The sequence below is a fragment of the Pezoporus occidentalis genome, unplaced genomic scaffold (assembly GCF_034315485.1).
Source record: "Pezoporus occidentalis ecotype Australia unplaced genomic scaffold, CSIRO_AGI_Poc_V1 ctg5, whole genome shotgun sequence".
Taxonomy (NCBI): domain Eukaryota; kingdom Metazoa; phylum Chordata; class Aves; order Psittaciformes; family Psittacidae; genus Pezoporus; species Pezoporus occidentalis.
The window spans coordinates 13,927,905-14,072,083 of record NW_026915835.1 but is presented as its reverse complement, the minus strand read 5'-3'; the positions used below and the strand labels follow the sequence as shown (position 1 = coordinate 14,072,083).

General features: G+C 39.0%; 1 protein-coding gene across 5 annotated transcripts; it reads left to right on the top strand.

The window, feature by feature from the left end:
- The first annotated feature begins 43,780 nt into the window (after positions 1 to 43,780).
- On the top strand, positions 43,781 to 98,006 carry RBM26 (RNA binding motif protein 26). Of its 5 annotated transcripts, none has more exons than XM_062636936.1 (22): positions 43,781 to 44,214; positions 56,966 to 57,084; positions 57,637 to 57,773; positions 59,147 to 59,235; positions 59,819 to 60,057; positions 61,789 to 62,049; positions 64,698 to 64,937; positions 66,353 to 66,493; positions 66,886 to 67,026; positions 68,032 to 68,143; positions 68,945 to 69,104; positions 70,342 to 70,506; positions 73,786 to 73,917; positions 74,928 to 74,999; positions 77,996 to 78,124; positions 80,257 to 80,331; positions 80,866 to 81,036; positions 87,077 to 87,181; positions 89,477 to 89,686; positions 90,920 to 91,006; positions 92,988 to 93,101; positions 95,943 to 98,006. In XM_062636936.1, exons 1-22 carry the CDS (start codon positions 44,144 to 44,146, stop codon positions 96,030 to 96,032), a joined length of 3,060 nt encoding a protein of 1,019 aa, XP_062492920.1. In that variant the 5' UTR covers positions 43,781 to 44,143; the 3' UTR covers positions 96,033 to 98,006. The 5 variants fall into 5 exon arrangements, with proteins under 5 accessions (XP_062492920.1, XP_062492918.1, XP_062492922.1 ...); XM_062636934.1 differs by having other exon boundaries at positions 66,353 to 66,520; XM_062636937.1 differs by having other exon boundaries at positions 43,782 to 44,214; positions 59,819 to 60,030.
- Positions 98,007 to 144,179: the final 46,173 nt, after the last annotated feature.

Sequence of the window (144,179 nt, the reverse complement as noted above, 5' to 3'; positions counted from 1 at the left end):
TTAGGTACCATGGAAACCCACAACCTCTGGAGGCAAACTTCTATGTTGCAGTAGAACAGCCCTTCTGCCAAAGTGAGGCTCCTCATACATAAATGATCCATAGCAAGTGACAGCGTTTTACATGTGCTTCATAAATCACTCCAGTCAGTTTTCTTCAACTACGGATCTTTAACCTATTGGATTTTCTTTTTCTATTACTAAATTATTCAGAAATAATGCTGAATACTGGAATTCTGACATGATCCAAAAAGATTCTTCATATTTACTGTAAAATTATGAACCTGGCATAGTTTCCAAGAGTTTTTCCTATTACATTGCTATAGGAATTAATCATGAAATTTGTCAACAAAAAAAAAGCTATGTCTATAAATACTAATAAAGACTATGGCCGAGACCAATATTTTTCAAATCTTCAAGCATGAGTATAAAAAAATATTTCTAGAGAAAGAGCTAGTAAAAGCTTACTTTAAAGCTTGTACACAATGAGGTACTGCAACCCTGACCTACTCTAGAATGCAGAAATTACTCAAAAGATTACCCCATACCATGTAGCCTTCTGTTTGTCAAATGGTAACTTGAGAACGGGTTGAGGAACTTGTGTAAATTCTGTAAACAAAGTACAAATTTTCTCAATCCTTGAATGCTTTCTGCTTAGAAGTGAGAGATCCATTAATAAAAAGAAAGTACAATACTGAGACCAGCAGTCGTCTATGGAAGTGTTCTGTCTCCATCAGGAGGTACATGGACAGCACATGAGCCTCAGTCACGTATTTCCCATCTATTTTCCCCAGACTCCCCTGATATTCACAGCTGTTATGACCGGTAAAGTGTACATCTCTACCGACCCCATTTGTATCTATTACAAATCTGATGTGCTTCAATTTGTGTTCCTGAATCTGCTAGTACTATCTGCCTCAATGATCTTGTGTATTAACAAACCACGTATGTTAGCTTCCCCTTGTGTACTTTCTTTTCCGTTACTTAAACCAAGCTTCACTAAGCACTCTCCAGTTTTAATATTGCACAATTTGGTGAACAGCTCCACAACTGCTTTATCCACTTCTTGGTAACTCTGTAAATGATGATCACATCCAACACCCACCACATATTTGAGACATCATTTTTTGGAAGTCTGCTTCTCTTTACCTTCTGTAGCTCCTCCTGTAAGAGGCCAAAACTGCATATAGTGCCCAAAATGCAGGCAGGTCCCAGGTTTCATACTGTGATGCTTCATGTCCATTCTCACTATCTTCCTGAGGACAGATAATGTTTTATCAGGATTTGCTTGGCAGCTGCCACTAACCAACAGCTTCAGCTAACCACCAGTGACAGCTCCAAGAACTTCAAGTCAAAAGATCATGTCTTTACTTACCAGCAGATTTAGAGAATCAGTACAGAACATAGACCCCAGTCACTCTAAAGTTGCACAGAACATGCAAAACATGTAAACTTTAAAAATAGGAGGATAGGAAAACCTGTAAAATTAGGAAATGGAAAAGAGCAACTCAATATTCAACAGTCAGTTCCAGCTTCCATTTCAGTCTACACTGATCTGGGCTGAAAAATTCAATGTTGATTGGAAGGGCTGAATATTTCTCTAAATACATTATGCATGTTTCACTTAAAGGCCCAAGTACAGCAGGAGGGCTCATGCACAGAACTTCCTAACAAAGACAATGCAGGAGGATGCTAAAAATAGCAAATGCATTTTACAGTGGGAGGGATACAGAAAAAATTTAGTTTCTTCCTGGAGAAATATCATGGAAACTGAACTGCAGAAGCAACATACAGTTTTCACCTTAAGTCCCTGACTTGAGAGAAGCAGATAGAAAAGGACTCGAGTTTGTGCCTCCTGTGCCAGATGTAAGTAAATGTCCTTAAAAATTCTGCAGGAAAACTCCAAGAAAAACTTCAAATATCTCAACTTTGTTGACAACACGAAGCTTTATTGCTTGTGTCTGTGAATAAAGCTACTCAAGAACAGTTTCCTACTTCACAGTACAGAGGAGCCCAAGATGAAACATTAAATAAATCAGTAGATATTATTAATCAATAAGAGCAAATACACTCTTATTAGTAGGTCAATCATGCCTGACTTTCCCAGCATAACTCATTTTCTTCATAGCACGAAACAGAGTACTCAAGCTCTTCAATTTACAGAGATAACACAGACAGAAATTTCAAAGGCTTAAAAAACCCACACACATACACAACACCAGCTGAACACACTTACTGTGCATCACAAGCAGAAGAACAGGCTCTGCTGGAAAGAATTCTCATTTTGATTTGCCTTCTTTCTCTTCCTTCCACTATGGGACTCACAGCTTTAACAAAGTTTAGTAGCAAAGACAAATACAACTCGTGCAACAGCAATGAACATTAAGGGCCCTTTCTTTAAAGAATCTATGTGTATGTCTCAACAGATAGTATCAAGTTTTTCCAAGCCTATTGTTAAAGAGTGCCAACTAAGTATTTTAAAGCAAACCTACAAAATATGTGGCCCAAAGGACAACTCTCTGAACCTCTCAGTTGCTAGACAGATGATGCACACTTTTGGAAGAAGGCACTTTCCAGCAGGTAGCTAAACAAAACCAAAACAACAGAAAAAGCAGCAGTCCAGGAAGGTCACCTCTTTGGAACAGTGCACAAAATGACCCACCAGCGCTACCTCTAAACCATAGGGAGTATTTAAAAACACAAGCAGAAGCACGAATTGACTTACATGAGAAAGGAACATGGGCCACACCACTCACCATCAGCTGAGGCCCAGCACTGCATTGCTTCAGCTCATTTGTTCAAATTATGCATTCTCACTCTACAATTTGGAACAGTTCTTTAGGCTTGTGCAAGTTTTTTTCCTAATAATATATTCTACACATTTGATGGAAGTCAATTTTATGACCGCAAGTCCGGAGTTTCAATTAAGAGCCTTAATGCTTCAGTACATGCCTTAAAAATACCTTAAGTACTGTTTCCCTTAAATTACAAAATATGACAATTGATTCAAAGTACTGTGATCAAAATGGGCAACTGGCCTCAGTACCAATCAGGACTGTTTGTCCCAATTGTCTCATGCTTTACCATAGGCATCACTCACTCCTCAAAGATGGTAAGTGTTAACTACACTAACCATTACCAAAGCAATGCTTAAACATGAACTTGCGCTACTTCACACAAAAACAACCCAAAACCCACAAACAAACAACACACAAAGAAGAAGACCCATCTTATTTTCTGCAATAAGCAGATAAGTGATACTGTCAGCATCCTTTTATCAATATTTCCTCAAGGCTGCCCTAACACAACACTGGGGATTGCAACCAGATGATCTTTAAGGTCCCTTCAAACCAAACTGTTCTAGGATTCTATGATCTTTTCAGATTAATCAGGGAAAAGCAAAAACTACATTCAATAATTCAAATATACATCTTTAGCAAGGACATGATTCTTACCCCTCCCACAATGAGTCAACATTAATAGAATTACTATCTAAAGGTAAAATATTATTCAAGGCTAAAATGGACAAACTACAGTTGTGAATATGTTAAGTTACCATACAATAGGTGGGAGGATTTTTTTTTCCTTTTTTTTTTTCTTACTAGAAAGCCACATTTTACAAGAAGGAAGGTGACGAATCTCAGCCAAGCACCTTGATCAGTAACTCAATAAACAGAAAAATGGGACTACAAACAGAAATAAAGTAATACACATGTTATTGACCAGATTTTTTCATGTCTACCACCCAAAGTTTGGAGGCTTGTTTCTGTGTGTTCCAAGCACAGTCAGAGGCACAGCCTGACACGGGGCTGAGGAGTGACTCGGTATCTAATATTTTGGCTACAGGGTGAACAAGCAATAAATTAGACTATATCAGTTTTGGGCTAATCTTAGCCTGTGATAATGGAAATTATGCTTAAGTGGAATAAACAGTTAAATGTTAAAATGGAAATGTACTTTCTGCTTTCACTGTAAAACTCAAAGCTGCAACGCATCCACATCCTGACATGTACTGTGAGCCCTGGCTTTGCAAGTCTGAAACTACTTCAGCACAAAACAGAAGTTAATCGTTTTCACTAAAAACACAGCTGGCCAAAGGGGTGCCCATTTTACTAAAACCAGGTAGCTATGACAGTACTTGTCCAGGAAGTGGGAGACCTAAGCCTGAGGCAGCTCAAGCCCACAGCCTTGGCTGTGCAATAGCTCAGTTTCAGTAGGAAGAGTTGGCAGTGCCTCTCCAACCTAACAACCTGCCAATTTTTTCATTGCTTTCTCAACCATAATTTCTCAGCATTATTTTTCTTCTCTGTCTGAAAAGGGTTTACCTAGTGTAGGTGTACTGGTACACATCCATTTGTTCATTCCCCTTTCCAAAGCAGCTGATGCACATGAAGTACAGAAGGAGGTTTGAGGCTATGAAACTCAACACAACATTCAAATCTACAACTGTAAACTGAGCACTGAGGTCTCACAGTGTTAGGTGAGATGACATTACCAGTTGTCACATCTTCCTTGTTTTGTCAACACTGTCACTGGGAAGCAAGTTTCAAAATAAGCCTATAATCAGTCATTTTGTCAAAAGTACCTTATTTTCCCCATCAATAAGACTGCTACTAACATTTTGTATTAACACAGACTTCATTTCTGAGGTTATCCTAAAGTGGTTCCTACCACAATTTTCAGATACGAACAAGCTAAGTGCTCAGAATTTCTCTTTTTTTCCAAGTAGCATGAAAGCCACATCTAGCTTGGCCACATCACAGATGACTTCTGCTAAGAACCCTGCTATTTGAAGGCATTTTATTCCTGTTACTAAACTTCAGCCCTTTTTAATAGGATTAGAAGACTTACTAGGTGTGGCATGTATGCATGCCACAGCCTGAAGCTGTCCTTTTACGACTTAGTGCCACTGCATACATCAGGTAACTCTTTCATCTGGTTTTGTGCCTCTTTTTGAGAACCTAAAAATCCCAGTTTCACAAGATAGGCTCAACCACAACAACAGCCTGCTGCCACCAGAAAAGATAGTCCTGTTCCTACCCTGTCCTCCTGCAATACCTTCACAAAGAGTCAACCTTAAATTTTGTCTTACCAAGACATTTGGAGAAATACCCAAGTGCAGCAACACAGGTACATTTTGCTGGGTTTCACTACTCATTTTATTTTGTTCAGAATGGTAGAACTGGTGCCCTACATAACCAGTTTGTGTGTAAACTATCTCAGGTCCCTCTGTGCCCACACCTAAAAGAAACTGCCCACATGTCACAACGTGTGCCCGCATAGAGAACCGGAAAGCTTATGCAGCTGCTGTTACTCATCTGATACTAGTGAGCCAGCATTTCTCCCTGTAAATCAGTTGCAGACCTGGGTGTTATATCTATGGCCCCCAAAAACAGATCCAAAACTGAGACAGTGATGGCAATACATGAAGTTAAACGAGCAATTTACAATGGATTGGAATAGACAGAAAGGATAGTAACTGATCACGTTGACTTAGGAGACACATAAAAAGAGATTTGAGGTTTATTTCTTTGTTTGCATAAAATGTGAAAGTGCTTTGAAACTTAACTAAAAAGTGAAAAAAAAAGAAAGTAAAATATACCAGCTTTTAAGCACTAACTGCATTACTACTGTATATGCAAACATACCTCAACAATTATAAACTGTCTTCCTCATTTGTGGCAAGATTCTTCATAAAAAATAGGGAAAAGCATTTATAAAACTAGTAAAGCTACTCTGGCAAGAGTAAATCCACTATGTTTAATAGAAAAATTTGTCACAGATGAAAATGTTACAGAAACACAAAATTTTAAATGCTTATCATTAGATTAAAAGAAATCAATTAAGCTGCAAAGAGAGCCTGTTATTTTAAAGCATCATTTACCTCATTTCAGAAGACCCTCATTTGCCCTTCTAAACTAATAAAGGCCTGTGCTAGGTGTTTCACATGCAAAAAGTCAGTGCACAAAGAAATTTTATCTTCAACAATTAAGAACTTCATATCACTAGATATATCAGTGCAATGTTACAAACAGGCAACAGGAACACTTATCACTTCATGCATCTTTACACAGTACTTTTCAGCATTATAAACATAGTCCCCTAGATGCTGATTTTATCTTCCAGTTACAGCATCACCACTGCATCTGTGTAAAGCGACAGAATTTCCCTAATGTATGCTAGCTCGATCTGTTTAGTAACACAGATTACATAAGAGTTCTCCAAAGACAATAATTACTATATAAAATCTGGTAGATATTTTCTATGGGGCTCTTACATCAAGGGTGTACAATAAACAGTATTTATTTTATTTGCCAATCACTATTAAGGTCAGTCCCATGAAAAGAAAGAAGGAGGAAGAGATTGTCCTTTGTGCACATTTCCTGTGTAGGCTGACGTTCATGTTTTTGAGACCTACAAAGGCAACTTGACTTTGATGAAGGTTTCTAACCAGGTAACACTGCGAGAGTAAAGAGTCAATGACAACGGAGTTCAGAGATACAGAAAATTAAGCCTTTTTTAATTGTAAAACTACTCACAACACACAGCATGCAGGCAAATTGACTGGAATAAAGCGTTTACAGTGCCAATTTTCACCTCTCAATCCCAGCAACACAAGTTATGTTTACACAAGACTGCACATCACACATCACTTACAAATCCCACCAAAACCAGCTGCTACACTAGCATGGCAAGTTCAGTGACAGCTAAATTGACATCTGTGTGGACTGCTGTCTTCAGCTTCATCTGTCCCAGTTTGCTACCTACCCATTCTATCACTTACCTACCTAGCTCTGACCACCCTGTAAATCAAAGAATGATGCCTACCTGCCCCCACACTGATAACCCAAATCTTTAATCAGGAAAATCTGGGAGGAGCAGCAAGTTAACTATAATTCTGAAGCAGTTCAGCATGTAAATCCTGCAGCATTCAATGTGATTTCTGTGTCTAAATCACTCATATGCACGTGAAGCCTTTCCTCGTGACTCAGTAAACTGGAAAATCACATTTCACAGAAGAAAAAAAAAAAAAGGCAATCTTGACTTCTAATACTTGGTTGCTTACCAAGTTTTATGCACTGCAGAAAACAGCTGTGTTTTTTTTTTTTTTTGTTCCCAGTATAGATTCACAAAGCATGACTTAAAACACTATTTCTGCAAACAAAGTGGACTAGGAGCAGACATTTTAGACAAGATAATAATGCACAAATGAAGGTCAGATGACAAAAAGCTGGAAGCTAAAAAGAATAAGAGGAACGAGCATTGAAGAATTTTTATGTGAATTTTTCTAAAGTTCACGCCTCAGCTCCCTTACCCAAAAAGCAGAACAGGGGAAGAAAAAAAATACAATAAGGAAATGACACAACTGAACTGACTACACCTGGAACAAATGTAAAATTTAAGACATGTTTACCAACAGGACTGCAGCATGTAAGTGACTAAGGGGAAAAAAAAAAGGGAAGTAAAGCAAGAGAACAAAGGTTGGCTAATTTACTTGTGATGTCATATTCCTTCAGGGAAGCATGACAAATTCTTACCCAACAATTAGCTGGGTTTTTTTGCCTTATGAAGAGAGGACGAGGAAGGAGGGGCAGAAAGCAGTACAGATCACACGCGCCCGTGGCAGGCAGTTACCTAATGCTGATGTACCGCCTGCTCTCTGCTCACACTTTGCTGCAGCCCCAAGTACCAGCTCCCCAACAGTTGCCTGGTTTCAACACTTTTATACTGCTCTTTAAATAAATCACAGGCACGCAAGGAAGAATAAGATGCAGAACAAAGCTTTAGAGCTATTTCTGACAGAGATAAAACCCAAGAGAAGCTGAGCGTTAGCTTTATGATTATAGACATTTTCTGTTTCATAAGAAGCCATAAAACTGGCTAGTTGTGCTAAAGCTCAAAGCTAAATTGCCTGCTGTTCTGAAAAGTCTTTCAATTTCAGTTGCTTGAAGAAACCACAAATAAAAAGAGGAGCAGTGAGATGGCTCTTCAACCCCGCTGAAGTGCTACTGTCACTGCCAGGAACAGATATGCAAGTCAGTAAGTAATTCTTTTGATAATAACATACTATTGCCTATAATTCCATTTAGAAGAGGACTTGCCCTGAATAGAGTAAAACAGACCAATGAGAAGTAAAGGCAAAACTGCAGGGGAAGGGGTGGGTGGGGGGGGTGGTGATGGAGAGGGAAAGGCATTTGTTATCATTAATGAGAAAACAACCAAAAAAAAGACACACAGTGAGCATAACAGCACCCAGATTTTGTAAACTTAGCACTAGGGGGGTGGACCATTAACAGCACCAGTATTAACCACATTAAGTCCTATTTTTCTTCTATATTTTGTCCTTAAAAATTAGGACACTTCCATAAAAAACTGCAATAACCTATTACTTACCACCTATCACAGCCATTATGGAAACAAATACATCATAACACTTAATATCACACACTTGAATAATCAGGTGCTAATCAACTATATCTGCAATTGCCTTACTCCTTCCATTCTCTGACCCAACACACAAAGTCAGTAATGTCACAAAAATCTCAATGTCTGCAAGCCAGCTATGACAGAAGATTAAACACCATACTCTTTCCTATGGAACAGGAATCAGTAATATGGTATTTTAAACTCTGGAGTAAATCAGAGGCTAAGACAGCACTTTCACTGCAATTTAAAACAAATTCAATGGAAATTAACGTAGTGTAATTACTAAGCCTTTAGAGAACACTTCTGTAACAAAATCCAGTGACACAAATTGACCACAAAGTTTAACATTCACAGGCAACTGACTAGGCCAACTTCTATCTTAAAATACTAAGATAAACCCTTTTGGAAGGCCACACCAAAAAGCATGTACACAAACTGGGCACCAGCACCACCGCTAGATGTCCCAAATGAAATGTAACATAAAAACAGTACACAGGCAAGTTATTTCTTTGCTTCATCTTACCATATTTTTTTCCTACTCCTTTGGGTAACGTAATTAAAATTTCCCTTGTATCTGCCTGAAGTGTAATAGTATATAGTCTTAAGGCCTTCTAAGCCATATGCAGGTTACTTCAGGCCTCAGGGAAGATAGCATTTGTAAGCTCTTAAGAAAAGGCTCTGCCAGCATTTATCATTCTCCGCTGCAAAGGAGGAGGAGTGACTTCAGAACTTCTGCTGATTCCTAGTCATGGCAGCATGGTGCAGGAAGAGTACCATGCTGAAAAGCACTGACCCATAAAACACTTGGAGACTGACTACTATCCTCAAATCATACGTCACGCCTGAGAAGCTGTAGGGTGCTCATCAGCTACACAACAGTCTCAGTGTATCATCATGCAAAAGCACAAAGATTTACCACACTGTAATGCTATCAAAATAAATATTCCAAACCCATTACAAGGGGTTTACTTTTTTGTATTTTTTTAGATCATAACCTAGGAAAAATCTGAATATAAAAAACAGTATTTAGCTCTATACACACATAGAAGTAAATGTGATTACTTCCATGGACAGCTTCCCCTGGTCAAGTTGTAAAAATGTACAGCAAGATAAAAACTTCAGGATTTAGCAGAAGACTGTAGTAGCAATCTGAATTACAGACATCAGCAGAGATTTCAGACATCTACTGTACACCCTTACGCACACAGCAAAGCCACGAAGCACAAGGGACTGAAGTATAAAACTGAAACCTCTAAGGAGTCTGACTGCACCCAAGTCATTTTTTGTGACCAGTAATCAAAAAAGCTTACATATTTTGAGTATAACTGACATTAAGTTAATGACTGTAAGATTAAAATAACCAATGTCAAATCAATGGCTGTTAGAAACAAGCAATACACTCAATTCGGGCAGGAGGACAACCTTTGCATCCTAAATAAGTATTACTGTACCAAAATTCAGGAAGGAAATCACAGACATTGAAATTGGACGCAATGGACTGCAAAGCACTGAGGACTGTTCTTTACAGCAAGACTCGTGTCTGTGCGTGTGCATATACACGCACAAAGCGGGTTACGAGCTGTGCTCTTGTTGGTAGCACTCTTCCTCCTTTGTCTGCCGTCCCAGACTCACTTCTCTACCCGTGTTACCTTCGATCGCCCGCTTCTGAGAATCGCCGTCTTCACTGCCCCTGCTGAGGGCACTGGGGCTTTGTGCCTCCTGTCGATGCCCTAGGCCGGGGGCTACTAGAGGCTCTGGCTCTGCCGCGGGCCTGCACACTGTGCTGTGCTGAGGTATGAGGCGCTGAGCGCGCTGGCCACGGTGACGGCTGCCCTCGACCTCTTCCCAGGTGGTGTACGTGCTACCTAGCTCATGACTGAGTGTGTGTCAGCCCTTTCACTTTCCTGTGCAGCACTATCCCGTGAGGCTGTTGTGTCTCAAAACCCATGCCTTGCCTAGACACTTGCCTCCCTGGGACAAGAAGTAGGATAATGCCACAGAAGACATCTTGGGGACAGGGAGTATTGATAGTATTGATTTTAAATGGGTATCTACCTAAAGTAATTACGAGTCATGAGCCCTTTTGCTGTCCCGTTGAAGATTAAACACCACTGTATGACAAGAATGTGTGACTTCTCGCTTCTTCCATAAAACCATAAATGCTTATATGTTTATGACCTGGGCTAAATCAGTGAAAAACACCACCTATAGTGGCATATCATATGAAATTGACTTGTCCCTAGGTTCCCAAACTGTCAGACATGCAACTGTGGTATGAAACAATTCAGCAATAGCTGTAGCTGCAGTTCCTGCTGTTTGTGCTGGAGTATAACGGATCTACGAGGTAAATGCTTGCGCAAAAGCAGTTCCTGCTGTCACTAGTGTCTCGCATGAAAAACTTTATCCCACGGCCCAGATAAGCACCTTCGTGCAGGCTGTTTGCCAGTATGGAGGCTGACCTGTGCAGCAGGGTGGTTTTGTGTAGGCAGTCATTACAGGTAATCTGGGTGAGGACTCAGGGTTGTGGAGTCAAGTTCCACTGTGTGCGAGTAGGAGGGCAGAGAACTGGGGAGCCAGTTTGCACTTTTGTTTCTAGACAGGGTGGGAGCGTATGCATGCAGGATTCTGAGGGATGAGGAGGAGGTAGAAACATGGGGCTTTCTGCATGTGCTTGCAGCCCATATCTGGCTAATGCAGCAGTTACTGAAACTACCCAAACAAAACAAGTTTGGGAAGTTCAGGCCTGTGTTGCTGCTTGTATTTATTATGTTCCTAATACAAGAACTCTGCTACACATCAAAAGCCCTATCAGTTAGGAATCAAAGTTGGCAGAGAAATACAGGTTAGAAATGGATTAATGTTATTATTTTCCTATCAGGATTTCCTCCTTTTTCCTCTTTACCGCTCCACATAATTGAAGTTTCTGTGTTTAATTATTCTGGTTTAAAAGGAACAGTTAGTAGTAGAGGTCATACTGAGGTTAAGAATAGTTTGTAGAGTACTGCACTGTGCTTCACTTACCAAATAGAAGGAAAATGTCTTAATTATATGACCAGATTTCATGGGAAATGGAATTTGGACCATTTGTGTAATAGGTTTAACTTCTGTCATATTGTTAGAAACAAACTTCCCCAAAGTAAAATATTTCTGAAGTGTTGCATGCAACATCTGAGCCCAGGAAAGTGGTGTTCAAATCATAAATGGACTGTTGATCTCAAAGTCTGAAGATGTTGCCTGACCTCCATGGTTTTTGCAAGTGTTTTTTTGTTTCTCAGCTCTGTGGAACACACTGTCCTATAAAGTCCAATTTGGGCCAAATAGCACTGCAGTCTGTAAATGTTAGAATACAATTGAGCAAGCATTTATTGAGGTGTAAGTTTCTGTTTTGAGCTTGTGCAAATCACTTTTAATGGAAGAAGAAGCAATAGGCAAGAACCAGAGTATCTGTAACAGGGAAAATAGAAAATACTCCGTAGAGCTTAGGAAGAGTCAGTTGAGGCAGGGGTAGGTTTAGTACAGGTAATAAAGGGGGGGGGGGAAGGAGTTCCTTATCTGGGGACAAATTTTGGATTGGTGATACAGCTTAGGAGATACTCAGAGACCCAAATTCTTTTTCTTCAGGAATGTTATCTTCAGGAAGTGTACTTACGAGACATCCTTCAAACAGACAATGTGACTAATTTAGGCTTTAAGTATGCCCATCTTTTAGTTCTTATTCTTTCTGGAACATTGTACTTTTTTTTTTTTTTTTTTTAACTAGGTAGAAGGCTGTGTCATTGTGATGGTAGAAGGCTGAAAAAGGATGACCTGAATTTCTGCCAGATCTTTGTATTTTCAAAATAGTGCTATTTCTATATTTTAATTTAACTGTCCGGTTCCAGAGGTTGTGACTATGGCACAATATTAACCTATCATGCAAAGTAATGGTCAAGCACTAAGGCATCTTTGAATTATAAAAAAATTGAGGTTAGAAGTGACTTCTTGATGTCCTCTGGCCTAATTTCCAAGGATGGAGACATGAGAAGCTCTCTGGGCAACCTGTGCCAGTGCTCAATCATTCTCACAGTAAAAAAAAACAAAACACTTTTCCTGATGTTCAGAGGGAACCTCCTATGTTTCAGGTTTTGTCCATTGCCTTTGCTCCTGTCCCTGAGCACCACTGAGAAGTGCCTGGCTGCACCCTCTTTGCACTCTCCCTTCATGTGTTTATATACATTGATAAGACCCCCCCCAGAGCCTTCTCTTCTCAAAGCTAAGAGTCCCAGGTCTCGGAGACTTTCCTCACAGGAGAGGTGCTCTGGTCCCTTTATTGCCTTGGTGACCCTTTGTTGGACACTCTCCAGTGTGTCTGTGTCTCTCTTGCACTCACGTGTACAAAATATATATTGAACGTGAGAATTGAATGTGTATTTCAGAACTGTTAGGACTTGTTGAAAGAATAGCCCATGTTGACTAAAACACTTCAATACTAGTTTTAATTTTCCAGTTCAACCTTCTTAAACCGTAAAGGCCTGCAGTGACAGTAATGGTTAGCACTGTAATCACACAGTAAATTGTTTATTGTAAAATACCTGTATTTAAGGAAATATAAATAGTGTTCTAAATAGCCTGTAAACAAAGAAGTATTAAAATGGCATTTGAAAGAAAGTATTGCTTCAGATTTGTTTTACAAAAGAAGAAACTTAATTGCTGTTGGTCAGCAAGTTTCCAACAGTTTCAACTTTGCTCCACCACGAAAAAAAGCCAAGAAGAGAATCTTGGTAGTAACAGCTGTTGCAACTCAGATCTGTGAAAAGTTGACTTGAAGGATGTGATCTGAACTCAGACAAGTCTGAACATAAGCACACACAAGCAAGCAGTACAAGACCTAAGAGATTTTAAACTTGTTTCTCATTCATTATTGAGACAAAGGCCAGCAAATAAGAACTATATTGAACTTTACAATTCTTTGCCTCTATAAGCCTATTCAATTTTTTAAGATTTCTGATGGAACTTAGTTAGATTCCAGAACTAGGTTCATTTTATCATAATAAACACACAAAAAAAACCATACTGCATATTTCTGTTATTCTACGGTTCTGCACTATCTTAAGTAAATATTACGCTTACTGCCCTACTCTGCTGTCTTTGTAAGTCATTTAGAATAAAAGCTTCTATATAATGTCTATTCAAATACTTGAATAGTTTTTTTCAGGATTTGTTTTGTATCTTAAGCTTTGGTTTTCAAACCTCAAATACAGGTAATTTGGTGGTAAATAAATTTTTCCAAATGTGTATCTTAATGTAATTGATGTACCTAAATTATTCACTGACTGACATGAAACCAGGCTCTGAATTTATTGACTCTGTTTGTTTACCTCACTGTTTTCAAACTCAGTTTATAAACTCTTTAATTCCATGTTCTTGGTTATGTAAACTGCACAAGATACCTGATCTCTGTATGGGTTTACATAGCCACTTTAAGCAGGAAGTTGGCTTAAAGAAACCACTGGGACTGAACTTTTAGAAAGAAACAGCAGGAGGTTGGCATGCTTTGCTTCATCTTTTTCTCTCCTTTTTTAGGCAACATAGGCAATGCCAGAGGCATCATTAATAGGAATACGGGGCTACTTTTAAGATTTCATAGCTGAATACAGATTTTCATAGAATCATAGAATAGTTAGGGTTGGAAAGGACCTGAAGATCATCAGTTCCAACCCCCCTGCCATAGGCAGGGACACCTCACACAAAACCATATCACCCAAGGCCTCGTCCAACCTGGTCTTGAGCACTGCCAGGGATGGAGCATTCACAACTTCCCTTGGGCAACCCATTCCAGTGCCTCACCACCCTAACAGGAAAGAATTTCCTCCTTATATCCAACCTAAACTTCCCCTGTTTAAGTTTTAACCCATTACCCCTTGTCCTGTCACTACAGTCCCTAATGGAGAGTCCCTCCCCAGCATCCCTATAGGCCCCCTCCAGATACTGCAAGGCTGCTATGAGGTCTCCATGCAGCCTTCTCTTCTCCAGGCTGAACAGCTCCAACTTCCTCAGCCTGTCTTCATACGGGAAGTGCTCCAGTCCCCTGATCATCCCTGTGGCCCTTCTCTGCACTTATTCCAACAGTTCCATGTCCTTTTTATGTTGAGGACACCAGAACTGCACACAATACTCCAGGTGAGGTCTCACAAGAGCAGAGTACAGGGGCAGGATCACCTCCTTCGACCTTCTGGTCACGCTCCTTTTGATGCAGCCCAGGATACGGTTGGCTTTCTGGGCTGCAAGCGCACACTGCTGGCCCATGTTCATTTTCTCATCGACCAGCACCCTCAAGGCCTTCTCTGCAGGGCTGCTCTGAATCTTTTCTTTGCCCAACTTGTAGCTGTGCATGGGATTGCTCTGACCTAGGTGTAGGACCTTGCACTTGTCATGGTTAAACTTCATAAGGCTGGCATCAGCCCACCTCACAAGCATGTCAAGGTGCCTCTGGATGACATTCCTTCCCTCCAGCGTATCAACCGAACCACACAGCTTGGTGTCATCAGCAAACTTGCTGAGGGCACACTGAATTACAATTTTCAATTACGTTGTCATCAGATATTTCTGTTCAGTGTGTATGTACATGTGTATAGTCTTAATAAATCTGGTCCTTGGATATGCCCAAATACCATGCTGATATACCTGAACCAGCTTTAAATATCATTCATTGCTGCAACACAGAGCTCAGGGTGGGAAACCTCTCAAATACTTGCCTTGGTCCTCATTTGATTTTGCAGTCTGCATGGATTTCTGTACTGCCATGGCTATTTCCTGTTAGTCACAGAGACAGTTTGAAACTAGTTCAGGTATATTCTGACAAGCTTGTCATAGTGTGTAGCTGCACTTTGTCTAAATTAGTAGCATGGTCAGATCCCTGTGTCTCCGTTGTCTCTCTTACAACCTACATTAATAACTTTTGCTGTAAAGCAGGAGACCAGGGACGTGAAGGCACATTATCTGGCAGACATAGCTACACTTCAGACAAATTCATGGAGCTAGTGGTCACATTAGCAGCAGCATAGCTTCTTCAGTGTAGCTTTGTGGTTTTGCAGAAAAAAAAAAAAGAGCATAGTGAGCTGCCACTGGAAGACAAGTGCTTAGCCAGCGTTGCAGAGTAAGCTGTGAATCTAGAGGAAATGGTATAGAGTCCATAAATAAATGCTGAGGCAGCATGTGCTTGTCTCTCAGAGTAGATTTTTCTTAAAAACTCATATTTCCACATAATGCGATCCAGACTGGATGTCGCTGTGAAGACTGGATGCAACGGCTGACACCATTTCACACAGGTGACAGGGAAGTGTCTGATGCTAAGTAGGAAAGACCTGCTAAATCCCACCTCTTTGGAGAGGCATGTGGTCTTTTAGAGAATTCAGTGCAAAGCAGGAGAATCCCAGGTGTAAACACAAGTGTGTGCCAGTTTGAAGTTGTTATCTTTAAAACTATCTATCTCCTTTCTTTAAAATCTGTAAGTTTATAGCTTATTTTTTTGAAAATGCCTTGTAATAAAGCATAATAATTTGAATACTTGTATGTAACAAACACCAATGTTGGGCACTACCTGAAAAAAACAACAAACAACAAAACCAAGAAGCAATTGCAGTTCTGTAAAACTTACATGGTATAGTTTTTCAGTGGTTTTTTTTTCAGATACAGAACTGATGTTAAAAACATAGTCTTGACAATAGCCAATGTGCTGCTGTGGAAATAAACAGTGTTTAACAAACAAAAAAAAAATCCCCATCTCGCTTTGAAATTTCCATTTAACAAATGGGGTAGAATGGAATGTGCAGGAGTAAGGCAGAGTCGATAAAACTGATGACAGTAGAGCAGAAATGCGGCTATAGAATGTAAATACACACCAAACTGTGAAGGAATGTGGGAAATTTGTGAGAAAATACTTTCAGTTAGAAAACAACAACAAAAAATCCGCAAACCCTTGAGATCTTTTGGAAAAAATAAATAAACTGAGGAAATGGTAGAAAATACCAGTAGCAATATGGTCTGTGCATGGAAAGCCAATACAGATGGATGATGCAAGAAGAAATACGTTGCTGTTATGAAGTCCTATTTGGACATTTCCACTCTGATCTTGGCAATAATTGTTTGGGTTTTTTTTTTTTTTTTGATTATCAATAAGAGATGATTAAGCAGAAATATTACTGTGTATTTCTTAGGAAAAAGATTATTCAAACATTTGTTCAGCCATTAATCTGAAAGTGACTTTTTTTTAAACTGGTTGTACACAAAAAAACCAGTTAAGGACTGGATGTCATCTGAAAATAATTTTTTTAATCAACTAGAAGAGGAAAGACCAAGTAATAGATACAGAAGTAATTCCGTGCTCTTGTAGTGCCAGTATTGCTTTAATAGTAACTGTAATGCATGGTCTCTGTCCTACAGGAACAGAGAGAAGCTGAGTATATGTTTATGGTAAATTACTGCTAGGTCAGTAAGTCTGATGTATTGGCATTTCTCCTAACGCTTATAACACAATACAAAAATCTATTTGAGAAAGCTATAAAATAAGAATTATCTTTTCAGTATCAAAATTATGCTGATCATTCAACGTAGATGTCCTTTGACACTGTCCTGCAGAGCACTGATAATGGTTTTGTTCTAAATAACTTTCAGTCTGCTCATCATTATATATGTTTTCCATATATACAGCTCCTGAGCAGGCTTTATGCCCAAATTGATTTTCTTATATCTAAAATAAAGCTCTGCATAAATAATAACCCCCTTGGATTAGGAACCACCCTTTTGTTCTGTGTTTGCAATACAACTGCATTAAAAACCACAGTGTCGCACTGTTGCAGTGATGCCTTGTAATGCTAGCTTAGTTGCCTTTGAACTTAAGTCAGAATATAAACAAAAGCAGAGCATTGCTATGCCATTAACTACCATATTGTCAACCAGACCTAGCCAGCTGCAGTACTAACTCAGCCTAAATCACGTCTAAGGTGCTGTGCCTCAGGTTTCCCATTGAGTAAGCATTCTGTATCTTGCAAAGCCCTTGAGATGACTTCTAGAGGATTTCTGACATGCATCATTTCTACCTATTAGCTAGACACATGAGATTATGTGTCTGAATATGATCACGCACCACAACTTGTTAAACATGGAGAAAAATGTTATTTTTCAGTGGTCTAGCATGCTGACAGTCAAACAACATGTCCCACTGTCAGAATGCACTGTAATATGTCAGCTAGAGGCAGCTGTCTGAATTTTATCCAGACACACCTCAGGAACTAGTGATATGCAAACACACAGTCACAATAATTAAAATTGTTCGAGTCTGTTGCAGAATGACTCTAAGAGCAGGACCATAGAGTTCTGGAGGACTGTGCAAGCAAGGCAGGGGGTGGCCCCCACAGGTGGCCGGAGACCGGACCTGGGAGGAGAATATGGAGGAAGCTGTGGGGGCTAACCAATACTGTTGTGCCAAGAAGGAGTGGCTGAATACCACTCCTATATATGTGTGAACTGCGTCACAAATAAACTAGAAGTTGCTTATCACCCATATTGGGTTGGCCTGTCTGCTTCTCCTCGCCGCTTACAAATGGCGCCCGAACAGGGACCTGATTACAGGGCCCTGGTCGCTGGGGACCCGGATTATAGGGCTCCGACTAGTGGGGACCCAGGATACAGGGCCCCGACTAGCGGGGACCCGGGATACAGGGCCCCGGTCGACGGGGAACCGGATAAAGGGCCCCGGCCGACGGGGACCCGGGATACAGGGCCCCGACTAGCGGGGACCCGGGATACAGGGCCCCGGTCGACGGGGACCTGGATAAAGGGCCCCGGCCGACGGGGACCCGGGATACAGGGCCCCGGTTTAACGGGGACCCGGGATACAGGGCCCCGGTTTAACGGGGACCCGGATACAGGGCCCCGGTCGACGGGGACCCGGGATACAGGGCCCCGGTCGACGGGGACCCGGAACGGCGAGAGAGCGGCGCCGGCGGCAGCGGCCGGGCAGCGCGGGCAATGCTGCTGCGGCGGCGTGACGGACCCGGGTGCTGCGACTAACCGAAAAAGTCCGCCGCTGGGGTGAACCAGACACTGCTGCGTCGGGAGGCCGATCCGGAGACCGAGATTACAGGATGACCCAGAAGAAGACGATCCGGAAAAGGCTGGCCATGAAAATGGACCGAGAGGTAGCCCTGGACTTATTACAGTGCTTTTTATAAAAGCGGGGAACTGAGCCCTGAACTTTTTACAGTGCTTTTTATAAAAGCGGGGAACTGAGCCTGAGACTCTAAAGCAGCTAGCAGGTCTACTGCCTGTAGGGAAGGCTAAGAGATTTTTTTTGCAGATCCTAATACAATATTTGAGGAGAGTGAGTGGCGAAAGTTTGGTGATGAACTATTTGACTCAGTGCTTAATGATTATAAAAAGGCAAAGAAACTCGGTAAACCACGGAGGGAAGTAATGAACTGTATAAAAAGATACAAGGCAGAAAAGAAAATTGCCGCGGTAGCAACGGAGAAACTAGGAACAGACGTCCCCGGTCGGTTGAAACCGGGGGAAGATTACAACTCGTTCCCCCCCCCCCCCCCCCAACTCGCGGGAGCACAGGGTTTCCCACCCCGCACCCCCCCCACCCCGCACCCCCCCCCCCCTTCCTTTTCTCCCCCTCCATCAGAAGGTGCCGCGGAGGAGGTGTAACCCACTGCTCCCCCACCACCCCAGTTCCGAAAGTAGGGACTTTGAAAAGGACAGAGAAAGTATATTAGAAGGTATACGCATGATAAATGTCGAGAAATCCGAAAGAAAGAGGGCGGTGCCTCGGCGCCGGATCGATTGCGGCGCCACTGTGAAGCACGCAGTAGAAAATAGGGACCATGCGCTAGCGGGAGATTTAAAGGAACCGCGAGCCTCTCCAACCCACTATGCCCTAGAGTGAAAATTTTAACTCAGTTACGGAGGAGCCAGGTCTGCAGATGGCTACATACCGAACGAGATACATCTGATAAGAAAGACACAGCTGCGAGCAATGGAGACCCCGAGTTCGGCGCAGGATCAGACCCCGAATCCCCTGAATCCGAGCCAGATTTATATCCTCTGCTTCCAGACTCTGACTCTTCATCTCCCGGGTCGGTCTGCTCAGACTTACTGGCCCTGGAGACGCTCAGTTGTAACAATGGGTAACCAAAGATGTGATCATTACTGGGGAATTTTCTGCAATGGGCATTTCTGCATATCCTGTGTTTACTACACAGCAGGGGGCTAAAAGAGTGGGAAGCTCCTGATCTCAAAATAGTTAAGGAGGCCTGACAAACAGTGACCACGTATGTGTTAAAATCCTCTTATACTCAAGCTGTATATGTTACGATTTTTTCTTGCAATTGACAGGGGGAGCCCATACAGTTTCTCTGTGATACTCATGTGTTAGAAGTTGGTAAATACAAGTATGTCCAGGTTTCTATCAACCCTTGGAGACCTTTGTAGATACTGCTGGCCACTTCTTCCAGCACAGGCTGGCCACCTGTGCCGGAATGAGTGTGCATTTTGGTCAGTATAAAAGCCCAAGCCTCATACGATGTAGGGGAGGCAGAGCCTCTGCGGGGACGCCTGCTAAGGTTGAGCCTGCCACCTCGCACTGCAATGATGCTTCTCGGAGCTGGTTTGCTGTTAGTCTCCACAGGGTCCTTGTGCCACATTCTGTACGTGGGACTGTAGTGGGAGTAATGATGGCTTTTGCAGGGACTCAAAAAAAAGAGGGGAGAGAGAGAGTAATGATATTACATTTAACTTTAACCTGTCTACTTCTCAAGAACTGAAGAACTGATAACCTGGGGGAGGGGGTATATTTGTGCCCTCCTGCCTACAGGTCCATGGCGACTCTGCAAAGTTTGTCAAGCCTTGCCATGAGCTGGACAGACGAATGGATAAACCTGATGCCTCAGCTACAGGAGCTGACTGTGATTACCCCAAGCAGAATGAGATAGAGGAAGAGAAAGAACGAATAACTGCAAAACATCACTTGGGGACAACTGAAAAGTAACATCCTGAATATGTGTGCTTGTAAAGTAGCTATATTAGAGGTTGTGATTTTGTGTATAAAACCACCTGTATTTACTAGCTAGTTGCTAATAAGAAACTGCACCTTGTATTGTATAGATTTGTCACTTGTAAAAGAGATGTTAGAGTATGGAAATTTGCAGTAGCTGCTAGAAAATGCTAAGGCAAAAGCTAGAAATATTTTAATACAATGGTAGTGTTATAAAGCAGGTGATGGAACAAATTAAGAGGGTGGGAGAATTCCACTGGTAAGAAATTTCTTTGGCTAGTCCTTCACTGCCATCAGCATCTTCAACATGCTGCTGCACCCTGTAATAGTTACTCTGCTAATGTAAATTTGTGTGTGCCTTGCTGTAGTAGCGACTTGTTACTGGATAAAACAAAAGGGGGAAGATGTGGAGACAGTGTTCTCACAGGAGAATGCATAATTGGTACATAAACTTTGAATAGTCCTGAAAGATACAGCAAGGCCATGAGAGGCCTGAAGAAGCTTAAGCAAGCAAGATAAGAGGCTGGAATTCACCAAGTTAATGAGAACTGTGGACTGTTGGCAAGCTTTCAAGGTTGAGTTCTCACACCTGTGTTTAACCAATTATATGTTAGTCACTAAGGGTCTTCAAAACATGTATCCAATTATAATATGCCAAATCACTGTAAGTGCTTCAGCCGGGGCCTTGGCTCAACTAAGCAGACTGGGTTGCTGAGTTGCTAAGCAGACAATTCTACATCGAAGGCAATTCCTGATTTGTTTTAATGTTGACCCTATAAGACATGCAACACTGCAGAACCTTTTGTTGTTGGAACAGGGACATGGATGTGAAGAGTTTGATGGAATGTGTTGTATGAGTCTCTCTGATTATGCTAATTCGATGCACGCACAGCTGAGAACCCTGGCTCAGCTTACCCAGCAATAGTAAATGAGCAATATCCTAAGAATAACTAGATGGTTGTCTTCACGGGGCATTACAGATTGAGTCAAACACTGTTGTTTGAAGTATTGCACGTAGGTATCATTGTTAGGTTAATCATCGTAGCTATTAGACTTGCTTATAGTTGTGTGATAAAACAGGTGAACAGAATAACCCATAATGCCTTGCTTGCCCAAAGAAAAAGGGGGGAATTGTTGCAGAATGACTCTAAGAGCAGAACCATAGAGTTCTGGAGGACTGTGCAAGCAAGGCAGGGGGTGGCCCCCACAGGTGGCCGGAGACCGGACCTGGGAGGAGAATGTGGAGGAAGCTGTGGGGGCTAACCAATACTGTTATGCCAAGAAGGAGTGGCTGAATACCACTCCTATATATGTGTGAACTGCGTCACAAATAAATCAGAAGTTGCTTATCACCCATATTGGGTTGGCCTGTCTGCTTCTCCTTGCCGCTTACACGAGTCTTTCCCATACTGTCGTTTTCAAAAGCACGTAGGTTTTTGGAACAATGCCTAGTTCGCTGAATCTGAGTGGACATATCTGTCAACATCTGAGTTGAGCTAGGACTGCAGTGGCAGAAAGTGATCTTCGGATATGAACAAGAGATCACCTCCTTCAAGCTGAAGAAAGGACCATTCCAAAAAGTAGCAGATAGAAGGCAACAGGAGTCCTACAAGGAGCTCCTAAATGAATTCAGACGTAAAAAGGAAGCGCACAAGATGAGGAAGCTGGCAGGTGGCCTGTAGAGTGTGCAGGATATAGTAGCAGAAGGTACTTCCTCTCAGTGTTGGAGCTCTTTCTCTTTTTTTTTTTTTTTAATGCGTTTTATTTTTTTAAAGATATTTAATTTGATTAGCCTTTTCTGGCTAGAAAATGAAGAAGGCCAGTTAATGGCTAATTTTGCTTGTGCCAGAATAAGGGGGAAAAGATGAAAAAGGAAAAGGATATTCAAGAGTTAAGTTCAGGCACAGGAAACACTCTTCTACTTATGGAACTATGTTCACATGCCAGCCATATTCTCTTGGAGGTGAAAACCTTGTGGGCACCAACCACAGTGCTAGTTCTGCCTTGTAGCCATAACAGGAAAAAAAACTATCATCTCAGAAAGGAGAGTCAGTGCCTGAGGATCAGGACCATGGCATGTTCCAGCTGTAAGTCTATAGATAAATAAGTACACTGAGTAGGAATTAAGTGAGGTTACTTCCTTGTCATTTGGAATACCCTGCAGTGAGATCTGTCAGAAATGCTGAATCATGTGCTGACAATACTACTGTTAAGCTGTTTGGATTGACAAATGAAGTAAGAAGCAAGAATGTGGGAAATAAAAATGGAGACCTCTGTAAAATTTTCAGGCGATGTTAAGTCTCAGAAAGAAGGCACCAGATGAAGAGAAACAGGTGAAAAATTATTTGTAAGAACCTGTGGAAACTTAGAAACCAACAGATGTGAGAAACTACATTGGCTAATACTTCCAAGAGTTTAACTGGAACTAAGAAGTAGTCCTCTGCTCCCTATACGTATGGATCTAAGCTTGTTTTCCCAGGTCCTGTTTCCCTTGACCGTATCCCAGCTCCATTTGAAGGACAGATTCAGGGATGCATTATACCAAATTTCCAAGCCTTTGATATATACCATACCAAGTGTCAATAGAAACAAAGCCCAGAACTGCAAGCTAAATGGGACCATAGTGTTTACCAGCATTCTTTTTTTTTCTGATATCTACAACTGGAGATGTAGATCTGGGTCTCGTGTAAGACTGAATCTACAGGTAGCAGCTGTAGTGACAAAGTGACAAGTGAGCAAGTACTACAAGAATATGACTATACCTCAGTTGTTAACCAGCAGCACAGAATGTTGTTCAACTCAACACACAAATATCCATCTGGAGTTACGTGCTAGTCTCGACTGTTTCTGCTCTGAGGCCAATGTCCCAGTTATGAAGAAAATACGGTATTTGTTGGGCTCATTTGGACATCAGAGATAGGAGTGATAGAAAAGCTCTTTTCCAAATGTGTAATGTACCAGTTCTGATGTATGAGCTCTCACACAGGTAAAGCATGTGTAGATAAGATATTGGTATTTGCATTTCAAAACAGTTTTGCCAAATATGTGCTTTTCAGGATGACTTTTTGAATTGTTTGATCTTAGCATTATCAGAACTAGGTAAAGAAACTGTTCATAATTCACTGTCCTCGAAGATCAAGGATGCATTGCCATGATTCAGAACACATTCAGGACACTATAAGCATGACTGAACTCTTCAGATGCAGACATCTGTTACACAGTGAGCTGATTAGCTCTCCAAACTCTTCAGCCTTCAAGCATAGTACATACTGTGCTACCACTACAAGGAGCAGGCTGCAGGCTCTGTGTTAAGATGACAACACAGTCAAGACAGTCAGGATTCAACTGGCCTTGACCTGTCTGGAGGTTGGGTTTAGTTTGTTTAGATGTAACAGCCGTTGTCTGATAACCATGTGACTGTTACCTGATTTGTTTCAGCCTTTGCTTAGCTTTGTACAGTCAAATGGTGTAAGGGTTATTGTAATATGCATTTTTATAAGTAGTTGATACAACATGTATTTTTTCTGTATCTAGTTATCTGTTTATCACATAGAATAAAAATGCAGTGTACAGAAGTACATGCATAGGATGTTAACTGGAGGCTTGAAAGTGCAGACACAGGATGATTAACAGAGGCCCCTGGGTTGTAAAAAACCTCAGCACTAGTCTGTTACTGGCTGCCAAAGGAAGCTGCAACCTTGGGAGCTGGGTAAAACAATTTAGGGGCAGCAAAAAGAGCAAATAACAGGTATCTGATATATGTAGAACATAACAAATATAGTAGATGTGGATGTAATATGGGATTGGGAACCAATAAATAAGGAGCAAGTGGACTGCATTATTAAGTGGGCAATAATGGCACTAAGCAGACCCAAGAGTAAGGAGGAAGAAACTATCAACACCAACATCATATTTTCAGAGAAGAGAAGGAAGAACCCTCCCAGCATCATGCTTCCTCCATGGATGCCTTGCCATGACAAAGAAGCCATCAACCTTAGGGTGTGATTTGTGTGTCACCAGCGTGATAGTGGATGGGTGAGCATAATTCCAGAGAAGGGGACAATTACTACAAAGTTTGAGTATTTTGCTTTTCTCCGTATCACTATTGGCATGAGCCATAATGTTTGGATAATTTGAATAATAATTGGTAGTATCATTGTGCCCAAACTAATAATCATTCTTTCATTAGACTGAAAGACTTTAATTAGACTAGCAGTAAATTCCCAGTTCTGCATAAAACGTGTGACCCACATAAACTGCACAAATTGTAGCACACCAAATTGGCAGGAGTGACCTAAGCTGTAATTTAAACGCAACAAGTTAGTGACAAGTTTGTGGAGAATGTGGGCAACCTAGATTCTTAAGATGTGGTGCAACTATTGATTATTGATTTGATTTCCACTGACTGTAACAGGAGCTTGGGCATCTAACCTGTATGTAGGCACGTGCCTGTACCCTGTGTACCTTCATAAAGCTACTGAATCTGTATCATGATGTTTTCATTGCATAACTGAAAAGATCCCAGGTAAGGGTGAGAAGGATTTGTTTTACTCCTACCAAGGGATTAGCAGTGGATTCACGGATGCTAAATACAACAGCCAGACTCACAGAATCATGTAGGCTGGAAAGTCAGCTGGTCCAACTCTGCTCAGAGCTGGACCAATTAGATCAGGTTACTCAGGCTTTGCCCAGTCAAAAATTGGGTATCTGCAAGGATGGAGAATCTGTTTCAACTAGAGTCCATGTTTACTCTGTTGTCTCTTTTGGCTGTAAGAAGAGCTTCTCTGCTAACTTTAGACAAGCCTTAATGAAGCCTTGAGGAGCTCAGTGTATAATCAGGCTAGCCCTGTTGAATAGTCAAGTGCTGTTCATCAGTGTCAGAACAGATACTGATCTAAATGTTTGGGGTTTTTTTGTTTTTTTTTTTTTGTCTGCCTGAGTGTACTGCTTTTATACAGCATTAGTTTTCTTCCTCCTTCAGCAGTTTTTGGAGATACGGTCATAACTGAGCAAGCAACAAATGGAGGAAAGCTCCCCCTCACATAAACTCCTATAATTTTTTTAGAAAAAGAAGCCCATGGACACAAAATATTTGGAATCCTGCCAAGGTATGAATATAGCACCCGATGTTTGAATGAACTAAAAGAGCCTTAACTCTATCTGAACCAGGTGCCTATAAGAACAGAGCTGAGAGAGGAAAAAAGAACTTCTCAGACTTTTGACTTAAATAGGAGGGAGATGTTATTTTTCACTGGGAGTGTAGGGGTATGTCACAGAATTAACCTCTATTAATTCTGAGGAGGCTACTTACAGAAGCTAAAGGTAACTGATGCACAGTTCAGATTTAATAAGGAAAAAAGCAGTATGGATCTTTGCTGTAACTTGTTGCTCTTGTATTTCTAAACATTATACCTGACATTTATTACTGAAAAATGTAGTGATTCATATGTCAGAGAAAGCAATAATGAATCAGTTGGTATTCAGGAAACCAGTGCTGCTATCCTATAAAGAGCTCGAAACCACACTCTCTTACACTACTTTTGTCTAAATCTAGCTGGCAAATTAATATATCCAATAGGTTGAGTTGCTAATTCATTTCACTGTTACTACTGTTGCCACAAAACGTGAGCACATTTAGTGCCTGTGTTTGTAAACCCCATTAAATTGGATTATGTGATCATCATCTTGCAGCCATGCTGTAAGAGATCTTAAGTCTGAAAGACTTAGTTTAAATACGTATACCAAGAAGAAAGAAAAAAAGAAAGGACTCTATACAAAAGCAAATGACTAGGGAAAAGATGGCAGTGAGTGAGTCTGTTGATGGCCCCAATAGTAAATGACTGGCTTACTACCCAACAGCATGAATAGGTAAAAAAAACCACTCAGTGTGGCTAGGCTCCTTTCATTTTTCGTATGTTCAGAAATCTGGCAATATTCAGGACACATGTGTTGCTAACTAGAATAGGCCTTAAATATGAGTACTATGTACACCACAGATGTGATATTCATAGGCAAGTGCTCAAACTTGGTTCTTCAGAAAAATAAACCACTCTATGTTGACTTTGTATTGAATGTCATGAAGAGTTCAAGATTCTTGCCTCCAAATCTGTGAATAATTTACATCCACAATAGCCAAGGGAGGATGCAGAACCACAGATGCTCTCTGCTGTTTTCACAAAATGAAGCAAGCAAAAGTGGGTGTAGCCATTGCTTGTGATGTTTGAATAATCTCTCCATGACACAGTATCTCTTATAGACTGTAAAATCTGCCATGGCTTTCTCTTCCTTTTGCTTCAAAGGTGAAATCTAATTTTCTGTCATAGGAACACACAGACAATAATACAAACTATCCAGTTTCCCTTTACGAGGACAAAACAGAAGAGGCAGCTGATGTGCAGCACCTCAGCACCAGGTATCTTATGAAGGGGGTTATGATGCACGCAAAACAATAAAGTAGGAGTTTTGGGTTGGATTTAAAAGTGCATAAAGGTATACTTCTAGGTCATAGGAGGATCTTGACTGGCTGTCATGATTTTAAAACAGCTAAACATATGTGCAGTTGACAGCAAAAAGTGTCTAAGGTTATCTCTGAATTGCAGGTACATGTAGTGGAATTGCTGTTATTGTGAACCGTGGTATAGCAAATTCATAAAGGCCAGGAATGAACTTTTTCCTGAAGGACCATTTCCTTCCTGTAAATTTCTATGCAATTCCCTGCAAAAGATCACATTCACCTCAGTGATTGCAGAATTGGGTACTTGAAAAGAGGATAAAACCAAGGGTACTTAGCAGCTAACTGTATGTAAATGTTTTCCCTGGCTACTACAGAAGAGCTACTACACAGTCTGGTCTTCCCCTGAAGCAGCATCCTTGTCTGCACAGAGGCTGGATGGAAGCTCTTGCATCACCTTTTGTCAGAGGGAGGCACAAATGGTAAAGATGTTGTGCCAAAGTACACATTAGTATTTGATTTTTTAAAATACCAATGTGTCCAAAGCTAAAGAACAACTACAACTTTATATTTTTCTGTACCTTGGTACAATAACATGTCACTTCAGCCAAGTATGAATAATTCATTCAGTGAATCACTATAATTTCTTTTTAAATGAGCCTAAAATAAGGCAATAGTGCCTTCTGCAACAGGTTAGTACTACAATATTATAACTTCCTAATGTTAAAATAAGCAAGGATAAAATAAACATCTTTGAACTGTAACAGCCAGATACTTTGCATGTCCCTAACTCTTTTGATATGGGCAGAGGCATGAAGCATCTATAAAAGCAGGATTGGTAGACCCCTCTGAAATAAACTGTTAGGCGCATCAAGTTGCTGTATTGCTTCAAAACCTTTTTTTTTTAATAATTATTTTCTGGAATAGAATAGGTATCCCATGAATCAGAACACAGACACTGGATCAATAAAACACAAACAGCAGCTGCAAGATGGTATTAACTTATGGCAGTTATTAAACTCGATCCAGTTCATGGGAAAGTAAGGCTGGATTATTGCAATTATTTCCTTTCCTTGCTCCCTTCACGTTACAATTGTACTACACAGCTTACCAATTTGAGTGATTAAAAACAAAGAAACCAACCCACACTTTTTCCATCATTTTAGACTGATTTAGGTGATTTTTAGCTGAAATGCCCGAGAATACTCAAGACAGCCTTATAGGGCTGGCTGAGCCTAGGAGATACCTCAGCTGTTTGAGGTAGCATCTGTCTGAGATACCTGCAGGCCTTCAACTTAGCAACTGAAAGTTGAGGCAACTGAAATAGCCTTTTCTGTCTAATTCTCTTCCTTCTCCCCACTAATCTCAGGAAGGCTCTTACGAAAGTGAGAAGGAGCTCAGAGTAACAATTCATTTTGTAATTAATAAAATTAATCTGAGATAACTTAAAAAAAAAAAACACACCAAAACACCAGAAGTTCTAAAAGGTTAAAAATGGGCAGACTGGCTTCAGTTATCACAGACACAAATCATCAGAAACTGAAACAGTAACAAGCTGACAAAAAGGCCCCGCAGATGAGCAAAATCCTGTATAGATCCATAACTATTTCCATTAGCAATCTGCTGTCACAAAGAAATGCCCAGACAAATAATGGGTGATTTTAAATTATGCAGCTGTTCATAAAAGGGGAAAGTTGTGTAGGGAGAGACAGAATCCTGACAAAGGACTTTTTACGCTTGCCTGTTTTCCCGTTCTAGCCGTGATCTAGTAAGTAAAAATCTCTCTCCCACAGGTCTTGCCACATTTCTATTCTTGAACTGTCACAAAAATCACAACACTACTTCCACACATACTTTAAAAAACAAATACATGGTAAACTTTAGAGGAGAGAGAGCAAGAGATCAAGATTACTGAGAACAGCCAGGACTTGAGCTGTCAGATTCTTTCCTAGTCATAATCTGGCTGAGTTGGAAAATACCTTTTTTCCCTGGGATTTGATGGATAACAAAATTTGGGCCTATAATATATCTTCCAGGAATCTGACTGCGTTCCAATCAAATATTAGTGAAAACTAAAAGCTATGGACAGTAATTGGTGGTTTAATAGCCTCTACCTCTCAACCATTTAATACTTAAGGAGTATCTTCAGCCTGCATTACTCATGTTGACTGACTTCTATTTTAGATACATCAAATTTATAGACATGCTTTACATACACAAAATGATGAGTCTAGAAGATGCTTTGAAAAATTATGACACCAGCTGCTGGCCACTTAACTTTTGTCTGTCAGAATACTAATAAGGGAAGTAGACTGTGAAGCTGTAAAGCAATGAAAGGCAGTGAAAAAAGCCACAACTCCAGGCCTTAGCACTAGAAAGAATGGAAAGAAATAGCTGAGTTGCTTATAAAATAGAGTGTTTTGGAGGAACCCAAATGAAGATAGGGATGTCAGATAATAAGGCTTATGGATTTTAACACCATGCATATATTATGGCTGAACTTGACACAGACAAGGAGGCTGTCGGATAGCATGGCAACTGTAGTGATATGAACAGGATTTTGATAAAGGCTGGAAAAGAACAGCTGAGAACTGATGTGCCTCAAAGATCATATGTCTTTGTAAAGAGAATCTCCTGAAAAATATGCTAAAACATAAGAGAGGCCACATCTGTCTTTGGCCTCTATGTCACACAAAATGTCCCACTCCCTCAGAATCTTGCTTCCAAAGCTGCCAACAGTAGATGCACAGAGAACCGGGAAAGAACAAGACAAGCATATAGTGACACATCCCTAGACACTTCCAGCAACCTGTGGCTTACAAACTGTATGCACCATCTTTGTACCTACCAGTCCTTAGTAAGATTTTTCTTCAGTAAATTTGTTCATTGCTTTTTGAATTCTTATGACATTTTAATATTCCAGTGCCACACGACCAAGATTTCTACATTGTGTGAAGTATTTCCTTTTCTGCTTTTTTGTTTGTTTTGTCTGCCACCCACCACCTTTACTTGATACCCCTTATTTATTTGTCTCAAAGAGTCATTGAGTAGTTAATCTCTGTTCACATTCTCCACACTCTTTATGGAGACTGCTGTCATAGTTCTCTTGGGTCTTCTCTTTTTCAGAACTCTTAGGTCTGATACTGAAAGCCAGCAAAGAGCTGGTGATAAAAGCACTGCGTATGTAACTCTCTGAAGGAGATGGAGTAGGGCAACAGGAATGTGTGAAGATAGCACTGACCTGCAGAAGATCAGATGGAGAATGAAAATGGGCATCTTCAGCTCAAAGACTACAGTTACAGAACAACTGGGGAAAGATTTTAGTAAGCTTTGTAATTATCTTAAAAGCAAACAACTTCTACAAGCAAATATGGGAGAATTTTTTTTTTAAATAAACTGAAGAGGAAAAGAGAATGCTTTGGAACAGCAAGATAACAGATACTGGTAAATCTCTTGATTAATTATGAAGTGCATAAGATAAAAAGACATAACAAGCTATGTTTAGTAGTCTGAAGATATCTCAGTGGAACAGATGAATACTAACACATACCAACTTATAAGAAAGCATGATGAGATTGAATTGAAAGATTATCATGGCATCTCTCCCATTAATGGCATCTTCATTACATTATCCCAAAACTAAAGGAAATGAGAAGAGAACATCAATATGGGATTTAGAATAAAGGTACCTGGGGGATCAACTATTTTACATTTGTCAGCTACTCAAGAAAAAGACGGAAAACGCTATTAAATATACTGGTTTTATCAAATCTAAAAAAAGGATGTTAAGACATTCTGTAAAATAGCCTTGGGTTTTGATGAAACATTTGGCATCTCAAAACATCTGAATGATAAAATTAGATGCTTGGAGCTGAAAAGTTTACTATATAGATAAAGAGGGAAATTTCTCTTCAGTGTTGTATCAGCTTACAAGTACTCTGGGATGTACTGTATCCTCTTTAAAGTGACTACGGAAAAAATGGTTTAAAAGAAGGTAGAATTTTCAGACTACCACAACTACAGAAAAGTTCTGCCATCTTTTTAGATATGCTTATAATCTGGTTGTGATGGGAGATACGTAAGATGTAGAAAAAAGAATTACTGGATGAAGAAAAAGAAATTTAAGATCAACAAGAGGAAAAAACTTACTGTTGTAAACTGATGAATTATATCATCCACCAGCATGTAAACATATATACCAGTAAGTTAAAGCAAGTAAATGCCTACAAGCATTAACTGAGAATGATCTGGGGACAGTGAATTAAGGCCTGAGTGCACAGACAGAATGCTTATAATTATTCATCAGATAATTTTAGCTCAAAAAATTAATTACAGACAACTGTCTCATATAAAAGATTCTTAAAAGTTTTGTTTTCTGTGGATGGAACATGAAAAAGAAGGACAATTCAGTATATTATAAAATAAAGTACCAATTTATGTTTGTGATATACTTTTTTATTCATTAAACTTACAGGAATGGAATTGTAATTTAATTTTTCCATCCCTTCCTCCAGAATACCTTGAAATGGTCACTAGGTTCAAAAGAAAGGACATGCTTAAGCGTCATTTTTGTAGGAACAGGCTGAGTCTTTCACTTGCCCTGCACATTTTTCCACTGGATTTTTTAGGGATCATCACTGTGCAATGACTGCTGAAGAATCTGTCGTTTAACAGGACTAAAAACTTGAGATGGCCATACCAACGAAAAACATGAACTACAAGTGTGTGATGCTATGCTGTACAACATTGATACAACTGTTTTTCTTACTAAAGCAATCTGAGGAATGGTGAGCATCAGAATACTTAGGTGCCAGTTATCCCCCTGATATTGTCATGGCTCATTAAAGCTGAAAGGAGCAGTGCACTTCAAGGAGTGAAAGCTGGGCAGTGTTTTTTGTTTCCTCTTTGAGCATCTCACATGAGGATTTATTTTACATATTGGCAGCCTGAAAGCTGTTAGTTCATCAACTAGTTTTTAGACAAAACCTGCTTGAAAATGCAGTGTTGGAATAAAGAGGGTAAAGGAAAAGGAGCAAACCACATCAAGTCATTCGTGTTGCTATTTTTGTCAGAACTGTTTGCTGGTGATCTAAGTCTTTCCATGTGCATAAATTATGTACAAATGGGCAACGGAAGAAGCACTTCTGAGCAATTACTGAGCAGCCAGAGGACAGGAAAGCCAATACAGTGCTCAGAGAGAGGGGTCCAGCTTGCAGCTGGCATGTCTCCTAGACATCAGGTTTCCTCCTGCATTAAGGAAGAACTCTTTGCCCTGTACTTACACAGTTATTCAGGCCAACATACTTTTAAAAATAGGTCTATAATTAGGCCCTAAATCCATGCACTTGACTTAAGCAATTGGACTTTGGTTTGGAAGTCAGAGGGACAACAAGGAAACTCTGCTAGAACCTGCAGCCAACACTGGATTTATGGGACCAGGCAAATTCAAATTCATACACAGGTGCATCTACTTCATTCCTCTTTTATTAAAATCCTTCTCAGCATTTTATTTTCTTTCTTCTGAAATTCTGTCACGGGGCACACGTGCTGCTTTCTGCATGAGACCTCTCTTAGGAGGCACAGAGTATTACAATGGCAAGAAGGTCTCCTGAGTTACTGGAATGGATGAGGAAGGGATAAGAAGACTGAAGTGGCCTTTCCCTTGTAACTTCCCAGTTCTATTCCCGATGAAAAAGAGCAGAGACATGGCAAAAGTACTGCTTTTCTTTCTCAGAAGTAGCAGTAACATACCCAAGTACTTTCCTTGTCAAGACCTTTACCTGGATGCAAGTGTCTCCTCAGGTTTCTTAGGAGAAACAACAAAGTTCCTGGAAGAAAGAAAAGGCTTATATTAAGTGCAACCATTGCATGACCTTTTTGTCTTCTTGGTCAGGTAAGTATCAGAGAGAAACAGAAGTGAAACCCAAAAATAGGAATAAAAAGGAAAGGGACTCATAAAAATGCAGAGACTGCCCAGATATACATTTGGCACTTTATTTCTGTATAGAATTGGTAAAAAAATTCAGGAAGGCAATACTACATGTGAAGAAATGCTGAGAACTGCAGGCGGTGTGTACAAGGTATTCCAGCAAATGCAAGGGCAATACACATTTATCAGTCACTCTGCCCTATTACAAACAAATCATTCTGTTGGTGCTCAAATTTGAGACAGCTTTGTTTGCAGACAGCTGGGATGCCTGCAATCATCTCCCAGTGGCATTTAAATAGTCTTCTGTTTATAAAGATAGTTCAGCATCTCTCTGCCCAAAATGAATCTTTTGAATCTTTTTCAGGGTGTAGTGGTTTGCCTCTGTACCAAAGGCAGTGTAGCGTGGCTGGTATTATCCACCTTCTTGACACGGACGCAGAAGTATCAAATCAGATATGTGATAAGCTACCATTCTTCTTCTGCATTAATAAATCATAAATTCATAATCCTAATCCATAGATTCTCTCAGTATACTTTCTTTTAAATTTTGCATTCTGCAGGATGCAGATGGCAAGGTAGAGAAATAGAACTTCTGTAATTCTTTCTGCTTTTTTACTAATATCGCTGAAAAGTCACTCTAAGAGTAGTCTTGTGACATAACATGAAATTACCACAAGTCATTTCCAACTGTAACTATCCCATGATTCTATGATCCTATGATGTGTGTACTCAAACAATGTGAAGTAAATACTATCCTATAATGTGTTTCCTAAACTATATCCTAAATATATGCTAAGGTATATCCTAAAATTTGCTTTAAAAAGACATAGTGATATAGTAAAAAACACAGTAATACACACAGTTTTAAATAACAGTAATATATAACAGTGATAAACATAGTAATAAACATAGTAATGAACACAGTAATGAACACAGTAACGAACATAGTAATAAAAACAGTAATAAGTAAGTGTCCCAAGTGCTGTGCCCTCTGTCTCACTCAGATGATCTTCATGGCCATGTGTAGATGGAGTCCAGAGGCCAGCTCCCGACTTGGGGAGGTGCCAGCGGGTGGGCATTTGCTGGCAGAGCTGAGGAGTGAGCCAGCAAGGCCTCCTGCAAGAGCTGGGATGGGTCTGAGGGCGCTGCTCTGGCTCTGGGATGAGCTGGTGGAACCTTCCATCCAGAGCAGAAGGACACGGTGATGCTGTCCCCAATGTTGCTGAGGTGGTGCTGGGGCCCAGGTGTCAGAGCTCATCTGGGGAATCCCAGCAGTAAATGGGCATCTACAAGGGCAGAGTCACAAAGTGCTGATGAAGCCATGAGGACAGGAGCAGGCAGGACTTGATCCCTGTTTATTTTGCTGTAAAAGGGGTCATTCCTAGCACAGGAGAGAGGCACCTGACATCCATGTTCCTCCAAGGGCACGTGCATGCCTCCTGTCTAGGACCATCCTGTGCACCTCAGGGATGTTTCCTATACTCAGAGCTTTGAAAGATGGAAAACAGGGGCTGCTACATACCTGGGTGCCTCGTTCTCCTTCCCCTGCTTGGATTCCCTCAGTTGCCCATCCTTGACAGCTCGGTTGCCAGCTTTCTCTTCTTGATGATGGGTTGCTTTTCGCTCCCCTCTTCACAGGTTGCTCTTTGCTTCCTGGTGTCCCCTGAAGAGCCTGGCAACCTTTCCATTCAATAGTATAGTTAGACAGGTGACGCCATGACTACCTTGAGCCCAGCAAAGCTAGGTAGTTTTACCTTCTCTCCCTGGAAGAGCTCTTGAGGTGTGCACTCTCAGGAGCGACAGGAGGCACCTACAATGGCAATGTGCAAGTTAGCAGGGGGCAAGGACCTCCCTGCCCAGCTGCTACCCTAGCTCTGAAAGGCACATCCCTTGGATGGGTTTGCTCAGCTGAGCTGAGCCAGCTGTGGTGTGGGATCACCACACAAAGCGCGATGCCCAACCTGCATCAGCTTCGCTGTGCACTTTGGCAGAGCTGCAGCCTGGTGGATGACCTTGCTTGTCCTTGCAGTGGCAGCAGCCCCACTTTCTGAGGGAGGAGGCTTTTGTTGTCATGCTGTTTGTATACTTCACAAACCTCTGCTGTTTCTGGTGCCATCTGCAGTGCTGGTGGCTCCTCATCCGATGTCCTGGCCAGCCCAGCCACCTCCTCCCCAAGGAATTCCTCCTGGTGGTGCATGATGAACTCCATGAGTCCATGATGAACTCCATGCGTCACCTGCATGCATCACCTGCACACAGCAAACCACTGGTTTCACCGAGGGGGCTGGTACGGGCTCAAGCAGCCTTTCCCAGGATAGGAGGGACACTCACAGCATGGTGGCCACTCAGCTCCTTGAGCACCGGCTTGATGGAGGGCAGCTGGGTGACCTGGGCTCCCTGCACTCCTGGTGGTCTGTGTATGGGGAAGGGGCAGAGAAAGAGCTGTGTGAGACCCGAGCCAGCACTTCCCTCTGCTGCCAGCCTGGGGAGCACTTCTACGCTTCACCCGGAACAGCCCGTAGTGCCCGGCAGTGGAGCAGGAGCAGCGCCAGTGGCGAGGGTGGGGCTGGGCAGGGGTTGGCTGGACACTGCAGGACAAAGCAGCTCTGCCAGCTGTGCCTGCTCAGCAATGGAGACACCTCTGCCTGCCGCTGTTGGACATTTCTGACTACAGCTCTGGGGCACCTCTGCCCAGCTCAGCAGAGGCGTTTTCGCATCGTTCAGATGCCACACATGGAGCGTCCCCCCTTGATGGCTGCACAGGCTGCCCAGGCTGCATTGCCAGGCAGGGCTTACCCAAAGAGTGCACTGACCTCTCCTTCACTACCTTGGAACTGTCAAAACAGAGGAGAAACAGCCTGAGTGCACGCTGTGCCCCAGCCTGTGAGCAGAGGCAGGTGTCGGCACAGCCCTGGTGCATAGGGACAGCCACAGGGTCAGGATGATGGCCGATGGGACAGGACAGAGGAGCTGCCCACCCCTCTGGTGGGATGTAGCACCGAGACTCACCAGTAGGTGACAATGCAGGAGCCGCAGGGCCACATGAAGACAAGGAAGCTGCTGCTCTTCCCTTCCTCCTCCTCCCCGGCAGCATCCCTGGATGACAGCTTCCCGCCGCTCAGCACCTGGAGCACGCCCAGGGCCAATCACAGAAGAGGGCACGGGGTGCTACCACGTCTGCAGAGAGGAGTGGCAGGGAGTAACCTGGAGGTGGACGAGCTCGCTGGCTCCCCTCTAGCACCCGCCTGCCATGGGCATGGCCGCGGGTGCATCCAGCTTGATAAGAATTTATGAAAGTTTTAAGTTCTTGATTTTCTGTTATTATTTTTTTTTTTTTTTTTAAGATGGAAAAACGTATTCTACAATACCTCCTTTGAAAATAGGTTACTTTCTCCGGCGAAATAATCCCTGTTGCCTCTACAGTATGACCAGTAAGAAACAATCTCTGTGCTCCCTCTTCTGGCTCTGAAGCATCATTGACCTAGTGCAAATCCTAACGATGCTGACATCAGGACGTAAGGCCTGTCTGTGCACAACAGAAAGCACAAAACCGTACAGCACTGTACTGTTTCTGCTTCCTTACAGAGAAAAAAGTTGTTTCAAATGGGAATTAAAATCGTTAAAAAAAAATCTGCTTCCAAACCTCCTGAAAGTTTTTTCCCCCAAGATGTGACAGTTGAAAAATACAAGAATGCCTTGCACAGTGGACATAGCTTTTTCAGTATTTGTAAAACTGCAGTTAAGTTTTCATAATCCAATCAGTTATAGAAATCCTGATCTCTGTGATGGGCAATCTGAAACTTTAAAATAACAGTTTATCTCATAAATTCTTCACAAGAAAATTTAAATAACTTTTAATGCTAAAATTAGATTCTTTTTAATTGTCTAATTGTAAACCCAGAAACTCCCCCAAAACAAACAGTAACAGAAATAAAAATTGGATAGGCTTATTGCCTCAGGAGATATTTGTTTGTATGAAGAACTCATACAAGCAAGACTTTTGAGGCTTCATCATTTATGATTCTATATGCAGTAGTCCATTGTGAAGAACAGATAGTATAAACCATCCAACTTTCACCTCAAATATGACAGAAGGTATTCTTTAAAATTCTTTGGCAGTGTTTCTAATACGTTCAATGTGGAGCTCTTAGATCTGTAGGACAAGGCCATCTTTACTGGGCTATTCACGTGGCTTGTCAGAGCAATCTTTAGCAATGGCTGGCCCTCAGTTTTAACTGAAAAGACTATTTACAATTAAAACTAAATTAGTGGTTTCAAGGTAAATGGATAAAGTTCATTCTGCCACTTGTGATTATTCTTTTCATTTACTACGTTTGATTACGATCTTAGATAGCTGAGCCATCTCACATGCAAAGGAAATTCATGCTGTGGCTCAGGAATGCCTTACCTCCAGTATGGTGTATTTGGCACAAATGCTGTCTCGGAAATACAGTACATTTTCTTTGCGCTTGTTCAATTTAACAGGAAGGTGGGCTTGGCAAAAAGGGTAGGAGGAGGGGCAAAATCAAGATCTTCCTTGCTTCCTTCTATGGTTTGTGCATGACTAACATCTGAGATGGAAAGGACACTGTGTCCTCTATTTCTGCACAGGATTTTCACAGCAAAACACACTAGCTAACTCAAAAGTTGCTGCTCCAGGAGTCAACAGTCCAAGTTCTGTGCAATGTGGCTCAAACCTGTAGGCTCATGGCCAGAAATGGAGCAGAACACTAGCTGGTGTATAAGATGCACAGTAGACAGGAGTTCGGAAATGACATTTGGGATGGACATACTTAATTACTGGAAAGCTAGCCTCTCTTCCCTAGCAGTAAATCCCACACGCAGAACATGTGCTTCATGACACGAGTGCTGAAACCACAGCACCGTCATCAGCATCACAGCTGCTTCCAGCCTTGCCCAGGGCCATGGAGCCATCATGCTCGTGCAAGGGACAGGGACCTTGTGGCTGCCTCCGTCACACTGGTTTGCCCAGGGAAACTGGGGAACGTGGGCAGCCGCTTACCCCATGTGCAGGTGTGGCTCTGCCCCATAATTGTTTGCTTGCACAGACCAGAATGACACAGTTGGTACTTGCTGACTACACTAAGAAGATTTCTGGAAGGTGAAGCTCTGCCAGTTGGCGTCATAGAGGCAGAGTTATGAGCTATGTCTTTCCTTTCCTGCTCCACTGCATTTTGGGAAGAGGAGGAGGTATTAATTACACCGTGGGCCCTTTCCCAGTCATCCTTACCACAGGCACAAGAAGGGGCTAAACTAAAATTTTGCTGCCAAAAACAATTTTGCTGTCCCTCTGTTAGCACAAGCTAATGAGCAAGAACACAATAATCTCACCCTGCATTAGTCCAAGCTAATGAGGTTCCACCACACAAGCATCTTGTATTACAAAACTGACACATTTTATTTTTTAAAACACAGGCCATTTAGAGAACATAATACAGACTTAGTATAAAGTGACTTAAGTAGTGTGATGTATGTTGTTAAATATCCACTACTGACAATTTCTATATTTAAACAATAATAAAATCTGCAGAGTTTGTATATTTGACTTTTGACTGCAACAACTTCTTCTGACCTTGGCTTTCAAGAAAACCTGTTAAACAAGTGTTATGTCGGTTCAAAAAAGCAATGCTCAATTCTACGACTCGCAATTTCGAGCTAAATGCTACAGGCACCAGCTGCAAATACTTCAAACACCTGTGACTTTAGGACACCGTGCTAAAAGTCTTTTATGGAATTACGGGGTGGTTGAGGCTCGAATGGACCTCTGGACATCATCTGGTCCAACCCCCTTGCTCAAGAAGGGCCACACAGAGCCTTTTTCTCCAGCTATGTCACTTTTCTTCTTCCTTTGGCAACAGAAAGCAGGAGAGATACACAGTCCAATAGCTTAGGCCCATTGTATAGAAAGGCCATGGTCACAGGAAGTCATCTAATGTCCACAGATTATTTCATGATTAAATTTTTGTAGTTTCAAGATTAGAGGAAGACATTCAGATTTTAAAGATTATCTGCTCTGAGAGCTTTTACAGGCCCCAGTTTTTAAGTTGCAATGTCTTAGTTTTATTTAATTCACTATGCAGAAGTCAAAAAGCAAAAGACTATTGATCTTTCTGAGGCAGAGTCAAATAAGAGTCGTATGAAGCTGACCTGCTGCTGCTGCTAACCTTCTGTTAAAGCACTAGTCAGTGTATTTATGGGGAAAGGCAGAAGTGCCTCATCTTTCAGACACTCAGGAGTTTATAAATATTTGCAATTTAAGAAGGATGGAAAGGAGAGTCTTCAGGCCTGGATCCATTCTGTGACATTATCCTCAAAACTCATATTGATGCCTCCTGAGATGAAACTCTCTATCAAGTAGACAAGGAGTATCAGGAGGAATATCATTCAACCCTTCCACACAGCAGAGGCAATACATTCACAGATATATAGATGTACATTTATACATATCTAAATAGCAACAAACAGCAAACTCAAAAACTCAAGAGAAGTACAAACTAAAAATCTGTGCAACATACAAAAATGTTTTTGTTCTATCATCATCCTGATGACACCCGATTTCATCAGCCCTGCTGTTTTAGCCTGTGTGTTGATGAACCCTTTATCTGCAGATCATCCACTCAGATATATCCGTGGCCTGTAATGCCTAAATGTTTTTTTCTGGGAGACATTAGGGGCCCCAAGTCTGGAGCTGGTGGACTATATCCTCTGTGCAAAACCAGAATCAAATTTAACACTAGCAGAGAACCTACAGTCAGAGATGAATGCTTAAATCCAATTGCAAATGCAATTGCATTTCCCTAAATAAAAAGATGACGGTTAGAAGGTTAGATTGACGAATTTCATGATGACACAGACCAGTCTGGCAGCTTAAAAAAAAAAAAAAAAAAATTAAACTCACTTAAACCAAACCTAAAGAAAGCAACCCCCCCAAAAAAAAAACCCAAAGCAAAACAAACAAATCCCAGCCAAAAAAAAAAAAGCCAAAAAAAAAAAAAAATCCCATAAATCAGGACCAACCCACGAAACGCATACACACAAAGGAATAATTAACCTTTTTTGTATGACATGGACATCAATGGATAAAGATAGGATAGGTTCGGCAGAAAGATGGATGTGCCCAGAAGTTATTTCCTACAACTGCTTTTTGCATTAAAAAAATGAAGGGATGAATCCGAGTTAAAAAATGATTTACGGACATTTAAGAAAATGTCAGCTTTCAAAGAAGAATCTTTAACACTTAAAAATTGCAGCTTTACACATTAACGAAGATTGTTTATAAGCACAAGTCCAATAGCTTTGGAGAAGAGTCAGCAGAAATAAAATCTCAGGTATCTCAGGAAGGATTGATGTCTCTGTCCTGGCTAGCAACATTCAGCTCTCACGTGAGTATGCGAAACAATAAAAAAATGAAGAAATACAACCCATTATTTTTAGATATCAAAGGTCGCTAAATTGACTTCGATAAGACTACTGCAAACTAAGCACACGCAAAACCTATGAACCTCATTATTATATGTGAAAATATCTATACTACTCTGAAGAACTTAATGAAACACATGAATAAGTAAGTTAGATTTGTATTACTTTGTTAACAAATCATTTATATTTTAAGATTACTGATGTTAAAATGCACTTTTTATATTAATCCACAGAATATATATGTCTATTTTCACATTTTTGTGATTTTATTATTTAGTTTCTATTAAATGGTTGGTATCCATAGATCATTTACATGATACAGAATATCACTATCATTTAGCAACAGGAACTGATTTTTTAAATAAAGATGTTAAATTGCTGAAACCTAAGGAGAGTGTGTTCAATTCTTTTGTTGCTTTTCAGTCTTTACAAAGATTCATTTTTTTCCCTTGTTATCTTCCTCAGGGCTTTAATTGTACAGGTAGGGATGAAATTTATAGGGTATGTGTTTTTTTTCCCTTGGACAGTTCATTAACTTTACATTGAACAGCTATGGGAGAAATAGAAACTCATCTCACATGAATATGACATTGAAGAAGTTAATAATTACTTTGATCCTTTGCATAGACTCTGTATTATATTGCATTACATGAAACATGATCTTCCAAGATTTTTCTAAGTACTGATTTCACATGTGACTGAAGTTTGATTTAAGTAAAAACCATTCCTTATTTTGTGTTTTTTTAAAATTGTTATTAAGAACCTAAAAATGTTGTGCGTTAAATAGAAACCACCTTCTGTATAGAAGCCACTATATATTTCAATGGAAATGGTTTCCTCAGATCTAGTAAATAGTTTTGCTTTGTACTCCTCTAATTCCTGCTGTGAAATGAAAATTGCCTGAAAGATATTACAGAACATTGCAGTCACTTCTGAAGATGTGGCATCTAAATATTTATAAGGCCTTAAGAATTTCAAGTCTGCAAACTAGAACTGGGAACGTCAGCAACTTTTATTTCTTTATTTATTATAGTTACTCTGAATATCACCACAGAAGTGTGATAATAGCATACTTCTATCACAACAGTAATATTCAAAAATTACCCCATGCAGACAAGTCTTATCCAGGGCATAAAATGTATTCATGAAATCCTTTTGCTGATCACACATTTCATTTACTTACAGGAGTGTGCTTCTGAACGGCAGGAAAGCAGTTTAGAAAATGAAATATCAAAGACAGAAAAGTTGCTACCATGATTATATCCATACATTTTATGTGGGGAAGTTTTAGAGGCTGTGTTTTCTTGCTAGCCATTCTATATTCAAGGATCAAAGGTAGTTACAAAAATGAGAGCGAAGTGGACTGACACAGTGCTTGCCTGAATTATTTCCACTACACACTGGCTTCTGCAAAGGATTACGGGCCAGATCCAAAACCAGATTTAGATTCTTATCAAAATGCTTAATTTCTATGTGCCTGCCCCTCAAAGACCCATAAGAATCCCAAGCTTAGTGACCCTTTTTACTTGTTCAGAGGGAGTTAACTTACAAGCTGGTGACTGTGAGCCAAAGACTCTTTAGATGTCTACAGCACAGTCTGCAGAGAATTTCAGGCTCTGCTGATTTTCTGTCTACTGAGCGGGTGTGCTGTTCACTTGCCACAAGGAAATCAAAGTCTATCTTGTAATTGGGAAGTCCTCAGTGAAGTACATACTAAACTGACAGTTTACTTGGTTGGCTCGCTATGCTCTCCAGTTTTCAATAAACTTTCAAAGATGGCAATCAAGCCACAAGCAGGCTGCCTTTGCCTCCTCCAGCTTTCATTTAGCTGTCTCAGATACTGGATTTCTTGGCAGTCCCTCTGCTGAGGTCAACTGCTTCTTGGTATCATGGAAGATTTTAAACAAGGGTCATAATTGCCAATGACCCTTGCTCCATTGCAGATGCAGCAAAGAAATGTTGAGCTTTTTCAAACAGAACTAAGTACTAGTGGTCCGTGGTGGGTTTCCATAGGCATGATGAAGCTGGGGACAGACCTAGGAGTGCCCATGCCAGGAGAACAGGCAGGCATCCTACCTTCTATCCAAATACATCTCCTTGCCTTCACCCCTGCTCTCTAGGGCTCCCACTGGTGTGATTTGGACTCTACATGACAAAGGTAGGATGCTTATGAATTGACAGGTCAGTCAAGGCCATGGTTGCCATGTAATCTATGTCAGTTACTTGAAGTTCCACTCTATCTGAGAAAACCAGGCAGGCAGCTAGACAGCTATTCGCTCTGCCCAGAGAAAAGCAGAATGAACATTTCCCTTGAAATACTCTTGTTCACTGACTGTGCAGAATGGATATGCTTCTCACTCAGAGCTCAGTAAGAAGCCAGTCTTTCAGAAGCCCACCTTCTGAGGTATATTCAGCATGGACATTTGCTTTTAGTACCTGCTTAGTCCAGGTTATCAGCAAAAGCAGTAGTGTATGTTAACCTCTCATGGAAGGGGCCTGCACTGGTGGGCGCTGTTTTTTTGGGAGGCCAGTCCATGAGCCCCCACTGCCCCTGTGTCTGGGGGAGACTGAGCAGGCGCAAGGGCTCAGCTCCTCTGTCAGGTCCTCCTCACGGACCTGATGGCATCAACACCCACTGGCACACAGCAGTGCCCTGTCCCACCCCATGCAGGGCCAACATCAGAAGGCACAGGCCTTTACTGCCAACTCCCATGTTTTCAGAGAAATATTTCACTCCAGCCTTTTTTTTTTAAAAAAAGACCGATTTTTATTTATTTTTTTCCTATCACTTGCAAACATTTCACAGACTCATTAGGGCTGCAAGGAACCTCTGGAGATCATTTAGTCCAAACCCCTGACAAGGCAAGGCCACCTGGAGCAGGTTACACAAGAGCATGTTTAGGCAGGTTTTGAATGTCTTCAGAGAGGGGGACTTCACAACTGCCCTGGGCAGCCTGTTCCAGTGTTCTGCCACCCTCAACATAAGGAAGTTCTTCCTCATGTTGAGGTGAAACTTCTTGCGGTTTAGTTTATGGCCGCTGCTCCTTGTCCTGTTGCTGCGCACCACTGAAAAGAGTCTGGCACCATGCTCCTGGCCAATGTCTTTGAGATATTTCTATGCATTAATGATGAACCCCTCCCAGTCTTCTCTGGAATAAACAGACTTAGCTCCTGCAATCTCTCCTCCTAAGAGAGATTCTCCAGACCGCTGACCATCACTGTGGCTCTTTATTTATGGGAGGAGTTCGTGCCACAGGGCAAACCGCACTCGCTCTGCCTCCCTTTCTGCCTCCCCATGGCGCGTTTCCTCCTACCACCACCACCGGAGCTGCGCACCAGCAGTCAGCACACGCCATCACCACACCTTCCGCCACACGCCGCGCCTCAGCGCTGCTCCCGCCCCGGCAGGCCCCGCGCGCAGCCAGCCCTCGCGAGACTTCCCCTTCTCGCGACAGCGGGGTGCCGCCATCTTACCTGCTTGTCCGCTCGCTCCGTCTGTCTCTGCGGCTGAGGGGAGGGGGGGGGGGTCGTGGTGCGTTCCGGAGCCGCGCTCAAGGCACGCAGCTCGTTAGCCGCACTGCCCTTCGCCCTCTGCCAAGGCGAGGGAGAGCGGCGGGGAACGTTCCCCGGCTGAGAGGCGAGAGCGGGGCCGTAGGGAGCAGCCGCTGCTCAGCTGGTTCCGCCCCCTTCGTGGTGCTGGGCCTCCGGCCCCTGCCTGGCGGCCTCTGCCGAACCGGGAGACGGACGCGGTCTCGGCGGGTGAGGGCAGGCGAGGCGGGAGCCGGGGTCCCGGCCGGCGGGGCGGCACGGACCCCGCCGCCGTTGCTGCTGCTGCCGGGGAGGCAGGGGGCCCGGGCCGCTCTGGATGGTGGTTAAAATGATCATAGAAAACTTCGAGGCGCTGAAATCCTGGCTCAGCAAGACCTTGGAGCCCATGTGAGTAGCACGACCATTCTTCTCTTTCCCGCCCGCTCCAGAATAAACCTTCCCTTGGAAAAGACGGGGATCCTCAAGGCAGGGAAGCATAGCGCCGGAGGAGCCTGTGAGGGCATCCCGGGAGATGCCCGCTCAGCGCCCCTCTCCCGCGGTCGCCTTAGATGGGGAACCACGTCGTGGTCCCGCTCTCCCGGTGCCGTCCTCGGCCGGGAGGTAGGACCGTGTTTCTCCAGAGGCTGCAGCTTCCCCCCCCTAGCGACCGCACTCGTCTTTCCCTTTGTAGCCCAGGGTAAGCAGGAGATAATGTGTCTCCGTGTACAGCTAGTTCACTACTCTCAGCCCCTGGTGAGGCCAGCTTAATAACCACCACCTGCCGGCCAGTCCAGTGACCTTCTGTGATAGAGCTCAGGTGGTATGGGACGTCTTACAGGCGCCTGGGATCTTACCAGTAGCATGTTCTGTGGACTCGTAGCACGTAGTTCTCAGTTGTTTTGAATATTGACGCTCTTTTGTTTCCCTTCCCCCGAACAAAAATTGCATCAGTAGAACGCTTGGGAGTAGGAGCCCCAGAGAATAATTTGTGTATTTGTGAGTACCTGTTTGGCCTCTAAACTTAATATTTAAGTGAGTAATTGGGGCTGTTTTGCAAATAGTCCTCATATGCCTTCTCTGAATGATAGTTTAGTGGAGCTAAGATGTGAACTTGGTTTTAAAGGTTTTGCCTTCTGGAAATATGGTGCCTACAGACGTTTTAGATCAGCGTATGCACTTGTCATTCTGAAACCGTGTTTTAACATGTGTGGGTTAAATTGCTGGAGCTTGATTTGAGTCAATAGAAGTAGAACTTTTACTTCTGGTATTAACTTCTGATATATTTGGCCAGTGTTAGTTTTTGATGCTGTCAAATGGGTGGTGTGTGAAGTCTCTTTATGGCATCCATAGCTATTAATTAAGTATATGTATGTACATTTATAGTTTTGGCTTATGCTGAAATAACTTGGAAAATTGAAAAAATGCTGGGACACTTTTCAGAGAGCTTTATTTGTGGGTTTTGTTTTTTTTTGGGGGGGGGGGAGGAGGGGGAAGTGGGCATGGTGTTTTGGGTTTTTTTGGGGGGGTTGGTTTTTTTCCGTAGGACCTGATCCAAACCACAATGAAATAGGTAAGTCTTGAACTTGATTTCAGTAGACTTTGAATTAGGCCTGCAGCAAATTATGTCCGGTGCCTTTATGTAAAAGGTTTGACCCTTAAGACTGTGGTAGGATTATGTTATTGATGTTTGGAAAAAAAAGCAGCGTCTTGTAAAGGTTTAGTCTGGGGAAGGTGAATTAGTGTCACTCTTGAGCCAATGTAAGGTAATAGCAGAATAAAGGAACGCATTGGTGCGGTAGTATTAGAATAACAGAACATACTGTGTCCTGTGGTAATAGATCTAAGTAGTCCTCTGGATGCTCCCTGTTATTCTCTGGATACTTTTTTTGCATGAATATTCTGTAAAAGGTAATAAGCAGTAAGATACCGGCGTTCTAGAGTATGCTGGTCAGGAGGCTTGCAACAGACAATACTGAACTTTGAAGAACCTTGTAATTACCAAAGTGTATGCTAGTAGGTTGAAATGATGAATTGTACACACTTACCTCTCAGTTGCTCAGCAGTTGGAGATTGATCTGTTAACTTCAAACAGTTTACAAGGAGCATGTTTAAATTCTGTGAAATCTGGAACAGGAAGTCCATTTGTGGCATTTACAGGAGGGCTTCGGCTGACTTCCAGATCCCTTTGTTGAGTAAATGCAATAAGCTTTTTGGATTTTGCAGATCTGTATCTAAAATTAATTTATATAGTTTTTCTGTTTTTTTTTTGTATTTATGCATCAGGAGCTGAAATTTAACTTTCACCAGTGAATAAGTTTCCTATTAGCAATATAAGTATAGAGTGTTTGCGAAATACTATTTACTTAGAGGTCGGTGTGGTTCCTCAGTCTTTCCCTGAAGTTCTGTTCATTAGCGATGTGCAGTAGGAACTTCTTGTTCTGGTAACAAACTCCAGTTGTTCCTTGTTTTTCTATTTGTTTGCATGCTGAACTGTCATGTCAGCTAGTGGTAGTCGGCAGTTAAAGGGTGAAATTGTGATTTTCAGCTTTTGTGATCAGTGTGGTTCTGTGCTTTTAGCACTAAAAGGATCAACATGTTTCTATTAAGTTAGATGTTGTGTGTGAGCAGTTCAGATATGGTTCTCGTGCTTCAAAGCTATGTCATGGAATAGGGAATTGCAGGCCTGGAGGATGAGTTCTCTGAATTTTTAGCTTTGGGAGGAAAAAAGCCAGAAGCAACTGTTAAATTCAGTTTTGTCCAGTGTCCTATGTAATTGCATTATTCCAATAAGTGTCGCAGTTGGTGAAGAGGTATTGTCATTTCTCAGCAATCAAATATTCTTGGAGCTGCTCCTGATCTCAGCTCTCTGAAATGTGTGCCTACAGCCATAGCTTTTGGCTGTAGGAAAATTTTAGTGTGTAGTTACTTCTAAAGAAGTAAGAGCTGTTGGTGCAGTGCTAGTACAATGAAGCCCAAAGTGCCGGTTGTCTGGAGGTGTTACCATAGCCTGCAAATAGTTTTTAACTTGTCTTTTCCTTTTAATGAAACACAAAATGTGCCAACTGCTATCTTACTGGTCTTTCAGAAAGCTTTAGCTGCAAGATAGGCAGCTGAATTTCCTAACCATAGTAAGGAAGACGGCATTGTATTAGATCATTATGTAGGTGTTGTCTCAGTTTTAAAGGGATAAGTGCATTTAAGAAAATACACAAATAAATTTTATACACATTTAGATAGGTCTACATGTGCTAGTTATCTAGAGCTGAGGAGTTAGAATGTACTTCATTTTCCAAATTGTCTGTTTCCAGCTAGTTAGCAGTTTTTAATCGGGATGTATAGTTTCAAAAGCTGTAAAACATTCATTTCTGGAACACTTCTAGAACTAGAAGGTGAAACAACCTTTATGGGTATTGTTATTTTATAATGAAGTTTTATCATTTAAGTATTTCAAGGCACTATCAGGAATGCTAACCTTTTAGTGTAATGAAGTGTGTTACGTAATTGTATGAATTTCAAATTATTTGGCTGATGAATTGCTTTTCCGTTGTGCCCTGGGAAGCACTGTTCAGAGACAAGAATGTCTGGGGGAGAGTTTTTGATTTTTTTTGTGGTTAGTTGGCTTTTTTGGTTGTTTTGTTTTGGATGTCTCTAATGCCTTTGGCAAAGCCTTGGTGATCCTTCATACAAACACTCCTTATCTCAGTTCAGACTTGTTGCACTGAGGCAGAAACTGCAAATGCTGCTATGCTGAATCATTTACATAGTCCAGCTCTGCTTGAAGGGTGGTAGATCTCTAGGAACTTTCTACAGTTCTGCAAAGATAGGCTTCTTTAGTGATTTTGGAAATAACTCCTGAGCTGCTCAGTTTGGTGTACAGAAAATTAGTGAATATACGCACAGAACCACTGTAGATACAGCTATGAGAATGTAGTACCAGTGTCAGCAAAGTGGCAAGATTATTATTTTTGTGCTGTGGCTGCTCTGTATTTGACTAGAGCTATTTTGTGTGTTCAACTCCAGTCTGTGAAGAAGGCATTTCTCAACAGTCTTTTGCATTGCTCCCGTGAAGTTTTTGGAAATAATGTTAAACTTGGAATATAATTTCTGTCTGTCTGCCACTTCTAATTTCTGTACCAACAAGATTCTCACTGAGCTATATCTACTGTGATGGGTTTCTTTTCTGCACATCCATTCCAGATCCTACATAAACTGCGTGTATAATCTTTGCTGGAGTATCAGGGTCTGGCTTGATAAAGCTCCAGGTAGGGATGTCTTTTTTAATTTTTTTTTCTTGAATTTGTTTGAATTTCTACCTGTGAAAAAATTAGCTTTTCTGTACTAAAGCTGAATTCACCAGTTTATAAGATATTGTAATGTTCTCCCCCTTGCCCTAATTCTTTGTAGCGGAAATTTTTCTTGTTTTTAATTACTTTGTGTAAATTTACTTTAATTAAAATCTTCTGCTGGCCCAATGAATTTTGCTTACAGTGATTAAGGCTCCCATATCTAATTTTTCCCACTTTGCTATAATTACCTTCTTGTGAAGGTTTGTTCATGTACTAAATCAGACTTGAAAGGAAGATGGAAAAAATACCTAAACCAATTTTTGTAAGTTATTTAGGCATACCTAATTAAAATTGAGAGGTTTTTCGCATTGGTTAATCCTGCAAGTAGTCATGATGCTCAAAGTACTTACGTCAGAGGGAGCAGAATCCAAATTGTTTAAAGACTAGTGTGTAGCTGTTACTGGAGTATTTGATGGCAAACAGTCAGTATGCTCTGGTGTTCAGTTATGCCTTCACTGTTCTGTTTGTCACACTTTTCAACCTTTGTTAAATCTTACAATAGTTTTTGGCCTTTTGCTCAATTGTTAATAGGTTACTGGTTAGTTATCTTCATCCAGTTACTTAAGAAAGGTGGTCAATAAAAAAGATCTGAGTTAAAATGAAAAACTTTGGCATTCCTTTGCACATACATTGTGGCGCACTGTCCTGCCTGTAGCACTCATCAGCCTACCAGTAGCTTTCACTCTCATTTCCCATGAAAATTTCCCATGAAAACTTCCCAAGAAGTTCAAAAGGAATAGATGTTTCTTTTCTTTATGTTTACTCTGTCAACACTTTAAGCCATTTATAGCTAAGATAAATAAAGCAGAAATACATGTCATTGGTATGTCACTGCTTAACACTAGTAAAGATACTCTTACACATCTGTTATGAAATTTGATGGTTTGTTAACAGGACTAGCGGGAAGTTGCTGTGTTTGGGAAACTGAGGTCCTTAATTTAGTGCACTGATACTGCTAAGCTTCTCTGTAAAAATACTATGATAGAATTAAAATATTTGTGTTATAAGGTATAATTGAAAACTGAACATAGAGAAGAAAATTATTCCTGTTACAGGAAACCGCTCTTGTTCTTACACTGAATATCAGCAGCAAAATGGAACCCCTTGGCTGCATTGCATATTGTCACAGATACACTGTGATGATTTTTGCTTTCTGCACTGAATGTGTTAGCCAGCTAGCAAGCTGACAGTTGTCTTGAATCTAGAGGTGGCATTTTAAGCTGCTGGTTGCAGCTGTATGAGTATGTCAGATGTGGGTATCATGATAATTTAGAACTATTGTAATGATGTCAGTAACTTATGTAACAGCATTGGAGGCTGTTGCATTGCTCAGTGTATTTCTGTATTATTAAAGTTAATGAAAGTGAGCATTGTAACAGTGGTCCTCATCTATAGTAGTGTCTCAGGAGTTGGATCTTGCTAAATGAGTATGTCATTCATTTTACTTATTGAACACTGTAGCATTTTACACTTTTTTTTTTTAGTAGCAACACAGTGGAATGGTAGAGCTGCCTAAATTAGACTAAGCTGTTCTGCCCAATAAGCAGCAGACGTTTTTCTGCACCCACTCAGCCCTGCAAATATGCAGCATTTCTCTCAGCCTTCAAACATAACCATGTCCACCTTGATAATTGTCAAGAACTGAGCAGCATTCTAGAGAAGTATAAATACTAATTTTTAGGCAACAAAACTAGACTGAAATTTAGGTTGTAAATTCTCAGTATTGGAGTATGGCATGCACCTAAATGTTATTTCCTTTACAGAGAGATTGTTCACTGCCTGGAGGACTTCAAACATGCTTTTGTGGTTTCAGTGTACACTGGTAGTTTAAATTTGAGCAGTTAGTTTCAGGACTTGCAGCACATTTTTGGTCTGTACATTCGTTTTAAAAAATCAATGGGAAAACCCTCGCATGGTTTCTTTTACCATCTTAAGAGTTGTGTGTGCACAATATTTGTGTCCAAAATGAAGTCTAGGTTAAGGGATTTGTCATTGGCTTGAAATAAAAGCAATCAGATGTATCTGAAATGGGCAAGTAATGTTTGTTTTTTTCACAAGGAAACCGTATGGAAGTTTCTTTTCTGTCCTCACTCCTCTCCCTCCCCCAAGCACACTTTTTCACTTAAGTGAGTAACCATGTTAATTTTGTGAAAACTATCAGATTACAGTTTGACAGCTTCAGCATGGGAATATTTTACTCCTTCTTCCCCCTGCATGGTAAAAAGTTATGTACCCTATAGTTAATTGCTACTTATGCATATCTCCGCTTGGGAATTTGCATCTGTTTTCCAAACACTTTCATGAGACGGTAGACTTTGGAATAGTAGATTTTATTTTTTTTTTGAACTTTCATAGAAAAGACATAGAAATGTGTGAATTAGGTTATCCTACAATTACTATTTTTTTTTTTGTCTGTAATGGTTGAGTAGTTGTCTAATAACTGTAAAATTAAAGCAATAGTTTGTCTCCTCATGCCAGTGAGATTTTTGGAAATTAAAGGATTGTCCTCTTGTTAAACTGATTTCTGTAGTATTTACTACAGCAGCATAGTACCAGGTCTGCAGCAAATGCTGTAGATACTACTTTTAAAAGAATAACTAGAAATAATAACTTTCTTAAGGCTCCAGTTCTAAGTAGCTACTTCACTTACTGAGAACTGACTGAAATGAAGAATTGCAGCATGAGGAACTTCATAGCAATATGTGAGATTTTCTGAGAGGAAAAAAGCTATTTCAGACCTTTCTTCAAGCTAATTTGCTTCAGCTTGTTTATATGTAGGAAGATTGAATATCTATCTTTTACTCATTTTGTGCTTTGTCGAGAAGTCAGACTGGAGTAGGATAGGAAGGGTTAATAAGCTATTTATGCGTGTGAATTTTTCAGGTATATTATCAACATCACAGCTATCATTGTTGAGTCTGCTTGCCATTTTTTAATTCCTCCTTCTTCCATCTTTTGGTTTAAGAATTCATCTGGTTGGTTTGTGAGGGTGTGTTTGCTGTCAGTGTGAGTATTTGAACAGGAGTCCTAGTGGCCTTATTCAGTGTTTTCTTGATGGAGAGTTCAGGGCCCTGTTGGGGAGACATTGCCAAAATTCTCAGAGTATTTAGTCCAGCAGATTTTTCAGATCTCTCTTTCCTTATGATACTTTTTACATTCAAAATACTCAAAACGGCATGCTTTTTCATTTGAAGACGCATTTTACTGATGCTTAAAGACATTCTTGGGCACTAACTTCATACAATATTGCCTCAGCATACGATATTCAAAGTTTGTGCTTAGATTCTCTTACGGCTTGAAAGATATTTACTGAATTCTTCTATTCAATATCTTTTGAAAGGGTTCTGTAATATTTATGTACAAATGTATTATGTTTGTTTAGCTTATCTGCATTTTTGAATTATTTTTAGCTGTTTTGGGAAAGTCTAAGTCTGTATAAGCTCTGTTGTTAATAATGGATTTTGTATGTACAGCTATACCAGTAACATTCTTTTTTTTATTTTAAAAAAACTTCAATGTGTGTTCCACATCTGCTGCATTTATAAATTAGGCTGATGTCTGTAATTGCATGGTGATTATAAAAGTCAAAGTGAGTTCTCAGAAGATAATTTAGTATTTTATATTTAAAAATACATAAATCTGAGTGTTGGAAATGGATATATTGAATATTATTTAATGAATTGCAAAGTATTAAAATAAAGACTGTACAGGGAAATGAGTCCTCTTCAGCTAAATTATTTTTCCCTTCTCAAATGTTCATTATTAAAAAAAAAACCTATATATTTAAGGCTTATTCGTAACAACTTCAGATTTCCTCTTCTGCTTTAATTTCTTTATTTGAAGTGGTAATTTCATTTAATAACTTCAAAACTGGATAAGATCAGAAAGAAAGGATTCTGAACTTTTCTATGAGGCTTGTTGCAGTTGTGAATTCTTGCTCCTACAGTTGAACAAAATATTTGGTTGGCTGTTCCTTTCCTTTTTGAAACCTCTCTGTGGTGAGTAGCAGTTGGAGATGTTCAGATTGTTCTCTGAAGAATGTGCAGAGCTCTAGCAAGAGACTTTTTCCATCTATGCCTCTATATTAAATGCTGTTTATTAAAGTGGGGCTACAAGAGCCATCTCTTATTTAATATAGAAGAGTAGACACTACATGTTTTCAGAATGAAAGAGCGCAGGCTGCCAAAAAGCAGTACTGGATGTAAAACTATTTAGCATTACTAATTAGGGTCATATATTCAAAAAGTGGGTGTAAGAATACATGCTGTGGTGTTTAATTGTAAATGGCACTGGGAGTTAACTTGCTGCAGTGGAAATGAGTTCAGGTAGCTTTTGCCAACAGGTTTATGTTGTTTGTTAAAGAAAATGTGAAAGTGAAAGCTAGAGGAAAAATTTGTGATTATTTATGCTGATTATTAGTTGGAGCAAATGCCTACAAAAAGTTGGGAGGATACAGTTATGGGTCTCCAAGTTGCAAAATGTTGTTTTACATCTTTCAGTGCATGTGGATGTTTTTCTGGCAGTCAAACTTAATCATAAGGATAAAGTAATGTCACGCACTGCCATTTATGCTGAGGTTTGTCATGTACCCCACCATATTCAAGTTAGGCTAAGGATTCAAACCTTTATAAAACAATTGAAAATGTATATAATTCATATATATTCAATTATATAAAATAGATAATTTCAATTAGAATTGAAATAGAAATTTACTTTTAATTTTGAATGCAGATATGAAATGTATGGGTAGTCTGATTTTTCTAGTTTTTCTGAATTTTCAGGTAAGGACCTTTCTCTATTAATTTTATAATCTGCAAGAATATAATGATACATACTGGGAAATCTGCTGCACAGTGTATTTTGCTGTCATCACCATGGATGCCTTTCCTGTTTACTTTAAAGTGACATCACTTGAAAAGGTGTCGACTGCAAGAGCATAAAATACAAGTTGGAACTTTAGAAAAAACTGATAAAGTATGCTCAAAATGAGTGAAAAATCCACGTATGCACAACATGCATATTGCATATTATTCACACACAGATTGCTATTCTGTAAGAAACTGCAGTCAATCTTGAGAACATAAAAACTCATTTCTCAGAAAACCCCAAGGCCCTTATAATCCAAACAAGAAGATCTTTTCTAAGTCAAAGGATGGCAAATTTATAGGCAATGTTTTGGAATTCAGTTTGACTGAAAAAGAGAAAGAATTGCTTTTAAAAACACAGCTCTCCCCCAAACAAAACCATTAATGGTGATAATCCAGAATACTTAATAGCTGTAAAGAACAAAAATTTTCAGGCAGACGTACTGTATTGACAGTCCTGTATAGTTTGCTTCATGAGACCCATTACTCTTCTACCACTTCACATTGCCAGAAATTTAATTTTAGCATCATCTTAAAAAGCAAAGTCTGAAAAGCTGTAAGAGATCAGACTATAACCTTGTTAATTTTATCTAAATTACTAGTTACAGAAACAAGTAGGGTCTTTGCAACAGTGTGAAGAAAACAGATCAGTTGTTCATGATTTTTTTTCAAGCTTTGAGCAACAGGCATAGAAGAGGAGACTTCTGTTTCAAGTCTCAGTACATTAAAAAAGGAAGTCAGCCTTTGGCTTGTGTGAAGTTTTGTAGTTTAATTTTAAAAAGTGAAAAGAAAACAAACCATACCTGTCTGTTTATAAAAACATTTTCTCCGTCTCACTCTGGCAATTGTATTCATTACTGATTATTTAATATCATCTGTTAGTACTTCTCAGATACAGCATTTGTTGAATAGCCAAAATAGATACAGAGTTTTAACTTGAAAGCATCTAAGTTCCTCTGTTCTGTACAGGGGGATTTCTACGCTTACACATTGAGTAATACTTAAGAGTACAGTATGATTGTTTTGCATTGTTCATATGTGGTTGTATCACATAAAGAGTGATAAATGCTAGGACACTACCAGAGGAGAAAATGATTTTTTTACAAATTCAAAGTATGCTCATTTTCATTGAGGATATTTTTTTGAGAGTATCTTGGAGTTGGGTGGATGGGTTCAAATTTTAAGGTTGTTTTGGGGTGGATAGTATTCCTAGGACTTCCAAGATCATAGTGGGGAGGGGTGAAAGCAGGAATTGGTTACTTGTTGTTTTTAAACAATTTTTGTTTGAGTTTGAGGTTGGTGTGGTTTTGTGTTTGTTTTTTTTTTTTGTGTTACACATTTTGGAGTGTGGGTTTGCAGAGAAGTCTTTCCATTTTTCTACTCATGAGTGAGAAATTACTTTAAACTGCACATGAGGTTGTTGTATAGTTGCTACTGTAGAAGCTGGAGAATTAAAGTACATATTGAAGTATAGTGCAGTAGCTAACAGCAGTGAGTTTTTACTTTCTAGGATTACTCTTGCTTTTTCTTCTTCCCTCCATTTTGCGTGTATGTGTTGTCATTTAAGTCAGTTGTAGCAGATTTTGAACAATGACAGGTGACTATTATCAGATGATAACCATATTTGTGGAAATTGAAATAAAAAAATGAAATAAAAAAATAAACCCAGTTTGCGATGTTTTATCTGGTTTTTGTGGAGAATACAAAGGTGAAGAAACGAATTTGGTACCGTGTGAAAATTGGCCTCTCCTGCAAAGATTGTTTTCCTGTTATGAGTGTAGATAGCTAATATGAAAATAGCACTGTAATTTTCTGCATCATGATTCAGCTTTAAACTGGGAGAGGACTGAAGCTTTCCTGTAGTGACATTGTACTGGCATTAAAGAACTTGGGGGGGGGGAGGAGGGGGAGGGAGGGTACGAATAAAAAGCAAATTCAAGCATTGCGAAGTTACGACAGGAGGCCTTAGGGCCTTTGCGGGGTTGTGTTTTTAAGTATCAAACTTTCAGATAAACTTGTGAGATGATGTGCTCAGGTGCTAGCAGTGTGAAAGAGACCATGCAGTCCTATTGCTCTTACTGTAGGAGATCATGTGCCTGGTTCCAAGATGACTTGCTGCTTGAACAGCATTTTCTTCCGGATAAAGGATTCTTAAATCTGAATGGGAGCAAATTAGATGTGATATGTGAAGGAAGACATTTCTGAATAAGTTTCAATTGGTTTGCAGTCTGTTTTTTGATTAATAGTATATATTTGTGTTTTGTCAGTTCAGTGTGTGCAGGTTCTTCTGGAATGTAGACTGTGAATGCCACAGAATACTGTGAATGCCACAGAATATTGTGGTATCACCCCTAGCTGCTCAAGTTGCTTTGACAGCTTGAAATTCTGATACTGCCTGATCTCTAGAGGATGCTGAGTTAGGTTTGAAGCTCTGATGTTTATCTTCAGAGCACTGCTGGACCCAGGCTATCCAGAAAATCTGAGGATGGATTCTGACAGATCTGCTTCCTCTGCTTAGTGAATGTTTGCATGAAGGATGTTGCTTGATGTCTTTGGGGCGAGGAATTAGGCAGCATCAAATGGTGGTGGATTTAGTTTCTTCTGCACAGTGTCTAAAATACATGTCATTTAAATGAACAATGTTCAGTTTTATAATTAAACTTCTGCATTGAAAATTCATTTGCTTTAATGTGGAAGAAATTGGGAACTGTCATTTTAGTCTTCGTTGTGACTAGTGGACTTCTGTGCTAGAGCAGTGTTTGTGTGATATTCATATTCAGTGCAACTTTCTAACCCCAGTTTAATTTTACATATTTCTGCTAATGTACAGTTAGATGCACCAGTGCCATTTTTCTCTTTTTTTGTTGTTCTTTAAAACACTAGTATTAACTTCGATCACTGCCAATATCACAGAACCAGTGTGTGTTTGTTAAATCCTGCCTGGTTTTGTGGTGTCTGAGGTCTTCCTTTGGTTTATGCTACGTAATGGGGTTAAATGGTTTAAGAAAAAGCTGCTGTTCTGCCTGATAAACCACTGTCTCACCATTTCATTAGTTACTGGCTTTGAATTATGAAGCATGAAATTGTTTTCTGCAGTATTCTCGCTTGCTTTGTCAGGTTTTACTCTGTAACACCACTACAGAGTTCATTGTAGATTACTGCTTGTGAGACATTATAATCAAATTTTATCAGGCATGTTGAATAATGTTCTACTTAACATGCATATACAGCTTATGCCATTTTAAGTTCTTTGTTGGCATGCATGAGACCATCAGCTTCTATACTGAAGTGTTCCATACTTGCTTTTAAATTGAATTTAGATATCTAAAATGGATAATGAGCCCTTAAATTTCCCTTCATTGTCTGTGTACCACTTACGGAGATTACATGATAATATTATATGAACCCTTTTTCAAAATTACAATTTTTCTGTTAATCTGCTTTTTATGGTATTCATATGTAGGTAGTAATAAGAATTTTTTAAGCATATTTAAGAGTCTCAGTGATTTATTTATTTTTTTTTAATAGCATAGATCACTTCTGCTAAGTGTATTAATTTGTAACAAGATAGGGCTGACTTTACCCCATTAACAGTCACCTAGTGTTACATTCAGAATTACTAATTTCATCATTGGAGAGTTATAGAAGTATTTGTTTATTTGCTTTGAAGACTTAGGCACTTGAGGCTATTTCATTCTGAATAGTTCATTCTAGTTTCCTGTGAAGTCCTCTGTGCAATATTGTTTGGAAATATTCTAGGCAATTACTTCTCTAGAAAAGAAAGGTGATACTTGGCAATCTTACATATCTGGACTCTGTATTAAAAAATACATCTGAGTGCTTTTCTTTTACTATGGTAGGAAATGTTTTAGTCCTTTATATGTGTTGGTTATAAGAGTTTCAGATGTTAACTTCTGTAATTTAATTACTATTTTAATCTGTTTGCAGATGTGATGCAGATCCATCTGCCCTAGCTAAATATGTTCTGGCTTTGGTAAAGAAGGATAAAAGTGAAAAAGAACTGAAGGCATTGTGTGTTGATCAGCTGGATGTATTTCTTCAGAAAGGTATGATCTTTTATCATAGCAATAAAGCTTGAGTGAAAAGCCTGTCTTAATTCATTCAATCTTTTCCCATAGAATAATGAATTTTTGTCTTTATTAGCTTTGTTACTTTGAAGTATGTAATCCAATTTTCATGAAGGTTTGTTTTTTTTTTTGGTTTTGTTTTTTTTTTTTAAACAGGTGTATAGCACAATATATGTATGTTAGGTCTGTGTTTTGTGTCTGTTTGTATTCCTGGAAGAAAATCATGAATGTTAAGTGTTATTGCCAGAATTAGAAGTATTGGAGCTCTATATATATATTCTAGAAATAAGCTTCCTGATGTTGAAAAACTTTGTGAAACATTGTTATTGTTGACAGGTTTCTTGAATGTGAATGTCCTTTTAAAATATAAAATTATCAGCAGAGTATTAATGAAAAACCCAAACCAAACTCTTGATTGTTTTAACTTTTTGGTGAATGCTGATTTTCTTAAGTATATATTTTTTAAATTTTTTAATCAAATGTTGACTGTATTTTGCATAATGGATATTTGTACACTTTCCTTACTTTTAGAAACTCAGATATTTGTGGAAAAACTGTTTGATGCTGTGAATACAAAAAGCTATCTACCTCCACCAGAACAACCATCGTCAGGAAGCCTGAAAGTAGAATTTTTTCAGCACCAGGAAAAAGAGACAAAAAAAGAAGAGGTAAGAATGGATTTTAAATTAAATGTATGTCTTTTTTTTCCTCATTCCTATAGTTTGCTTACATGGCTCAACTTCATCATGTTCGTTTATTAATAATAGTCCCAAAGCTTGTCCTACAGCATTAAAGTATGTCGGAAGATTTGTGTCTAGTATGTTGAGTATTGCTGCACAGTTTTTCTAAACATAAGTGGGTGTTTCAAAGGTAAACCAAAGGGGTTCTGCTTGGCTAAGTGTAAATAAAGCTGTTGGGTCGTGCAGGAGTTGCAGTGCAACTTACATCAGGTTTTTTGCTGTTCTAGATATGCTGCCCTTTAATTCATCGTAAATCCAGGCTGCCATTCCAAATGGCAGTTGTCATTCCTCCTGCTGCTTTATCCAGATGAACTCTGTATTCTGACACAAATGTTTGTGCTACTGTTTGAGCCAGAAGAGTAGGTTTGTCCTTTTCAGCAGCAGCCTACGTTTGACTCCACTAAGGTCTTGTGAGACCCCCTTATTTGGAGTATTGTGTACAGTACTGATATCCTTAACAGAAGGAGGACATGGAGCTGTTGGAGCAAGTCCAGAGGAGGGCCACAGGGATAAGGGAGCTCGAACACCTTCCATATGAAGACAGGCTGAGAAAGTTGGGGCTGTTCAGCCTGGAGAAGAGAAGGCTGCATGGAGACCTCGTAGCAGCCTTCCAGTATCTGAAGGGGAGGTACTCTTCACTAGGGACTGTAGTGATAGGACAAGGGGTAGCGGGTTCAAACTTAAACAGGGTAAGTTTAGTTTAGATGTAAGGAAAAAGTTCTTTCCTGTGAGGGTGGTGAGGCACTGAAACAAGTGGCCCGAGGTAGTTGTGAATGCTCTATCCCTGGCAGTGTTGAAGGCCACGTTGGATGGAGTCTTGGGTGACATGGTTTAGTGTGAGGTGTCCCTACCCATGGCAGGGGGTCGGAACTAGATGATCTTAAAGTCCTTTCCAACCCTAACTATTCTGTGATTCTGTGATCTGAACCTGCTAACCTGCTGATGAAGAAAAGACCTTACTGTGCCAGTTGTTGAATATTCGTGTCTTTCCAGATCTATCACTGCACTTTGGTATGGATTTCTGTCTGTCTGTAGCAAAAGCAGGTGTTATTTTCAGCGCAGCACAATACGGAAGCTTGTTTGGCTTCATTTTCGCCCAACCTGTTCTTTGAATATTCCTAGAAATAGAAAACTAGTATAATACGAAGGTTCTCTAATTTGTGTTACATGCAAAAACGTTGTTTCAGTTCAGTGTTACAGCTGACTTTGCTTGGTATTTTGGATTTGTTTTGTGTGGTTGTGCAGAAGTCTCCATTGTAGTGTCCTTATGTTACCATCTAATGTATATACTTTAAATTCAGATTGTTAAAGAGGAAGAGCGAGAGAAAAAGTTCTCTAGAAGGTTAAATCACAGCCCTCCTCAATCAAGTTCTCGCTACAGAGATACGAGGTAATAAACATTTTTAGCCTATTGCATTACATCTGTAATAAGATGGATTTTTATGATGAACTTTATGTATAGTTACCTGAGGCTAAAAATAAGACTTTTATTGCTTTTATGCATATGTAGTTATATGGCTAGTATATAAGCGATAGTATAAACCATATCAGAGTTGTGCACAACTATCACATTTGAATTTTAAGATTAATTTTTATGTTAGATTTATGGTTTGTATTGCAACACTTACTGTGCTTGGTTATTGAGATTGAATTGTGTTTTATTTGGAAGCCTTCCCTTCAGTAGCTGTTTAACTTTTTGGTGTTTCCAACTTGAGGAAGGTACATTATTGGCAGAAACAGAATTTACCTGTGTTTTAAAATCTTGCAGACGGTAAAAGTAAAATGCATAAACCCAATGAAATAATTTTAGAAGTCTTCTGAGAAGAAAGGAAGGATCCTAGTTAGATTCCATTTGTAGGGTTTTTTTTTTTTCTAATTTTCCATTGCCATTTCCTGAGGTTTATAATGGTGGTTAAGGTTTTAAATTATAGCTTCATAATTCTTGTAATTAATTTACAAAATTACATGTTTAGGAGCCGTGATGAAAGGAAAAAAGATGAACGCTCTCGGAAGAGAGATTATGACCGAAATCCTCCCAGAAGAGATTCCTATAGGGATCGTTATAACAGAAGAAGAGGGAGGAGTCGGAGCTACAGCAGGAGTCGAAGTAGAAGTTGGAGCAAAGAGAGATTGCGGGACCGAGATCGAGACCGGAGCAGAAGCCGGAGCAGAACACGAAGCAGAGGTACCAACAGTTGGTCTCTAAGACACGGTGAATGTTGCCTACACTACGTTCCTGATGTACCAAAATTTCTTCTGTTATTTCTGTTCAAATTTAGTTTGATTTTCTGTGGAAATAAGGCTTATGTGATAATATTTTCAGTGCTTGTTTTCCCCGCTTTCCCTCTGTTCTTCTTCAGTACCTTTGAAAGTGTTGGCCACTCTTAAGCAATATTTGGAAGAGAGGCAAAAAATTCCAGTTTCAGGAAACTTGTAGTCTGGTTTGGGAAGATACAGAAATTAATAATCAGCTACTGAAACAGAGCTGACAGAAATTACCAGCTAAGGACTGTCAAGCAGAACAGTGTAACTCTGTTCTTTTTTTCTTGCCCCCTCCTTGGCAACATAGAGAGGGGCTGAAATTATTACAGTAAATACTTGCATTTGAATGCATCTGTAGGACTTTAGTACTGTAGTTTTTCAAATTAAGCTTCTTTAAAAGCAAAGCTGTTTATTCAGCTGAAAAGTATGCTTTCTCTCCCACTAGTTGTTACTGGAAGTTGGAAAAGAATATTGAGAGTAATTTTAAATCTTTGCCCTGTCTTAAAGACAATGTGGAGATAAAAATAGTCTGGTTTGAATCTCCTGTGTATTACTTGTCTTTCTGTGGAATGGGCCTTGATAACTCAGCCTTAAAAGTAGGTGTGTGGAGTTCCTGAAAATATGCAGCAGGTATTTTCCAAACAACTTGCAAACAAGGAAGTTAAACAGCATGCAGCAGTTTAACTGGAAGATGACAATGTGATTGAATGTTAATATAAGCTTTTTTTTACGTGAACGACAGTTGTACTATCTTACAGTGAAAGCTTTGTTTCTTTTTCTAAGCACATTAAGAAAAGCTTTTTTTATCCACACTTACCTGCCATCTTTAAGCATTTTTATTAATGTTCCTTTATATAGGGTTATTTGAGTCTACCAGTTTATCTCATGACAGAACTCGTCTGTCTTAATCTGGATACTTACTGTTTATTTGATGGTAATATTAGAAAATGAAGAGGATAGTTTTTATGTATTCAGAATAAAAGGCCATGTTACTGCTGCATCTGCCCAGGAGTGTTCCACACCTGTCAAGCACTATTATTTCTGCAGTCATTGCAAAGCTTTCTATGTGATAAGTGTATACATTTGAATGCAGATAGAATGAACATAAAAACATGAAGATACAGTAACAGTAGTATCTCGAAACACTAAAGATGTGTAACTTTTCCATTTTTTTTTTCCAGTGATGGCTGGCTTGCCCATAGCTTCCCTTTATTCAGAGTATCTTCCCATCTGAAGTTCTTAAAATATATGCATCGCTATAGATGATGTGCTCTGCTTGAAGTTAAATAGTGTTTCTGTTTTACTGTGGATATAGCTGCTGTTGAAATACCCTAGTGGCTGACTGTGTACTTCTAAGATTATTGTTTTTCTGGTTAAAACTTTGTAATGTAGAATCATGGAATTGCTGAGGTTGGAAAATACCTTTGAAAGTCATATAGTCCAACGCACTTTCTCAAAGCAGATAAACTGGAGCGGCTTGCGCAGGATCCTGTGTGGTTGGATTGTGAGAAACTTGAGGGTGAAGACTCTACAGGCACTCTGGGTAACCTGTAGAGCATTTCACTTATCATTTGTATATTTTGAGGTGAACTGATGTGGAATAAAGATACACAGGTTACTGACTTAGTGGTGAAAATGTGTGGAAGGAGTCATCCAATTTAACTTGTTTGTTTTATTACAGAAAGGGATTTGGGAAAGCCAAAATATGATATGGATAGAACAGATCCATTAGAGAACAATTATACTCCAGTTTCTTCTGTGACAAATATTTCATCTGGCCACTACCCTGTCCCTACATTGAGCAGCACCATTACTGTTATTGCTCCTGCTCATCATGGAAATAACACTACTGAAAGCTGGTCAGAGTTCCATGAAGAGCAGCTGGACCACAACTCCTATGGAAGACCTCCGCTGCCAAAGAAACGCTGTCGAGATTATGATGGTAAGTCTGTGTTTTTTAGTTGCTTCCTGCGGCTGTGATTGGCCTCTTTCTGAAAAGATTGAGATAATACTCCTTTCTTTTTCCAGTCTTCTCTAATACTGTGGTTTTTCTATTGAACAACTGTTGAATACAGATTTTATCCCATTTTTTATTAACTTATCTTTTAGACAGCTTTATTAGTGTTTATATAGTCTTTTTAGTTACTAGAATTATTTTTATGTAGATGAAAAATAGTATATTTAAAGTTATTAAAAAAAGACCCAATTTTACCAGGGTTTTCTGTCTTACGTCAGGTTCACACCAAATATTGTATTTGGTAGTTTTGACCATGATAAGCACTTTATTGACCTAACTTTTCCATTTTATGAGATAATTTTTAACTAGAACGGTCTGGAGCCACAACCTGCCAGGCTCATATTAGCCTATTTTTTTTTTTTTCTTAGGAGCTTCTTAAAATTGTGTGAGGTTTTGTGCTTATCTGTGTCTTAAGCTATCATTTTGCATGTCTTGTGCCAAATCCACACAAGAGGCTACTGCAGTTGACAGTGTCTTAGCTAAATGCAGCCAGGCAACCTGTTAGCTGAGAAGAGTTTAAATTTCCCCCTCAAGTGTTTTTCTGAGTATTTTTTGTTGTTGCATACCACAGTGACAACTTTAAGATCTAGTTTTTCATTCAAACCTGATTAGTTGGGGTTTGAGTAAAGAAAATGAGAGGTTGAGCTCCTAAGTGTTGACAGATTTGTATTTCAGAAGAGTAGCTTTGCCAGTTTATGTCACAGCAATACCGTTGTGAAAGTGTAGTTTCTTTTGAAGTTTTCTTCTAGTGCAAGCTGAGCTGCAGAAGATTGTATCGTCATGGTCTCCCAGCTCTGCAGTTTTGTGTTTGTGATGGTTTGGTTCTTTTTGGTTTTGTGGGTTTTTTTTTTGTTTGTTTTGTTTTGTGTGTGTGTGTTTTTGTTTATTCGTGTTTTTTCTTTTTTAAGACAGGAACAGAACTTGCAGACTAATAAACTTTTGAAATAACTTTTCCAGACATGACACTAGGACTTTGTGACTCTTAACTTTATCTTCTGTAGCAGTTTATTGTTTCCAGTTTCTAAGTATGAAGCAGATGTTAATGTGTTAGACTGATGTAGTTGTCCTCAAATTTTACTGTTTTGTTGTTTTTGCTTTTCTGACTGTTACTGAAATCTCTCAGTAGACGCCTCTTCCGTTTGCTTTTCTTATGTCTGTTTGTGCCTTCTAAACTTCTAAGGTCATCTCTCTCTTCAGTGGCTACCTGGTTCTAACGTACTGCTTGTCCTGTCTGTACTTTCATATTTTCTACTTGAGTCTCTGCAGAACTTCTGTTAGTTCTCAATATTTTAATTTGTATGTTTGGTAACTCTTCCTGAAGATGAGGTGATACAGGCTATTTTTCAGCATCATGTTTTAGGAAGTGTACAGTTGGCTTTCTTCCAGTTTTAACCAGATGTTTTGAACTTCCACTTCATACTGAATTGTATTAGGATTGTTTTGTTTTGTTTTTTTTTTCTTTGGGAGGGGGGCAGGGAGGGGCTGTTGCTAAACAGATAATAATAGAATCATAGATTTGGGTTGGAAGGAACATTTAAAGATCATTTAATCCAACTGCCCTGCAGTGATGGACAGTGTCCCTGCAAGGGACATCTTCAGCTAGATCAGGTCTGCTCAGAGCCCTGTCCAGCCTAACCTTGAACACTGTTAGGGACGGGTTGTCCACAACTTCCCTGGGCAACCTGTGCCAATGTCTCACCATCCTCATAATAAAAATTTCTTCCTTATATCTAATTTGAGTATATATGCCTTTATTTTAAAACTGTAAACTCTTGTCCTATTGCTACAGGCTCTTTACTAAAAAGTGTTTCCCCATCTTTCTTACAAGCCCCTTTTAAGTATTGAAAAGCTGCAGTAAGGTCTCCCTAGAGCCTTCTCTCCAGGCTATGGAAAACCCCCAACTCTCTCAGTCTTTCTTCATAGGAGAGGTGTTCCATCTCTGATCATCTTTGTGGTCCTCCTCTGGACCTACTCCAGTGTCAAAGAAAATAAATTAATTTATATTCATTTTTGCATGTGCATATTTCATATTTACACATGTATGTGTATATATATACATATACAATACATATATATGTAAATAACAAATACTTGCTCCTACATAATCTCATTAAACTACAGCAAATGTTCTAATTCTTCCTGAAATAATTGCAAAAGAGGAAGAAGAATTGGAGTGAATTTTCCTGTGTCAGCATTCTATAATATTAGCTTTAATAGGGGTTTCTCAATCCCAGTAATTGCACTTTTTACTTAGAAGCACTGTGGTTTTTATTAATGTGATGGTATCTAGATTTAATTTTTTGCTTTCAGTATTTGTTACAATTTAGTGCAGAATTAATTCTTCAAGAAAAATCTGTTTTCTGTGTTTATTCTGCTAGAATGTTGCTGCAGTGTTCCTGTGTGCTGATTGTTAAAAATCAAGTAAAATAGTTTAATTTTCTAATATAAATTTCTCCTCTTAATGTACATATTGCTGCATTACACATAAAATGTTTCATATCTACGCTGACTCATACTACAGCTTTTGACTGTAGTCAAACTAACAACAATTCCTTTTGCTTTTGATTTTTCAGAAAAGGGTTTCTGTATGAGAGGAGACATGTGCCCTTTTGATCATGGAAGTGATCCAGTAGTGGTAGAAGATGTAAATCTTCCTGGCATTCTGCCTTTTCCAGCACAACCCCCTGTTGTCGAAGGACCACCTCCTCCTGGACTTCCTCCCCCTCCACCAATTCTGAGTCCTCCTCCTGTTAACCTTAGACCTCCAGTACCACCACCAGGCCCCCTACCACCTAGCCTTCCACCTGTAACAGGTAATTAAAAAAGATTACACCTCCTGTTTTAGTAGAAAAGCCTGGATGTTACTTGGGTTGTATGCAGTGCAGAAAACTGTTTTAAGAATGCTAATTGTATTTTAGAAAGTTGTACTATGCCCTGCTGTGGCATAGCTTACACCAATTATTTTTTTTTCTCCATGGTAATTGTTGCAAAGTTGATTGGTTTAATATTTACATGTTAAATGTGAACCTTGAATGTGGAGTAATATTTTAATTGTGCTTAAGCAAGAGCATGGTGTGGCAAAACTCAATTCCCTGAGTTTTATAGAAGTCCACAACTGTCTACTATTAGAGAAGTGAAAATCTTGGAAACAACAGATTTGACATTTCATTTGAAATAATAAAGAGAATTCATTGCTGTGTCAGATTTACACCTGGAAATGTAGTTTGTGGTTAATTTTGAAACTTTTATAACTAAAAAAGATAAATTCTTCAGCTTGTTTACTCTTTTATTGGAAGGTAATTTTGCTCAAGCACTAAAAATTAAATGAAGACTTATGTGCCTGGCTCTCTTTTATAATACATCAGTTTAGTGTTCAGTTCCTTTGTGTGGTTTGGAAACTGTGACTTTAGTTTTATGTGATTCTTTTTTATTTTTAACAAGTTAGATGTTTCACTTGGTAAAATTATTTTGAGACTAATCGATATTTGATACTGCTTGGAAGTTTCTTAAACTGTTTTCATTTCCAGTTGATAGGATAAGATCTGAATGTATTTATTTCACCTTAGTACAGAGAGTAACTGTATTGCTGGGGTGATCAGTTCTTCCTCTCATGCTATTTCCAGATCTATGTGGAAAGTCCAAATATGTGACTTTTTTCAGTATGTTTTTCCAGACACTGATTTTTGCCAGTGATTAAATTGAAGGTCAGGTGTGACTGCTCAGCTTTGACAGTGTCACATTACCTGTTGTAAAAAAAATCAAACCAAACACCCCCCTCCCCCCCCCCCAGTTATAAGAAGGTCCCTTTGACTTTCCACTGGAGTTGTAGGTTTCTTCTTGGGTGTTCAGAAAAATAATTACAGTCAAGCTGATTATTATTGTAAAATATTTTTGTTACACACTGTTAAAAAATAGAATTTGTTTCTTCGAAGGGATTTTACAAAGCTTTAATGCTTTTCTCTTGGTGAAGGTAAATATTAGGTTAGCATTTTGCTTACAGCAAGAAAGCGTTTGAAGAAATGTTATAAAATGCTTTTTCTCTGTAATATAAGTTCTGAGTCATTGGTGTCATATGGATGAATGCTACAGCATCATGTCCATATACCTCTCGTACCCTTTTTTTTTGAATATCTGTGCAAACATTTCAGATCAGTTTCCTCATGTGTTGAGTATAATGTAAGCATAGTGGATAATAAATGAATTCAATGTTTTCCTTTGGTTTTGACAGGACCACCCCCTCCACTTCCCCCATTGCAGCCTGCTGGCATGGATGCCCCCCCAAATTCAGCAACTAGCTCAGTTCCTACCGTTGTTACAACGGGTATTCATCACCAGCCGCCTCCTGCTCCACCCTCTCTTTTTACAGCAGGTGTAGTACTGAGGCTTTGCCCACAAGGTTTGCTAAATAGAATAACATTGATTCATATTCTAATGTACTGTTTAGAGATCATAATTGTGTAGTTTGGGACAATAAGTTTGTATTATTTAGATTGTGAGAGTAACTTTGTTTTTTTTCAAAGGTTTTTTCAAAGTTGGTTTAGGACAGAAGTAAAATGTGCATGTAAAAGTGTGAATCTGGATGATGGACTAATATTTTCATTGTGTTTGAGCAGAAAGCTTACCATGGGAGGTTTTTTTAAGATAGTTGTTACATAACTCTTCCTTTGTAACTGTATCTTGTAATTAAATGAAATACTGTATCTGAAACCTTAGGGGGTTTAACTGCAATTTATTTTAATTAGCCAATATCTTTGTTACCAGAAACGTATGACACAGATGGCTATAATCCAGAAGCTCCAAGTATAACAAATACTTCAAGACCTATGTATAGACATAGAGTACATGCCCAAAGACCAAATTTGATAGGACTCACATCAGGTGATATGGATCTACCACCCAGAGGTATGCTTTCAAAGCTATATTCAGTTTAGCTGGTTTTCTTTTATTAGCACAGATTGAGGCAGTTTTAAGGGAATATAATAATGGAAAACTGCATTTCTTTAAAACCTTCTGGAGTTAAGAGAAGTTCAGTTGAATAGGGAATTTTCATCATAGTTACTTTGTGTGTGCATTTTTACAGGTAAAATGAAACCTCTTTCTAGAGTATTGCAAAGTTTACACTTGGCTGTAATAACTGGTCACTTTGTACATCTTCTATGCAGAAAAATACTACTGATTCTCAGTATCTTAGGATGATTTCTGCTGCAGAGAGGAAGGATTCATTTTTATTTGGTAGCAGGCAGTTTTGCATGAGTAATTCTAACGTCATAGTTCCTGTGGCCCTGAGGAGCACCAGCACGCAGAATGAGAAGGGAAGAAGAATAAAAGTGTTTTTGTTCAAATGTGGTTTAAATTTACATTTGCATGCATTTGATTTTATCTTACTATGTTTCTGTTAGTCTATTTTCAGCAAGGAGTCCCTCAGTATGATTCCTGTTCTTCAGTAGGAGTGACTCCTCTCCCACCTCATCCTTAAATTTTCTCTTGGGCGTTAGTGCCCTTGAGTACTGTGCATTTCCAGTCATGAGGATTTTTGTGCGTGCCATCAAGTGGTAGAATGGAGGTGTTAGCAGAAATGGTGTGAGCCTCAGAATATTTTATGGGACTTTGTCAGGTGCAGTCATCTTGAGGCAGATGCCTTCTGTCACACCTCTTTTATTTTCCTATGTGTGATGTTACTGTGACAAAATGAAAGCTATTAGCTGTTCTAGTCTATCACAGCATCTTTTGATAGTTAAGAGAAGTCTGTGACCAAGATTTTATTCAGTTTCAGTGAGGATCGTCATAATTTCAAAGTAAACAACTGTAGTTTTCAATGTAAATTCAATGTGAGCAGAACACCTTTTTCCAATCAAATACACAGAAAATGAAAAAAAAAAAAAGTAAAATATTTTCATCTGTTTACAGAAAAACCTCCTAATAAAAGTAGTATGAGAATAGTGGTAGATGCTGAATCCAGGAAAAGAACAATTGGTGCAGGTGATGCTGGAGTTCCTACAAAGAAGACTTGGTTTGACAAGTGAGTGATCATTAACACAAGGTTGGCTTAATAGTTGGAATACATTGTTGGAATAAATCGCATTTCTGTGATGTGAAACATAAGTCTATATAAATTGCAAGCAAGTTAAACTGAATAAGCTGGTTGTACTAAAATAAATTGTGCTGTAGAGTGATCTGCATTTGACTGCCTTCTCTCAAAGACAGTATAGAGATAGCTGAAGTTGCTTTGGATCTACTCCCAAGATTTACTCCCTGAAAATTGGAATTATCTAAGAAACAGAGGAGCTGCAGTGTGATAGTTAGAGATGACTGGTTTTAGTTTAGAAATGTGAATTGTATCATTGCTGCTTTGGTTTGAGTTGCCGAGTATGTTACTGACAAAAATACAGGGTTAAGTGCTTAGTGTCCATGTATACCTGGGGTGACAAAAATTGGAAGGGATTTGAAGAGATTACTGGAACTGAGGAGAGCCTTGAAGTAATAGTTATTTGAACCCTTAGTGGGGAGATTCCATTGAATAGGTGAGCAACTGTTTTTGGAGGGAAGCAGTGTGGAAATCGGGACTTAATGACGCAAGCAGATAGTTGTGAATTGTCTCACAGATTTGTGCCTTGGGATGTGCTGAGAGTATCAATGGAGAAAACTGCAGGTGCATGGGCTTGTATGCTGTACTCTTCTACACTTCCCTAAAATTGCCCCCTTTTTTCTTTTTTTTTTAGCCTCTGTCTCACACACACATGTTCCTGTGTAAGTGTATATAATTTAAAGTTGTGTTTTCTAGCTTGCTATGGATTTCTGGCTTGATTTTTATTTGTTGCAGGCAAAATTTTAATAGAACAAATAGTCCAGGTTTCCAGAAGAAGGTGCAGTTTGGAAATGAAAATACGAAACTTGAATTGAGAAAAGTTCCCCCAGAACTTAACAATATCAGCAAACTTAATGAGCACTTCAGTAAGTTTGGCAACTTGGTTAACTTGCAGGTAAGAGTCCACAAAGAGAAGGCAGTAGGCTTCAACTTAGTGACAAATGTAGTTGCTAAAAGAAGAATGCCAGTTGTGTTTTAACTCATTCCCTGAAACTGTTCTCACTATTTGCCTAACTTGTTTCTTAAACATGATCTTACTGTTTTTCATGGAATTGTCATTGAAGAAGCAGAAATGAAATGTGGTTTAAAACAGATGTTTTCCTCACAGATAAGACTTTTCAGATATATTGTTGAAAACATTGAAAATTGATTGGGAGTGTGTGTTCCTTCGCCCCTTTTCTCAAGTTTTGATCTGATATTATAAACACTGTTGGTTTTTTTTTGGTGGTGGTGGGGTTTTTTTTTGTTTCGGTTTGGGGTTTTTTTGTTGTTGTTCTTTGTTTGTTTGAGAAAGAGGTTTTCTGTGTTTACAATTTCTCTTTTTTTATCCAGCAAGTCCTTGTGATGTAATTACTTTTTAGTCCCATAGTGGAGGCAGTTTGTTCCTTGTAGTTACTTCCTGTTGTATCTGTGACCCACATTTATAAATAGAAATAAGCAAACAATTACAGAAAGATAGGGAAGAGGTGCAAAGAACTAGGACTTTAGGTTGATACTACATATTAATTGCTGTATGTGTAATGTCAGTATTTCAGACCAAGTCTCTGAGGGGCTCAGGCTGATCTTCCATCATGCTTCATTCTCAAAAGTTTCAGATGCTAACTTATGTTTTTATGTTGGCTTTCTTGTTTGCACTGAGAGGCTGAAAAGAAGTGTAATACAATGTGTCTGTGTGTACTGATACAGTACAGAATAAATCTGTGCCTGTCTGAACACTGAGGGAATTAAAATCTTTTATTTGCTCTGTTAATCCTCAAAGGAGGAAAACCAAAATGAACTACTTCATCTAGCTCTGATACTAGACCCATGTGTTTTTCATAGCAGTTTACTTCAGTGATCCTTCTTCTTTCAAACAACTACTCGTACTCCCAATTAGAAATACTGTTTGGCTGTTTAAGTATTTGACTTAAGTTTGTTGTTAAAACTATTCTGAAGGTTTAGTAGCCTAATCTCAAGATTACTTCTTGACACCAGGCTTTTCAAACAGAATCATGAATGGGAAGTATTCATCTAGTGACCCATACTGAGTTTAACTTGCAAGCTTCTGAGCCTTGAAACTAGTGATTTTATGATAATTGAGGCACAAATGAAAATCCTACATGCAGTAATTTTTTTTCTGTTCTAAATCTTAGGTTGCATATCAAGGTGATCCAGAAGGTGCCCTCATTCAGTTTGCCACACACGAGGAAGCAAAGAAAGCTATATCAAGTACAGAAGCAGTATTAAATAATCGCTTTATTAAAGTTTATTGGCATCGAGAAGGCAGTGCACCACAAATCCAGACTACCACACAGAAGGTAGAGGATCTAACTCTATTCTGTCTACAATGTTATGTAAAATGCAGTCTTTTAAACATTAAAAAAAAAAAATAAGGAAATTAAGTACTTCAGAAATAATGAATATTTCACATACTTCTTTTCCAGAGCTTACCCTTTAATTGTAGATTCTTTGAACCCCAGTACAAGGTTCAGGAGTTGATAAGACTGAAGGTATTTAAAGAAACTCCTTCTGTCGCTTACAGAGAATTCCACTGTCATTTCATGTGAAGCAAGATTTGATCCTGTTGCCTGCTGAATAACATGTATTTTCCTTTAACTAGTATAGTCTTGTCTTACGAACGTAAGAAAGAGTTATGTATCTGTTCTTGGAAGATAATCTCTGTTTTCTTCCAAAAGGTGCTGTTTTTTTCCAGTCTTTTCCCTTTTGCTTTCCTGTTGAGCACGTATACGGCTGTAGAAAGAAGCAGTACAATTTGTTTTACACAAAGATGTGTATACGTATATACAGATGTGCATACATGTGTATGCAGAGAGGACATACAAACAACAGTGTAAGAGAAGAGTTGTGTTAGATTAGTTTTGCAGGGATGGATCAGGGAGACTTTACCTTGTTGAAGTGAGGAGGGAGGTGTTAATATCCCTGTCATCCAGTGATGGGATGCATGGGAATGGTTCAAAGCTGTGCCAGGGGAGGTTCAGAGGCGACATTAGGAAGCATTTCTTTACGAGTGGGGAGTCGAACACTGCAGCAGTCCTTGTGGAGGGGTGGCTGATGCTCCATGCCTCTCTGTGTTTAAAGAGGCATTTGGATAATATGCTTGGTAGCATGCTTAAATTTCTGGTCAGCCCTGAAGTGGTCGGGCAGCTGGACTAGATGTTTGTTATAGGTCCCTTCCAGCTGAACTGGAATGAATTGCACAGTGGAGCACCGCTTGGTAGTTGTGATGTGCATAGCAGCATTGGCAACTTTTTAAGAATATGAAACAGCAATTATTGTTGTGGAACTTAGATTCATAACCTGTGGCAAGCCAAATCAGATTTGTTAGCAGGCATAGTGGTTCTACTCAGATGTAAGAGGAAGCTTGGGTTCTCCCAGGTCTTGTATGTTACTGGGTCTTGTCAGTTAGCTCCCGGTGTGTAGTAAGTCACACACACCTGTGTATCCTCTTTTATTGGATTTGCTGTCAGCCGTGGAGCAACACATTCTACACTGAGAAAAACTTGAGGGAGGCTATGTAGAAGAAACTTTCACTTATTAATACATGCTGATATAATGAGCAAATGAGTTGTTAGTGGTTTCTTTCAGCTGCTGTTCTAAATTTTGAATTCCTTTCTCTAGATGGTGTATGTCATTGTCATTCAGAATCAGTGACCCGGTTTTCCGTAACAGTCCTGCTGTAGGACATTTTAACAGTTTGCTTTCTCTCCTCCTTTTATAACAAATGCCCTGCTTTTTATCTACCAAAATGCAGTTTTAACAACAGCTATCTCACTGTCTCCCCAGTTACCATCCTTCAGATTTGAGTTTGGAATCAAATTTGTAAATATCCTTGGTCCTTGATATGAACTAGTGTTATCCAAATGGTGTTTATTTTCTAAGCCTGACATTTATCTCATCAGCCAGAAGAGGGCAGTGGAGTATGTCGTTTGTATTCATACAAACATCTCTCTTGAGAAGGACAGCTTGAACAGTTACTGCAGTCAACTTACTTGCTGATTATGCTGTTACAGCTTGAAGTATTAACTGTGTATTTTAGAACAAACACCTGGTCTGTAGGTTTGTTATTTTGCAAAACATCAATTTTAAATAGGTGATAGAGGGTGCACAGTGACAAGAACAATGTAAATGGGAAATTCATATTTGAAGTGCAATGCTTTCGTGTTCTTCTACCTGAAAATATAAGTTATCAAATTGTTGAGCCAGTAAGCAGGTATTTTTAATTCATAAGCCATTCAGGAACATTAATATTTACTTCCCTTTGCATTGAAAGTAATATTTGATATTATATCTACAAGTACTATGGAAACTCTTAAAGTACTTCACAGTCTGTAAGTATTTGAATTTTTGTCAAGATTTCTGGTGTATTAATTACAGCTGAATTAATTTTGCCTGTATTTATAATGGCTTATAGCCAGATTTTTTCCATCAGGCATTAAAGACAGACTTTCGAATTTTTTGCAGTGTAAAGTCAGTTGGCTTTTAAGTTGTCCCTTCAGTAGTATTTCGTGCTCCACAATTTCTTGAGGATTGCTGTTTCCTCAGCAGGATTACTTCAGAAAATTCTTACTGTGGAAATTCTGAAAGGAGTGGAAATACTAAGTAAAGGTGGTGGGAGTCAGCCATAGTAAATCATCAAATAAAAGGCTTCTGCCAGGAAGCAGAAATATGCTCTCCATCTGTGGTAGCTAAAACAAGAAGTATTTAGCTTAAAAAGCAATGCAGGAAATTTAGGTTAGATGTTAAAAAACTTTTTCTAATGCTAAAGGATACTGAAATACTTTTGGCTGGAGAGGTGATACAGGACCTAATTCATTGGAAGACTGTAAGAACTAGATTGATGTATACTGTCAGTAACGGCTTAGGTACAGCTGATTTTGCCCTGGAGTGGAGGGATGTGTTAGGTGACCTCCTGAGGGTCATAAATATGACAGGAAGCTCGGTTGGGAGCATAAGTGTTTAATGTTTCTGTCAAAGAAAAAAAAAGGCAAGGTATTACCTCTTGAGGCATATCTATGGTAGGTTTGAAGATTAGCTGCTCTGTTTTCTTTCTCCTTCGTCTCATGAGTGCATGTCGTTCATATCTTTCTTTTTCTATGCTGTTGTAGTTAAATGCATAGCAGATGAGAAGTTACAATTGCTGTAAAAAGCAGTGTCTTTATGATACATGTTTGCATTCTGCCTTTCCCTAAGTAAATGGTTGATGATGAAAGATTTGTGAAAGGAATCGGAAGACTGCTTATTACCTTGTATTCACTTCTAACAGGTGGAAATTAAGATGGTCTAAGGAGATGTGATTAACAGAAAGAGATAATAGTTGTTTGATTGCGTCTGTGAGCTGCAAGTGCAAAATAGATATTACTGTACGCACTACAGAAATAGTCAGTATAGCATCCTAAATCTCATGAAGTGTTTATTTTTGCCATCAGGTAAAAAAGCTATTGAATGATAGAAAGGAACAAGTGTAAATCTAAATATCATTACAAAAATTACATTGTGTATTTGTTGAACTACGTGTGTAACAGCTTTTTCTTGTTAATATTATGATGTGCTCTTTTGGGGGTGGGGTGGTGTTACAGGTAATACAACCCTTAGTTCAGCAACCCAGTTTACCAGTAGTGAAACAGTCTGTCAAGGAGCGATTAGGTCCAGTACCTGCAAGTAATATTGAACCTGCAGAAGCACAGAGTGCCAATACAGAAGTCGCTCAGGTATGTATGAAAGAAAAAAAATTAGTTACACGTTTTTCTTTCTAGAATAGGTTCTATACTGCCTGAATGTATCCATTACAGTTACTCATTTAGTGCAAGTACACATTTACTACTAATAAATGCATCTAATTTGATAGTGAGTGATATTTTGATATTAAAGTTTTCTTCAATGCAATGATATTTGGTTTTCTTACCCAAGCATAGTGTTAAGTATTTAGTATCATGGCTTTTTACTTAGTTTAAAACCTCTGAAAATATTTCAGTAGTGTTGTGTTAAATTGCAGTTTTCATATTGCAAAATAAAGTTGTTTTCTATCCAATGAACTGAAAGTTACCTGTTTTTAATAATATGTCTGTTAAAAAGCTAAAACCATTAGAGACTGGTGTTCAGCATCTAAAACTATTTTCAGTATTTGTATATCACCCTTAATAAAAGGGAAAATGTATCCACAGTACTAATATGAATGACAGTCTGGCATGTTACTCCCATTGGAAATAGCCTTTAAATTTTTACTATCTTAGAAGTATTTGTTTATGAGCATTGTACCACTGCTTTAATTTTACATCTGAAAAGGAAGACCACCATGCTTCAGAACATTTGTAGTTTAAATTCAGTTGACAACTTTCAGCAACTGATACCTGCAAATAGCAGATTGTAAACCACAAAATCTGAAGTGCATTAAAAAGGCCTGTGTAAATCCTCTGCTGGCCACCATGTCATGGACTTCTTGCAAAAAAAAAAAAGAAAAAAAAAGCAGTAAAATCTTCTATTCCAAATTTGGGGTTATCTTTGTCTTATCCAGTCTACTTATAGATGTATATTATCTTACAGTCAAATATCGAAAATTCATTTCAGCAACTGCTTTAATTATTTTTCTTGTATTTTTGGTAAAAAGTCTGTTGCTTTATTAGTTGAATGCTCTTTTCTGAATTCCTGACATTTGCAATTACATAGGAAACAGTAAACTTCATAAATTACATGTACTATAATTTTGTTTTTGCTTTCTTAGAATGTGACTAAATTATCTGTGAAGGATAGACTGGGTTTTGTGTCAAAGCCAGTTATTCCAACAACTGAAAAGGTAAGAGAATATCTCATATTCTCTTCCTCTCACATTTAATTTCAGTAGAGTTAATTTTATTATAAAACCCTGATATCAATATTAATTTGGTTTCATAACTATGAATAAAGTTATTTATTAAATATTAGTCTTATAAAATACTGTATATCAAACCTCAGCTTAGCAAATGGCTAAATGAGTGTAAGAATTAAAAAGCCATGTTAGGTCAGAAGCTGCTATTCTGTGGGTTTTGTTTTACTATAGTAGGTTTCATTCAGTCATGAAGATAACTAGGTATGTTCCAGGGTCCTTAGTTGTTAGGAGAATACAGAAATAAATTTTAAAAATAAATACATTTTGACACCGCATATGAATCTGTATAAAAACTTTCTATAAAAATGTTTTGGTGCTTTTGTGCCTCTTAAAAGGTAATGCTGTAAACATATTTACCCTTACTTGGTTTTAAAATTTGCAGTAGTTGTGGAAAGATAAAAGTGGTAGTTAATCAGTATAGGCAGGACAAAGGAGACATAAGGTGGGAAAGGTGGTTATGGATTATGTGTTTTCCAGGTGGTTGCAATTTTCAAAACAGAGTTGTTGGTGTGTTTACTTTATCAGCAAAGTTTGTGATATATGTTTAAAGATCTGTTTAGCACTATGGGGGTCAGGCTTTCCCAGTGTTTTTAATATTCATTTGTGAAGACCTTTGGTAGAAAGGCAGCAAGTTTTACCAAGTAACAAGATCCCTTTGCCTTGGTGTATTTATCTATTCTATTGGGAATTGGCTTGATCTGAATGAGGCATCCACTGCATGTCCCATGTCCCCTGTGCCCTCTTACAGTATGGCATTTATAATGCATTTAGTGTAATCTAACAAATACAATTAGCTCCAAAGATGCAGTGCTGTACTTAGCATACAATGGTAATAATATTTAATGTGGAGTTGTAATATAGGAGGATGTCTCTGACTCATTTCAAACTGAGCAGTCCACCAAAATGCATTCATCTTGGCTTCTTGCGTATATTTTGTTCTTGATTAGTTGCATACTTGTTGCCCTAAGTTAGTTGCAGATAAACTACTTCTGAATTTCTGAATAATATACTCTAGACAGCTTGAATAATATTCAATAATTTTAATATCAATGAATAATATTGAATAATATTTCTGAATAATATCCTGTAGACAGTTTGTGAATTTCTGAATAATCTGATAAATTCTGAATTTCTCAAGTACATTTTGCATATGAACTATATACTTACTTTAGGAATAAAGAAGTCTACTTCAATTTGAGTCGAAATTTTTCTTTCTTATTCCACAAGAGTTGAGTTATCCTAAACTACTTTTTTCCCACAAATAGTAAATCCATGCTAAAATGGTTTTCTGCTCTGTCTTATAGTACAGACTGATTTTGAGTAAATTCTGGGCTGTTTACTGGACTGGTTGTGAAGCAGCAGTTTACTTTGGCATTTTTAGTAGGGTTCTGATACTTGGTTTGACCTGTTTTATGAACTTGTGAAGAATTACATTATTTCTTCTCTTGAATAGTAGTAAGAGATGTAGAAGATGTTAATGTGTTCCTTCCTGCTCATGTAGATTAGTTGATGCAGGTAATCTGCTGTGGCATCTTTCCTTAATTATAGGAGATAAGGAAGCATGGTTCACTCTGCCATGAAGACAGTTCAGGAAAAGATATTTTTGTTTTTACCTGGTCTTCTGTTTGTTTGTGATGTAGCCTGTCCTAAAGCTTCTCTGTAATAGGAGCTGTATGACTTGGATATGCGTATGTTAATGTGCTTTCATTAGTTTAAAAGAAATTCCTTCATCTCCGTTCTAATGGCCTGCTTAGAGCATTTTATATCACCTTTCGTAATACCTTATAACATCCTTTGATTTTTATTCTCTCTGCTCTTCGTACTCTGTGGGAAGAAATAGGATAAATAGCACAACAAAGTGAAAACCCTTTATACGAAGCATTCCTGTTGGAAATTCTTGTGATCTCTTGATCTTTTCTGTCCTTCTAATGTTTCCTGGCTGTCTCTTGTGCCTCTTTTTTTTTTTTTTTTTTTTTTTTAATCTTCTGTTGGTGAGCATCATGTCTTATTTTATGGAGTGCATGTTGACCAATAGACTCTGCATGTATCTTTTAATTTCCCACACATATATAAAGTATCTTTAAACTCCTGGAAATTTTGCCAGTTGCATAATTGCTGTGATTTGCCAACAAGCTGGACAAGATCATGCGTACATTATTTCCAGCACTTAGCCATGAATTTGTCAATACTGTTACGGCCTTAATGCCCTTAAAGAACATCCTAAGAAAACAGAATAGTCCAGATCTTCAGGTATTGTGAGGTTTACATAGTATACTCTAGACAGCTTGTAAAGCAGACAACTGTGTTCTCACTAAGTCAGGGAGAAATTTCATACCTCATTACAAATGTAGGAAGGAGAACAGAGACATAGTATTCTCTTCCTTTGCTGTATGATACTGAAGATTTCTCTGTACTTGAGTTACTTGTTGATTGTGCAAGCTCTGCTTTGCATAAACTGAATATGAAAAGGAACTATTTTATCTACTTGGGACCTTAGTCTCTAAAATTGTGTTGAATTTTTGCCCAAAAAATACATGCAGCCATGAAAAATTATACTTTAAGCTCAAAGCCAAAAAATTACAGACTTCAGTTATTCTCAGGAACATCTCAAGTCTTCTGTTTCCTTAATTATGCTCAATTACTTAAAATTTTAGGTATTTGAAACTTGGAAGTACATAGGACATCTCAGTGGAAAGGATTTATAACGGATGCTTATAATCCTTACATATCTGATGTGATGCTGCCTCTTTAAAAACTGTTTAACATTCACAACTCCAAATATAGTTGTTACACTAAATTTTTGATATTCCATATCATCAAAACAGACAAAAGAAAAGATGCTTATGTATTTTTAAGCACTCGTGTTTTTTAAAAAAAGAAACTGAAAATCACTGGCAAAAGAATAAAATGATTTCCTCCTATAGGTTTTATCCACTTCTACTGGCTTGACAAAAACTGTGTACAACCCTGCTGCTTTGAAGGCAGCACAGAAATCTTTGCCTGTTGTTTCCACTTCCGTGCTAGACTCTAATGAAGCACAGAAGAAAAAACAGGTAAATTAAATATACTTCTTTATAAAATGGACTAAGATTGGGAACTCATGACCACTAGAGATAGTACACTATGTATATTCATCTCAAGAGCATAGATGAAACTAGTTAAAGATTACATTCACTATGACGGTTTCTTTTCAAAGGACAAGAAAATTCAGCATGGTTTTCCTAGGCTTTTTCAGTGTATGTTCAGACAGTGCAAGCAGGTTTAAAACTCTCAAGTTCAAAATGTGAAATGCTTTTTCCTGCAAGCAGGATTTCTGTGTTTAGGCATGAACTGTCTATTGAGTGAGAAGGGACGTATAGTATAGTCACGATTCTTCTCTCTTAAGCCCTTCTGGAACTGGCCTTTAACATCAAACTGGCCTTTATTCTCAGTGTATTTTGTACTTGTGACCAAAATTTTCTTCTCATGAGAAAACTAAAAACTGTGTGACCCTGCATTTTGTTATATCCAAACTATAAGTCTACTGCATCCTTTTTACTTTTTGTGTAGTACTAGGTTTTTTCTTTTTCTTAGAGGGGAAATGCAACAAAAATGCATTTGGCCTTGAATAGCTTGCTCACTTGTAATTTAGCTTGCTTAGAATTTTCAGAAAAGGCCAGTAAGCCTCCTTTTTTCAGATTTATTCTTCTAATTTAGAAAAACTAAATACAGGATGTTTATCTTGCTGGTTTCAAACTACAAAGTAAGAGTTCAGTAGTAAGTTGGATTCAAACAGACATACTGAAATCAGTATAACTGTTAAGACTATTAGTAAACTTATGTAACTAATGTCTAATATAATTTGAAATAGCAGTTTATAACTGCATGTCCATTATGGTATTGGTTCAGACTTTAGAGAAATTACTTCTAATTTGGGGATTTCATTTAATAATTGCCCCCTCAAACATGTTTTTCAGAAATAGAAGCTTTACCTTTCAAGTTTAGATGCTAAATGCCTGTGAAATGGCAAAAACCTTGTAATAAAATTATTGACTCTTAACAGCTGTAGGGTTTTGGTGATTTGTTTTTTGCTTTTGGGGGTTTTGAGAGAAGACACTGGAGACATGCTAAGTGACTGGCTCTTTTTTCATATGCTCTTCTGCTCCTTTCTTTCTTCAGAGATTTCTGTTACAGTATAATAGTACTTGTGGAAAAACATGATTTTGTGGGACTCCCTCCCATCTTTCCTCATGTCTCCCTAGTTTTTCTTGGCATTCATCCCCTTGTCTTACCTTCCTTTTCCCTTCAGAAAAAAGGTTGCACACGGGATTGCAAAACTAACATTTCATGCAGCAGAATCTGTCAATATTTGGGAAGACATGCAGAACCTTTACTATTTCCTTTTTATGGGTGTTGTGCATTTACGCTCTTTGTATAAAATAATCTACTTCCAGTCTGATCCCAGTTGATAAGCTAGAGGTGCAAAATCATCTTCTTCCTCTCCTCTTTTGTCCCATTAAATATGTTGATATCAAAGCTCTTAATTGTTTTCTGCAAGTATCCTTCTAAGACCTGTATGTTCTATATCTGAGAGGAAGAAGCAGTTGCTTTCTCAAGCAGCATTAATGAGCACAGCAGCTGTGGCATTTCCTCTTGCTTCTCCTTTTGAGTGAAATATATTACAAATTTGTCAGTTTAAATTAATTTTGATTTGCCCATTGCAATGTCAAGTTTCTGTTTTTAGCAGGTTGGGTGGTAGTACTTGTCACTTCCAAGTTACAGCAGTCAGATGCAAAAGAGATGGTTTTCATTAGGTAACGCATTAATTTAAAAAAACAGGATGTATTTTCTTTTTGCTTGGAGCTGTACTGGAGAATGTGTTTTAATTGATGGACTTGATTTGCAGTTTCTTTCAAGATACTGACATTACACATTTAAACTCTTGTATGTTGTACCTCTTGCACTAGTGTATTATATTGCCTTTCAGCTTTCATTGGACTTGTGTGTTTGCTTTGTATGTAAGTAATAATGAAGTCTTCCTGGCACAGATCAGACTAAGAACGATATGAGACCTTTTGCTCATTTGGTGATACATTGTTTTCAAAACATGTTGGAAATTACTGCTGTAGAGTTGTCAGGTGTATTATTCTTCTGGTATTATTTTTCAAAGTCCAGAAACTTTCTATAATTTTTTTTATGCTTCTAGGATGCATTACGACTTCAACAAGATGTGAGAAAAAAGAAGCAAGAAATTTTAGAAAAGCACATTGAAACACAGAAGGTAAAATGTTAGCATTAAAGAAAGTGAACAATTCAGTTGTAAAATCTCAGTTCACTAGAAAGTATTTCAGAATTTGTAAGCTTGAGCTGTAAAACTGGCCTATAAAATAAGCACTCTCTTAGAGTGGTATTACCACATGATTTTAAGTTTTAACATAATTTGTCTTGTTAGTTCAAATTGCCTGATTTGGGTGCAACATGCATATGTTCTGAGAGAAATGAAAGCCTGAGTGTTTGAGTTGACAAGAGCAGGTGTAGAAAAGTGTGCATGACTGGACTTTGCTTAGGAGCAGAAATTTAGAAATTGAATTTATGTAAGTCTGTTGAGCATATCTGGCCAAGTAGATACCAGATGTTCATTAGCAAATAATCAGAGATTCAGATAATTTTTAACTTGGTGTAAGCTGTTAAAAGCCCTATATATTGAGTTTGACGATCACAACAAAAGTAATGCAATACTGAGTACTGGAAAACAGATCTGTAGTAGCAGTTGCTAAGTAAAAGCCATTTTGTTTTATCTTTTTAAATTGAACAGATGCTGATTTCAAAGCTGGAGAAGAATAAAACCATGAAGTCAGAAGACAAAGCAGAAATCATGAAAACACTGGAAATTTTGACTAATAGCATTACCAAGTTAAAGGATGAATTAAAAGGTGTATCACCAGGTGGAGGGACTCCTTTAAAAAGCATGAAAACGAAGACTCAGGTACTCAAGTTTTGGTCAGGCTTTTAATAAGATAAGTTCACATGCTTATGTCAGCAGAATTAAAAACAGGCAGCCAGCTAAGCAGTATTTAAAACCATACGGGTTTAATTTTGAAGTCATCTTTGAAGGGAGGTTGGTTTTACCTTGTTTTTAAACTAACGTAGTTAATTTCAAAACTATGCCATTGTCTAAAATGTTTACCCATTGTTACGCAGGTATTGCATCATCTGGAAAATCAAAACCCGAAACATAAATCTTACTTCTTTTTGCCTTACTGAATCTTTTGTGTTTCATCTGTTGCTTTTTACATTTTTTCATAGAACTAATGAAAGTAGAATTTCTTATGCAAAAGGGTTATCATTATGCAACACAGATACCTTCTGATGAGGTTTAATACACAAAACAAACTGCTTCATGAAACTAGTTGACTGCTGTACTGGTACATAATGTCACAGGGCTTTTCATGTCACTGGAATGTTTCAGTATATTAAGCTTTTTAGATCGAAGGTTGCACTGTTCAGTATTCCTTTATTTAGCTACCCATGTTTGGGTTGTACCTGTAAGAGGAGTTTCTCCCCTGTACTATCATTTGTGTTAGTATATGCCTCTAACCAATTTCCCAGCTGCTTTAAGATGCAATTGTATTAATTTGTTCCTAAGCAGGTCACAAGGTGATTAAGAATTAAGAAATAATGTTTTAAGAAATCAATTAATGTTCTGTAAATATCTCACAAGCTTTTCTTGATTTATCAAGTGAGGAAGTTCATGCTAATAAAAGAGCAGATTTTTATATAGTATATTTTTCAGTAAAGAAAAAAGTCTTTTCTTGCTGTTTTCATTTCTTCACACAGTATCACAGTATGCTGGAGATTGGAAGGGACCTCAAAAGATCATCTAGTCCAATCCCCCTGCCAGAGCAGGAACACCTAGATAACGTTACACAGGAATGTGTCCAGGCGGGCTTTGAATGTCTCCAGGGAAGGAGACTCCACAACCTCCCTGGGCAGCCTGTTCCAGTGTTCCGTCACCCTCACTGAGAAGAAGTTCCTTCTCAAGTTTAAGTGGAACCTCTTGTGTTCCAGTTTGCACCCATTACCCCTTGTCCTATCATTGTTTGCCACTGAGTAGAGCCTGGCTCCATCCTCGTGACACTCCCCCTTTATATATTTATAGACACTTATAAGGTCACCCCTCAGTCTCCTCTTCTCTAAACTATAAAGACCCAGCTCCCTCAGTCTTTCCTCATAAGGGAGATGCTCCACTCCCTTAATCATCTTAGTTGCCCTGCGCTGCACTCTCTCCAGCAGCTCCCTGTCCTTCTTGAACTGAGGGGCCCAGAACTGGACACAATATTCCAGATGGGGTCTCACCAGGGCAGAGTAGAGGGGAAGGAGGACCTCTCTCGACCTACTAACCACCGCCCTTCTAATACATCCCAGGATGCCATTGGCCTTCTTAGCCACAAGAGCACAGTGTTGGCTCATGGTCATCCTGTCGTCCACTAGGACCCCCAGGTCCCTCTCCCCTACACTGCTCTCTAGCAGGTCGTTCCCCAACCTATACTGGAACCTGGGGTTGTTCCTGCCCAGATGCAGGACTCTACACTTTCCCTTGTTATATTTCATCCCGTTATTCCTGCCCAACTCTCCAGCCTGTCCAGGTCTCGCTGGATGGCAGCACAGCCTTCTGGCGTGTCAGCCACTCCTCCCAGCTTAGTGTCATCAGCAAACTTGCTGATAGTACACTCAATTCCCTCATCTAAATCATTGATGAATATATTAAATAATACCGGTCCCAGTACTGACCCTTGAGGCACTCCACTAGTTACAGGCCTCCAACTAGACTCAGCCCCATAAACTACAACTCTCTGGCTTCTCTCCTTCAGCCAGTTCGCAGTCCACCTCACTACCTGATCATCCAGTCCACACTTCCTCAATTTAGCCGTGAGGATGCTGTGGGAGACTGTGTCAAAGGCTTTGCTGAAGTCAAGGTAGACCACATCCACCGCTCTGCCATCATCCATCCACCGTGTTATTTCCTCATAAAAGGCTAAGAGATTGGTCAAACATGATTTCCCCCTGGTGAAGCCATGTTGACTGCCCCTCATAACCCTCTTATCCTTGACATGCTTTAAGATGGCACCAAGGACAAGGTGTTCCATCACTTTCCCAGGGATGGAGGTGAGGCTGACCGGTCTATAGTTACCCGGGTCCTCCTTCTTGCCCTTTTTGAAGACCGGAGTGACATTTGCCTTCCTCCAGTCCTCAGGCACCTCTCCCGTTTCCCAGGACTTGGTAAAGATGATGGCGAGTGGTCTAGCAATGACTTCCGCCAGTTCCCTCAGCACCCGCGGGTGCATCCCATCTGGACCCATGGATTTATGGACGTCCAGATTGCTCAACTGATCTCTAACCCATTCCTCATCGACTAAGGCAAGTCGCTCGGTCGACCTGACTTCATCTAAGGTCTCAGGGGTATAGGGCTCTTCAGGACTGCCTGCAGCAGAGTAGACAGAGACAAAGAAGGCATTCAGTAACTCTGCCATCTCTGCATCTTCTGTCACCAGGGCACCCATCCCGTTCATCAGTGGGCCTACATTGCCTCTGGTGTTAGTTTTGTCTGACATGTACTTGAAAAAGCTCTTTTTGCTGTCCTTGACCCTTCTTGCCAGGTTTAATTCTAAGGAAGCCTTAGTCCTCCTAGCTGCCTTCCTACATCCCCTAGCAGCAGCCTTATATTCCTCCCAAGTGGCCAGCCCCTCCTTCCATGACCTGTAAACTCTCCTCTTCCACTTGAGCATACCCAGCAATTCCCTATTTAGCCACACAGGTCTCTTGGCCCTCTTCCTTGACTTCCTACGTGTCGGGATGCTCCTATCTTGAGCACGGAAAAAGCAGTCCTTGAATGTCAACCAACTATCTTGGGCCCCTTTTCCTTCAAGCAGCCTTGCCCATGGGATTTCCCCTAGCAATTGCTTGAAAAGGCCAAAGTTTGCCCTGCTAAAGTCCAGGGTTGCAATTCTACTTGGTATTCTACTAGTCCTACCACACAGGATCCTGAACTTCACCATCTCGTGGTCGCTGCAACCAAGGCAGCCCTCTACCCTTACTGCTTCAACCAGACCCTCTTAAGTCTTCAGAATGCTCAATCTCCTAATGTTTGTGATTCTGTTTTAAACATCTGTTGCAACATTACAACCCAGATTTAATTTAAATGGATTATTAAGTCTCAGTTTGAAGCAGCATTTCTCCTGCTTTATTTTACATAGAAATATAGGCATAAAAGCGCAGTGTAAATTAGTGATGTACAGTTTTTAAAAGAAATATGGAAAAAGTGTACTGAAATGACATATATGTACTCACAGTAACTTCTTACATCGTTATCTAGTAAAAGTTGAAGCAGCGTATTTTTATCCTGAAGATGGGCATAGATTATTATTTCTGGAAGTCAGTTTATACCTCTTAAAACAATTTCTGTTTCCGTGGAATATTCTACTGTGCTTGGGGCGGGGGGACGACGACACTAAGGGTAATAATCCCAAAATTCGGGCCCTGCCATAGTAAGATTAAACTCTCCTTTTTTTTGGAGATGAGGGAGTAATTTTTATTTTGTTTTTGAGAGTAGATGTTCTCTGGTGAGAGAACTTTTTTGAGAAGTGTGGAGGAAATCACCTGTCTGAATTTGAACTGTAAGTCTTAGAAATTGTCAGAATTTTTAAAGTTGCATTTTATTGTTAAAGCCTCATGGTTTTGAGGATACTCCTCTACTGGAGGTGTACAGTGCTTCATAAATTTGAACAGGAGAAAATAGTTTATCAGTTTTGTCACATGCAAGGAAATGAATCCAGATCCATAGAAATGAAGAAGGAAGTTGAAAACTAGATCAGAAAACTTCAATGCAGCATTTTAATCCATAACAGTTATTTTACCCAGAGAGTGTTCCAGTAAATTTTTGAAATGGACAAGGAAATGGTCTAATAACACCAAATTGCTAAAAATGGTTGAGATTAGAAAGGGTCTCTGGGGATTGTCTCATTCCATCACCAGTTTCCACTGAGAAGAGCCTGGATTCATTCATACTGAGTCTTTATTCATCCATATGGAGTATTTATACATGTAGATAAGATCCCCCATGCCACCTTCTTGGAGTTAATCCCAGTTCTGTCACCCTCTGCTCATACAGTAGATGCTTCAGTCCCTTAATCATCTTTGTGGCCTTTTGCTGGTCTCCCTCCAGTACTTCTGTCTTGTGTTGGGGAGCCTGGAACTGAACGCACCACTCATGTGGCTTCACTGCTGCAGAGTAGAGGAGAAGGATCACTTCCCTTGACCTGCTGGTGGTGCTCTTCTCCAGGACGCTGCTGAAAATATTGCTGGCTAATGTTGAACTTCTTTCCTGCTACCAAGACCCCTCAGGTCTTCTTCATCTGGGCAGCCCCCATCCTATACTGATGGCTGGGGTTTTTCCTCCTCAGGTGCAGAACATGGCATTTTCCTTTGTTGACATGCAGGAGGTTCCTCCTGCCCCAGGTGGGTCACCTTATCATAGAAGGAAATCAGGTTGTTCAGGCAGGACCTGACCTTCATGAACCCATGCTGACTTGGCCTGATCCCTCTATGAGTTTTAGCTGCTTGCTGGTCATTACTAAATTTCAGAAGTCCTTGTTTTGCCATGTCATTGGTGTGTTGCAGCACAGTGAGATGTGCGAGAAACACTGTTTCCAATTGTGAGAGCTTTGAAAACTATTCTATAAGGAGGTAGTGGATTGATTTGTTTTTTTTTTTAATGTGGTTGCTGCAGATAATCACAGAATGGGGCTAAAAGTGGTCAGGTTGAATAATTTGTCAGTTGAACAATCCAGCTTTTTTTTCTTTTAAAGCATTCGGGGGGGGCGGGGGGGGGGATGGGGTGATGATACTTGGTTTCCAACTATCGCAGTGTGAAACCTTCATCTCTTGAAAACCAGCCTTTGAATGCATTACAAGCTGTGATTTTGAATTAGTGGGTATAAATGTAAAACTGTTTCACAATAATCTATAATTTCATCCTTCATTTGCGATGTCACTGGAACATTTGGCTGCTGTAGAAAGTTTTCTCTTTGGAACAGAACTTGAAATAAAATATTCATGGTTACATAAAGCCCTTTGCTGCACCTGTACCAGAACCTGCACCTCAGTGGTTGCAATGAACATGTCTAAATTTGGATTCAGAGACACCTTTCAGTTTCTAAGACTTTTTCAGTATGTTTTTGAACTTTCTAATAATTTTTTTTTAAGGTACTATGTGCTGGAAGGTAACTGAGTGCATCAGAGACCAGCCTTTTATTAACAGAGGTCTTGTTACTGGGTTGTTTTGTTGTTTTTTTTCTACTGTGATCTGAACAGAACTACCATTTGTGCTTTTGCATTATGGAACTTTGGTAAATGTTTATTCTCCAGTCTGATTATAGATTTCATATTCGTAATTGTACTGCTTTTTTCTTTTTTGTAGAATGTCTTTCTATCTCATCGCTACCATGTAATTTTGCATTTTTTCCATGTCATTTATCTCTAGTTTAGAAAAAATTACATTGGCTTTGGCTTTGTGTGGTAGTCTAAAAGGTTTGACATCACCAAGCTCAGAAACATACTACTACACATTGAAGTTTTATCTTGCCAAGAAGGCTCCTAAACTTGTGCTTTGTTTGTTTTTGAAGGTGGAAACCTAACGTAGTAAGCAGTATATCTGCAAAGGTAGAGCTGTGATGTGAACTGATAAGTCACAACTTGTTTACGTTTAAACCTTACGGAAGCTACAACATCTAGTTTTCAAATTCCCTTTCCTTATGGTGTCTAGGAATCTGTTTTTCAGATAGAGGTGCTGTGGCAAACTGGTACCTTACTTGGAGGCCAGCACTGGCCAACCTTTAAGTCGCTGTGTATTTTTGAAACGGCCTTCTCATAGGGGCATAGCAGTAGGTTCTTGGGTCTTAATGGAATGTTATTTCCTCGGTAGAGAATGTGAACTGTGGAACTAACAATTTACTGTAACAATTTCTTAGATGCAGAAAGAGTTGCTAGATACAGAACTGGATTTATACAAGAAGATGCAAGCTGGGGAGGAAGTTACTGAATTAAGACGAAAATATACAGAGCTGCAGCTGGAAGTATGTTTGTCTCTTCTTTTGTAGCAATTGACTTCTTAATATATTTTCATATATGTTTATTAACTCATCTATTGTATCATAAACTATTTTTTTGTGCAATATTGTATATAGATGGTGGCAATTAGCAGTTATGTTTTAAAAAAATAGCTTGTAATTCCACTGAGGGTAGAGAAATAATATTGTCTTCAAGCTTGATGGCTAATCTAGTTAAGTTCTGTAACTTATTACATGACATGATATTCCACAGATTTGTGGTAGAAATACTTCCTTGCGAGCTTGGAGTGTTTTTGAATTGTTTTCTGTAGGTGGTGTTACGTTTGATATAGAGGAGTTAAAAAACACTGTTTGATCTTTTATTCTTAAATGTTAGCATCCACTTAAGATTAACTGAAAAATTGAAGTGCCAAAAGTAATAATATTGCAGCATTAGTTTCAGGAGAAGGAGGCTATACCAAAAGCAAAAACAACATTTCAGGAAGTGTTCAATATTTAGAAACATACTTTTTAAAAAATTGCAAAGGCTGTGCAAGATACTTCATGTGTCTTATTTTGAGAAATTCTGAATGTTGTGGGTGTTGCTCTTTGTGCAGTGTCTTCCTTATCTGTGTAATATCTACTTAATTGCATGATAATCTTATCTCTTTTTATTGTTAAGCAGGCTGCTGTGTTGCTTAAATCCCTCTTGTCTGAATGAAGTTTGATCATGTTTTATGTATAGCTACATATGAACACAGTGCACATACCTATGGCTAAGTTGCATTAAGATCTTACTTTAAAATGAAGGTGTAATGCAGCTTTGGTAATTCAAAATAGGGTTGTAAATAAGCCGAACCAGTTCAGTGGAGATGACAAAAAAGCTCATATTAATAACACATATTCTGATGGTGAATAATATTTCAAAAGTGTCTTGAAAGCTTATTTATAAAATGTATATTTTAGAAAATGCTAGTAAAAGGTATATTCTGAAACCTTCAGCAAATAGTGATCAAAGTAGATAGAGAAAACCAGGGTTAGAGAACAGCACAAGATGTATCCTTTCTATAATTTACAGGAGGGATATGGGGTTTTTCCCCATGATATTTGTTTAATTATTCAGTATTCCTACAAATTCTTTAGAAAAATTTTATTCACACATTCTCTTTGTGACTTTAACTACCACAATAATTGTGTTTCTTCTGTGCCTTGTAGCCTGCTGTTCTGTTCTGTTCCAGGTGACCCTGCTTTTGCTGTGAGAAAACCCAAACAGTATACAGCTTGATTGTTGAGTTAGCATAATGTTTAACTGTCTGGATTATTTATTTAACCATTTAAAAATGTTAAAAAACACCAGAACCTGCACGTTTTACTTCACTCACACACACACACACAGAGTGAATTACAGCACTACATACTACTGTAAAATTATCAGAATAATTTCAGGAATAAAGCCATAACAAATTTGAACTTCTTATGAGTAATACCACTGGCATGCATTAAAGTACTGTTATCAGTACTTGAATTGTAAACACAGTAGGATATGTTAAAAACATTGTTACAGTGATTTTATTTAACATTTTATTCCTGTAGCAGATCTAGTTTTGCTGAAAATATTTTTTTCTTGTTATAAGTGATGAAATTAAATCCTTGAAAGTGTTTTTTTTAAACTTACAATCACTTTTGCAAATTATTTTTCAAATGGCTGTCAGATATTGTCATAGGCCTTTTGACTTTTCTTGGAGAGTGCATGCCAGTTCTTTAGAAGGGATACAGGTGGGAGTGGAAATTAGTAAGTATGTAGAGCCAAGTTTTTTTCTTCGGAGGCACTTGTTAGAGCTCTGTTTCCTACCTCGCAGTTGTGTGGCCAAAAGCTATTACACTGCATTAAATTCTGGTAAGAAAAAAAGTCCTGGATGGTTGTTCAAAGACAGTTAAGAGTCGAAGTTAAAGAAACAAATTAAGGAGTTAGTCACTAAATCAAAGAAATTTGCTAATGAAATTGCAAGTATTGTACAGCGGTTCCTTTCTTCTGTGAGGAGTTAGCTTCACAGATAAGGGCTTTTTTGATACCTGTTTTTTAATACCTGGTTCTTTTTCCCTTTTTCCATTCTATTTTTGATCTGTTTAATTATTAACAGTCTTGGCTTTTCAATGTTATTAACATGTTCACCTTTTGTTATTTTAAGACCTGTAAGCTGCTCTTTTTAAGTCTTGTTTGGAGATGTTTGTAGGAAACATAAGAGTATGTGTTTGTAATTTTGTCTAAATATTTAGATTATGAATTTTAATACATCGATATGTTATGTATAAACATCTTAGGCTGCCAAACGAGGGATTCTTTCTTCAGTTCGTGGTAGAGGGGTTCATGCAAGAGGTCGGGGTGCATCACGTAGCAGAGGTAGAGGAATACGAGGCCGGGGTAGAGGCAGAGGAGTTCCTGTGCATGCAGTTGTGGATCATCGACCTAGGGCATTAGAAATCTCTGCATTCACAGAAAGTGATAGAGAAGATCTTCTTCCTCATTTTGCGGTATGTGGCAACTTCACTTTTTCTGTTCTTTGATGACATTCTTCTACTGAAGGATTTGTTTTCTCTTGATTCAGTTAATCTGGGAATATTATTTAGGTATGAATCTTTAGCATGATATACCTGTTCATGGAAAAAAGATGCATCTGAAAAAGGTGAAACAAATTACACCATTGATTCAGCTAGCTGTAACTGCAACTGCATAGCATTTACGAGACTTGTTATTTTTCTTACAAGGAAAGCAAATTTGGAATACAAAGTAATGACTTTAAATATTTATTTATTCAGAATATATGTAAAATTGTTATAATTTTTTAGGTATATGAAATAGCAGGAGTAATGGTGAGAAAAAAGACTGATTCTGTGCCAAACTTTAAATTTGTGAAGCCTGTTTATCTTCATTGAAGTACATTAACAAGTGTTTAATGAAGATTTTCACTGAAAATTTTTGGTAAATTTTATTTGCAAAAATAGTAAAGTGAGAAATCAACATACATTTCTAAACCCTCTCCATTAAAAAAGGCTATAATAAAAGGAAACTTGTTTATTTTGTGGAATAAATGCAAAGAATATCTAGTGAATTAAGTTGGGTGAATCTTTGTATTCCACTCTGCCCCCCCCTCCCATTGGATTTTGGTTATGAGTACTGAAAGTACTAAAGTACTTTCTGTAGAGATGCATTTTCTGTTTCTATTATGATAACTACAGCTCTGCATATATCTACAGATATATTTGGTATTGCAGCTTACAGAGGTGGCACGTTAAAGGTAGCAATACTAGAGAGGCCATTACAGGAATAGATGGGTCAGGTTCTTAAGCTGCTGAAATCAATTTAAGTTTTGAAAGTTTTTCTACAGTCCCTGTGTCTAATAAATATTATTTGTGGAAGAGTTTCAGAACAGATTAATGGAATTCAAGATACCTTCTTTCTGATCAAGAGAGAAGTATTGAAGCAGAACAACCTCTTTTTCTGTCAGAATTTTACTTCATACCTGTATCTTTACAATATGGAAGTCCAGAGACTACAGCACTTAAATGTTTTAGAAATAGGAGTAAAAGTAATGGTATTCTTCACAAACACAAGTACTCTAATTGACATTAAAGCTATGAAAGGCACTCTTCTAAATTTATGTGATTTTTTTTTTTTTTTTTTTGAAGGCATTTGATTTAGGACAGCATTGTTAGAGGTGGAGAACTATTTCACTAAGCTTTTTTTTTACATTTCTTTATTAAAAGCAATATGGTGACATTGAAGATTGCCAGATAGATGACTCTTCTCTTCATGCAGTGATTACCTTTAAAACAAGAGCAGAAGCTGAAGCTGTGAGTAAAGTCGTTGTTGAAAATACTCTGCAATATTCCCCTACTTTCTAGTTACATTATACTTCTGTATTTGATTAAATGTAATACTGCTAATTATTTTTTAACATTTTAAAAGAAGTTTGATGCAGAAGTTTAATTCTAGATTAAACAAATTGTCAGAACAGCATATTACTGAAATGCTTAGGAAATGAGGATGTTTGTAGCATACTCAAGGACAGTATGTAAGAGAGATGAAGAGAAACACTTGAGAATTGATAGCAGGATGTCGTGGTTTAATTACCAGTTTTTTCCACCTGGAGACTTGGTACCTTCACAGTCTTCCTGAAATTTCACTAATATCCTGCAGAGTGAGCCTGTATATTTTGTTTCATTTTTTTTAATCAGTTGGATTTACTTTTGCCTGAAAATGCTCCATCCCTGCCAGTGTTCAAGGCCAGGTTGGATAGAGCCTTGGGTGACAGGGTCTGGTGTGAGGCATCCCTGCCCTGGCATGAGGGCTGGAACTAAATGATCATAAGGTCCTTTTCAACCCTAATTATTCAATGACAACTTGTGATAGTGTAAATGTGATTTGATGTGGTAAGATTTGCTTTTTACTTCTTTTCTTGAATGATCAGTGTTTGAGGTGGCCACATTCTAGTTAGCATTAAAATTTTTGTCAGATGGCTTTGTGTCTAATTGCACCTTCAATTTTAAATATAAATTGTGTGAAAACTGTGTTTGATCAAATACAGTAAAATCTGTGTTTTCCTTAAGATAGTTTTAAATATATACTTCTACTGGAATTTCTGTGTTTACTACTAAAGCAGACTTTAAGACTGGCAATCGGAGAAGTTGTAGAAGGTAAACATTAAAAACCTCTGTTGAGGCCAATTGTGAGGTAAATGCAGTTAATATTTTACCACCTTAAATGAAAATAGGTCTATAGTTTATGAATATATATGTTCTAGCCTGAAAGGAAGAGGAGGATTCCCAATTGTAAAATGTTGCATTTTTATGTAGTAGTAATTTCTCCTAAAGATTACAAGTTGTTTCTGGACCCGAGTGTCACATATAAGTACTTTTAAAAATTCTAGTTGTGTGACACTGTGATGAGACCATGGACAAAAAGCTCCTGAGCTGCATTTTAATAAGCATAGAATCTTTTAAATTTATCATAAATTTATATGTACAGATTTAAAATTTATACCTGGGGACTTTAATATCACACAATTCATGTTCAGATGTCATTGAACATGTAATTGTTTCTACATTTCACATTATGCTGTGCTTTCAGATTGTACTATAAATCTTTTGTGACCATGACAGTTATTTCGGAACGTTGCTAACGCTGATTTATGCTCATTCATGTTACTTTAATTTGAACATACTATTTCCAAAGCAGCCACTTAATGCAGCTGGTACTTAGAAAGGCATGAATATCCCATAAGTTAAAAATTTTTACATTTCAATTACAGTGGCTTTACAGGAAGTGGAACATTTTCCGGTAGATTAAATTGTAATCACAAAGGGGCTTTTTTAGTTGTTTTGGTTTTGTTTCATGTTTTTTTAATATATTACATCATTTGTTTGTGGGATGTCTTACATCTTCCAGTAAGTTAGGCATTAACGTTTTTGTGTCCATCTTTGAAAGGTGAAGAACCATCAAGATAACACTAAAAACTAGAAGATGTTAGTTCAGTATTTTGGCCACATCACCAAATGATTTATGGTTTTCCAAGCTAATTTTCTTCTAAATATATTTTGATCATTTTTCTGAAATGATGTGTGAATTCCGTGTGCAGTGAATGAAATTGTTTAGTTTTATCCTAATAACAGTAATTCAGTATGAACATATCAAAACTTGAATTTTCTTCTGAAAAAGCTGGTTATTGCTTTCTTTCTGGAATTAAGTATTACTGAAGTTACTTTTTCCCTTAACAAAGACTACATATATCTGTGTGTGTCGAATATATAACTAAAATGTTTAAACTTGTTTTAGGCTGCAATTCATGGATCTCGTTTTAAAGGACAAGAGCTAAAGTTGGCATGGAACAAGCCTGTTGCTAGCTTGTCAGCTCTTGAAACAGAAGAAACTGAACCTGATGAAGAAGAAGTAAGCTTGCTTTTTTCTTTCATTTACTTTAAGAAATAATGTAGCTTGCTGCTATAGTGTTTGTTGCTGCAAGGAGTCTGCCTTATTGAGAGGTCTCATTAACTAACCACTGAGAGTTCTCCGTTTTGCATAATGAAGGCAGGGCACATAGGGATATGCAAACACTTCAGCTGTGTAAAGGAAAGAAAGTACAGATTCACTGGCAGGTGAACAGCAGAGGCACTCATCTTTTAACCCCACCTGAAGACATAGGAAGAAACCTCTGGGGTATTGGTAGTAGAGGAAAGGGAATGAAGATGGTAACAAACAGCACACACTAGCTGTTCTGGCAGAGTTAAAAGGACAGATTTACAAACTCTTGAAAAGACCTTAGGCCTTGTCAGCTGAGAAGTGTTTGTGATAGTGGGATACTTCTCTTTTAGGTGATGTTCCATGTTCCTTTACAGGAGGGATTTCTATTCAATAATCCTTGTGAAATTTTGCATTTAAATGCCATTCTTTCCTTCTGTGAGCTTTGTATTGCTTCTAGCATTTGTTTAAGTTAGTATTTGAAGTATAATGCCATGATCCCCCCGGTCCCAGATGGATGAGTTCAAGAAGTTTTATGTTTGTGCGCTGAAGCTCAGCCAGCTACATGAAAGAAACTTTACAGTTTCATTTTTTTAAAACATGGTACTTATGCAGGACTAGATTGGGGGCGGGGTAGGTTCTTACAGTCAGTGGCCTGAATTTCCATCATACATTCTTCGTATGTATAAAATGTCTTGAGTTTCTGCATGCCTACAATTCATGATGCTACTTATTAACTTCATTTTGTAGTAGGTATTGTAAACAGTTGAAAAAGTTTTCTTTTGTTTTTCCATGTCTAAACCACCATTTTAGTTCAGCTGAGGAATACTATGTAAAAGTGGGGTAGCAGGCCTAAGACTTGATGTTTGGTGGGGGAAAAGAAAAAAGGAACTAGCTCATTCAGTGGAGTGACATTATTAATAATAGGGCTTCTGGTCTGTTTATGAAAATATGAAGTAGGTCTTTTGGACTTGTATGCTCTAGAAATTCCCTGCTGAGTAGCCACTTAATTATGAAAGAACCTAATCTTCCTAGATGCTTTATGTTCTACCCCTGATTGCCTAACGAAAGAGTTGACTCTACTGAGTCAACAACCAATGTCTAGGAACAGTATAAAACATGTAAGTAGAGAGAAGCTTTTAATTATCAGTGGTTTGCAGCTCAGGGACCTTTTGAGTCAGAGACGTGCTGTCTCTGTAGTTAAAAGCCCTTCATAGGTGTTTATTTTATTATTTTGTCTGGTTTCTTTGAAATCAGAATAGCATCTATAGTGTCCTGCAACAGGGACACTTTGATTATACCATGTCTATCCAGAACAACTGTCTTTATATTAGACTTAACACCTGTATATTTAATTTGATGTTTTCCTGCTCTTGCATCAACAAGACAATCATTCTCTCTTCACTGAGACACTTATGTAGGGACTCCTGTTACACTTTCCCTTTACTACTTTCTCTCCAGGCCAGGAAATCCAAGTCCCTATAGTTGTTCCCTGATACGGAAGTTGTCCTAAGTTTTTTGATCATCCTTACTGCCACTTAGCCTTGTGCACCATAGAGTTCTGCATTGTGTGCTGCCCAGGACTCCTCCTTTTTGACAGCACTCTCATATTTTGGCCTGTTGGATATCTAGACGCCATGGGAAGAGGCTAAGTCCTCAGGAAGCTGTGCTTTAGTCTGGCTTAGAGTACCCAAGCATACACTGACAGACAGGCCTGGTGTCAACAGAGCCGCTTTTTAAAATGCACTTTCCATATGCAAAAGTAATAAAAATGATTGTTTCTGCCTCTTACAAAAAAGAGCCTGCTGGAGTGAGAGAAGGCTTAGTTATAGGCTTTTTTCAGCCTACAGGTTCACATTTCCAGAAGACTCCCTAGCTTCACAAATCAGCCTTCATGCCTCTTGTTGGCTTTGGAAGCTAAAAAGTTACTGTCAGTGGGACAAGAAGAATAAACAAAGAAGGCTATGAGTTACCAAACAGCTGGGACGGTTTTCTAAGGAAACACATCCTTGTGTTTTAGCTCTTTCTTTAGTTAGTGCAGAAATTGCTGTGATAGGTGCAGTTGTCAAAAAAGCTCCGAGGTGGGATAGTTTATTTATACACCCCCCCTTGTCTATATGTAAATAAAAATCAAAACAACTCACTGTTTCTGTATGGAGTTTTTCAGCTTCGCCTCTCAAGCCTGTTAACTCTTGACCTGAAATGTTCAGAGTTTTGTGAAGTCTGTGAATTTATGATGTTGCTACTGAAAGGAATTGAAAATGCACTAATATAGTTTGACTAAATTCTGTAAATACCTGTCTCCCTGCCCCCATGTTTTAAATCTTTATATGGATGTAAAGCTTGAATAAGCTGCCAGAATCAAACTGTTTCAGATTCAGCCTTTTATTTTTCTGTGGCACAGGTAAATTGAAATCTTGGATTAAAAGAGGCATAGTTACTGTGAACATGCAAAAACTAACATTACTTTTCAGTATAGCATCTTAAGTTCCACGGGAACATTGCAGCTTGGGCATGAATGAAATGCCAAAAAGAGCTGTTTAAGTAACGAGGTGCATATGTCATTTTGAAAACCATTGAAAAGATAAAAGCATGTTTAATTTGCCATTTATTAATGCATTTATGTAATACGTATACATACAGTGTATTTTTTTTTTTAAAGCTTTACTGTTAAAATATTTTTTCCTTTTTAAATTGTGAGAGTCACAGAGTTGTATTCTGCTTTTTGATCTTTAACATTCTCTGACATGACAGTATCGTTTTCTCTTGAAGTTTCAGGAAGAATCTTTGGTGGATGACTCGCTGCTTCAAGATGATGATGAAGAGGAGGAGGAAAATGAATCTCGTTCATGGAGAAGATGATTCGACTAATCAATGACAATGCTAGAACTGCACCTGTGTTGCATTAGTATTACCTAATGTACTTCTGCATCTTTGTATTAAAAGGGGTTTTGTGATGAAGTTGGATTCAGATATAGACTAAAATGCAGCCGGTCAGTTATACATTTTGAAAGATTGATGTTTGAGTTACATTTCAGTAAATGATTGCTAAAGACATCATACTAGGAACATATGCAATGTTTTTATTACATAGTTCTACAGAAAGTTACAGAATTCTTTGGGTTCTTTGTAATTTACCGAATTGGTCAAACACAAATGACCAGAAGTTGTTATAACATAGATAATTTTTGTTCTATTCCAGATACGGAATGAAAATTTGCATTTAAAATCTTTGTGAATGTTTTCAGAAATGAATAGATAACAGTACTAAACTGAAGTCTCTAAAGTTACGTATTGATAATATTGCATAGTAGTATGCTTAGGCTTTACTATGTACTAGCCTTTTGTTGGATTTGTGTACGTATTTTACCTATGGGTTTTAATGATAAAGTGTATGACTGCTTTGCATATAAGTCCTTATGACTTTAAGATGTTAAAAAATAAAGAAATGGAATGGTCTTCAAAAAAAAAAAAAAAAAGAAAAAAAAAGAAAAAAAAGCAATAACCAAAAAAGCTGAGGCAATGGTCCTTCAAAGTGGGAAAAAAAAAAAAAAAAGAAAAAAAAAAAAAAAGAAAAAAAAAAAGACCATTCCAAATGGCAACCCCCACCCCCATATTCACAAAAGGAGCTCTAATCACTGTCACTTACCTTAACATCGTATTGAATATAAAAAAATAACATCCACGTAATGGTGTTTCATTTACATTAACACACAGGTGTACTCTGCATAAAAGCTTTTAGATGTCTTCTGAATTTTAAACTGTTTGATTTAAGTCAAACACTAAATAGAATAATATTCCAACAATAAGGAATTTATTCTGTATCCCTGCACTGTGCAACTGTAGAAGAAAATTTGAGCCCGCAGAAATATATGTGGTACTGAAATGTAGTTCAGAAAAAATCATTAGGAGAAATGGAATACTTGGTAGGTATTCTAAAAAAAAGTGACTACACAAATTAACGCACCTTTGTTATTCCTGCATTGCTCTGATTACATTTATTTCTATATTGGAAGTAACACCCAGCAGACACTGAGTTCATACTGTAGCATATATTCACCATTTAAAAATGTACATACAAGAAATGTTAGTATACTCCACAAATACTTCACTGGGCCTTTCTAATAGGATGTTCTGCGAGGTCTGAACATTCTTCCCTTAAAAAGGGGAACTGCCCAGTCTTCGGCAGTAAAGGCTCTCCCTTACCAGAAAGGCAATTTTATTCCCATTCGGTGGCATTTTGCTGTTCTGTTTTCAAAAGACAATCCATTTCTTAAGTATTAAAGTGGTGGGGCTTATTTTTGTTCTAGGTTTTGGGGGTGGGAGAGAGGTTCTTTTGCCCATTAACTCATTAATGAGAAAAGCATAAACCCACTAATTATCTAATTTATCAAATAGATGCAGGGGATAGTATTTAAGAGTTGTTTTTTTGTTTTTTTGTTTTTATTATTTCAAAATAGGCATGGAGGAAAGTAGAAGCAGTGTCCTGGAGAGAATTGCCCTCACTGTAGAATTTTTGTTCTGTGCTTTTCAGTTATCTGAGGAGGTTTTGAAACCTGGATCCTCGTTTGATGTTTTCTGGTGTGTGTGAAGGGGGAGTGTGTTGCTTGTTTGGGGTTTTTTGTGTGTTTGTCTTGTTTGGGGTTTTTTGTTGTTTTCATTTGATTTTAGGGTGTTTCGGTTTTTGGTTTGGGTGTCTTTTCCCTAAGTCCCTGTGTATGTGCATATCTTGTTGAAAAAATATGCATTTACATTTTTGTATAGTCTTAGTTTCACATTGAAATTTCACAATTGACTGCCATGCTTGTTTACAATACATTCTAAATCCTGCCATAAGGAATCGTATTTGGGAAATTGATTTCCTTTTTCACCGAATTTCAGGTAAAATAAAAAATATTTTGAGAACCTTTTTATCCAGTGCTCTGAATGAGCTGTTCTAGTTCACTGAATTAGATACAAGCTTTCTTACTTTACTTTCTTAATAATTCAGTGTATCTGAAGGGTGCCAGATTAACAGCTGGGAAGGTGGAAGGTTTCTTGTATGTCTTAAAGAACAGGTACAGCACAGAAAAGGACTGTGCGTGCTGCCTTGCAGTGGTTGTGGCATGCTTCGTCTGGTGCTCAAACCTGCCTTTTTGCTGCAGTCAATCAACACAAGCTAATGGCAACTATTAGTGTCTTCTTTACAGGGTATTTCTTATGAATCATCTGAAATTGACGTTATCACATAATTTTAAAATTGGTATACTAAGTTTGCCTTTTTGTTTTGAATTAAGCCCGGTAATGCTTCCATGCAAGATTCATTTATTAATAACTGTTTGCACCCTGGTCTACCTATAAGGGGGTGAAACCTTTTAAAATCCTTTTAACTACCTTCCTCCCTTAAACTTCTGTCAGTGAAAGGTGTCGGGGAGTTTTTACTGGTGTATTTTGTCCCCTGCTGTTACCTTGTGACACTGAATGATGGAAACCCACCTGGATCAGAATGGGTTGGTTTACTCTTGCTTTAAAAGCAACCCCAAATACTTATTTCAGTTGAAACCAATCTGTGATTGTATGCCATTCAGCATCAGAAAATGGAGTCACAGTTGCAGTCTTAAGTGGATTCTGTACATGTTTCTGTCATTATCAAATTATTTTCTTGATTTGATCCCTTTTTGGCTTGCTCTGTCCCTATATTACTTCTCTAGCTCTGTACTCCCTTTTTTGCTACTGCCTTTGCCAGCCTCTTGTCATTTCATTTCAGTCAGATCCTTACTAGCATAGCCTTTGGTGAAATCTGTTGTCACCTGGAGCAGCATCCTTCCTTGTTTGAAACAACAAACCAAACATCCTGCTGACTTCATTCCGTTCTTTACTTAGTTGATTCTTCTGAATGTATTCCCAAGTGTGCCTCCACAGTGATTACCGGAATTGTATTTTTTTTAACAGTTCTGCAGATGGATTTTCCTAGTCTGAAACACCAGCAGTGGGGTTAACTTGGTTTTCCCCAGACAGCTTTTGAAAATTTCTAGGAGGAAAAAAAAAAAGGTAAACCTGTATTTTCTTTTCCAGCTAGATGCTAAAGGCCTTGAATAATGTGATCTGACATCTAGTTCAATAACAGTATTATACTGTACTATATCTGGTTAAACTACAAAAACTTTTAAACAATGGAAGTCGGTAATTTAGACTGTATTACAGTCTGTGTACAAAACAGTAAAATAAGAATACCTTTTTGAAGCATTACTTACGGCTAGTATTACTTGTATTCCTTCTTTTCCTAAAGGCAAGGTTGGATGGGCTTTTGAACAACCTGGTCCAATGGAAGGTGTCCCTGCCCATGGCAGGGGACTTGGAGCTAATTTAAGGCCCCTTCCAATCCAAACTGTTCTGTGACTAAAACTCACTTATTTCAAATCAGAAGACCCATATGAGAAACAGTCTTTACTAGTTAAATGCCAAGGTAGAAGGCTTACTTTACAACCGAGTCTGAGCAGGTCCATTTTTTAAACCGAAAGAACACCTGTTGAAAAATAGTCATATAACTTTCAGACACCCAAAATATGTTTCTGTTCTAAATCACACTCTGAACAAAATCCCTATTCATTAACTAGAAAAGAAGTAAAAAAAAAAAAAAAAAGAAATTATACAGGTAATTTCAGTATCTGAGAGCAGCTAAGTGTGATTGTTACCCGATTTAAAAGACCTGATTTTGTTGGCCATCTGAAGAGGTCCCCATACTGTCTTAAGCTTAGTGTTCTTGTCAGCCCTTGGATAACTTTCAATAACAGTACATTTATTTTGGGGGGTTGTAGGTGAAATGGTTAATTTGTTATTGTCCGTTACAGCATGAGCATACAAGAGCACAAAAAGATGCACAAGAATCTGATTTTGATTCCAGTTATTTGAGATGTTCCCTGTATTTTTTTAATTGATCTGTGAACTAGTAGTTTTCAGCAAAAATAGATGGGTAGGGACGGGGGATTTCTTTTTTTTCCCTTCTGGTAGTCATATACCAGTGTTGTACCAATACACAAAGTAACATAAAGGGGTAGAACTCCACAGAAGCACCTCATTTACTGTAATTCAACATTGGGGTGTTTATGTTGCAACTAAAGAACATAAAGTCAGATGTAATCCAATATTGCTTACCTTTTATTACAAATAGCAAGTTACAATTATCAACTTGTTACTATTAACAAATTAAGATTAAAACAATTGGAACAAATAGAGGAAATTTGAAGTTTGTGGAAAACCAAGGTAATTAAGTATGAAAAGCTGAACAGTTTTTATTGTTCATCATGTTCTGAGTGGGCTGCTTTTTATTGTATTATTATAGTCCTTGATTGCTGTCATCTGAACCTCAACTCAAACCAAGTAAAAGTTATTTTTGAAGATACAAAAAAAATTCTTTCAGTTGAGCTGATACAGCTGTAAACTTATCCTTGGTGAAAATAAGCACTCAGTTTTTGTGGACTCATGTAAACTTTCATAAACACGCTAGTGTGCTTGTCACATAGTTATCTAAATACTGTAGATTTATAAAACAATTACTTTCATTTTTGTTTTAATAGCCTTTATGTGGTTTATTCTGAACCATGTTCTAAACCTGTAGACATCAAAAATATTTGCAACAAAAATAAACTAGTGATTTTGGTCTTTTATTTAAATTCTCTTTAGATCTAATTGGAACACTAATGAGTAGGATTCCAAGAACATACTCCACTAGAAATTTATCTTTTTTTTAATCCCTAATGTATCTTTATTTGTAAAATCCTTCTATATGTGTTAATGCTAAAGCTTATCTGAATGATGGTACTTCACCCATGTGAGTGAAGTTGAATTTAATTTCTTTCTTCCTCTTGCAGTAAGTTCGCAATCCTGAGACCAGTTGATGTCTTTGAAAATCATCTCATCTGACTCCCTGGTATTTTATGATAATTTTGATGCTACAGTTTGAGTTCTTGAATTCCAAGATCCTTCCTGCTTTGTTAGCACAACTGACTAAATCAGTTTTTCACATTTCTCTGACAGAGACTGGAACACCACATTCAGCAAATCTGTGCTAGTTGGTGAACTGTATTTCAGTGTTTCCCTGTCAGCAGCTGGGAGAAAAAAAATTGAGGCATGTACTCTTCAAAGTTTGTTTTTTCTGAGAAACGTCTGCAGTAGACTTTTCTTGACCTTTTGGATGCAGAGAGGGTGAAACTCCATTTTTACTCTTTTGTGTTGCAGTTTCACATAAATATGTTTTATAGCAATTTGATGGGTAAATTTTTTCTTTAAAAGTTCAGCTCTTTTTATATTATCCAGCATATACTTTTCTTTAAAAAGGAAAGGGGAATAGGGAAGCAAACCAGTTCCAGTTCATTCTGGCAAGCTATGGAGATTATTTCAAATCAGAAATGTTATTTACAGGCCTCAGAACTCGAATGAGGCAGATGACCACTTCCTAGTTGCTGAATAAAGAATGACTTCTGCTTCTTAGGCTTAGTGTTCTTTTAAATGTAGAGAGAGAAAGAAACAGTAACTTCTCCAAATGTTTTCCTAATGATCTGCCGCTAGACAGAATATTTCCCAGCTCTAAGGCACACTAACTCTTCTCTCTGTACAATAATTTGCTCTCTAGGGAAATGAAAAGTTTCTGAGGTTTTAAAGGTAGTAATTTAGTTTCCATCTCGTACAGAATTTTGTGCAATAAAGATGTTTGAGCCAAAATGTTTCCTCCTTGCAGAGAAAACATATTTCACAGAAACGTATGCTGATCTATTCATGTAAAAATCTATATCATTTTTCCAAAATCGTGCGCATGTTGTTAATGCATGTGTGGTGTAGGGGAGATTTACAGAAGCACAGAAATGCCTTGAGGGTACAAGAACTCTCATTTTATAAAGTTTCCCAGTTCTGCAGAAGTGTGCTGCATAAAAGCTGAGCCGACTGCCCTTTCCATTAGTGTACTTGGTTTTAACATGAAGAAATGTTATTCCTCACATTTGCAAACTGTCCTTTCTCTGTTTAAAAAAAAAAAAAAAAAAAAGTTCTGATTTCGTGTATTTTTTTATTTGGGCTAAAAGCCTGTCTTTTCTCTTTCGGCTGCTAGAGGGCACTATGGCTACACAAGTGAAACACAATAACTAGAAGTAATTTGCTCCCGTTTCAAGACTTCTGTGATATTTTTCCTGTTTCAGTTCTCATCCTAATATTTGCATCTCTTGCATAAACCTGTATACATCTCTACTATGTCAGCAAGAATTCTGTTTGTATGAACTGTAATAAAGTACCTCTCTTTTGGATTTAGGTACCAATGATAAAACATGACTCAAGGTCTGAATAAGACAGAAGAGCATTTCTGTGTTGCAGGAGGCATATATCCATTTCCTTTTCTACTCTGGGAGTTGAATTAGTTTTTGATAGATTACAGTTGAAGTTACAGAAAACTTTGGGTAGCTCCATCCTGTTTGTCAAAGCTCTTCATAAGAATGACTCTTTTAAGCATGTGTTTGTGCTCTGGACTGGCACATATGCAGTGAACTGAAAGCTAAAACTTATTGCTGGAGGATGGGGGGAGGCAGAAATGGCAGATGATATTACATTTCTTATACAAACTATAAAAGAAATTGCCAACTTAACATAGTATGAAGAAATTTCACCACTGCAGACAGTTATCTCTGCCTTATGGTAGGCTCACATTAAATACATCAGAGAATTACTACTGTAGCTCCACCAACTGGTGCTGTATAAGTACATGAAACAATGTTTCACCTACAGTATGGAATACTTGCTCATCCTCAAAGGTCCCATATACTGTCTGTTACTATCTTGCCTGAGTGCATCAGGAAGCTACTGGTAGGCCATGCTTCTCTGCTTTTGGAACTCTGAATGCGCAATGTCCATGCACACAAGTTGTGTTTAGACCAACAACATGCCAGAAGCTTATGTGACTTGCTCTGTGTTCTTTTGGTTTCTGTCTCAATCACTAATGCAATATCAAAGTGCTGAGGCATCACAAATTCTGTTACGCTACTCCTAACTCTCAAATTCAGCTATGTGGAGATGATTCTATGCTCTGTCTTTCCTTACAAGATGACAGCTATGGCATTATGTGTGGACAGGCACCATAAAAGGCTGGAAAACTTCCAAGAAGTCAGTATCTTTGAATTCACTTAAAGATGGAAACCTTGTGAGAAGAGAGATTCCTGTTGAAAAACTTACTTTGTTTTATTTGCCACAATTAATTGGTTTGCATTCAGATCTGATAGATGAGTAACATTTACAGTATTGCTGCTCTGAGAAAGGTATTTAATATATATACATTATTATATATAATGTTTAAAATTGTATATCCTCAATGTGCTACTTCTACCAGTTTGGAAGCAAATAAGAGAGACATAGAATCTTTGTATGAATTTGATACAATCTTTAGTTATATTTTTCCATCTGCATTCTCCGTGCAATGTTTTACTTTAGAAAACAGGGGAGAGTGGTAGGATATTGTTTGTTTATTTATTTGCAAGTTCTACAATCTTAAACTCATGGCTGCTGTTTTCAAAACACCTCCATGGGCCATATACAGGTCCATAGGTCCTATATAATACAAAAGAAGTGTGAAATTAAGTAGAACTGCAATTTTATTGAGACCATGAGATTAGAACTATCCAGTCAGCAGCAAGTGAGAAGGTTTAGAAAAATTTGCTGCAGTATACAGTTGTGTAGTAAAGATGTTCACAAAGGTGGACTTTCTGTATCTGAGTAACTGAAATTTTGACTGTCTTTCAAACATTCTTGCAGTGAAGGGAAATACCACCTGCTCATACCTGAAAACTTTGCTTCTATGCATTATTCCAGTAGTTGACTGGGCCGGGATATAAAACCGTAACTGCTCATCTGCCCAAAGAACAGAAAACTTCTTTTGCTGCTGTATTCAGGAGTACTTATTAGTGTCTTTCAGGAGGTGGAGGGAAATCTGCCTACTTTTAAAATGTTAAGTCAGTAACTGGTGGATATTTGTTTACAATATTCAGGTATATGAACACTCCATCTGTTGCTTTGGATTTGGGTTTTGGGGTGGGTTTGTTTTAGTGGTGTGTTTTTTGTTTTTTTTTCTTTTTTTTTCCCCCTGCAGTGAAATTCCAGTTTGCAGAACTACCTTTTGTAATCTGAAAAAGGTATTTTCTGGTTTTGAAATCTGTCATTTGGAATTACTTGTTTCCAGAAGCAATATGCTGTCCATTATGTATTTAGATGTATTACTGTGATGTAGCTAAATTTATCTGTGGGAGTGTTCTGTCACTGCAAAATGTGAGATTAAGGAGAGAAGGGCAACATCAGTAGCCTTTATGGTGGCAGAAGTGGAGAGGTGGTTAACATGCAAAGTGCTGGTCAGCAGACATACTGCCTGACCCGAAACGCAAAATAATTTTCCTATTAGAAATTATGTAAGGCTATTGGCAGTATAGGAGAATGAGAAAGAACACTTTTTTTCCTGTTGAAATATAGGGAAAAATGAAAGAACGTAAGTCATCATCAGATGTTGCTAACTTTTAACATGTTAACGCTGTCTGTATTTGCAATTTTGTATCGGTGAACTTCCCACAATATCATTTGTGTGTCTTCACTGAATTACGTTTTGATAACTTGAATATTAAAAGTAATTTCAAATATCTTAGTTTCTTCTGTTTCTGTGTTGCACTGTCTCTAAACATCCTTTCAGGTGAGTTTAAGTGCTATTTCTTTTCCATCCTCATTTACTGTAATGCCTCCTGTACTGATAATACTAATGTATTTGCTCTTGTACTGGTCCTTCTCTGCAAATTTACTATATATTGAATTTTTTTAAGACAGCTTGCCAAGAGAACACTGAAGAAATAGAAAATAAGTTCTAGAAACTGGAATCTGCAATAATAAAAAGACTGAAGTGTAACATTCACTACACTGCCATTTTTAAGATGGTAGTATATCATGCTATGATACTATTGGTAGATAAGCTTTTGTTAGACTTACCCGTGGCAATTACCAGTGTTTTAGTAGTCTAAAGCAGGATTGATGGCAGCTTGATTGGCTGTAGCAGTTACTGAAGTTCACATTTTATGACTGCCTTAAAAATATTAATTTAGAAGCTTACGAATTACTCTCTGGAGTCACCCTGAATTAACAAATACTGAGCTATCTTTTAGCTTTTGAATCTTTTTGTGAAATAATTTCTGCCCACTACTAAACTTTATAGTGTTTTGCAAGAGCTCATTTTCTAGTTAAAGCAGTAGTAACTCTTTGATGGCCAGGACTAAGCTGTGCAAAATGTTCTCATAAATAGTCTTGTTCCATGGCATCATTAAAAGATTGCTCTGGCTGGTCCCTTCTGCCCATCATCTGTGCTTGACACAGTAGGTGTGTGTGTGATAATGTAGTAATTGAGGAGCTGGGCTCTGGTTTTAGAAACAGAGGAGCCCAGTGGAATTCTCTTCCTTATCTACTTCACTGGGTGGCTGGAAAGATGTCAGTGGCAGGGGATGTTGGGGCAGAAGTGAGGAGCCAGGATCAGTAGAGCTCTTCATCCCACAGTTTTGGTTCAACCCAAGCTACTTCCACTGGAAACACCACCACCACTGTGCTGTTCTCAGTTATATGTGTTTAGCTTCGAGCATTTAACAAAGCACTTAGTGAGCAGGATGTGGAAGCTGAAGTGCTTCCACAGAAGAGCAATTGAGAACCATCAGCACAGGTTCCTCAGAAACACAAGACATGCTGTGGTTCAGCAGTGACCTGCTAAATTGAAAGCTGCATGGACCTGCATTTCATCTGACCCTCTGTACCCATTTGGAAATCAGCAAAAAGGTAGTTTTAACAGCCTTACAAACAGGGACATTGCTGTAGGAGCTCTGGCTCCTCTTGGTGTATCCCTCAGTGGTTCTGATGAGGGGTAGGGGAAAAAAAAGCAGTCTGAGATGCATCATGGATCACCTCCAAAGGAGGTGTGAGAAGCCTTGGAGGAATTTTGTCAGACCTTTTGGATCTTTCTTTAGCTTACATGTGAGTACAGTAGTTCTGCGTCAAAGGTTGTGTGATGTGTGTCAGTGCAGTGCTAATGCAGTAGCAGCAGGCTACTTAGGAGATGCTTCCTCCTCCAGTCACCGTTGTGCAGCAGGGCCACAGTGCCTGCACTTTGGTTTCCTAGGAGAACTCGGGTTTGCCAGCTGGGTAAAACAGCCCTGAGGCAAGGCTGGAGCAGGAAGACATTATTGCCTCTAATGGATTTGTGTAGATGAGCTAAACCACTGGAAGGGAACATAGGCAGTCCTGATAACATTTAGGGACCTTAAACCAGTCAGGTAAGCAAGCAGATGCAAAGAAAGTAAAATAAGAATTGGATGTACCATGCACTATAGGATGTCAGATTAGGTTAGTGTCAAGGCTTGTTTTGTTCAAGTTTTGGGGGTGTTGGCGAAATTAACTACCAATATTAAATTCCTAGAAGGAGATACTAAAGCAGACGGAAGCTGAGGTTTTGAGTTCTTGGCCAGACAATTGTTTAGCTGCATGTTTCCTTTCCTGCAATCCACTCATGGTCTGCCACAGCAGTGGGTAGCCTAGTTTGTTGCACAAGAGAAAGGACTTTCACTAAAAGATGTGCTAAACAATGCTAAATCCCCAGACTAGGGTGAAGAAATAGTGTTTTTCTGGCTTGTGCTTTCACAGAGCCTTTCATCTGGAGCCTTAAAGTAGCATCCAAGATACCACACAGTTGAGAAACCTCACTTTAGTGATTCCTTCTCAAAAAGATTCAAAATTAAAAGACTAATATGAAGATAGACTATCATCTTAAATCTTTGTTGGGGTCCAAAAATCACAGTGAAAAGTATTTTTCTACTTCTATCTCCATGAATCCACTGGTCAATTTAAAGAGTTCTCAAAACTGGACAGCAGCACATATACAAATACCTAAAGTGTACCCAAATGCCATATCTACTGTTACTTGTGAAAATACACACTGCCTTTTGAAGAACTCAACAGTTTGTTTCTTCCAAATGTCCAAACAAAAAATGAGTAGTCTTCTCTAGCCACTCCTGTTTAGTATTATTTAGTGGTTAGAGGAATAACATGTCAGGAACCCTCAGCATGAATTCTGTAGTTTTGCTTAGGAAGATAATGAAATTTTAAATGATGTGGATATCTCAGACCCTTCTGAATTTGACACCAAATGTTTATGACACAAAGGACAAAAGATTGCTTAAAACTTGCACTTCTACCCTAATAATCAAATGAATGGTGAGAAAAGCCCACTTATGTTCTTGCAACACCAACTGCTCCTGCCTGTAGTACCTTGCCTGAGGATTTTACAAGGTGGTGGGCTGTGGTAGCTTCCAAATGCCTTGATGTCATGCAGTCATGCTGTGGTTTAGTCTGCTGCCTATCCGGCACTATCACATTTCAGTATGTCTTTGTAGCTTTTGCTTTTAACAGAACTCACTGGAGACAGAGATTATTTCAGTGTCTTGTTCCCTGTCTGAATGTTGGTACTCAGCCTCTTAGAATACATCAATACTAGTGAATTAAACATGGCTGGGACTGTTCTCTGATGCTGAGGCCGACTGGCATGGAACAACTCTGGTACACGCTATTAGGCTTCAAACAAGGACAACCACATCCACATTCTCTGCTGGGAATGGTCTCTGGCTTGGGATAGCTGATCCAGGTCTCTGTGGTGCTGAGGCCTGACAATTTATCAGTACCAACAAAGTTCCAGTGCCTATGATATATGCTGGACATGCTTGGGTTAGTAATTCAGATATTGTTTGAGTTGTGCAGTATCTTTGAATGCCAAGCTTTGTCCAACAGCAGCAGGTAATGGGATCTAGTTTCAGTGGTAGACAAAGATGCATTGAGGAAGACCTGTGGAAAAGCAGTGACAATTGACACCACCATTCTACAAGGAATCCATCCTCTCCAGTGATAAGCGTTACTAACTAAAGAGAGAAATGGTACTTAAAAAGAATTCCTAGTACTTTTAGCTAACATAAAAATAAATTGCAATTAGCAATCAAAAATTTATAGATCATAATAACAATTGGATTTAATGAGAAGTGCAAAACACGATGGTCTGCGAGATACAGTTAGAAGAAACCTTGTAAAAGGAAATGAATAAAAATCTTAACCTTGAAATACATATAAGCCATTACATTCACACTTTCCTATCATTAGTAAGGTTTGCAGGTCTCTTGAACTATCCACTAAGTATTAAGTAATAATTCAGTATTAATGGTGTAATAAAAGGGGCAAACTGTAGTACCTTACTTGCAAGCCTACCTATAGAATTGCAGTTTCCTATAAACTGTCAAAGGGGGAGCTATACACAGATAATTCATCCTTTAGCCCTTCATGTGTAAGTATGCTTTCTGGCACAATATATCACTGTAATTACTGTATCTTCTGCAACAGCATAGAATTCTCTGACCAGATAATTTTTTTTGCCAGATTACTTGCACATACAGCATGAAAATACTTTCTGTGTTTGTACGTGTATTTTATCAGCCATGCTCACGTCTGTCAAAGTACAGTGAATGCTTTAATTACCTCATCAGCTTTCCATGTCTCCCATGCAGGCACAAAAACACCACAGTGAGTTGTATAGTTACATGGTGGTACATAAGCAATTATTAGAGGTAGTTTTCCCAACTTTTGTATTTTAGTAGGCAACAAGCATGTTGGATTTAGTGAGATTATAAGCGTGGTTATTTACTAGCAGAAGCTGGTGTTTTTCTCCCCTCTATTTTTACATTTGAGGATAAAGTACAATTTATGTTCTGGGCATCATCATGTGGAAGTTCTAAATCACTTCATGAGGCTTTCAGCCTGGGTTATGTCATTTATCCATCAGCACTCAGTCCATTTAATCCAGGCCTCTCAGCTGTACAGACCTAGCTCCTGTTGTGAGTGATTGGCCTGCTTGAGTGCTCCCAGCTTCTCCTGTCACATCACATTTGCATAAAAGAGGACGGATAACCAAATTTGAGCACACAAATGAAAATGCTAAGCGCCGAACCTGTCACAGTTGTTGTTCAACTAATTGTGAAAAATTTGATTTGCTGACTTTTCACTGTTTATCATGTGGACCCCCTTCTCAAATTTGCCTTGGCTTCTGCTTCTGTACGTGTAGCTTTTAAACTCTCTCCACAAGCAGCCCACCCTGGGGATTACTTACCTCTCCTACCAGCTTTTAATGTTGGCTCATCTACTTGACTAAATTAGGCCACCATGGCAAACAAACATATAATTAAAAACCTGGGAAAGACAACTGCAGTTGCACTTCTTAAATTGATTTTGCAGTCTATTACTGGTGTATGCCTTTGCATTTTACCATTTTAGCTTGTCCTCCTGTAAATCCTGGAAATGTCTTTGCTTTTGATTATCTATATCGGAGGAACATATATTATTTCAAAATGAAGACTAAGATTTTCTTCTCAAAAGGGAACAGTAAATAAAAACACATTCTTATTGCTAGGTATTTCGTGGCAGCCTATTACAGAGGTGCTGTATTCATTTGAAATTAAGATCTATTTTTGAACTGACATTGAAAGCTCATGGATGAAGTACTGTTCAAATTAGTGCAATTTTTTAAAACTCTGGGGTCTGATTTAGCTTTCCAAATGTACTTATATGTTATGCTTCTCTTTTGTATAATCTTCTCTTATCTCTATAATTCACACATCGTTTCTCATAATGTATACCAAAAGCTAACCAATTAAAACTGTTGAATGTCATGTTGTTTTTTGTCAAGGAAGAGGAGGTTCAGCCAAACATTATCTATACAAAAACACGCACACAAAATAATCATCTACCTATTGAAATCATTCATCCATTTGGTATCAGCATTGATTGTACCCTGAATGCCCATATGTTGTCATTTAAGAAGGTAGATGATAACATGGGCATAGTAGATACAAATCTATCAAGGTCATTTAAAGCATCCATAAATAACTTGATAAGAAAAGCTGGTATTTAGATGTATACAAATAATATTTTTCTAGCAGTTCTAAAATAACAAGATACATGTTTTCAAATTAATATAATAATTTGTCAGCAGATATAACTGAAATATAGTTTAAAAAAAATCAAAAAACTGAAAACCAAACTGTAAACATTTTGCTTAAAATCATTTTTATAATTGCATTTCATTCTCTTGGTGAAGGGGAAAAAGCCCCTGAAGTGACCTTCATGTCAATTTGAGTTCACTGATAACATGGGTAGGCGCTTTTATATCTTGTATCTTAAAACTATAGGACATTTTAATCCTTTTCTCTGAAGTTTGTACACCAAGAAAGGCATTTATTTTTTTTTTCCTGATTATTAAGAATGGTATAATTTGTCACCTAAACTGACTTGCATCCAGGTTAACTATGGTGAGTTGTCCTTGTTTTGAATAGCTGTTCTGCCTTCATGATGTTTATTTCCTTGATAAGTTCATGAACCAAGTCATCGCAGCCTTCATTTTACTGACTAAACAGGCTGAAGGGCTTTGATGAACTCGAATGCATTTAACTGCAGCAATTTAAGATATTAACATTTACAGCTGAGTGTGTTGGAGATCACTGTCCTTTACTTCTCCATTAAATTTTGCTCTTTTCCTCATTTTTATAACTGAATTCTACTCTCATTAAAAATGCAGCTGGAGAAATAACTCATGCTGTACTCTATGTTCACTACGTTTTGCTTGTTTGTGATCACTAGAATACTACCAGTTTCCTTTTCTATATCCTTCCTTCACATCGTGCTATTTTATGTCCTTCCTCATTAATAGCTTTCCAAAGCTGACCTTCTTTCCCATCTTCTTTCTTGAGTTTGCCAATGAATTGCATTAAATAAACTGTATTTGCGAAATGAATTATTTGGAAAAGAGGGCTACAGAGATGTTTGGAAGAGACTATTCATTAACACATCAGGCCCACAGCATCAAACTAAGGAGCTACAGCAATTCAAGAAATGAGTTAGTTAGTTAAAAAAACTTTATTCTGTACTTGACAGACTGAAGATAACATTGCCACTACCAACAGGTTTGATTCTGAAAATCAATGAAGTAGCAGCTCTTAGTCCAGACCAGAAAGATGGCTTAGGGATTTCCAAAATGTTGTCAAATCTTTTGGGTTACTCTGAGTAACCTTCAATAGGATGTTTCATAAAGAATCTAACATTCCCTCTCAGCTTCTCCCACTTGCAAAAATACATCCTGATACAGAAAATGTCCTGAGTTATCTTTGTGATCAAAGAGGTAGAAGATTTATCTACCTAAAAAAATAGGTACCATTTTCAAAATCCATTCTTTTCATAGAAAGAGAACAATAAAAAACCATTAAGTTACCCTGTTCTTCAACACTGGGATTAATATCTATTGATAAATTTTTATCTCTCCTTGGCATGCAATGATTTGATCTAGAAATCTCATAGAGATATTAAAGCTAGTAGAACTGTTTTAAATATTTAGGCTCATGCACCATATTGGTCTTAGGAAGAACTATGCTTACGGGTAAGATTCTGTCCTCTGCCTTTTCTCAGATTTTAACAAGAAAAAAAAGCATTAATTTATTGCTTTTTTTTTTTTTAATTTAATTTACTGGAACATGTAATTTTTATTGTCAAATACTGGAATTGTTTCATTAATTATAAAAATAATCCTCATCCCTTGTTTTTCTTCCTTTACTTTTTCTTCTCTGAACTTAGTTTTGTGTATTGTTAGATGTACTCTGAAGTAGTGCAAGAAAAGGAAAACGGAAGAGAACAACTACAAGAGCTGCAAATCAAGAAATTGGCTCTCAGGGTAAGTTTTATAGTCAAAATACTTGCGGTAACAGGACTTAAAGGCAGTTTTTGAAATAGGAAATTACATTCTAAACTTTCTTCATTAAGTAAGTTGATCTGTCTTCTAAGTAAACGTGAACATGCAGCTCTCCAAACTGGGTTCTTGATCTAAATGACTGATATATAATTTCAGAAATTACATTGCAAAATTTCTTCAAATTCTACATCCTTCAGTATCCTTATCCATAAAATGTTTTGCTGGGAAAGTCAGAGAAACATAACAGAGCAAGGGCAAGAAATGTGTTTAAAATTTTGAACAAGTGCTAATGGAAAATGTTTTGCCATATTCCCCCAGCTCTAATAAAATGTACACTTTCCATTTATCCTTCAACTAGATATCTATTGATGTTTGATTAAAACCAATCTCCCCTGCTTCTGTAAGTACCTTTGTGTAATTCATGGGGATTTTCTCATTTTCCCAGGTCTGCTTGGGTAAATAAAGGTTTCTCCTCAGCTCAGTCTCTTAGGTTGGATGTTAGAACAAACAAAATTCCATTATCTTGCTTTTTGTTTTGCTTTAGATTGCAAGTAACTTCATCAGCATGTAAGAGAGCCAACTGCTCCATCTCCAGTATGTTTTATTATACAAAGCTGACCCCCTTCCCATGAACTTAGCTCTCAACTATAGCTAAATGAAAAGAATAAGCACTCACAGAAAGGCTTAGCAGGTTGCACATACACATCTCTGTGGTTTGTAGGTATGTGCAAAGGAAGACATATGTTAAATTGCCTGTTCATTTTATATAAAAAACCAAAACTTATTTACCCTATGGGTAAATGTGTGTTGACCTACTGCATTACAGTATAAGCATGAACAAGGTTACTTTTCCCCCCTTTCTGCTAAATAATAAGGCAACTCATGCTGAGGGTGCACTTAAACTATACCTATAACTCTTGGAAATTCATAGATCGTAAGGCCAAATGGGACTATTATGATCATCTTGCCTGACCTCCTCTATAGCACAAGCCGTAGGGTTTCAACAACATAACAGTATTTGTAATTTCATATCCATTAGAGTGCTATTTATAGGATATATATTGTATTGAAATGGCAGAATATTCATTGCTCTGAAATTCTGCTAGATAATTTCACTACTGTAGTGGCATTTACAGGTTCCTCTACTGGAACATATTAATAATAAAAAAAATTAAACAGAATTTCAAGTAATTTGCTAAAAATGTGACTTCATCTAACAAGCAGATTGCTTGGTACAACAGCTGCAAATCCATGTATTTAATGTAAAAATACAGTTGATGCAGAATAATCCAAGTAATTCATTAGTTACCAAGTACTGTAGAATCTTAAGTCTAATTAAGAAAAGAAAAATGATGGCTAAATGGACCATTTCACTAACTAGAGTATTTTAGCAAGAACAGAGAAAATAAAATGTGTGTGCCTTTCATTAAACTTAATCTTGCCCTTTGTTAAAGTTCTTTTTCCTTTGGACTGATAAGAGAAACTATGGTGCTTGAATTCCATTTTCATGGAACCACTGTGTTGTGTTTTAAACCCAGCCAAACTGCTCGTTCACTCACTCCCCCCCGCCCCTTCTTGCCCTCCCCCTACACCTGGAGGGATGGAGAGGAGAATCGAAAAGAATGCAGCCCCCACGGGTTGAGATAAGAACAGCTTAGTAACTAAGGTGTAACACAGATCACTACTGCTACCACCAACAACAATAATGACAAAGGAAATAACAAGGGAAGAGAATACAACACCTCAGCACCCGCCGACTGATAACTCCCCCCCCAGCCCAACCAAGCACCGACTGATACCTCATCCCACCCTGCAGTCCCAGCCCTTCTGAGTAACTCTCAGTTACATCCTGGGCATGACGTGCTGTGGTATGGAATACCTCTTTGGTCAGTTTGGGTCAGGTGTCCTGTCTCTGCTTCCTCCTGGCTTCCCCTCCTCCCTGGCAGAGCATGAGGCTCACAAAGTCCTTGGCCAGACCAAAATATCATTGTTATTAGCTCTGTTCCCAGGCCGAAAGTCAAAACACAGCACTGCACCAGCTACTAAGAAGGAGAAACATGACTGCTACTGCTGAACCCAGGACACACTGCTATAAATGACTGCTTCAAATGGAAACTGATTTAAAATGGTGATTAGGGCAGAAACAGACAACTGGACAGTTACAGGTTTAAAGCAAACTGAACTGCCTTGATTTGTAAAATTATCACCCTTTCTTTATATGAGGAAGTATATTTAAAATTAATATTTCCTTTTTTAAAGGCATAAAATCATTAGTCCTCAAGTTTCATTTCCTACCTATCTGAAAACCGGAAAACGTTCTCTGCCTTTTCTATAGGAGTCAGTAATGAAATGTACTACGTGTCCTACAGGTCCTGGTCAAATCAAACCAGCTTCACTTCTCAAATCATTGAAACTGGTAATATGCCTGATTTTTAAAGATAAGAATCCAGATATCGCCAATGTTTGTATTTGCTGCTGGGAAGGGAGCAATAAAAGGGCAATTAGCATTTCTACTGATCATTGGTTAAAATGATTTAACCCGCCTTTTATCAAAGTAATAAAGACCCTTGAAGTAATTATATCATTTTGTTAAATGCCAAGAATGATGAGATAAAACAGCATGGATGTCATTGGTCAAAGACGTTTCTTGTAGAAAAGCCTATGCCATTCAGATCAGTCCCTTCTTTTCCCAATCTTGTCTAAAATTCTACAAGTTTAATAACATAAAAGGACAACTATGCTTTACAAGAAGCAGATAGACAGCTAAATATGTCACTTCACAGAAACTTTGAGAAATTGGTTATCAATAAAATAGCCTGGTTTTGTAAATCAAACGCTTCGTTCAGCGAGTCTCCCTGCTATGCAGAAGCTTTGACAAACTCTCATGACAACTGCAGGAGGTTTGCAAAAACCTGTGTTTCCAGGTTTGCGTTTTGATTCATTCACTAGTAAATTCTCCAAGAGTTAGATAATTACAGCATTTAGCTAAAAAAAGGTCAGTTTAAAAGTAATTTTAAAGCTATTTCAATGGAGGGATAGAGAGCAGGGATGAAGAGACCAATTAACCAATTTTTCTTGGCCTTTCTCTCATGCGCAGACACGTTCTGTAGAAACCCCTGTTTTGATGTATTATTTTAATTAATCCTGGTCTTTTGATTTCTGCAAAAAGAAGGTTAGCAAATGTAACAATGCTCGAGAGTTTCTTTATCGTAAAAGACACATAATTTCAAGCATTTAATAAGGTAGATTTATTCTGGGTAGTTTAGTTTGCACATTCACTCAAACAGCCCTCCCCAAAGACAACATTAAAAATGTGATTAGTTAGCTGCCATCAATAACACAAAATAGGAAAACACTCTCTGAAGGGACAGCTTTGTGGAGGGCACTGCACAGTGTGTAGTAAAAATATATGGCCTAATAAGTTTACATTTGCAGGCTCATTTGTTAAAACTCTTGAATTTCTAATTTGTGTCGGAAAGATAAATGGATGGGGCCTCAGTAAAGTGTGAGATTAATACTGATGGATGGGGATTCAGATTTTTGCTAGCCTCTTACTTCTGTACAACCCAGTAGGCAGTTTATGGGGAAAACCAAATGTAAATAAAAAAAAGGACATTATTTACCTTGGTCAAGGCCAGTTACCAGTTATATTGTTCTTTTCAACTTTATTGTTCAGATGTAAATTATCCTTATCTAATTATTGTTTAATGCATTTTGGTAATCAAGCCCTTACAAAGTGTAATTAGACGTTAAAGAGGACAGGCACCCCATGGTTACTTTGAAACACTGCAAATAGTCAAATGGCAGAAATGGAAGCTGCTGGGGCCTTTAGGGGTGAGAGGTGGAAGAATAATAATAAAGCATTTTCTATAATAAAACCTGCCTTATACCTGAATCAAAATACTGACATAAAATGAGAATTATCTGCTTTTATAATATGAATAACAAAATAAGTGGGCTGTGCACATACTGTACACAGTTTATTTCAGCAGCTTTCCTTCCACATGCAGAGTGCCAGGGCAATGCTACTGCTGTGCTGTAAGGAGACGGACTGTAGAAGTGATATACCTCCAAGGCAGAAGGTACCTCTGAGGTCGGGTGAACTTTGCTAATGTAGAGAAAATAGTTCTTCTGTTCTAATGAAGTAAGTTGCCAGTTACCTTTTCAAACTCTAATACAAACACAGATGTGGAAGAAAAGCAGTCATTAGTAAGGAATAAAAAAAGGGACACTTAAAAAAGAAGGAACAAATATCACTTCTGTTACACTTCTGCATGTGCAGTACCTTTAGATCAAAGGCAATCCAGTCTTCAGTATTTATTAAACAACATGTTGAAATGCCAGTACAGGTTCACAGGGGTTGCTGAATCTGGCAGCCCCATGAAGACGAGGCTGCAACAGCTCCAGGTACCCAGCTTCGACCAGTTGTGAGGCTGGGGATATATTCCCAGTAGGTACCTGCACAAATGTGTGTGTACAATGCATGTACAGAAATAAACACACCTCTCCAGTCACACAGATCAACCCAGGCAAACACACATGAAGACAAACAGGACTCATGGCTTCATCCTGCTCTTCTCAGGATGGAGGCCAGTTTGCTGGAAAAAATCTGGATATAGATGCAACATGGATCTTCAGTAGCTGGGATCGGACACACAGCCTGTCCAGTAAATTACCCCTGGATCCTGTCTCCAGGTGCCTCACATACATGCACACAAGGGTCTCTCAGCTAACCGCCAAGAGCACTCCAAAAGTTGAACAGGACTCCCCTGGTGCTTCCAGTAGCCAGCTCTTCCCAAGGGCTTACCTTCAGACACCCCCTGGCTCCTGGGCCACTTTACCTACTTACCAGGTAGTTCCTCCCCTACTTACTTACTACTATAGTAAGTCCTGCACAATCCCAGAACACTCCTACCTTACATCCCATAACATGCCCATGCCCCTAGGCACACCCCTTTGTATCTATGGAGGTGAGATTTTTATAACATAATGCAGACTAGTACTTTGATGAGCTATATACTTAATTTTAGCAGCCATTTTTGAAGAAGCAGGCGGAAATAGAGCCATGATTGGCAGGGAAAACTGGTGTCATAAAAAAAGGAATCAGGATCAAAACTGGCTGTTTAAGCAGCAGCAACTTAAAATGTGGTTGCAGTCAGAAAAGTGATTAAGTGATTTACATCTGTTTTTCTTTTACAGTTGCATAATGAAATGGATGTTTTCTTGACTTCACATACCTTCAATACTAGTGGTGTTTCATCATTTTTTTAATCTGTGTTGCAAAATAAATATACTTATGAAACATTAGAGCAGGTGGTTCTTTCATATCACCCATTGCAACTTAAGCTAAATAATTACTGCAAGTGCTTCCACCTATACGGCCTTAGTCCACAGACACATGGTTCAGGGTATCAGTGCTCTGTGAACCAGAAGAATCAAATCTCATATCCAGCGTGCTTGCTTTCATTAAGTGAGGCAGTTCATTTTCTTCATGGCAGCCCATATGGAGCTGTGTGTTAAATTTGTGACCAAAACAGTGCTGGTAACTCCAATGTTTTAGCTGTTGCCTGAAAGTGCTTGCTCACCGTCCCCCCTGCCCAACCCCACCAGTGAGGAGGCTGTGGGTGGACAAGAGGCTGGGAGGGGACGCAGCCAGGACAGCTGACCCCAACTGAACAAAGGGGTATTCAGTACACTATAGGATGTCATGCTTGGCAATAAAACTAGGGTAGTAGTCTTTCCAAGGTTGCTCAGAGACTGGCTGGGCACTGGTCTGCTCATGGGAGGAGACGAATGAATGTTTGCCTTTGCATCACTTGTTTAGTCTGAGAGTTTTTCTTTTGCTCATTAAACTGTCTTTAACTCAACCCACAGTTTTCTCTAGTTTTTGCTTTCCCAGTTCTCTCTCCCATCCCACTGCAGGGTAACTGAGTGAGCAGCTCATGGATGCTCGGTTGCACCATAATAGGTATGGTAATTTATTGCCAAAATAAAAATAAAAATGAAAAATATGTCCTATACAGACAGATGTAAGCAGTACTTAGTTGAGTAAAAAAAAAAAAAAAAGTGGAGTAGTGACTTGGCACATTCTACATCAAAAGAAAGCTCTTCAAATCCTGTGAGTAAATTTTAACAATGGTAATTTAGACAATGATTCACTGTTATGTGACATACTTAAATTCAGATGTCTTCTTAAAAACAATGCTCAGCCAGTTCTCTGTTGAATGAACATCCATATCCATGCTCCACTCTTGCACATAAGCATTTTTACGTCCTGAGACTGGAGTTTTGGAATAACCTGCTTCTCTGCCTGTTTTACACTAAAAAGGCAGGATGAATCTTCTTTCTTCAACTCTTTTCTAAATGCTGTGCTGTAATTCAACCATAAATTACTGTACATGATGCAGAAGTTCTACAGTCAGTACTAATATAGGGGTCAGAATAGATGTGCTCATGCCACTTCTTACTACCTTCGCAAACTCCAAATCTGTTAAAAAACATACGTCTCACATACTCAGGCTATAACTGAAGAAAACTGGCAGCTGTTTTTATCATACAAGTTTAGCTCTGGTGTCTGTAAGACTCATATATTGGCATGATTGCGTGTCCAAATGCAGGTTTATTTGAAAAGGTCACATAACAATCATGATGCTAATGTCAGAACAGCCCTTTTGCTGTGAATAAAGCTATTACCTTATTTTTAACTGACTGCAGCTCTACATTCTGTCTGGATAAAGGATCCATTTGTATTACAGAAGCTCACGGCTTGAAATTTGAATTTCATCACTGAAAGCAATTACAGTATCAGTGCAGTCTCTGCACGTAATCCCTCATTTAGTAATTTAATTAAAAACAAGTAGTACCATGAGCACCAGAAATAATGAAGCTTAGTTTCTAATAGAACTGTATCACATGGCTGACTGACTCTAAACTGAGCTGTGAGGAGGCTTCAGCATAAGTCCTTCTTCTGTTTCCATCATTTCAGAAAATATCTAATACTTAGTTCAAAAACATTAAATATAAACCACAACAACCACTGCTGCAGCACTACTGCTTGCTTATGGTGGAGAAACACAGTATCTGTGGGCTACTGTGCTAAATCTGGGACATGGCTGACAAAGAGTAATGAAACAGCAGCAGGGAAATTCAGACCAAAACATGTTATTATACTTAAGTTTCAGGGGTTTAAAACTAGTTGATCTTTAAGGGTCCTTCCAATCCAAACCATTCTATAATGACAATTCTATACAGGTAAATGATAAATCTAGCTATTTCTTCCTTTCTTTATCCCCTATTAAGTTTTGAGTTTTCATTCTTCCTATATTGGAAAGAACAAGTCGGAGAGAAAAGAGTTCAACAGGGTAAACCCAAGGTAATTTAAGAACTGCTTGAACAGGCTTATTGCAAGTCTGAGTCAGCAGACCTTCGACATCAGCTACATGCTATGCCTGATTTCTAACTTCTTCAGGTGAAAAGGATGCACCTACTTATAAAAAAAGTTAACTGCCTTCATTTCCTCTCTGAGCAGTCAATATCAGTAATTTCTCAGAGTTTGGGGGAGCTTAGAAAAAATAACTACATTCCTGCACTATGGAAAACTGACTCTTTTTTTAAAAAAAAAAAGTATTTAAATATGCAGCAGTCTGATTCTTTTGTAATTATTCCCGACTCAACTTGAGAGAAGTGGAAGCAAAAATAGTCTGTATGTGTACATGTGAGCATGCTGGTTTTGTCACATACCTAGCTAAGAAATTTATCTGAATCAAAACCTAATACCATCTCGTGGCTCATGTTACACATCTGTGGATTTAATTCAACAGTGCTGAACTGTCTCAACACTTAGAACAGGGAGATTATCAGTTCATTTATCTACAATTATTTTATTTACAAAGGGAAAATACACACAGAAATGTGGACAGACTCCAGCTACTTATATTTAGAACTGAGTAATTTTTGATACATTCATTCACGGCCTTTTTTTTAATTATTAATGCCTGGTACTTTGGTTTGGCATGAAAATTTCTATATAAGAATCAGTGCAGGAAAAAAAATGTGACAATAACCAAACAGGTTGAGCTTGGATCACTGTAGATCATTCAGCTTGAGGTTTCTCCTGCAGAATGGCTGCAGTGGAACACAAGTAGTAAAGAGTGGAGGTGTTATAGCAAAGTTAATTTCAGATGTTCTTGTGATTTTATGGAAAATAAAATAAAACATTTTACTGTATAATGTTCACGTTGCTCTTCTGACAGAGCAAAAGTTCAGTGAAGGTTGCTCTGAACTCTGGTGGCAGTTGGGTTTCTGTGTGTCACCTAAGTGCACACTAGGTGACATGGCGTTGAAAAAGCCTGTACTTTGCATGATCACCACAGAGCCAGAGATGAATTGATATGACAATATGACAAAGGGGGAAGTTTTTGAGACTTAAGTTATACAATGTACTGAATGCAAGTTTTCAGTGCAGTATTTTAGCCACATAGAAACATACATACCATTATCTTGAGACAAATGCCATCACACCAAACATCCCCCTTTCCTTCTTCTTCCCTCAGATTTACATGCTGAGCATGACACAATATCATATGGGATATCCTTTTGGTCAATTGGAGTCAGCTATCCTGGTTGTGTCCCCTCCCAGCTTCTTGTGCCTCCTAGCCTACTCACTGGTGGGGTGGGGTGAGGAGCAGAAAAGATCTTGATTCTGTGTAAATTCAGCAGTAATGAAAACATCTCTCTCTACATTATTAGCATTGTTTTCAGCAGAAGACCAAAACATAGCTGCATGCTAGCTACAGTAAAGAAAATTATCTCTATCCCAGCCAAAACCAGCACACACATACACACTGGACATGTATTCAAACCACAGACATTGTACCACAGCTTATAGGATGTGATGTGGCAGCTGGTACAGTGTGTTCAGTTCTGGTGTCTCCACCCCTGAAGGGTGTTAAAAAAACAGCTAGAGCAACATGCATCTGCCTCTTTGTATGCCAGATCTTAGAATCATAGAATCACAGAATCACAGAATAGTTAGGGTTGGAAAGGACCTTAAGCTCATCTAGTTCCAACACCCCTGCCGTGGGCAGGGACACCTCCCACTAAACCATGCCACCCAAGGCTTCATCCAAGCTGGCCTTGAACACTGCCAGGGATGGAGCATTCACAACCTCCTTGGGCAACCCATTCCAGTGCCTCACCACCTTAACAGTGAAGAATTTCTTCCTTATATCCAGTCTAAACTTCCCCTGTTTAAGTTTTAACCCGTTACCCCTTGTCCTGTCACTACAATCCCTAATGAAGAGTACCTCCCCAGCATCCCTATAGCCCCCTTCAGATACTGAAAGGCTGCTATCTTACTGAAAACCAGACAACCAATCCATGATGGAGAAATTGCTGGTATGAAGGTTGCCAGAACTCAACAATGTGAATAATTACTAGTGTGAAAAAGTACAAACAAACTCTAGATTAGAAACACAAGAAAAGACAACAGCTCAAAATTAAGCATAAAATAGTTATGAATTTAAACCTTGAATTTAGAGAGAAAACTGTTGGTGATTTTTTGTTTGATTTCAATCTAGTGCCAATGAATCTTTTACTCTAGACACTTGAGATAATGGTTACTAATTACAGGGTTTTATTTGGAGATGCCTCCAAAAATACTTCACTTTTATAGTCTATTGAGACAATTGCTTCTGGTAAACTACTGATGATAACACACTGGGATCAAAAATACACATCCACTAAGTCTGTTGGTTTCTAATGTAATTCAACAAGGGTATAGGCAGATATTTACCATCATACACGGATTTTAACCTCTGTTGATTTCACCAACATTTAAACAGATTCTTGAGTGCTTTGCTAGTAAGAGCATAAATATAAGCTTTCTCTTTACCACTAATGATATCACTAATGTTTCATTTTCAATCCATTAACCACATTTAATAACAAGGTTTAGTGATGGTGAATGCATGTTTTCTGATCTGACAAGGCAGAACTGTGTATCCCTCTTTCTGTATACATAATTCTGGTCTTGCTTGCATGGTTTTCAGAAATTGTTTGTTAAAATGAATTCTCTACCTGTTCTGTGTGACTGATCAAAAATATGGTTTTCCAGATTAGTTTGAAACAAACAAATTGTATTGTGCATTACATGATTTTTAAATTCCCTAAACCATGTATAGTAGCAATCTGTTTAAATGGGATACCAGAGGTAAAAAAGATCTGGTTTTCCATGAAATAAAACAGTTGTCATTGTTACGAATTATTTCTACTCCACCTTATTCAGTGAAACCACAGTGCATCAAGACATGCAATTGTTGCAAAAACTTTCCACCGTATCCTTACAATTTAGATGAAGTCATACATATAAAATTGACCACACACCACCAGGCTGTCAAGTGTGAGCTTATAATTAATAATTCTTGACCAAGCCAACAGAAAGCTATTAATGAAATAAATTATTATATAATAAAATAAAAATTTATAAATTAAAGTATTGAGAAATAAACCCACCAGAAGTTCCTTGTTTTCTTCTTTTGTTGGCACCCACTCTTTGCAGTGACAGGGTGAAGCATTTTCCAATGTTTTCCAGATGTCATCAATACTGAGTTTTGCCTCTGGTAGGACTTTTAAGGACTCTGGTGTAATTTTAGTTCTGTTGTCTCCCATGCACTGCTCAGCACTCAGGGTCAAGGAGCTCAGCTGTTTACTACTGTATGGCATCAGCCTTCACAAGAAAACCAGTAGCAACCAGAGATTCCTTTCAAGAAATTGCAACTCACAAGAAGAAGCAGTTTTACAGAGCCTGTAAGCTGGGCTGCTTAGTCCCAAAGTTCATTTATTTTCATTCTTCAGTATGAGGGTGATGAGACACTGGAAGAGGTTGCTCAGAGAAGCTGCAGCTGCCCCATCCCTGGCAATGTTCAAGGCCAGGTTGGACAGGGCTTTGGGCAACCTGGTCCTGTGGAAGGTGTCCCTGCCCATGGCAGGGGACTAGAACTAGATGATCTTTAATGTACGTTCCAACCCAAACCATTCTATGATTCTATGACTCTCTTACTATTTTCCTAGCTACCTCTGTACACAGAATTGGTGAGTATGTATGCCCTGTATGCCCTATTTATAAAGTCATCTGGCTGCAGAAGCTCAACTCTTCTGTGAAGCCTGGATATGGCTAGGGAAGATTTGCTTTAGGCTCTTGTTTTAAAAATGTGTCACCATACATAGCTCCCAAGTGGCATCAGATATGTGTGATTAGGGGCTGTAGGTTCATGAGCTTCAGCAACCAAAGGGGCTGGATGGGCCAGGTGAAATGACCTGTTTTTCCTGTATGCCTCAATGGCATGTTAGCTAAAAGGTGGGTAGCCCTCTCAAAACTGATTAAACAGCAGAACTGAGGCTGTCTGGTTACATTGTTCTTCATGAATTTTATGTAGAACAGGTAGAAGTTCTGTAATGCTTCTATGTGCAATTGCTTTCAACTCTTCCCCGAGCGAATGACATTCCTGTGTATGTTCATCCACATTTGCAGCTCAGATGGATCGCTGCATTTGACATTTCAAAGACTAAAAATGATCTAAAAAATAAACACACTGCAATAATTTTGATGGCTGATCAGCCTTTTAATGTGGTGTCAGTTGACTGCTATTTTGTAAATTAGGCAGCGATTTGATTCTTTATCAATTTCTGTGGTGTTTAACATCAGCTAACTTATGAGGAAGGCAGCATCGGTAGCCTGAAATGTAATGGAGCTTTTATCTACCTGAGAAACAATGACAAGTCTTTTAAAAAATTTGGGATTACTTAAGTACTCATGAAAGAGATGCTGATGGCATTAGCTAACACAGATACCATGCCAGCCTGCCTTGTGAGCTTCCAGGCACAGCTCTGACAAGTCCCTTCCATCTGCTGGTAGCAGTTTTAGTAAGGGGCATCTGCTTGAGCACTGAGTCTTGTGAAAAAGGGGAAAATCAAACAAAAAAGGTAATACTGATACAGAGTTCCCCTGGATTTGAGACTTATTTCCTTTCCTTCAGTACTCCAGTAACTCGAAGTGCACTCCCAACACACTGAACAAGCATCTATTTTTGGTGGTTTCAATAGAGGGGAACACTTTAAGTCCCACTTTTGAGGACTGAGTGTAGTTTTATTACTGTGACTTAGCCATTGCTACCAGTAGTCAGAATTGAAGCAAGTGGGTTTTTTCCCTTTGAGGCTTTACACAATGTAATTGAATTTGTAAAGGACTTTTTGGATATTTTGAGGGGTTCCAGATCCTAATACAAAAACATGTGAGGCATCATGCAGTAGATGTATATACAGAAGAAAGTTTGCCTTGAAAGGGAGCCCAGATGCCATTACCAAAAAAGAAATGGTAAAGACTTCTGCAGAAGACCTTCACTCACCTTCAGTCAAGGCTGCTCTGGTATTTCTGTTGATTACTTCTAAGTGATTATGTCAGTGACAGAACCAACTTCATGCAGAGCTTTCAGCACAGTACAATGTATAATGACATTGCTGTCAATGTGCTTTCTTTCCAGTCTTGACTTGGAGGTAAAGAGTGTGTTTTGGATTAATTTAATGCACCATTAAATTTATCATCTAAATTACCTGATGATAGGTGAACTTCTCTGTGGGAGGCAGCCAGGTCTGTGGTAGTGTGGAAACAATCTGGGTTGCCTGAATTGATTATAATTTAAAATAGAGAATGTAATTTTGAGGTCTCTTGAATGGACAACCAAATAGAATACGGATTTGATTAGAAATACAGTGTGCCGTCTACTCTGCATGCAAGTTATAGGCAATGATGCGGTTGTTTATTGTGGAGTAAAATGGATAATGCCAGCCATCACCAAGTAGCTTTTCTAAAAGTTTTAGCTTTTCTAAAACAGCAAGTTGATAATCCTCCCAGATTTACAATATTATCCTGGGAAATTTAAACTTTTTATGTTTGTGCTGTTGAAATGGTTTCATGGACTTTCTTCCAGCCTTTGATTTCTACTTTAAGACAGATCTTATATGAGTTCTCACCACACTGGGTAGAAGTCATCTGAAACAAGGCAACTGAACTGGAACAGGTTTTCTGAACCAAAAACTTCCCAGGTATTTGATGGAGACATAAGTGCATTTAGAAAATGATGCAAAAAAGGCAGGTTCTGGTCTCTCATACACCTGTGTGAACCCAGAGCAAATCTACTGAAATCCATCAGAAATGAACAAGCAATGCCATGCAGGTCAGTAACTCCTCGTCTCTTGGTCTGGATTGACAGTAGTGTATCTGATTCTAGTCCAGCATGCGTAATGATACTTTAAGTATGCCATGCTGGGGCAATGCTTTGCTCATTGTGTGTACAGCACTTAAAAGTGCTAGCAAATAGTTTCAAACATACTTTCTGTATAAGATGGTGGAGTAGTTTATTACCTATGGGTAGCAAATATGAGGAAGTTTATGAGCAGCAAATAATTTACTGCTGGCATTATCTAATAATTATCTCTAGATGAAATTGCAAGACTGCAGTGTTTTTAGAGCCCATTTGTGATCCATAAAATACAGGTTAAAACCTCACATTCCACCACTTGCTTTTGCAATTATTACTGCAAGTGGTGGGAAAGTACAACGCAATCACCAGGAGAAGAGGTTTTTAACTACTGTAATTTCTAAAACTAATCAAAGAGATAGAAGAACTTGCCCAAAAACTTGATACTTATCTCATTTTATTCACCAGTGAGACAACATAAAGGTAACTTGTAGTAGGAACTATCTCTCTTGCCAAATCAATCTTCTGACTAAGTGATACTGTTTTTCTGTCATAAGAGATGATAGGACAGGGTCTAAGCTCACATTTAGAAAGGAAATCAAGAAACCAAAGTAAGAACCAAACCAGATAAGACTGCCTTCTAGAATTGTCTCATGGTAACTTCAGGGGGGAGAAAAGAGCTAACCTTCATCTTTTATGAGTAAGTTTCACTCATAATGAATGTACACAAGAGATTACAATAGCTGCTTCTATTGAGTACAGCAGCAAGAAAAAAGCTTTCCCACATGAAAAATGGTGACAAACCTCCCAAAGAAACAGTTTTGATGTGGATTTTGACAAAGTCACAACAGACACAATGTGTGCTACCCAGTCACCCTTGGTAATATTGAACTGGATTGAAAGATCAGGAAGAGCCTATTAGTCCTATTTTTTTATTTTATTTTTTTTCTTCAGTGAAAATAAAACCTACAGTCAGGGAATACTACTTTTTTTTGGTGACTAAACGAATATGAGTCATTTTATCTCATGCTCAGGATAATAACAAGAAACAGGAAATTTTACATCAGTTGCAGTGCTTCCTACAAGGTACGTTTAAGCTATTGGGAAACCCACACAGGGTGAAATCCAAGGAATGTAGGTTAGGAGCCAAGATATGATTCAGACAAAATTTAGGAGCTCAATTCTTCTGCCTTATTTATGAGGCTAATTTTCACAGGATTTAGTAAGATTCAGACAAGCTGCATGTCAGGTCCAAAATCAACGTTAAATACAAGATGGGCCATAGGCAAAGCATGAGTGACATACTTCTGAAATGATGAAAAGAATATGTAAATATACAAGTAAAAGGCTTTAACCTAAGAGGCATATTGTTGTCAAAAAGTAATAGACTTATAACCTCTGATGACTGGAAACAAAAGATTATTGCCAAACTATTTGTGTAAAAACCAAACCAAATCCAGTTGAAACCAAACCAAACTCTTCCTTTTCCCACTTCCTCCTGTCCCCTTTCCAACAATAGAGTGAAAATGAACTAGCTGATTTATGGCAAATATCTACTCCTTCATGGAGGCATAGTTCAGCTTCTCTTGCCATACTGCATTCCTATCACTAAGTGGCAGTATGTTAAAGTAGATATACAAACAGCACCACTGGTTTAGAGTTTTCAAAACCCTTTCACTGTTTCCATAACCTAAAATGGCTGCATGTCAAAGCATGCCACAGAAAACTGCTGGACCACTGATTTAAGATAAAGTTTCCCATGTCTCCACCTTCTGAGATCAAAAGTACCTAGAAACTGGCTATGTAACATAGAAACTTTGCAAATGGATTTATGCTTCTTTCTTTCCCCTTGAAGACCTTCCCTATAACTCAGTATAAGTTTTAATGCAAAGGCTTTTGTTTTGGATCAACCCCTTGGTTTCAATGTTCCTACAATAGCTTGATGTCTCACAAGAAATTCTGGAGGAGGAGTTAACAGAAACTCTGAAAGAGCAGAAGCACTGAAATTTCTTCTTGAAAGTAAACAGAAAAGCTATTGACCTTACTGGGAGTGTAATTTGTGATAGGATCCCGAGTTACTCAGGTAGGATGAGCCAGGTAGACTTGGCAGGGGTCTACCTAATTTGTGCATCAGTTGCTTCTATGGATAAGTCTTGTGCTAACCTGCATTAGAAACCCTCTCCTCTAGACTTTCATAAGCACATCCGTCTTTGCATACAAGCAGTATTTTGGTGGTAAAGTATAGGATTAGGTACAAGCAAATTTTGATTTGATTTTTTTTTCCCCACAAATGCACCTGAAAAAAAATCACTTAATGAAGGGATCCAGTTGTAACTGAAAAAACATTGAGTTCTTCACACTTTCTCATTTGACCCTATCTCTACCTCCTTTCCCGAAACCTCTCAAGTTTGCGCCAGAGCTCACAGGAAGAAGATACTTTTGTCATATAGCTCAGTGTAAAGAGCAAGTTTGGCAGAGTAACACCATCTGCAGCACTTGATACCAGAAACTGTAGGTACAGTGTTGTCAGTGAGGAATTTTGCCAGGCAGTGAAGAAGAGGGAAACAGAAAGAAGAAAGGAAGTGAGATCCCATAGTTGCATCTGAGCCATTGGTAAAGTATGAGCAGCCAATTCAACCTGTTCTCATTCAAGCATAGCTACCATTGACTTTAGACCAGGTCTGGGCTGCCCACTATGACAGAGATACGGGCATACCGGGAAGAGGCCACAGGGCCCTGCCCACCTCTGCCCCTGCTTTCCAGAACCGAGGTCACCATGGTGTTCCGTTCTAACCTGGTGCTTGCCCGGCAGTGGCCCCAGTGCCTGCAGGGACAGCGCTGTGTTTACAACACCAGCCGCACTGAGGGTGCCCGTCTCTTGCACAGGGAGCACTCCCGCTCCTTGTGTTTTACACACGAGGAGGAGGAGGAAGGGAAGAGCAGCAGCTCCCTCGTCTTCATGTGGCCCTGCGGCTCCTGCATTGTCACCTACTGGTGAGTCTCGGTGCTACATCCCACCAGAGGGGTGGGCAGCTCCTCTGTCCTGTCCCATCGGCCATCATCCTGACCCTGTGGCTGTCCTCACATGGCAGGGCTGTGCCAACACCTGCCTCTACTCGCAGGCTGGGGCACAGCAGGCACTCAGGCTGTTTCTCCTCTCTTTGACAGCTCCCGGGCCATGAAGGAGATCTGGGTCAGTGCTCCCCTTGGGTAAGCCCTGCCTGGCACTGCAGCCAGGCCAACCTGTGCTCCCATCACAAGGGGGTGCTCCATGTGTGGAAAATCCAAAACATATGGAAACATGAGCTGAGCAGAGGTGCCTCTGCAGCTGCAGGCAGAGGTGTCACCACTGCTGATCAGGCACATCTGGCAGAGCTGCTTTGTCCAGCTGTGTCCAGCCAACACCTGCCCGGCCCCATCTTCGGCACTGTCGCTGCTCCCACTCCACTGCCAGGCAGTACTGGCTGTTCTGGACAGCGTTGGTGCTGATGGGCACCTGCAGGAGCACAAGCAGAAACCCATCCGCCTGCTCATGAGCCAGAGGGCTGGGGATGCTGCGGGTGCGCCTGGGGGCAGCGGTCAAAGCCTCACGGGGAGCCCTTGGCACTGCAGGACCTGCTGTGCAAGATCCTCTCCAAGCTCCTTGATATCCAGCTGTACAAGGAGTGGATGACAGCCATGAAGACCAAGCAGGCAGGAGAGGCTGGCAGCACTGAGAGAGTAAGTGTGGCAGCAGCCTGCCTGCTCCACAGGCACTGGCACAGGCTGGGGAGCACCTGCAAATCAGTGGCCTGCCTGAAATAGCCATGGCTCCCGCAAGCCACCTCCTGCTGCTGTGGGGTTTATGTCTGGGGGGAAAGGGGCACAGAAAAGTGTTTCACTCCAGGGATCAATTCCCTCAAGCACTGGGCTTGCTCCAACCAGGGCCTCTTTCTGAAGGGCAGAGAGGGAGGGAAGTGGCAGCAGCAGTGAAGGCAGTCCCCCTGCTGTAGATCAGGCAGTGGCCTTGAGTGAGATCAGCCTGAGAGACCTGTGTTGTCAACACTGACTTCATTAACGCTGTGCTCCTGCTCCCTCAGGGTAGCCTGTAAGCTACCTGAGGCCAACCTGCTCCCGCTCCAGCACTTGCTGTCCCTGCTTCATAACATCAGCAGAATCGTGGCCACAACCAAGATGTCAGCCAGGAACCCGGCCATCTGTTTGTCACCGAACCTGCTCAGCCCTCCCCAGAAGCTGCCCCTGGGTGTCCTGGTGCAGGAGACAGGGAAGGTGCACTGTGTTCACTGGATGGCTACAGCCTCCCCAGCCCGCCGCAGGTTTGCTGCTCAGAGGGCCCTGGCTGCCTCCTCCCATCAGCAAAGCTGTGGGGCAGCACCCGGGAAGAGCAGCCCCACGGCTGCACGTTCCTGCACAGAAATGTGGGTCAGGCTGAGAAAGGCTGTTTGAACCCGTACCAGCCCCCTCGGTGAAACCAGTGGTTTGCTGTGTGCAGGTCACGCAGCTCATGGAGTTCCTCATTGACCACCAGGAGCTTCCTGGGGAGGAGGTGGCCGGGCTGGCCAGTGAGGGGAACGAGGAGCCACCAGCACTGCAGACGGCACCAGAAACAGCAGAGGTTTGTGAAGTGTACAAACAGCGTGACAACAAAAGCCTCCCCCCTCAGAAGGTGGGGCTGCTGCCACTGCAGGGACAAGCACGGTCATCCACCAGGCTGCAGCTCTGCCAAAGTCCACAGCGAGGCTGATGCAGGTTGGCCATCCTGCTTTGTGCGGTGATCCCACACCACAGCTGGCTCAGCTGAGCTGAGCAAACCCATCCAAGTGATGTGCCTTTCAGAGCCAGGGTAGCAGCTGGGCAGGGAGGTCCTTGCCCCCTGCTAACTTGCACATTGCCATTGTACGTGCCTCCTGTCACTCCCGAGAGTGAACACCTCAAGAGTTCTTTCAGGGAGAGAAGGTAAAACTACCTAGCTTTGCTGGGTTCAAGGTAGTCATGGCGTCACCTGTCTAACTATACTATTGAATGGAAAGGTTGCCAGGCTCTTCAGGGGACACCAGGAAGCAAAGAGCAACCTGTGAAGAGGCGAGTGACAGGCAAACTCATCAGTAAGAAGAGAAAGCTGGCAACTGAACTGTCAGGGATGGGCAACTGAGGGAATCCAAGCAGGGGAAGGAGAACGAGGCACCCAGGTATGTAGCAGCCCCTGTTTTCCATCTTCCAAAGCTCTGAGTATAGGAAACATCCCTGAGGTGCACAGGATGGTCCTAGACTGGAGGCATGCACGTGCCCTTGGAGGAACATGGATGTCAGGTGCCTCTCTCCTGTGCTAGAAATGACCCTTTTAACAGCAAAATAAACAGGGGTTAAGTGCCTCCTGCTCCTGTCCTCATGGCTTCATCAGTGCTTTGTGACTCTGCCCTTGTAGGTGCCCATTTGCTGCTGGGATTCCCCAGATGAGCTCTGCTGCCTGGACTTCCAGTTCCACCCTGCAGACCCAGCACCATCTCAGCGGCATTGGGGACAGCATCACCGTGTCCTTCTGCTCTGGATGGAAGGTTCCACCAACTCATCCCAGAGCCAGAGCAGCGCCCTCAGACCCATCTCAGCCCTTGCAGGAGGCCTTGCTGGCTCACTCATAAGCTCTGCCAGCAAATGCCCACCCGCTGGCACCTCCCCAGGTGGGGAGCTGGCCTCTGGACTCCATCTACACATGGCCATGAAGATCATTTGAGTGGGACAGAGGGCACAGCACCTGGGACACTTATTTATTACTGTTTTTATTACTATGTTTATTATTTTTATTTATTACTGTTATTTATTACTGTGATCATTACTATGTTTATTACTATGTTACTATGTTTATTACTATGTTTGCTACTATTATTATATATTACTATTATTTATTACTGTGTGTATTACTGTATTTATTACTCTGTTACTATGCCTCTGAAACAGTTTAGGATATACTCTAGGGTATATTTAGGATATATTTTAGGAAACACATTATAGAATATATTTAGGATTGTATATAGGAATATGTTATAGTATTTATTTCACATTGAGTACACATCATAGAATCATAGGATAGTTACAGTTGTAAATGACTTGTAGTAATTTCATGTTATGTCACAAGACTACTCTTAGAGTGACTTTTCAGCGATATTAGTAAAAAAGCAGAAAGAATTACAGAAGTTCTATTTCTCTACCTTGCCATCTGCATCCTGCAGAATGCAAATTGCAAAAGAAAGTATACTGAGAGAATCTATGGATTAGGAAAGAAATGACAGATTTATGAACGCAGAAGAAGAATAGTAGCTTATCACATATCTGACTTGACACTTCTGAGTCGGTGTCAAGGAGGTGGATAATGCCAGCCAAGCTACACTGCCTTTTGGTACACGAACAAATCACTACACCTTGAAAAAAATTCTGGGCAGCAAGATGCTGAATGAAATAAAAACAACGAAAAAAACCCACAAACAAAAAGTCCCCCAACAAACCAAAACCAAACCAAACAAACAAAACCTCCAAGAAGCCCCAAACCCCCAAAATCCCACAAAAATGAAACAAAAAAAAAAAACAACTAAATTCTGTTTTGAAAATAAGAAAAAAATTCCTCTGATCCCTGTTCCCTGAAAAGGGAGAAACATCAGCTCTCAAGATGTTAGTGTGATCTACCATAGATGTCCAGTGCATACTGTGATACTTTATAAACAGAAGACTATTTAAATGCCATTGGGAAATGATAGCAGGCATCCCAGCTGTCTGCTAACAAAGCTGTCTCAAATCTGAGCACCAACAGAATGATTTGTTTGCAATAGGGCAGAGTGACTGATAAACGCGTATTCCCCTTGCATTTGCTGGAATACCTTGTACACACCTCCTGCAGTTCTCAGCATTTCTTCACATGTAGTATTGCCTTCCTGAATTTTCTTACCATTTCTATGCAGAAATAAAGTACCAAATGTATACCTGGTCAGCCTCTGTATTTGGATGAGTCCCTTCCCTTTTTATTCGTCTCTCCATTTCTGGGTTTCACTTCTCTCTCTCTGATACTTACCTGACCAAGAAGACAAAAAGGTCATGAAGTAGTTGTGTTGTTTTAAGCATCCTGATCCCCCAGAGACTCCAACTGCTACAGCATGACATGGGAGAGAGGAAAAACTAACTTAAAGCATGCATCCATGGTTCAGGCTCTTCTTTTTAGAGAAAGGTTTAGAGTGTGTTTTTTCACATTTAGATGTAATTTTTTCCACTAAATTTTCAGAATGGACTGAGAACCACAAAGTTGGCAATACCATGGTAGCCTTGCAAATACTTTGGGAAAAAAAAAGCCTGAAAATATTAGGATATCTAATTTCCAAAATTCTTGGTTTAGTATAATATTATTGGTACTCTTCAAACAACTCAAGCGCTCAGCCTTTCAGATCAACAAAAGACAAACAATTATTTTCTTCAGCCTGAAGTGCTGTAATTTATCTGATTTCCCAAGGATATGAAACTCACATGATAGTGCTCTGTGACCATCTGTGTGTGTATATATTGTCACACATGTATGAATATGTATCTTCCATTCTCACTATAATAATTTCAATTATTTTACCCAATTTTAACTCCATTTCATAAGGTTCTACATTTTTGCAAGTGCTGAAGAATAAAGTACTTATAGACATAGGTAGGTGTTCCTATTCCTGCCCCAGAGGGGAGAAAAGCTGTAATGCAAGCACTGACACTGCAGACAATTCACATGGGACGTGAGCCTGAAGGTGTAAATTGATAGCAAATGAAGTATCATCTACTCTACTGATGGAAAATCTACCAGGTTTTGGAACTGCCAGAAAACCAATAAGTTAGTTCTTTGAGAAGCCAGTCTTGGCTATAAGGTATCTTGAGACCATTTTGCCTTTCCTGAACATAGCTATCTTTCCCATCCAGACCATCCTGAATGTTAACTAGGTTTGGCTTCCTTTTATGAACCTCTAAGGTGTCCTTTAACATAGAAAAAAAAAATCCCATTAATGATGCTGAAGGGCTCACTTCTTCCATTCCCACCCCTAAGGCAATGTCTTTTTTTCTAGTTCAACTCCCAGATGAACTGCTCCCACAACAGGGTTACTGATCTGCCAAATGCTAGCATTGAAGAATAATAGTTCCTGGTCTTCCAGTTTGGTGCTTTGCCTCCTACTTCAATATTCCCTTTACCTGTAGCATTGGTTTTAACATGCTTCCAAGATAAAATGTTTCCATACCCTGTGTCTACATGAATACTATGACTAAAATGTTGGCTATATTTCCCCATGGCCACTTCTCAGCAGAAGGCGGCTGATGCTTCTCACCATGGAGTTCTTGAATGCAGAAAAAAGCCTCGTGGTACTAAAACAAATATTTTATTAGAGGGATGAGGGACTGCCTCTGACTGCAGATCTCTGGCTAAAAGGTTTCAGTACACTGTCTTGAGAGAGAAATTGTCTTCCCTTGTATTTCTGACATTCCTTCTAGTCCCTTTGCTTCACATGCTGTTCTTTCCTTCTGACAGTTGACCTTTTCTCGTCCTATTCACCTTTCTGCTTAACAAGGCCCTCTCCTTCCCTTTCACAGATGAAGGATGTGCCCCCACGTGGCAGACTGCATGCCATCAAAGCTCTGTGTATGACTTAGGGAGGTCTGATTTCCAGCTCCATGAGGTCAGCACAGGCCTATTCAATACTCTTCAGATACCAAGCGCGTTTGCTCTTCTGCATGGAGCTGCAGAGAGATGTTCCCTCCCTCTCCTCTTCATTTTATGTGCACATTGAAAGTATCCATGACCAAATCAAAAATTGTGCAGCTGTTTCAGTAGCTGCAAACTACTTAGAACGGAGAGCCCAGAGTATAGAGAAAGAGACCTTTGTGAATTGAACACTCTCTGAACTAACTTGTTTGTGAAAACCCATGTATAATTAAGGTCTCTCTTGTTAGTGAATGGAGCCATACTTAAATACACACAACGTATATCTTTATTTCCAGCTCAAATCTTTTTGGGGACATTTTCCAGCAATGTGTATTGTGTGGCTTCAGCAACTGCAGTGTATCATCATCATCATCATTCAAACAGTGGAGGTCCCTGCTACATTATGAGCATCTTTCCCCTGAAATACTTTTTGATGGACTACAGTATAACCAGTCTAGACCTGAACTGCATAATAAATGGATGCTATGATTCCTCTAATGGCAAGGTCCTTTCCCCCACTGCAAATGGAGATGGAATTCAGATGCACACTATCTCACCCTTTGCATGCAGAGACACAAAATAAACAGCAACATTCATCTGTCCTTTTCCATTTCCCTTACCAAAAAGTCAGCTTCCAAAGAAAATGTTTACCAAAACATTTCCCTGAACAATCTGAATAATATTTTAATGGACCACTTACTTACTCAGTATCTAATTAAATTTTGCATCATGAAGAGCATATCCAAATCACTGTGGTATTGTGAATAAGGTTTCAATAAAAAATACAGGATAAAAGAAATCTGCAAAATAACCACCATTAAACTAATGAGTAAAAATTCAGCAGCTATAATCAAATCCACCAGAGAACAAATAAACTGCAGTAACCATATTACCAACAATATTAGTCAGGTTTCATCTTGTTCCCTCATGCATCCCTGCATAGAACAGGAAAAAAGAAGTACACAGAGAACGTTTTGATGGAAATAAGGGCCAAACACACACACACAGAGAAGCAGTAAACACTAGCAGCTGCATGGCTTAAGGTACCAAATAGTATAAAATCTCTTAATTAAAAAATGAATTAATTGTTGCAAGTATATTTCTCAACAGAGCATATTTATGCTTCTGCAGAATGCAATTGTTAACACATTTAAAAAATATGCTCCCTGACAGTTATACTTGTAATATAAGGGGGTAATATTAAGGAAAAGGAAGCCAGCAATCAGTCTTCCCCTTTCACTTGAGCTTGGGCTTAGCGCACCCTACCTGAATCCTGTAAATATTTTCCTAAAGGTTACTGGGTTTCTGCATCACTCCACAACCCAGTTCAGCAATACACATCCATAACAGCAAGCTTAAGCTGCTGCACTGAAATCAATGCTCGTGTGCCTAAGTGCTTTGCTATAAAGGACTGGATGGCTATAAGGCTGTTGCCTTGTCGCTCCATGTAGAGTGATTTCCCTGCTGTGCAGTGTAACTCTGTAAATGCAATCTGCTCAGTATAGCAGATAAATACCTCTATTGGAACATTCAGCTAGGGCTTATTTGTGATGTGTGTGAATGTTATTTATTAGAAAATTTAAACATTATTGCAGCCAATTAGAATAGTGCTTTTTATTACTTGCGGCTTTTGTTGCTGCTAGTGCCCCATGTCCTTCCCCTGGACACCACTGTTATATACTGGCTGACTTAAGAAGCACAGGGAACAAGTGTGCCCAGCTCTGCAAAGGTTCTGTAATCTGAACTCCAGGTGTGATGATAGTCTGATTTCAGCTGTGCTGCTTGTGCTAAAAATCAAGCAGACATGAACACAACTATTTGCAGGATCCAGATATATACAGATTCATAAATTAGGAGTTCAACCGGCATAGGAGAGGGATTCACTCCTCTGAGCTTTTCTTCTAACTAAAGGACATATTTCTGGAAGAGTAACCTGCTATCCTCCATGTTCCCAATTTCTGAGATGCTTTCCAGTCCCCTTCCACTCAGCTAATGTTCAGGCAAAATGCAGAACTTAGATATTGGAAATCCCTCCATGTATATTGGTTTGCTGCAGATAAATCATTACTTCCTGAAGAATTTCACTTACATTGTTGTTTGAGCTTTCTTTAAATGTCTGCTCCTTGAAGAGATAGGATAGGCTGCCAATTTGTGAATACTTTGTTTAAAGTCCCATAAAGAGCTGCAGATCAATCCTACAATTTACATACAAGCTGTCCCATACAACATCCTCTTCTCTAAATTGAAGAGACATGGATTTTATGGATGGACTCCTCAGTTGATAAGGAATTGGCTGGATGGTTGCACTCAGAGTTGTGGTCAATGGCTCAATGTCCAAGTGGAGATTAGTGATGAGTGGTGCTCCTCAGGGGTCAGTATTGGAACTGGCACTTTTCACCATCTTTGTTGGTGACATGGATTGAGTGCACCCTCAGCAAGTTTGCTGATGACATCAAGCTGTGCGGTTTGGTTGATTCGCTGGAGGGAAGGGGTGCCATCCAGAGGGACCTTGACACTCTTGAGAGGTGGGTCACACTCATGAAGTTCAACAAGGCCAAGTGCAAGGTCCTGCACATGGGTCAGGAAAATCCCAGGCATAGACACAAGCTAGGCAGAGAATGGATTGAAACCACTGAAAGAAACCTCAGGAGAAGGACTTGGCAGTGTTGATGGGTGAGAAGCTCAACATGTCACAGCGATGTGTGCTTGCAACCTAGAAAGCCAACTGTATGCTGGGCTGCATTGGAAGAAGTGTGAGCAGCAGACCGAGGGAGGTGATTTTGCCCCTCTGGTCTCATGAGACCCTACGTGCAGTACTGCATTCAGCTCTGGGTCGCCCAAAGTAAGAAGGAGATGGACATGTTGGAGCGAGTCCTGAGAAGGGCTGTGAAGATGATCAGGGGGCTGGAGCATTTCTACTATGAAGACAGGCTGAGAGAGTTGTGCTTGATCAGCTTGGAGATGAAAAGGCTCCAGAGAGACTTTACAGCAGCCTTCCAATATCTGAAGAGGGCCTACAAGAAAGCTGGAGAGGGACTTTTTACAAGTCTGTAGTGATAGGACAAGGGTAATGACTTTAAACTGGAAGAAGGGAGATTTAGATTATAAATTAGGAAGAAATTCTTTACTGTGACATGATGAGACACTGGAACAGGTTGCCCAGGTAAATTGTGGATGCCCCATCCCTGGAAGTGTTGAAGACCAAGTTGGATGGGGCTTTGAGCAACCTGGTCTAGTGGAAGGTGTCCCTGCCCATATCAAGGTGTTTGGAACTAGGTGATTTTTAAGGTCCCTTCCAAACCAAACCATTCTGTGATTCCATGATTCTATGATATACATTTTGATTTGCATCTGTAACTTTTAACCTCAGATCTTTACATAAAAAAATGAAGTACATGCTGTCTTTCCTACAAAGTCGATTGAGTTAAGTCTACCTCAATCCTGTCTCAGAATCCAAGTTAGGCACCGAGCAGTTTGCTCCTGCTCATTGCTGAAGCTTCTGTGCCTGACTGTGGCCAAGGGGTCAAATTTAGTAAAAGTAGAAAGTAGGAAAAAAGATGACTATGGATACACCCCGACTGATCACATTTGCATGCTTTCAAGGCCACCTACATACATTAATTTTTTCAGTAATAATTTTACTTGATGGTATAGAACAGGATATACTGCATAGAAGAGAAAGACATTCTAACTAAAATGTTTTATATTAGTGACAAACTTAACATGAGAAGGAAAATAAACAGCTGAAAGCATATAAATACATGCCGTATAATACACATGAATATATATATGCATATATGTATACATACACATATTTACATAAAAGAATGAAGGATGAATGCTTATCATTCCCACATTCTTAATTCTTACTAGCTTTAGTTATTTTGTATGTTTCTTTAGTTGTTTTTGCTTGTTTGCTTTTAAAAGGAGTAATTTAGCCTAAATTTAGCTGACAGCTTTTTAATTTCCTGATTTCATTTTCCATGAAACACACTATGCTAATTTGAATCACAATAGTGTTATTTTTGTTAAAATACGTCCAAATACCCCTGAAATCCCTCCCCAGCAATGCTGAGCAAGAACAGAGGTAATGTTATAAACCCGTGTATTTTTCATTAATTATTTTTCAGACATGTAGGCCTCATTCTTTAAGCATTTTCCTAACATTTTGCTTTGCAATGTACAAGAGTAAATATAGAGAGGAGAGTTGATGCACTTTGGTAGGATATACTGGCAGAAAAGATGTTCCTCCTTTACATCGTAACCGGACGTTTAGAACATACCAGGATATAAGAGCCCCAGGTTCAACTTATTCTTCTGTGTGATGATATGTGACTACCAGTCTCCCTTTGCCCTGGGGACTAGTTTGACAGTTCAGTGGTACCAGGTTCTTAGTTTCTCTCAAGATGCTTTTTCCTTTTGTATAACTATTAAATATTAATGTGAGAAGGGGCTGGTGTCCAGATCTCTCAGACTCTGGATGCATGCCCTAATCAACAGGTTACCATAAAAAAAGGACAAAGACTCTTTCTTTGCAAATCTACCTTTTCATGTCCTTGTTTTCCTCCTAAGCTCTTAAAATCAAAATATTTTATTGTATTCAGCATAAAATTGAGTTCTTACACTTTTAACAGAAAAGTTAAATAAAACTTCAAGCTTGTTTTAATCTATACTTTTATTCCTACCACCACAAAGAATCTTTTCTCCCCCTGTACCTCAGATCAGGGCCAACTCAAGACGAGAGTAGACAGTATGGGAAATGAGGGGCAGTGGCACAAACGAAGTGGCTGTGAAGAGCTCCTGCTCAGACTTATTTCTGCATGTATGATATTTCCTAATTAAAAAGTACAGTTTCTATCATCTGTGCCGCTCATAGCAAGGGTAAGGTTACACTGCCATTGCCTTAATAGGAACTGACACAAGAAGGGATTGCTATCGCCATCACAAGAGTGAGGCATCCTTTGATGAGCTCTGCAAACAACCTTGATTGAATATTCTTCTCAAGTAAATTCAGTTCCCAGGTGAAGCAGGCTGGAATACATCCCTGTGTCAACATGGTTGTTCCACTTTTACTCTAACTTTCAAAAAAACCCATTTATTCTTTAGGTCAAAATGAAGCACAAATAGTATCAAAAACTATGATGGTGAAAAGACTTTGGGACAGTAGCAAAAGAAAGGGCCAGAACTGCCACCATGTTTTAACCAATGCTGTAAGATTTTCTGTGCCTACAATAAAACGCTAGGAAATGACTGTGTTTAAAAGTTATGTGTATATGATATTTTCATGTGAAAACAACTTAAAAATTCGGGACCTTGAATTCTCCCTCTGTTAAGAGCATTCTCTGTTAGGCTTTATGGTATGCTAGTACCACATGGCACTCATGACTATGCCAAATGGTGGCAGTTATTTAAGAATAAATAAGTAAATAAATGCCCTTAACTACCTTTGCAGTGCATGCATTTGGCTACCTTTGCCACTATCATTTTAAATTTTGTATATACATGTACAGGACAAGAACAAAGCTGGTACGTTAACAATCCTGTCTGCTTCATTTCTTTAATTACTTGCTGCTCCACCCCTCTTATGCTTTATGCATTCAGCTGGAGTATTTTTCCACAGGGCATACCTTGGACATCACCCATCACAGGGTAACTGACTATAAACAAATAAAGGTGAAAATAAAGATGTAAGAGGTTTCTGGGAAGAAGAAAGTTGATAGGCTAGCGCAACCAAGAGTGGGACAGGGTTAGCAAAAATATGCAATTTGATGACATCAAGAAGCAAAAGCAGGAATGAGTAAAAGAAAGGTAGAGAAGAAATAGCAGAGTAACATAAAGCAGGCAATAATACAGGAAGAGTGGTACCATTTGAGGATCACAATACGAGGGAACGTCTTGGGCACATAATGACAGAAGTTTCACAGGGGTGGGGGAGAGGAGGAAGGGATGTGAAGAAGCGAAGGTGCTTTGAGAGCACTGGTGTCTGTGTTGTATCTGTGAAAGAGAAGGGCTGAGACACCAAGAGGAAGTCTTGCAGTGATTTCTCTGGTGGAATCATTTCTTTATAAAAGTATTTCACACTCACCTCCAGTGTCACTACTCTTGTTCTTGTCAGGCAGAAGTGAGGATCACTGGGAGAAGCAAGGATGCACAGGACAAAGTTTGAAGCTGCTACTTGAAGTATATGAGTGGATATCCTTGTCACTGGAGCCATTTGACATGCCCTCTAAAGGGGTGAGAATTCCCTCAACTAATTCTGCTTACTGGATGTCTTTGGGAGGGAGAAGAAACAGGGTTTTCAGACTTGTTCAGATTTAAATACATTGGCCCCAAGTGGAATAATTTCCACATTCTGGCAAATGTTTACAAGGACTGAATGGCATCTTCCTTATCCAATCCGGGGGTTTCACTGGGAGGACAGAAAGCAGTAGGTGTGTATGACCTCTCGCAGCTTCTGTCATGGCAGGAAAGAGGAAAAACCTCAGTTTTAATGTGCACCAATACAAAAATGCGCTTTTTACTTCCACTTAGCAAACATATTATAATTATTGTGATGCAAAATCCTAGGGAAATAAAAAAAAGAGGGCATGCAATTTTCACAAACTAGCAGATAAAACTTTTTGGGAGTATGGCTGATTTATCTCAATCTTCTAGAAGACCAGAGAAGATAAGATTTTATTCCAAACAAATAATATTTTATATAACCCAAAATAAAAATATACTTTTTCTTGATGTTGAAAAGAACTTTTGATGGCTTCATCATGGATTTGCACAATTTCACACAGAAGAGCACAAGTAATCTTTTTCCCCACTTGGAATATTTTCTGTCCTAGTCACAGAGGAGAGCTAGTACCACTTAGGAAGCAAATTTGTACTAGGAGCAATTGCTGGGAATTCTTACCCTGCATTCTTGAAGATTTACTGAATTCCATCCACAATAAACTCCATTTTATGCTATATATACACACCTGATGTATTTTTGTAGCCCAGGTGATATGTACATGCGTTGCGTTATTTAATTCAAAACATTCTTGCTGCAGTGGTGGGAAGAAGACCTTTATTATAGAAGGACCTCCTTCAGAGTTAGAGTTCAAGTGGAGCTTCATTGTTCATTTAAAGAAAGGATTCAACTGCTGACTGCTATAGAAAGTACACCAAGATACTGAGCTGCTTAGAAAAAACTGGAACCACCTAGAAAGTGGTTCCACTTGTGGAACCTGTGTGGAAGAACACCAGACTGGCAATTTACAAAGAAACATAGTGATGAGTCAGAACAAAATTTCATTTTAAAATGGCTCTCTAAAAGATTTAATACTCTGCACTAGAATATTTGTTCTCTAAAATTAGTTTAACATGAAATCTCTCTCCTTCACACACACAAAAATACTCAGCCATCACACTAAATTACCCAATTATTGCCTGCTGGGTGAAAGCTAATACTTGTTCTCTCCCAGCCACCCTCGTGGTTAAAGATCACTTTCCTTCTGTTCTTTGTAAGTGATGATAGTATTAGGAAGCTATTTTCCAAAGGAGCATTTTCAAGAACCATCATAACTGCCTGACTTTGGAGCTAGCCTCACCCTTTAACAAGAAAACTTGCACAGTCTTGTTTCCACTTTTTAATACTTCTACACAGAAAGAAGAAGTTTGGTAGGTCTAAGTTATCATGGCTTTACTTAACATTCACAGGGCTATTACAGTTTGTTACCACTGTCTTTAAGAACAATAACAACCTGGTGATAACAGAGACCTCAGTGCAGATGGAGAAACCCAGTCTCACATCTGCTTGTACAGGTCATGCTCAGTGTAGTCAGTCATGGATTCTCTACCCCTGCTAACAAGATTAAAGCTAGCATAAATAACTACCAGTTATTCATGCTGCTGTAGCACCTTCATTTACTGTACAAGGAAACACCTAAAGGCTCTAGCTTAAAAAACAACTTCTGCAATTCATGTAACAAGTCATTAGCTTGTGTGTCAAGGTGAATTATCTGCTAAGAATAAAGTGAGCATCATATAATTAGTAATAATAGTATGAAATTAGAAAATAATATGAATGACATTCAAAACAAGGCTAGAATAGGCAGTAAAAATTGCTTAAATAAACTACTGCCATCTGTTCTACTTCATGAATTAGCTAGGTAGGGACCAACCATGTCTATTACAACCCTAAAACATATAAAATAGTACTAATATAATCCAAAACTAAGTTAGTATTTATAAACATTGAAGACAATCAAAGCTATTGAGACACAAATTACACCTTAGAAAATGAGAATATGTTTGATTTTGCACAGAAATTGATCCCTTTTGGAATGGGTGAGAAGCTTATAAGCAAGATTATCTTTACAAGACACTGTGCATATTTGAAGAACATAAAGAATTTTGAAGAATTTTTATGATTCATTAGTTCCTTTGTAAACACAGTAATGAAAAATGTTTATAGTGAGCTGGTTTGTGAGTTTTATCAATCTTTGTTACAAGTGATTAGATTTTTTAGAATAACACACATGCCTCATATTCTGTAATTAAATAAATTCCATTAGTTAAATGAAATTTTGTACATTAATTGAATTTGAGAAATTAAGAGTCAATTGAAATCAAAGTTATTAATAACCACTGTATTAAGTGGTTACAGTGACCAGATTCAGGTAACTCAAAAAGGAATCTTTTGAGACATGAAGAGTAATTCAACAAAATATTATCTTCTCTTGTAACTAACCTGGAGAAAGTATTTTGCTAGAGTTAAGTCAGCAGCATGAGACATACTCAACTTCTTTTCCCAGCAGTTTTATTTGCCCACCTGGATCTGCTCTTTAATTTGTCTGCTTGCAGAGCTATTGGCACATTGAAGACTCCCTTGTGGGGTCTCAGGTTGTTCTTTCTCAGAAAGCAGCACAGCTGGGCGAAAGTAGAGAGAGCCAAAAGAGGTCAATGTGAAAAAGCAGAAGTTTTTCAGATTAGCCCTTTCTAACAGTGTGAGTTTCGCAACACTCTCTCCCAGAACAAATAGTACAGTGAAAAATGAAGCCTACAGGTAGCCTTACACTTTGGCTGATCTGCACCAATGCAGTGTCACAGCTACTTTTTCACTGGCCACTATACTCCAGATGCCCTATTGATGATATTTGGAGATCCAAAATTATCCCTTAAGGCACTAATTGTTTCCAAGACTACTAGCTCCCAAACTAAGGTGTAAGGTGGTTTTTTTCTTGTGATCTCTGAGACAAATTCAATTGTGAAAGAGGGCCTCACAATCAGAAATGGGAAGGTGCAGCTGGACATGCAAGAAGAATTGAAACCACAGGGCAATAATTTCAGAAACTGCTTCCTTACACTGTAGGGCATCTCTCACTCTCATTGTCACTATCATTGTCTCACTGTGCTCCTTGGGTGTAAATCCCTATTGAAACCGTTTAACTATACACTCATTCTCTGTATTTGGGAAAGGTAATCTAGAAGTTTTCCTCCCATATACTTTTGTCTGCCTTTCCCAAAGTTCCCCCAGCCTTACATTAACCTAAATAAGCACATTCTATATTGTGAAGAATAAATATAATTTCTAGAGGGCTATCTGGTGAAAGGTTGGCATCTTCCCCACTTCTCTGCACCCCCAAAAGCAGAGACACCAGTGTGAAGAGAGAAAGGTCCCTCCCTGTAGTCAGAAGCCCATATAGAACTTGAACAGAGTGCCCTGGCTCAAGAACATCAATAGTGTGTTCAGATGGGAAAGGAGGAACTTATTTCATTTTCATTCACTAATCTTGATCAAGTCAGTAACAATCTTTACTTCCCTCAGAAACAGAGTGACATTGGGGCTACCCTGAAGAGCCTTTGATTGCTGTGGAACCTCCCAGAGCAACTTTCAACACCTGATTGGATTCCACTGATTGCAGCAGGTAGGTTTGCAAGGAAAAGGAAACTCAAGAAGAGAGGGTCCCTGCTGCAGTAAAGAGGTTTTCAGGCTCACAGAATCCCTATGTGTATTGAAAGCCATTGCAGAGATTGCAGTGATAACCAAGCAGAGGGAACCTGTGTGTCTGTCTCTCCCTCCTGTTGCTGGTGCAGTCTGGCATGTAGTCATTTATTCAAATTACAGCAGGCTATCAGCCGTGAGCCACTAATGGGATAATTTACGTCTCCCTTCATTCACCTGATGTTTGTAGCAGGAGTGAGTATTGAGACAATGCAGTGAAAATGAAAAGAAAAAAATTAAAGAAAAGCATAGGAGAAGCAAG

Excerpts from the sequence above, each read along its gene's own strand:
- RBM26 (XM_062636934.1), top strand. The coding sequence starts at position 44,144 with ATGGTGGTTAAAATGATCATAGAAAACTTCGAGGCGCTGAAATCCTGG. Across the intron at positions 66,521-66,885 it reads ACTGAGGCTTTGCCCACAAG|AAACGTATGACACAGATGGC; the intron begins GTTTGCTAAATA and ends CTTTGTTACCAG. Across the intron at positions 78,125-80,256 it reads AAGCACAGAAGAAAAAACAG|GATGCATTACGACTTCAACA; the intron begins GTAAATTAAATA and ends TTATGCTTCTAG.